The sequence below is a fragment of the Cynocephalus volans genome, chromosome 16, assembly GCF_027409185.1.
Source record: "Cynocephalus volans isolate mCynVol1 chromosome 16, mCynVol1.pri, whole genome shotgun sequence".
Classification (NCBI taxonomy): domain Eukaryota; kingdom Metazoa; phylum Chordata; class Mammalia; order Dermoptera; family Cynocephalidae; genus Cynocephalus; species Cynocephalus volans.
The window spans coordinates 7748749-7889449 of NC_084475.1; the positions used below are offsets into that span (position 1 = coordinate 7748749).

General features: G+C 48.7%; 5 protein-coding genes and 1 long non-coding RNA gene across 9 annotated transcripts in view; 5 read left to right on the plus strand and 1 right to left on the minus strand.

Moving 5' to 3' along the window:
• Positions 1–8398: 8398 nt before the first annotated feature.
• On the plus strand, positions 8399–29568 carry ACE (angiotensin I converting enzyme). Its single transcript, XM_063080318.1, has 25 exons — positions 8399–8662; positions 9283–9450; positions 10080–10173; positions 10857–11000; positions 11475–11666; positions 12253–12350; positions 12740–12912; positions 13292–13515; positions 13834–13978; positions 14273–14371; positions 14613–14735; positions 15082–15293; positions 15974–16110; positions 16744–16902; positions 17167–17254; positions 19350–19493; positions 19663–19854; positions 21627–21724; positions 21886–22058; positions 23883–24106; positions 24383–24527; positions 25675–25773; positions 27705–27827; positions 28158–28345; positions 28522–29568. Exons 1-25 carry the CDS (start codon positions 8399–8401, stop codon positions 28749–28751), a joined length of 3936 nt encoding a protein of 1311 aa, XP_062936388.1. The 3' UTR covers positions 28752–29568.
• A 5398-nt stretch (positions 29569–34966) lies between these two features.
• Positions 34967–47352, plus strand: LOC134364435 (angiotensin-converting enzyme-like protein Ace3). The gene is given in 14 exon segments (XM_063080358.1): positions 34967–35066; positions 35167–35303; positions 35657–35815; positions 36087–36171; positions 36319–36462; positions 37196–37387; positions 37477–37574; positions 37661–37833; positions 38104–38327; positions 38470–38614; positions 40384–40482; positions 40947–41069; positions 46277–46461; positions 47012–47352. Coding segments are annotated over 14 exon segments (2205 nt in total).
• A 3058-nt stretch (positions 47353–50410) lies between these two features.
• Positions 50411–71548, plus strand: KCNH6 (potassium voltage-gated channel subfamily H member 6). Of its 3 annotated transcripts, none has more exons than XM_063081067.1 (14): positions 50411–50486; positions 51013–51243; positions 56339–56500; positions 56602–56807; positions 59973–60398; positions 61765–62164; positions 63204–63403; positions 63530–63782; positions 67396–67589; positions 69192–69282; positions 69652–69753; positions 69883–70045; positions 70732–70903; positions 71264–71548. In XM_063081067.1, exons 1-14 carry the CDS (start codon positions 50411–50413, stop codon positions 71546–71548), a joined length of 2961 nt encoding a protein of 986 aa, XP_062937137.1. The 3 variants fall into 3 exon arrangements, with proteins under 3 accessions (XP_062937137.1, XP_062937139.1, XP_062937138.1); XM_063081069.1 differs by lacking the exon at positions 69652–69753 and having other exon boundaries at positions 61765–61919; positions 62079–62164; positions 69192–69276; XM_063081068.1 differs by lacking the exon at positions 69652–69753 and having other exon boundaries at positions 69192–69276.
• A 3065-nt stretch (positions 71549–74613) lies between these two features.
• On the plus strand, positions 74614–110506 carry DCAF7 (DDB1 and CUL4 associated factor 7). The gene is made up of 7 exons (XM_063081019.1): positions 74614–74957; positions 101002–101160; positions 102070–102181; positions 102577–102695; positions 105693–105902; positions 106841–106958; positions 110054–110506. The coding sequence occupies exons 1-7, from the start codon at positions 74820–74822 to the stop codon at positions 110224–110226; spliced, it is 1029 nt and encodes a 342-aa protein (XP_062937089.1). The 5' UTR covers positions 74614–74819; the 3' UTR covers positions 110227–110506.
• Positions 110507–120172: 9666 nt separating this feature from the next.
• Positions 120173–124525, minus strand: LOC134364552 (uncharacterized). The gene is made up of 3 exons (XR_010021851.1): positions 123207–124525; positions 122121–122203; positions 120173–121131 (listed from the first exon to the last, which is right to left on the minus strand). It is a non-coding gene; the product is annotated as an uncharacterized LOC134364552 (long non-coding RNA).
• A 3111-nt stretch (positions 124526–127636) lies between these two features.
• LOC134364551 (translational activator of cytochrome c oxidase 1) overlaps positions 127637–140701 on the plus strand; it is a 15167-nt gene continuing 2102 nt past the window's right edge. Inside the window, exons 1-5 of one of the 2 annotated variants that reach the window (XM_063080435.1) lie at positions 127637–128575; positions 132130–132236; positions 133753–133880; positions 134410–134587; positions 134975–135208. In XM_063080435.1, the coding sequence (XP_062936505.1) occupies positions 128296–128575; positions 132130–132236; positions 133753–133880; positions 134410–134587; positions 134975–135175 (894 nt within the window). In that variant the 5' untranslated portion in view covers positions 127637–128295 and the 3' untranslated portion in view covers positions 135176–135208. Of the gene's footprint in view, positions 128576–132129; positions 132237–133752; positions 133881–134409; positions 134588–134974; positions 136701–140701 lie in introns of those variants that run through there. The other variant, XM_063080434.1, reaches the window with a different exon arrangement.

A 140701-nucleotide genomic window follows, 5' to 3' on the forward strand; every position in this document is an offset into this window, starting at 1 on the left:
CATTTTTGCACGAACTTTTAGAAGTACCCTCGGACATACAAGGTACTGAAACTCTTCTTTAAGACAGAAGGAGAAGAGGGGCTGGCCGGTTAGCTCCCTTGGTTAAAGCACAGCCTTGCAGCACCAAGGTCAAGGGTTCTGGCCGCCAAAAAAATGAGAGACAATAACGCAGCTTTCAGGAGAGTGGATGGGGTGCACGTGGGCGTGGGGGGCGGGAAGGAGGCAGCCAGACCCCAGGGCAGTGCTGGGTACTGGGCTCACGGGCGCTCGCCCGCTGCTCACCAGCGTCACGGCCCGCGTACACATCAGACGTCCTGTGTACATGCAGACCGTGTGCGTGGAGAGAGCACGTGGGTGTTCGTGTCTTCCGTAAGAGGCCGTTGTACAAAGTGAAAACCTGTCTCCAACGCCGTCGAGTCCCACTGGTCTCTCAGCACCACAAGCTCCCTCCTGCCGCCGAGGAGCTGCAACACGCGCCGGATGCCTGCGCTGTCTCCCGGCCGGTACCCTCTACGCAGCCGCCCCGGGCCGCCTCCCGGGTCGTCCGAGGCCTGGGCGGCCCCGCCCCGGAGACAGGCTTGCTCGCCGCTTCCCTCGGGGCGCGCTGGGCGGGGCGGCCTCTTCCCTCCGCCCCCCGCCCCCGTCCCCTCCCTTTCCAGCAGCACACGAGCACACCCCGACCCCCGCGCACACCCCGAGCCCCCCCGCGCACACCCCGAGCCCCCCGCGCACACCCCGCCCCCAGCACACTCTGAGCCCTCGCGCACACCCCCACCCCCGCGCACACCCCCGACCCCACCCCCGCCCCCGAGCACACTCCGAGCCCCCGCCCCCACCCCCGCCCCCAGCACACTCCGAGCCCCCGCCCCCACCCCCGCCCCCAGCACACTCCGAGCCCCCGCGCACACCCCCGCCCCCACCCCCGCCCCCAGCACACTCTGAGCCCTCGCGCACACCCCCACCCTCGCGCACACCCCCACCCTCGCGCACACCCCCACCCTCGCGCACACCCCCACCCTCGCGCACACCCGTTTAGTCCTTTTGTCTGCAGCCACTCGCAGCCGCGGGCTCGCAGACGGCCGGCGCCCCCCGAGCTGGACAGTGCCGCGTCCCCAGCGTGCAGCAGCTCCTGGTGGTCTTGCGGGCTCAGTAAACACCGAGGAATGAATGAATGCCACGTGCGTGGTTAGACGGACGGAGCTGGTGCTGTCGACCTGAGCTTGTCAGCCGAAAGCACAGGCTCTGATGCTGCAGTTTTAGCCTGTTAGACGCACCTCGGGCAAATGCATGACTTCAGTTAGGTATTTGGAGGGATCGAAAATCAGAGGAGCCTAGGGGTCCAGGAGCCCAGTTGGAGGCAGTGGGCTAAGTGAGCCCTAAAGCACTTAGCAAAGCCGGCGTTCCACGTGTCCATGGCAAGGTGACCTCCTGGGGTCTAGGAGTCTTTTTCGTCGCCGTGGCCATCACAATCCAGACCCCAGAGGCATAGGCCACGTCAGGAAAGCAGTTGGGCAGGAGCCTAGAGCCCAGGGAGGTGTGGACTAGAAGTGACTTCAGCTGCAGCCTTTGATCTGAAGGCTGCACTGACCGACTAGCACATGTGGCTACTGAACGTCTGAAATGTGGCAGGTGTGACTGAGGAACTGAGTTTTAATTTTACTTAGTTTTAATGGGCATACATTTAAAAAGTAATGTAAAAGATTTTTCCATTAAACACAACTTTCTTGCTTTGGTAGGACTACATTTCACTCAGTTGAAAATTTAGCATCAAAATTGAGATGTGTAAAATGCACACCAGATTTGAAGACTTAACACACCAAAAAGAGTAAAATATCTCAATAACTTTGATATTGATTGCATGTTGAAATGATAGGATTTAGGATATACTGGGTTAAATATATGAAAATGAACTTACTTGTTTTTATTTTTTTTCTTTTTGTCTTTTTTCGTGACCGGCACTCAGCCAGTGAGTGCACTGGCCATTCCTATATAGGATCCGAACCCGTGGTGGGAGCGTCGCATCGCTCCCAGTAATGCACTCTCCCGAGTGCGCCACGGGCTCGGCCTGAATTTACCTGTTTTTAATCTTTTCTAATATGCCTTCTAGAAAATATAAAGAAATATACGTGGTTCTCATATTTCTGTTGGGCAGACACCTCCGTCATCACAGAAAGTTCCACTGGACGGTGCTGGTCTAGAGTCCAAACAAACCATACTCACCTGGGCCTGCAAACATCTTGTCATTCCCACTTCCACACTTGGCTCAAGCTCTAGCCTGGGGCCCTAACCTTGTCTGATTTGCTGAGGCTAAACCCCTGCCTGTGCCCTCCAGCCCATATGAGCCATATTCCTCCGTAGCCCTACCACCTGTACCAGCCTTAAGCACATGGCCTTGGAGAGCTCATTTTACTCCAATTTTTACATTAAAGACAATAATCTTACCTTTCTCTCTTAGCCCAGGGCCTTGCATGTAAAGAATGATTTTGACAATATTAATAATATCTTGATACCTTGTTTTTGCATGGCACCTTACAACTAACGAAGGATCGGTCTTCATCTTCCTATAACCCTATGAGGGAGGACGGGTGGAAATTTTCACAGCCACTGTGCACGTGAGGAAAATGAGGCTCTGGTCATAAGGCTTGTAAGTGTGGCCCCTATTTTTCTGGCTCCTAGTCCAGTGCGGTCTCCCCTAAACCTTGCTTTCAGTGCTCACCTAAGAACACAGACAGTTAATGCTAAATAAATATAGAAAGGAGAAATGAGCGTGGGTTGGGGAAACTAGGGCTGCTTGATGTTAGAGGCAGGACCCGAGCTGGCTGTGAGGGATGGGCAGGTTTGGGCTTAGCAAAAAGAAGCACATAGGCACTGGGTGAGAGAACCAAGGGTCCTCTGAAAAAGTCAGTAATCAAGAGATTTCTTGATGATCATAGAACAATGGAATTAAACATTTGGGCATATTTTTTAGTAGCAGCTTTATTGAGATATAATTCATATATCAGAAAATACCCCCTTTGAAAGTATACAGTTGAGTGGTTTTTAGTACATTCAAGGAGTTGTGCAACCACCACCACTACTAATTTCAGAGCATTTCCATGACCCCTGAATTAGCCCTTTACCCACTGGCAGTCCCTGCACCCTTCCCCCTCCCCCCAGCTGCAGGCAATCATTAATCTACTTTCAGTCTCTATGAATTTGCCTATTGCAGACATTTCTTATAAATGGATTTATATAATATGTGGCCTTTTGTCACTGGCTTTTTTTACGTAGCATAATGTTTTCAAGTTTCACTCATGTTGTTGTATGTAGAAATACATCATTTATTTTTATGGCTGAATGAATATTCCATTGTATGAATATACCACATTTTGTTTATCCATTGATCGGTTGATGGGCATTGGGGTTACTTCCAGCTTGGGACTATTATTAATAATATGCTGCTGGGAACACTCATGTACAAGTTTTTGTGTGAACATGTTTTCAGTGCTCTTGGGTACACATCTAGGAGTGGAATTATAGGATCACATGGTAATTCTATGTTTAACATTTTGAGGAACTGCCAATCTGTTTTCCCAAGTGACTGCACCACTCTACAATCCCACCAGCAACGTGTAAGGACTCCAGTTTCTCTATATCCTTGCCAACATTTGTCATTTTCTTTTTTTATTTTTGCCATCTTAGTGGACGTGAAGCTGGTATCTCATTGTGGTTTGATTTGCATTTCCCTGATGATAATGAAGTTGAGCGTCTTTTCATGTGCTCATTGGCCATTTATAGTCTCTTTGGAGAATGTCTATTCAAATTCTTTGCCCACTTTTTAATTGAGTTGTCTTATTATTATTGAATTGTAAGAGTCCTTTATTCTGGACACAAGTCCCTTATATGCAGTACTCCTCACCTATATAGTTTCGCTTTTTGTGTTTTTAGTTACCCGCAATCAACCTTGGTCCAAAAAATAGTAAATGGAAAATTCCAGAAATAAACAATTCATGAGTTTTAGACTGTGCGCTGTTCTGATTAGCATAATGAAAACTTGCACTGTACTGCTCCATCCTGCCCAAGACACGAACCATCCCTTTGTCTGGCATATCCATGCTGTCGATGCTCCCTGCCCATTAGTCACTTAGTAGCTGTCCCAGTTATCAGATTGAACGTCACAGGATGGTAGTGCTTGTGTTCACGTCACCCTTAATCTACTTCATAATGGCCCCAAAGCACAGGAGTAGTGATGCTGGCAATTAAGACATGCCAAAGAGAAGCCATAAAGTGCTTCCTTTCAGTGAAAAGGCGAAAATTCTCGACTTAATAAGGAAAGTAAAAATGTTGTATGTTGAGGTTGCCAAAATCTATAGTAAGAATGACTCTTCTATCTGTGAGATTGTGAAGAAGGAAAAAGAAATCTCTGCCAGTTTTGCTGTTGCACCTCAAGCCACAAGTTACATCCAGTGTGTGATGAGTGCTTAGTTCAGATGGAAAAGGCATCAAATTTGTGGGTGGAAGACGTGAACAGAAGAAACGTGTTCCAATTGTTGGTAACACGTTGCGCCAGAAAATGAGGAGCCTATACAAAGACTTCAGCAAGGGATGCCCCGAAAATGAGTGACACCACGCCATTTACTGCAAGCAAGGGATGGTTACACAGATTCAACCGATAGTAGCCTAACGCTACGTCACAGTGCCTGTGTCATTCATGTCACTTCATCTCATCGCGTAGGCATTGTCATCTCACATCATCACAAGAAGCAGGGTGAGTACAGTTCAATAAGATATTTTGAGAGAGAAAGAGACCCCATTCACCAACTTTTATTACAGTACATTGTTATAATTCTTCCATTTTATTATTAGTTATTAATCTCTTATGGTGCCTAAGCTATAAATTACACTTTATCATAGGTATGTGTATGCTCATGTAGGAAAAGATATAGTACATATAGGATTCGGTACTATCTGAGGTTTCAGGCATCCCCTGGGGGTCTTAGACTATATCCCCCCAGGATAAGGGGTACTGCTGTACATGCTTTGGAAATATTTTCTCCCATTCCATGGGTTGTCTTTTTATTTTCTTGATGGTGTACTTTGAAGCACAAAAGTTTTTAATTTTGATGAAGATCATCTATTTTTTTCTTTCATCATTTGTGCTTTTGGGTCATATCTAAGAAACCACTGACTAATCCAAAGTCACTAAGATTTGTAAAAATGTTTTGTAAATATGTTTTCTTCAAGCATTTTATGGTTCTAGCACTTACATTGAGTAAGATGTATTTTGAGTCAACTTTTGTATATGGTATGAGGTAGGGGTCCAATGTCATTCTTTTGCATGTGGAAATACATTTGTCCCAGCATCGTTTGTTAAAAACACTTTCTTCCCATTTAATTGTCCTGGTACCCTTGTCAAAAATCAATTGGACATAAATTTAAGCGTTTATTTCTGGACTCTCAATTTTATTCTGTTGTTAGACTTTTTTGGGGGGGTCCAAATCAGACAAAAGGGATGTTTTTCTCAAAATGCTCTTTAAGGGATGTATTTCTCAAACTGTGGTAACTGGTGACCTGTCCTTCCCTGGAAGAGAGATGAAGAGATGGAGAGATCTCTTACGCAGACTGCATTTCCTCCGATGAACCAGTTCTCTATGGCTCTTTGCGTGGGCCTCACCGTGATTACGTCTTCCTGTGGGATTCAGAACCCCTCCATTGTTGGGAGGGCAGCTGACTGATCTCTTTCCTGTGCTCAAGGTTATCGTAAATATCAAAGGAAATTAGAAAGGTCTAAAGTGCTATACAAATACGAGGTACATTTTTCTTATTATTAATCCCTTTTCCTCATGAGTAAGACCCTAAAAATAGAAAGAAGTGATTTTTAACTTTTACTTGTTGGGATCAAGGTTGCAGTGTCTGTATGACTGCAAATTCCAAATCAGTGAAGTCTGGTTCTTCATGTTATTCTTGCAGGAGGATGTGAACTTACCACGGGAGTGTGAGTGTGAATGCCGGCCATTCCTTCCTTCCACATTCCTCCTTCCTTCAATGAGAGTCTACTTTGTGCCAGTCACTGTGCTAAACTCTGGGAGAACCACGGAGGACAAGGCAGGAGCAGTCTCTGCCCTCCCAGAACGTACGGACCAGTGGAGAAGCTGTACTATTCGATGAGCCATTACAACAAAACGAGGCCGTGCAGAGGTGCAGGGGGAGGCCTCCAGCTGGCCCTGGTATCAGTCTGCTCTGTGCAAACAAGGGGGTTGGATTATCTTCCAACCCCGGTTAGCCTTTGGTTTTAGGGTTTTTCACCGAGGCGGAGGCTGTTCATTGCTGGCCTCTGTCCCTAACGCACAGACTGTAAACATCGGCACCATGAGCACAGTTAGACCTGCGAATGGCCCAGCAGAATGGAGCACCTGCTCTTCCATCCTCCTAAACACGGTTCGGGCTGCCCGGCACAATTCAGAGGTAAGGCCGGCCTGCGGCTGGAACCCACCTTCCCCGCCTCCTCCCCACCCCTCCTTGCTCTCAGGCAGTTTCTTGCAGGGCGGTAGAGAAGGGCTCCCTGGATACAGGTGCAGCCTCAGGCTCTTCTCCCTTCCAGGGCCCCTCCTTCCAGGCCTGACAGGGCCACTCTCAACCCCACTCCCCCAGCCTCCACCGGCGGAGACGCTGCTTCGCCCAGAAGACAGCAGCTCACCTGTGCACAGGCACATGCAGGGCCATGGCCCTCAAAGCCTGGAAACCCAAGCAGTCAGGACCCTGAGACCCAGGTGGCGTGCCACCGCATCACCCTCACCTGGCCCCTTGCCCCCGATGGAGCCACCCTGATCACCAGTGTCTGTGCATTTAGCCAGCCCTGAAGTGCACCCATGTCCCCTGGTGTCCGCTGGCTCCCTAAGCCAAGTGGGAGGAGGGATGGGGGGAAATTGAGGGAAAACCACAGGCTGGGACCAGGCCCCACCCCCAGCTCTCCTCTCACTCACCCCCCCCCCCCCCCCCCGCCCCAGCGTTTAATGACAATCCCTGCCTCCTCCCCCTAGGACTGGGGGCAGCCACCTCCCTCTAATCCCCACTTCCCTCCACACCTCTGCACGCCCCCCCCATCCTGCATGCACCTCTTTCCAGGCATCTGTCATCTGACAACTCAGCACGATCTCACAGGGGTACGTGGGGTCACAGCCTCCTGCACACACTCCATAGTGCATGGAAAGTCACACGTGCCCCTTAGAGCCTCAGACACCATCCCACACATGACATGCAGAAGCCCAGGTGATTGATTCCGCAGGGTCCTAAGGAGGCAAATGGGTTGGGGTCTCCTGAGCAGCTGTCACCGGCTCCTCACTGGATTCTTTCATCATCCCACCTCCCACGCCCTTGTTGGGGGACTGCTAGGATGATCAAGGCTCCTGCCACCTCTGGGGACACATGCCATAGTGCTGTGGATTACCTCCACCACTGGCCTGTGCATCCAGAAGACAATACAACCTCCCTCTCCCATGCTTGTCACTCCAAGAGACTCGTGGATGGGACAGGAAAAGGCTGACAGGGAGTGTGGAGACCTGAGGTGACTTGGAGCAAGTCACTCAACCTGAGTAGTAGTTTCTTCATCTCTAAAATGAGGGGGTGGTTCTAATCTCTAAGGCTTTTTGTACCTCTCAAAGCCTGCAAGTCTGAGGTTCTGGGACTCCCCTGTGATGACGGGTGATTGTTTCTGCTGTCTGCTGAGCGACTGACAGCTCGCGTCCCCAGTGGGAAAAGGGCAGGTGTGCCAGTGCTCCTGTGACTCTAAGGCTCCCCCTCCCACATCAGCCCCTCCATTCTTCCCCCCTTTTCTGGCAGCCCCCCACCCAAGGCCCCAGGTGAGCCAGCTGCTCTGAGCATCTGCACCACCCACCCAAGGCACCTGCCAGGACGCCTAAGCTCTCCCCCAACCCCCGCAGGCGACACCCCTCCCCCTCCCCCCCCTCCCCCCCATGGCCTGGTAAAGAAGCTGAACCGGGCAACATTAACCCCATCCCTGCTGCACTAGCAACGCCCGCAGACAGCTTCTCCAGCCCGGCCTTGTCACTCTGGAGTCCGGAAAGGCCTGGGGAGGTCAGGCCGGGAAGACTGAAGTCAGAGGCCGCTGGGCCCCGGACCCCGGGGCCGAGGCTGCGTGACGGCCCGGCGGCAGGCTGGGGTGTTTCAGCGGTCCCCGTCTCCACCTAGCTTCCTCGGCCGGACCCAGCCCCACCCCTCCACGCCCGGGCTGCACCTCGCCCCTCCTTGGCCCGCGCGCCCGGGGACTTTGGAGCCGAGGAGGAAGCGCGGCGGGGCGGGGAGGCGGGGGTGTGTCGGGCGGCGGCGGCGGCCGGGTTTTATAATCCGCAGGGCGGTCGCGGCGCGGGAGAGGGGGCAGCGCGGCGCCGCGCAGCGCGCCATGTGGGCCGCGTCGGGCCGCCCGGGGCCGGGGCCGCCGCCGCCGCTGCTGCTGCCGCCGCTGCTGCTGCTGCTTCTGTCGCCGCCGCCCGCCGCCCCGGCGCTCGACCCCGAGCTGCAGCCCGGCAACTTTTCCGCCGACGAGGCCGGGGCGCAGCTCTTCGCGCAGAGCTACAACTCGAGCGCCGAGCAGGTGCTGTTCCAGAGCACCGCCGCCAGCTGGGCGTACGACACCAACATCACCGAGGACAACGCGCGGCGCCAGGTGGGCGCCCGGGCCCGGGGCGGGGGCGCGGCGGCCAATCGCGGGCCCGCGGCCGGGCGCTGGCGGCGGGCAGGCGCGCACCCCGGGACCCCAGCCGCGGGCGTCCCCCCCGGCCGGACTCGGGCCCGCGGGCCTGCCCCTCCCCCCACCGCGCCCCAACAAACAGGCCGTGGGTGCCCTAGCACGACGCCGGGCACATGGTCCGTGCGCAGTTCAGGGCTGAATCCTCCGAGACCGAGTCTCCCCAGGTGACAGCGCCCAGGGATCCGGGCTGGGGCAGCAGTGATCTTCGCTGAGCGCGCCCCGCTCTGCGGCCCCCGCCCCCCGGCCCCCGCCTCGCCACCTCTGGACGCTGTTCTTGTCCCCATCCTCCACTTTTCATTCACTGTCTCCTCGCCCTGCCTCTCTCTGGCCCCGGTCTCTGCTCACCGCTAGTCACTGGCCCAGAAGACCCAGGAGGAGGGGCCCCTGCTCCTGCAAGCTCCGTTCTCCAGGACAGGGATCGCCACAGGGTCAGGGGCCTGGAAAACCTTGGCCTTCCTCCCCTCCCCTCACGTTGTCTCCTCTCCTCTGTGGCATCTGCCTGAGCTGGGTCCTCCTTACCCTCCTGGTGCCCACAGGAAGAAGCAGCCCTGCTCAGCCAGGAGTTTGCAGAGGCCTGGGGCCAGAAGGCCAAGGAACTGTATGAGCTGAGCTGGCAGAACTTCACTGACCTGCAGCTGCACAGGGTCATCGGAGCTGTGCGCATCCTAGGCCCTGCCAACCTGCCTCTGGCCAAGCGGCAGCAGGTGGGCCTGTGGGGTGGAGGCAGAAGCAGCGGGGGTGGCCCATTGTAGTGGTGGGGGAGTAGCCTGGGAGGGAGGGAGGGACGCCGGGATCTGTATGGACCCAGGCTGTAAGGGAACCCTGGGGAAGCCCAGAATGGCTCCCCAAAGCTTGATTTTTCTTGGAGACACTGTGGGAAGTAACTTTGTATTAAAGCAAGTATTATGGAGTGAAAAGCCAAATTCAAGCAAACAGTACATTTATCCACAGGACAGCTTTCTTTATGAGCTTCCTTAGAAAGGTTGAGAAGGGCTGAGAAGGCACCAGGTCCAGAGGAAGGGAGGGATTTGCCCTCATCACAGGGCGGTGGCCGAGCTGGGACTGACTCTCAGGACACTTGATTCTACATTCACTGGCTGCCTCCACTAGAGGAGAAATCAGTATATTAGTGATTGGAAGTCACCGGCTGCCTCCACTAGAGGAGAAATCAGTATATTAGTGATTGGAAGTGGCCTGAGTGCCACTGAGTTGACCTGTCCAAGCCATACCCTCTCTCTGGGTCTCATTTTCTCCCAGCAAAGAGAAAAGGGGGTGGCCAGGTTATCTCTGGAGGCTGTTCATCGGTAACGTTTCCTCACCTCCAACTCCACAGTACAACTCTTTGCTAAGCAACATGAGCAGGATCTACTCCACGGCCAAGGTCTGCTTCCCCAACAAGACTGCCACCTGCTGGTCCCTGGACCCAGGTACGGCTCTGTCGCTTCTCTCTGCTGGGGTTTCCCAGCACTTCCCCATCACCCTGCTGCACCCAGGGGGACAGGGCCTGTGGCAAGAGCTGGTAAACCCAAAGGCATTGATCTCCAATTGGGGCTGGACTGTGCAGATGCCCCCACACCCCTGCCTCTCCTGGCAAACTGATTTCCGGAACCTCCAGCCCCCACCCCACCTCCAGGTGTGCCTTGGCCTCTCCTCTCACCACAAGGTCTTCCTCCTGGCTGCCTGGTGTTCCCTTTCATGGGTCTCACTTTCTCCGAGAGCCCTCCACAGGCCTTGGACCACTCATAGCCTCCCCTTCCATGCTCCTCTCCGCCCACCGCAGCCCCCATTTACTGGGCAGGCTTGGGAATCAGCCACTCTATCCAGCGAGCCATGAAGGGTCTGGCTGGGCTTTGGCCTCTGGATGTCCTCTTTGTGTCAACTACCGTAGACTATCATTTCCCTGGGGGCAGGGGCCCTGCCTGAGCTTGCTTTGTGCAGCTTCCAGCCCCATCCCACCCAGCCTGCAGGTGGCCCTTGGCTTTGGAGGTACCCTAATGTTGAGGAAGCGGGTGGGAATGGTGGGGACAAGTGTGGGTGCTCTGGTGAGGCTGTCACCAACCTCGACACAGAAAAGTAGCATTCTCACTGACCCTGCTGGCCTGTGTCTCAGAGCTCACCGACATCCTGGCTTCCTCACGAAGCTACGCCAAGCTGCTGTTTGCCTGGGAGGGCTGGCACGACACTGTGGGCATCCCGCTGAAACCCCTGTACCAGGACTTCACCGCCCTCAGCAACGAGGCCTACAAGCAGGATGGTGAGCGCGCCTCTCTCTGTCCAGGAGCGACAGCCCTTCCCAACTTGCAAGGTCCCAGCTCTCATCTGCTGTCGCCACTGAGCCCCAACCCAAGGCAGCCAGAGCAGCTGGTATGATGATTCCATGCGCCGGGCCAAGGTCCCACGGCTGGTGGAGATGGGACCGTGCCTGTCCCTGTGTGCCTTTGGCAGCGCCGCTGTCCTGCCCCCCATCGCCCCTCTTTCTGCTGCTCTGGGCACTGCTCCCAGGCCCTAGCACCACTCTTGGCCTCTGGTGTCCTCCAAGATCGGTTTCTCTGAGGCATGGAGCAGCCCCCTAGGAGGAAATTGTACAGGGGCAACCCCAAGCCACCCTGTCCAGCCAGCCGGCAGGTGCTTGGGCCTCAAACCACGAGAGTCGCCAAATTGTAGCTGTGAGGTGGAGGCGCTGAGCCTTGGGCCTGAGCCACATGCCACCCCCGTCCTGCCCCTCTAGGCTTCTCGGACACAGGGGCCTACTGGCGCTCCTGGTACGAGTCATCCACCTTTGAGGAGGATCTGGACCACCTCTACCAACAGCTAGAGCCCCTCTACTTGAACCTCCACGCCTACGTCCGCCGCGCGCTGCACCGCCGATACGGGGACAGATATGTCAACCTCAGGGGACCCATCCCTGCTCACCTGCTGGGTAAGGACCTGGCCTTGCCTCACGTAAGTCCCAGGGAAGCCTGGGTCCAGGGTAGGTTGTCATTGTCATGGCTCACACGTGTGGGGCACTGTACTGTTCACTGCCAGCTCAGAGCGCGGAGCCTCCCTTCTCCCTAGCATTCTTCATGTACTGACAGGGACCCCGAAGTTCAGGCTGCGTAGATGACTCGGCAGCCAGAGAGCTGGTAAAAGGTAGAGCTGGGAATCAAACTGAAGGCTTTGGCGCCAGGCCCAGTGCAGGAGGAATCAGTCCTAGGTTTGGGCTGAGGAAGCAAGCCCATGGCCCTGCCTCAGGGATAGGAAGCAGGCAGCCCAGCACAGGTGGAAAGGAAAGCACAGCTTGGCCTGGGCTCACACATGGCATCTTCCAGCCCCAGGGAGCATGGAGTGTTCAGCGGGGTGGGGATGGGACAGATGGGTGAGGCTCCTGGCCTGAGCCAGGTGTGCTGCCCTTGAGTGCCCCAGGCTCCAGGTGCCAGGCAGCCAGCATGCTGCTCAGCAACGCACCTGGGGAGGCAGGCAAGACTGGAGAGGGGCAAGCTGTCCTGCTCCCCTTGTCCATCCAGGAGACATGTGGGCCCAGAGCTGGGACAACATCTACGACATCGTGGTGCCTTTCCCAGATAAGCCCAACCTCGATGTCACTGAGACTATGGTTCAGAAGGTAAGCTCTGAGGCCAGGCCCAGGGTGCGGGCGGCAAGAGGAAGTCAGAGAGCAGGAAGGGGTCACTTGAGGGAGACAGGGTCAGGTAGGGCCCCCTGTCTACAGAGCAGCAGCCCGGAGTGTCTGTGGGAGCGGCAAGCTGGAGCTGGGTCTGTGTCCTTGGCAAGGTGCAGCCCGTCCCTCCAGGCCCCGTGGTGGGGGTGTGGGCAGCAGTCTGCTTTCACTGATCTGCTGCGGTCAGTAAGGGCCCTGCCTCTGGGAAAGAAGGCCACGGAGCAGAGATGCCCTTCACGGGCAGGGGGCTGACTGAATAGGAGACCCCAGACCTGCCCCGTGAGCCAGGACGGGCTCCAGCAGCTGGGCTCTGACCTGGACCCCCACCCCGACAGGGCTGGAATGCTACGCACATGTTCCGGGTGGCGGAGGAGTTCTTCACTTCCCTGGGGCTCCTGCCCATGCCTCCTGAGTTTTGGGCAGAGTCGATGCTGGAGAAGCCGACCGATGGGCGGGAGGTGGTGTGCCATGCCTCAGCCTGGGACTTCTACAACAGGAAGGACTTCAGGTTTAGACAGAGGGGAGGTGGCTCCAGGGCCCAGCCCGCAGCACAGGGACGCTGGTTCCCAGGCCCACCTCTGCCCTGCCCCAGCACTGGCGGGGGGCAGGATCTATTCCAGGGCTGTCGGCATACGGGGCCCATTCCTTGACCCTTCCTGCCTTCCCTGGCAGTTTTGATGATAGTCACCTCCATACCTTGGAATGGACGAAGAAGACCTGGGTGGTGTGGGCCAGGGCAGGGTAAAGGATCGCTTGCTTCCAGCTGCTTGTTCGAGCACCGTGGCAGTGCCCTCCTTGGTCCTATCCCTCAGGTGCCGCCTCCCCAGTGCTCTGGCCCCTGCCCTGCCCTGTCCTTCACCCTCACCCTCAACTCCTCTGTGCCCCAGGATCAAGCAGTGCACGCGGGTCACGATGGACCAGCTGTCCACGGTGCACCACGAGATGGGCCACGTGCAGTACTACCTGCAGTACAAGGACCAGCCTGTCTCCCTGCGCAGCGGTGCCAACCCTGGCTTCCACGAGGCCATCGGGGATGTGCTGGCGCTCTCGGTCTCCACTCCTATACATCTGTACAAAATTGGCCTGCTGGACCATGTCACCAACGACACGGGTATGGGTATGGGGGCTAGCCCAGCCCCACCCAAGCCCTACTCCGTCCCACAGCAGGTCCCTGTTTGCCCCCACCCAGTCCTGCCCTCCTTGTTTCTGCTCACAGCCCTGGGTCAGGCAGGGTTTGGGATCCACTCAGAGGTTCACAGCCCACCTTCAGCCCCAACTCAACACTCTCCAATGGTCCTCTTCCAAGCAGGGCCCCAGAGCGGCCTTCCGTTCTCTGCGCCTGCCTAGCCTCCCCTCCCACCAGCAACCCAGGTCCACCCTCTAGCTAGACTCCCTGCTCCCTGACCTCTCTCTTCTCATCTCCCAACAGAAACTGACATCAATTACTTGCTAAAGATGGCATTGGAAAAAATTGCCTTCCTGCCCTTTGGCTACTTGGTGGACCAGTGGCGCTGGGGGGTCTTTAGTGGGCGTACCCCACCCTCCCGCTACAACTTTGACTGGTGGTATCTTCGGTGAGCAGACGGATTGGAAAGGCCTAACCCCAAATGGCCCTCCCTGCCCTGCTGGGGCCTCCAGAGCCTCAGGAGCCTCCTGCCTCAGTCAGTCTTTGTCCCTTCCTCTGTAAGGATTTCTCCGTCCTTTTACCCACCGCCTTCTGTCCTGCCCCAAACTCCCTCCTCCAGGAAGTCTTCCCCAATTCCCTAGGATGGGGAAGGGACATCTGGGTGAGAATGCCTTTCTACAACAGCTAAATCATCCTGTGTGCAACGCCTAGGCCCTGAGACAATTTAATCATCCTCTTCTAGAACCAAGTATCAGGGGATCTGTCCTCCAGTTGTCCGAAATGAAACCCACTTTGATGCTGGAGCTAAGTTTCATGTCCCGAATGTGACACCATACATCAGGTACTATTGTCCGCTGCCCCCCACCATCTGTCACACCTCCAGTCCCCTCCCCCTCCTCCTGTGATCCTAGGTGTCCCATCCCCAGGGCTTGCCCCCACATTCCTCCAGACCCTCGGGGGCCTGGAGTTTTCCCCAAGACGGCTCCTGGCCCAGCCTCTACCCTGACAGAAGCTGGATGGTGCCTGGCAAGGGACCCATTCCTGACCCCCCGATGCCCCTAATGCCCACCCTGTGCCTGCAGGTACTTTGTGAGTTTTGTCCTACAGTTCCAGTTTCATCAAGCCCTGTGCAAGGAGGCAGGCCACCAGGGCCCACTGCACCAGTGTGACATCTACAGGTCCACCCAGGCCGGGGCCAAGCTCCGGTGTGTGGCGGGAAGGGGGACGGTTGGGAGGCTGGTGAAGGGGGATCTGGAGGTGACTGGCGGCTCAGGTCGGGGCACCACAGGGCTGGACTGATGCGAGTGCCTTTCCTTCCTCCTCCCTCCTTCTCATAGCAAATGTTTATTGGCTGGGCCTTCTGGTTGGCATGGGTCAAGGCAAATGTCCCCTGCCACCCTCAGAGATCCTAAGCCCTGGAGTCTTATTGCGGCTGTTCTTGCAGTCCAGTGGGGGGCAGAAATGGCTGGAGGTGGGGCACGTGGACTGGAGGGCCAGTAGTGGACCCCACACTGAGTCCCCTGTGTCCACGGTTCCTGCTCTGCCTGCCAGGGAGGTGCTGCAGGCAGGCTCCTCCAGGCCCTGGCAGGAGGTGCTGAAGGATATGATCGGCTCAGATGCCCTGGACGCTCAGCCATTGCTCGAATACTTCCAGCCGGTCACCCAGTGGCTGCAGGAGCAGAACCAACAGAACGGCGAGGTCCTGGGCTGGCCAGAATATCAGTGGCGCCCACCATTGCCCACCAACTACCCGGAGGGCATTGGTAAAGCCCCGAGTAAGGGTGGGGTGGCGCTTAGGGGAGTCTTCAACTCAGCTCGGGGTCCCAGGTTCCCAGCCAACTCCTCCCAGCTGATCCCTGGCACCCTGCCTCGAGGGCCAGGCAGCCTCCTGAGCTCATCAGCAGGGCCCAGGAGTAGGGTTGGGCACATCCTTCCCCCAGCATCCAAGAGAGGGTGTGCCCAGATCTGTGGGCCCCTGGGGGCAGGGTGGCTGGGCACAGTGCTCTGTGAGGTCACACTGTAGGTCCCACTCTTATTGGCCAGGGGGCAGTGGCTGCAGGGCTCTGCTCTCCTGCGGCCATGGGCCAAGGTTGGGCTTCTCCAGGACTGCCCAGCCTCCTCTTCCTGCTGCTCTGCTGTGGGTACCCCCTGCTGGTCCCCAGCCAGACAGCAACTCACCAGGTGACAGTCAACCATGGGACAACCAGCCAGGCAACAACGAGCAGCCAGACAACAACCCACCAGACAACAACGCACCAGACAACAACTCACCAGACCACAACTCACCAGACCACCCAGAGCCCAAGTGGGACCAGATGGCAGATGGGCAGGGGTCATGAGGGGGGTGGGAGAGGCAGGGGCGGTGGGCAGGGGCTTCTGGTGAAACCACAGCCTGGAGAGTGGAAGGGGAGGCTTGTCCGTTTCCTTCCCCTCTGTCCCACAGACCTAGTGACCGATGAGGCTGAAGCCAACAAGTTCGTGGAGGATTATGACCGGACGTCCCAGGTGGTGTGGAACGAATACACCGAGGCCAACTGGAACTACAGCACCAACATCACCACGGAGGGCAGCAAGCTGCTGGTAGGAGCCGCCCCCACCCCGCCCACATACACGCAGAGACGCGCCTGCTGGCACTGTGCTGGCACCTGCTGCCACCTGCTGCCACCGCCGTCCTGAAAACGCAAGTGGAATGTGTAAAACAACACTCAACTTCGGATTTGTGTGGGCTTATACTCAACACCTGAACCGTGTCCCTTTCATTATCAGTCCATGTCGTGTTAGTAACAGAATCATTTGTACATAACTAAGTGACACTTAAGCCATTTTTTAGAAGATCAAAAGCCCCGTTGCCTCACCTGTTTAGCAGCCTTGCAGAATCGGTGATCTCATCGCCATTTTACAGATGGGACTCTGAGGCTCAGGGAGGCCACAGAGCTGGTCCCAAGCTGCCTCCATCCTAATGGCCTGTACGACATGGTGGTTTGCCCATTTCCACCCTGCCGGGATGTGTTTTGCTCAGCTGTAGGCGTCTGTTGAGGGACATCTGCTGTACGGGACATTATAGACAGTACAGGGTGAAGAGGGTCTTTACAGGCAAAAGTGGCAACCTGATCAGACTGCCCCCCCTCGCCACCCCCCCCAAGTCCTCTCAGCTCCCCTCCTGCCCAGAGGCCACTTCAAAGCTCCTGGACCCTGTCTCCCTGTGCCCCCCAGCTGCAGAAGAACTTGCAGATGGCAAACCATAGCCTGAAGTATGGCAACTGGGCCAAGCAGTTTGATGTGAGCAACTTCCAGAACACTACCACCAAGCGGATCATTAAGAAGGCTCAGGATCTAGAGCAGGCGGCGCTGCCTTCCCAGGAGCTAGAGGAGGTGTGTGGCATCGGGGGGAGCAGGGAGGCTCCTGGGGGAGTGAGCTCAGCGCAGAGTCTGGCCTTCCTGCTTGCTTTCCCTTGATTTATCAAGTCACGACATCTGCCGTGGTGATTTGTGCCTATAGAGTTACTGAGAAGGTGGCACCTTTGGGGAACGTGCTCCCCGGCTCACCCCGACACTCCATGGTGCCGGGCAGTACAGGCAGCAGAGAGACCAAGAGCACAGAATTAGCACTCACTGCCTCTCTGCTCCCCCCTGCAGTACAACGAGATCCTGCTGAATATGGAGACCACCTACAGCGTGGCGTCTGTGTGCCACACGAATGGCACTTGCCTGCATCTGGATCCTGGTAAGCACGCCCCTGCGGGATGAGCAAGAGGCAGGGGCTGGGGCTGACATGGTGTCCCAGGTACTGCCGCCAGGTGAAGGGGGTGAGGTTCCCCTGACTCATGGGCTCAGCATGCCCAGGAAGCTCACTTCCCTGTTCTCTACGAGTGGGGCATCTCTGTCCCCGCAGGGACTCAGCATTGACTTTACCCTGTGCCCTGGTTCCACACCCCTCCCTGGGAGCTGCCGGCAGAGTAACCGTCTCTCAAATGTGTGTGTCCAGGGCTTGGACTCCCAAACAGGGAGAGCCACATGACTCCAGCCCCTCCATCCTCCTTTCCAGTCCTTCCCAGCTCTTCCCACCTTCTCTGGCTTTCTTGGGCCCATCCCCCCAGCACATGACTGATAAGGAAACTGAGGCCGACAGGATGAGTCACACAGAGTTGCACAGCCCTGAGAAGCACCAGACTAGAACCTGGGCCTCCTGCTGGGCAGGAGCAGACCGGCTCTCAGTCGGCCCCGCTTCTCTCTGCCCACTGGCTGCTCCTTCCTACTCTCTTTGCTGGGCAGGAGCTCCCCCTCCACGTGCAAGGACTTGGGGTCAGAGGCCCTCCCAGCCCGCCCTTTTCAGGGTTGGGGATCTGGAGGAATAAACATTCTTCCCTGAGGAATCTCTACCTAGAAATGGGCTCTTCCTGGCCCCAGCCCAGCTCCCATGTTAGAACAATGACAAATAGAGGGGGAAATGGAAAATAAACAGCAGAGAGAAACAGTTTTCCCAGGACAGAACTTGGACTACAGGTTGTGGATGAGGGTATGCACACAAAGGCGGGAAGTGGGGGGGCAAGTGAGTGCCTCCGTGTGTGTGCCTGTGTGTGTGTGTCTCTTGGTGTGTGTCTCTGCGTGTGTGTGCCCCTTGCTGTTCCCTTGTGTGTGTGCCTGTGTGTGTGTGCCCATGTGTATGTGCCCCTGGCTGTCCCCCTGTGTGTATGCCTGAGTGTGTGCATGTGAGTGTGTGTGTGCCTCTATGTGTGCACACACCTACCCATGTGTGCAACTCTGTGTGTGTGTCTGTGTATGTGTGTGTGTGGAAGAGCATTAAAGGGATTGTGGTGTGCAACCCCACCCCCTCACCCCCAGCAGCCCCTTAATCCAGGGCTGGGCCCTCAGATCATTGACCCAGAGCGAAAATAAGAAGCCCACAAAGACCAAAGACTCATCACCAGAGAGCAGATGTAAAATTCTCAAAATACATTTTTTTTCCAAACAAAATTAATAGACTTGCTTTCTCTGTGAAGAGTGGATATCTCTCAGCATGTTCCAAAATAGGGAGCAAGAGCCCATGTCCAGCAGTGGGGGCTTGGCAAACCCCAAGTGCCTCCACCTCGGTCCACCTCTGGCAGGGCCATCACCTGTGCGGCGCCCCCAGCCCAATGTTCCCGATCCCAGCTCAGGAATCAGCTCCCTGTCAGAGTCAAGGAGGCCACCCACTCAGTGGCTCCGACAGGACTCACACCCAGGATTTCTGGCTCCCTGATGCTACTCAAATGGTTCTTTGTACTTTCATGGTCCTCACAGCGATTCTTTCATTCAACCCAGTTCAGCAGCATGAGGCACAGTCACTGCTCAGGGTCCTCGTGCTCCTTTGTGACATCCCCCTGGGAGGGCCAGTGTTACCCCTACTTTGTAGACAGGGAAAGAGTGGTCCCATGACAGACTGAGAGAATATGGGGTCAGCGGGACGGCTGAAACTCACGTCTTTTGGCCCCCAAGTCATTTCTCCCAGGGAGGCAGAATGAGTGGGGACGGGCTCCGGAGTTTGGCACCTTTGGTTTGTGCCTCAGCCTGGCTGCTTCCTGGCTGGGGGACCCAGGCACGTCGCCAGACTGCTCATGTGGACAAAAGGACAAGCACCTGAGGTCATGTATATCCACCGCATATGCTGCCGGGGGCCGCTGGCTCCGTTCTCTCTCTCACGTCACCGGGCCCGCTGCGTGTACAGCCACGGTCTCGCATGTCACCAGTGTTATTCCAGCTCTGGACTTCCAGGACTGAGTTCCTGTAGAGCTGGGAGGTGAGCCAGGGCTGGGGCTCAAGCCACCCACCCCTCCCCCCAGATCTGACAAGTCTGATGGCCACGTCCCGGAACTATGAAGAGCTGCTATGGGCGTGGAAGGGCTGGCGAGACCAGGTGGGGCGAGCCATTCTCCCTTTCTTCCCGAAATATGTGGAACTCACTAACATGGCTGCCCAGCTCAATGGTGAGTCGCTCCTGCTAGCACCCCTGGCTCTCTGGTCCCCGGCCCTCCTTGAGTTTCTCAAAGAGGTCCTCTGTGACCCTAAGCATTGGAAAGACATAGGTCCCTGGAGGAGGCAGAGAGGTGCGGGGGAGGGTCAGGTGCTGGGAGACGTGGCTGTGTCCCCTCTCAGGCTACCTAGATGCAGGGGATGCGTGGAGGTCCCTGTACGAGACGCCGTCCCTGGAGCAGGACCTGGAGCAGCTCTTCCAGGAGCTGCAGCCGCTCTACCTGAACCTGCACGCCTACGTGCGCCGGGCCCTGCACCACCACTACGGGCCCCAGCTCATCAACCTGGAGGGCCCCATTCCTGCTCATCTGCTGGGTGAGGGCAGGTGCCAGCCTTGAGGAGGGGAGAAACGGACAGGAGCAGGCGCGAGGGTTGGGACAGGGTGGGCCAGAGGGCAGAGAGCAGGTCCTGGAAAAGACTCGAGTCCTGGAGGGAATGTTGCCAAGGCTGGAGGGAGCAGGGAGGGTGGGGGAGCAGGGAGGGTGGGGAGCAGGGAGGGTGGGGGAGCTCCCTGCTTGCCCTTGAGGCCACATGTGCTATAGATCCACCTTGGGCAAGCTACCATGATGGGGGGCAACGTTCATAATCGTGTCACCGTCATAATTTGAGGCAGTGTGATCCAGGAGGGTAAGGGAGGAGCTGTGCCTGGGAGCTGGGGAGGTGTCGCCAAGAAGTGACATGTGAATGGAGCCTTGAAAGGGGAGAGGTTTTGACAAGTGGAAAATGAGGGGCAAAGAGGACAGACACAGCGTTCAAACCAAGGGAACTAGAACAAAGAAGAACCTTGAGAATGTAGATCCACTTCAACTTTGGATCCTCATTTTTTAAGGGATGCAAACTCAAATGCCCTGAATGCATGAAGTGGGCAGTGAAGGCAAAAAGTGTAGGCAAAGTAGAAGCTCCCAGTTTTCTGCACCTGTTGTGCCATCAGAAACACTTTCCTGGGGGCTATGTTATTATGAGCAGAGAGACCAGACAGGGCTACAGACCATCTAGAAACCATAAGGGAGACCCCAAAAAATGGTCCAGCTGTGGGTCTAGTCTCTGCTCGGCCTGGAGAGTCATTACAGCCCAAGAGACCAGCCATCCTTGATCTTTCTCTGGTGAGACCAAAGAACCTCTGGTGATGTCAGTAGACATCAGCTCAGTGACTGAGATACGCAGGCCCCAGGAGGGGAAGCAGTGTGGTCAGGGTGGTCTGGACTGGGGCAGAGCCAGGGCATGGAACTCAGCCGCCTGGTGACCTGTGAAGGAGTGACCCGGCACTGGCTCATTCACTCCCTCTCACTGGTTTGCACTTCAGACTTCAATGTCAGCTCAAGCTTGAGCTCCTGCTATGAAAGCATCTTGACTCCAAACCTATTCCTGACTTTTCCATCCATGCTTAATATCTTCCTTTTTTCCAGTCCCAGAGAATTTGGGCTCCTTTCTTACCCTAAACTCATAGGCATCTGCCTCTCCTGAAGGGGACAGTTGGTTCTTGCCTGAATTACTGACAGGTGACCTACATAAACTGACCTCAGGTTATGCAGAGGGGACACAGCAGAGTGGCTGGTCAAGAATGTGGCCTGACAGAAGTTACATCCCGGCCCTATCGCTTAGGATCCCCAGTCCCCTGGGCACGTTACTTAACTCTTCAGCCTCAGTTTCCCCTGCTGTGCGAGGGGAATCGTAACAGTGCCCAGTGCAGGGCAGGTTTACAAGCTAATCCACTCAGTGTGCCTGGCAAGTGCTCAGCAAGCAGTGGCCGTGCTACATAATGTTCCAGGGACCTGCAGCTTCCTCATTTGTATACAGTTGCTGGTCATATTGCTGCTCATGGACAGTGAAGACCACCTTGATTCCCTGATAACCAATAAGGTCCTCACCTGTAACAGTGCGGTAATGACCTTGTGGGCTGGAGGTACAGACTGAAAACAACATATGTCAGATGCCCAGCACAGTTTGCAAACAGTAGTTGTTACTCAAGAGACGCCACTGTGATTAGCAGGACTGGGATCTGGTTGTTTCTTCCTGCAGGAGGGCTGAACCTAAGAAGTAACATCCTTCTCTCCTCTCTTTGCCATCTCTCCCCCACCTGCCTCCAGGGAACATGTGGGCACAGACCTGGTCCAACATCTACAACTTGGTGGTGCCCTTCCCCTCCGCCCCCACAGTGGATGCCACGGAGGCTATGATAAAGCAGGTCCGTGCCTGGTGCTCCTCCTCCATGGGTGGGCAGCCCCAGGGCACAGGGGAGGGAGGCCCCTGCCAAGAGAAGAGAAGGCCCCTTCCCACCACCCCACTCTGCGGCACACAGTCTGTCCCCGGAGCCCCCAGTTTGGGAAGAACTCCCTCTGCTTACAGGGCTGGACACCCAGAAGGATGTTTGAGGAAGCTGACAATTTCTTCACCTCCCTGGGGCTGCTGCCTGTGACCCCCGATTTCTGGAACAAGTCGATGCTGGAGAAGCCAACCGACGGGCGGGAGGTGGTGTGCCACGCCTCGGCCTGGGACTTTCACAACGGCAAGGACTTCAGGTCTGTCCAGCTGGAGCCAGGGCCTTATCCTGAGCCAGTGAGCAAGGAGCTGAGCTGAGTCATGGCCCCACTGCCACTCCCCCAGCCAGAGCGAGCAGAGAGGCTGGGGTCGGGGCCAGAGTGTGGCACCAAGGGTGAAGAGAGTGAGCCAGGCTCCAGCTCGGCCCATGGCTCCTGGCAGGGAAAACTCATCCTCAAGCATGGACTGGCCCCATCAGCCTGGTCACTTGCTAAGTGCTCAAGGTCCCGGTTCTGGGTTTGAGCCCTGGGTGAGCTGGCCAGCCTCCTTCACTCTGGGATGGCCCCTGCATATAGCTGGTCCTCTCCCTGGGTGTCTGTGACACAGGGAGGTACGTGAGGGCAGGGGGGGCTTTGCACAGATCCACTCTCACTACTGACAGAAGCTCAGAAGCTGTCTTCATCAGACTGTGGTGTTTTAGTTACCTATCGCTGCATAACGAACCACCCCAGAACTTAGTGCTGTAAAGCAACCAGTTGATGTTACTCATGATTTTATGGGTCATGAATTCAGGCAATGCCCATGGAAGTGGCTTGTCCCTACTGTGCCATGACGGATTCCTCAGCTGGCATAGTTCTAATGGCAGGGATGGCTTGGCGGAGGCCACCATCCAGAGTCTTGGTTCTGGCTCTCGATTGCGTTCCTCAGTTTTTCTGCACATGGCACCCTAGGGCGGAATGTTTGAGTTGGGCTCTCCACTCACACACTGGGTGTCTGCATTGGGATGGCTGCTACAGCTGGGGTTGGTCACTCGTCTCCCTCACAGTGTGGCAGTCTCAGGCAGCAGATTTCTTACCTGGCAGCTGGTATCCCCCAGAAGCAACTAGGTCTCCTAAAGACTAAGTCCTAAACTGGCACAGAGTCATATCTGCCATATTTATTAGCTAAAGAAAGTCACAAGGACCACCCAGATTCAAGAGAGGGGTTAGAAGAACTGACCTCTTGGGAGAAGTGGCAAAGGTGATCTGCCACATCTGATGAAATGACTCTTACGAGAAGAGCAGACAGAGAGCCCAGAGCCAAACCAGACAGGGTTCACTGGACCATCTGGCCTTGGGCCCTTCAAAGTCTTGAGAACTGCAGCTGAAGGACTGAGAGTTGACAGGATCCAGGGGGATGAGGGCTCTTGTGGGGATCCTCCCTTGAGCCCAGCCTCACTGTACCCAGGATGCTAGGCAGCTCTTTCCCCCTCCCTTGGTGAGAATGACAGAAAAATGGGATGACCCTGAACTGAAAGGCTTCTGGTTAGATCTGAAGGAGAAGTTTCTGCAGTTGGAATTGGCATGCAAAAGAGAACAAGGAAGGACCAACAAGCGGAGGTGGAGCCTTCTGGCTTGGACAGCTGTGCAGCTGTCATTCAGTCCTGGACGTGAGACTTCTCTGAGTGAGCCTGCTGCTGGTGTTGGGCTGCACCAGCTGCAGAATAGTACAGACACTTGTTTCCTCCAGAAAGCCCCGGTCTTGGGGAGCGGAAACATGTGCACATGGGAAACCACAGGACGCACATTTTAGAAAGTACATAACTGAGTGTCCCGATGCCTCTAGAGCAAGTACTCTGCACTGTCAGAAAGCAACGGGTAGTGCAGGCTGGAGTTATTCAGGAAAGTTGGAGGCAGAGGAATGGCTAGAATGACCTTGCTTCAGGGACTTCCGGCCCCCAGATTCTCTCTCAGGCTCACTCGATATCACCTTTCTCGCATGCTGTGCTCCCTGCATACAGAGGTGGGGGGGGGCCTGCTCTGTGTGCAGCAAGGACCCCCAGTCCCTTTGCCCCAGGGCTTCTCACTGTGGTCTTCTGTTCCCAGGATCAAGCAGTGCACCACTGTGAACATGGAAGACCTGGTCGTGGTCCACCACGAAATGGGCCACATCCAGTATTTCATGCAGTACAAGGACTTGCCTGTGGCCTTGCGGGAAGGCGCCAACCCTGGCTTTCACGAGGCCATCGGGGACGTGATGGCCCTCTCAGTGTCTACCCCCAAACACCTACACAGCATTAACCTGCTGAGTAGCGGGGGTGATGGTTATGGTGAGAGAGGAACAGGAGACCCTGGTGGGCCGAGGGCCAGCAAGGGGCAGTGAGATTGGGAGGTGGGGAAGGGGCACTTAGTGGCCCAGGGGCAGAGGTTAGGGCCAGCACAGTGGGGAGGAAGGAGACAGCAGCAGGGTGAGCCTGGGAAGATGGAGGACACAAATAATGCCCTGAGGCCGGTCACAGCGCCCCCTGCCCCCTCCACCATCACGTCTGCTAGGACCCGGCAGGTGGCAAGCGTAGGTACGACAGCTAGGCTCCTTCCCTTGGCAGAGCATGACATCAACTTCCTGATGAAGATGGCACTCGACAAGATCGCCTTTATCCCCTTCAGCTACCTTGTCGACCAGTGGCGCTGGAGGGTATTTGATGGTAGCATCACCAAGGAGAACTACAACCAGGAATGGTGGAGCCTCAGGTTCTGGAAACTCCTGTGGGGGTGCTGGTTGGGGGGATCTCTGTGGGTGTCTGTGTGTGGCTGTGTGGCTGTGGATAGGCCAGTGTGTTCTGTGTTTGTGTAAGGTGTGTGTGTGTGTGCAGGTGCCTGTGCCCATGTCTGTATGTGTTAGTCCGTTTCTGTTGCTTATGTCATAAATACCTGAAACTGGGTAATTTATAAAGAATCAATATTTACCACATACAGTTTTGGAGGCTGGGAAGTCCAAAGTCCAGGGAGCACATCTGGTAAGGGTCTTCTTTGGTGGTGTCTTTACAGCAAGATTAACAGATGGTTAATCAGTCATAATAAGAACATAAAGAAATTGACTAACAATCATCATCAAAGCATGCATGGTTCAAAATAGTTTAAACAATATGCCATCAAAAGAGTCACAAATCTAAGCTATGTGACATGTAAAAGAAACAATAAGATAATCATGAAACTGTCTGACTTCTTGAGAAACTCAAAGAAACAGCTTAAAGCAAAATGTGGAACAACCCCCGTGTACAAACTAATCTAGCAGAAGGTCCTTGGAAATCTTAACTCACATATTTTCCCATCATTTAAGCTTTGTTGTCTTAAGGGTTATTGCCCTCAGAACAATCCCTGTTTTGCTTCAGTTCTCTTGTTCACATTAGAGGCTTTAGACCTGTGTAAGTTTCCTTCTCACAAAATCTTCCAATGAACCCGTTACATTAACAATCAGTATATACAATCCCCTACCTAAACAGTGATTAGAATTGATTCGGTGGGCTCTTGCCCCTGGCTATAGGCTCCTGCCTCCTATCTGAGGACTTTTGTCCCATACGTGCATTACCTAAAAACTCTATTTAATAATCAAATAGGAATCAAGATTTCTAACCCTCTGCGTGTGTGTAGGTGTAGGTCCCTGTGTCCGTGTATATGATGCATGTGTGTGCAAGTGCCTGTGTCTGTGTGTGTGATGTGTGTGTGTGTAGCGATGAGGTACACGGGGGAGATTGTGCACAGAGGTACAGCATACACAAGGATGGGACGCCTAGTATAGCCCCAGGTGCAAGGACCAACCTTCAAGTAAAAAATGCCACCCATCCCCCGGCTTTGTTCTCCCCAAACTTGCCCCCCAACATATCTTCCCCCTTCACAGGCTGAAGTACCAAGGTCTCTGCCCCCCAGTGCCGAGGTCTCAAGGCGACTTTGACCCAGGGGCCAAGTTTCACATTCCTTCAAGTGTGCCTTATATCAGGTAACAGGGGAAAGGGAGGAGGGATGCCACACAGGGCAGTCCTGTGGCTGGGTGTTTACACTGCTGTCGCTGCCCTGTCTGGGAGCTACCTGGTCAGGACAGACCTGGTGGAGTCAGCACACAGTGCGCTGTGCCTGGGCTCACTCAGTGCCACCAAGGCTGACAGTTGTTTCTTTAACTGTTCTTTTGATCAGATGAGAGTCTCTACCGTCCAAACAGTTGACAGCAGAATCTCAACCTAATAATTGGCTAATGGTTACAGGACCTTAGTTGGGTAGTTAACACTAATCACGACACATGGCTAGATGATGACCTGAGCACCGCCGTGTTGTTTCATTTTGTTTTTGAAACAAGATGCGGTTCCTTTACCTCTGTTGAACACACTGCCTGTGATACAATGTGAGTTGTACCTGAAAGCCCCTACCATGCACTAGAACTCAGGGTTAGCGACCCAGTTAAACTGAGGGGCAGGGTTATTAGAGATGTGGTTACAGTCACAGTCTTGGGGTTGGACAGAACAGGGTTCAGAGCTCATCTCCACTACTCTGTGTCCTTGAGCAAATCCCTCAGTCTCTGCGAGCATCCATTTCCTCACCTGTGAATCCAGGGTGGTCTCGGGGGCTAACTTGTTAGCATAATGTCTAATACACAGCACGCTCAGAAAGTGGCCATGATCCCATGTTACTGAATGCTCTCCTAAGTGGGATGTGTCAGCACACAAGGTCCGCAGCCACCATGTGAATGTGCCCAGTGTGGCCCCCTTCCTATACCGTGTGCGACAGGGGGGCACTTGCTGGGAGATAGGAAGGGTGGCTGTAGGATCTGGAGCCCTCCTGGGAGGTTGGGGGCTGGGGAGACCTCAGGGCATAGTTGGAGGTGCCCCTGGGCCACAGGTATCCCAGGCCACCTGGGAGTCAACATGCAGAGAGCAGTGAGGCTGCCCCACGAGGGCTGTGGCCACTTCTAGCTCTTGCCCCCTCCTGTGTGGTCCCTGGAAGCCCAGCAAGGGCACAGCTTCTGCCCACCGGGCCCACCTTCCCATCCCAGCACCTGGAACGACGCCAGCATGTAGTCAAGCCCTAATGACTAACTGTGGGATAAATGAAGTCTGTTCCCTGGAGTCCAGGAAGGGAAGGAACGCCTGCTCAGATGCTCCAGAGAGCAGCAGTGGTCAGAGGACCAGGGTCGTTCCAGAGATGACCCTCAGGGAGGAGCGTCCACCTGCCTACTGGAGTGGTTTCTGGGGCTCCAAGCTGATGTTGACTCTCACCCAGAAGCTGGGTCCTGTGATGGTTAACTTCCGAGCTCAGTGCAGACAATCCCCCGGGCAGGGGTGGGCAAAGGAGACGTGGCTGCTCTAGAACCACACTCAACAATCTGGCCAACAGCCTCAAAGTACTTTTAGGAAGTGCCAGGGAAGTCAGTGGCACATGGTTCATGCCCAGCATTGAAAGTGAGAGGCCTGCACTGCTGGCTGGGAACATTTAAAACCTCTCCAGACTTGGAGAGGTGGCTCCAGCCTTCACGTGCAGATTCTACCAGGGAATTCCTTCTGCTTCAGATAAGGAGACCATCTGGGCTGGCTTCCCTGCCAAGGCTTCCCTACCAGATCCATGCGACCCATTGGGGTCACCTAGGCCACCCTTGCATATACCCAGAGATGGAAAGCTCACTGCTTCAAAAGCATCCGCCAAAGCTTGGAGGGGCCCTGCCCACACCCTCCTCACCGAGAGGTGGAAGCAGCCTGTGGGTGGCAGGCATCTGCACAGACGCAGCGAGGAAGGGCTGGGACAGCTCTGACGGCAGGGGTGGCCTCACCCTGACATCCCAACTGCAGTTGGGCGGGGGGCTCCGCTCTGCTGTGCCCTGTGTGACTGTCGGTGGCACAAGCCCCTCAGCCAACCCCACCCCACACCTTCCCTCCACCCCAGGTACTTTGTCAGCTTCATCATCCAGTTCCAGTTCCACGAGGCACTGTGCCAGGCAGCTGGCCACCAGGGCCCCCTGCACAAGTGTGACATCTACCAGTCCAAGGAGGCTGGGCAGCGCCTGGCGTGAGTCACCGTGGGCCATCCCTTGACAGTTGCCACGCTCTGGCCTGCTCCCCTCAGCCTTGAGGTGCCCACTGGGGCTCTTCTGGGAACACCTGCCATTTGGCTCCTGAGCAGGGAACTGCCAGCAGGAGTCTGTGCCCACGTGATGTGCCTTCTCCTGGAAGAACTAGGGGCCTCCCTAGCCCACCCCTGCCCCAGACCCACCCAGGCACTCCCAATCTCAAAGGGAAGTTTAGGCTGGGAGAGGGGTGTGGAGGGTGGTTATTGGGCTGGGGCAAGAGGAGCCGAGTCCTGCTGACTCGGTTTCCCTTTCTCTGGTGTCTCCCCCAGGGAGGCCATGAAGCTGGGCTTCAGTAAGCCGTGGCCAGAAGCCATGCAGCTGATCACGGGCCAGCCCAACATGTCTGCCTTGGCCATGATGAACTACTTCAAGCCGCTGCTGGACTGGCTCCTCGCCGAGAATGGGCGGCACGGGGAGAAGCTGGGCTGGCCGCAGTACAACTGGACGCCATACTCTGGTACCCCCACCCACGCTCCCTTCAGCCCCGGCCCCCAGAGCTTGTACAGGGCTGAGCCCCCTCCCCAGTGCAGGCAGGCTTGAGTCTGACCTCAGAGCAAGGACAGGGACGCCAGCCACACGACCCCAGCCCGCCGCCGTCCTGCCCACCGCCCTGTCTCCTTGCTTCCCACCCAGCTTCCTCGGAGGGCTCCTTCTCAGACACCAGCCGCGTCAACTTCCTGGGCCTGAACCTGGAGGCACAGCAGGCCCGTGTGGGCCAGTGGGTGCTGCTTTTCCTGGGTGTCGCCCTGCTGGTGGCCACCTTGGGCCTCACCCAGCGGCTCTTCAGTATCCGCCACCGCAGCCTCCACCAGCCTCACCGTGGGCCTCAGTTTGGCTCCGAGGTGGAGCTGAGACACTCCTGAGGTGACGGCGGTGGCCCTCCTCCGTCCTCCAGACCACCAGCCACCCTGGTCCTGTCCCCCGTTCTCGAGGCACCCAGTGCCTACGCTGAGCCCCCCCAACCCCCAGTCTCCCTGTGAACACAATAAAAGGTCCTGCCCTCACCATCTGAGTCTGCATCCCTGTCGGGGAAGCTAGGGATAGAGACAGGGACAGGGACAGGCTGCTGTCCTGCCTCCTGACAGTCAAGAAAGTCCCTTTACTAGGTTTCTTCCTCCATCATCCTCCAAGAACAGCCTTGAATTCCAGAGCTCTGGCCCTGGTACCACGTAACCCAGGCAGCCCCTGTCCCTATTGGGCACTGACCCGAAAGGACCCTGGGAAGCAAAGGGGGAGCAGACATCCTGGCTGCTGGCCTCACATGACCACGTGCTGCAGGGGCCCTGCCCCACCCCAGGCCTGCCCCAATGCTGGCTTTCTGCCTGAGCTGTTCCCATAAATGGCCGAGTCCCCAGCAGGAAGGCTCCCAGGTAACCTTGGCTATCTAGGGGAGGGTACCCTGGATGGGCCTGGCTCACTGAGGGTGCAGAACTGGCCCAGTGGTCCCCTTCAACTCCTGCCTGCTCCAGCTCCACGTCCACTTGTGTGAGTGGGCAGCTGTAGTCCCCAGACAGAGCCACTCAGGCACTGCCCAGTGGAAAGGGGACCTAAATGCTGGAGCCTGGCAGCAGCTGATGCCCACACAGAGAGTGACAGAGGCCAGCGTGCCCGTCTTCCTAGCACACACCCTCACCCTGAGCCTCCCCTTAGAAGGCTGGAGTGGGTTTGGGAGTGCCATTTTGAGGGACATTTTTATAACTTTTATGTATGTGTTTATGCCAGAAATTTGGAAAATACAGAAAACTATAAAAATAAAAGCCCTTTTTATCAACAAGAGATAAGCACTGTTGACATTTTGCAGTGTCTTTCCAGCCTTTTTTTCTCAGCACATACTTTAGGTGGGATCACGTTGCATTTACAGCTGTGTATCTTTTTTTTCAGCTAACATGACTAGATCTTTTTTTCAGATATTTAAACACCAAAGCTAGGACCTGGCCAAAGAGAAGTTGGTCAGTCTTCTGAGGCCAGGGGCTGCACTGCCAGCCTGGCCCCTCTGTCAGGACCCTTGGCCCTTAACCTCTTCCAGGCTTTGCTGATACCTTGACCCCAGCTGGATCCATTCCCCTATATCTGTCCCCCCAAAATTCTTCATCTGCAGTTTTTGCCCCTCAGTCTCATGTGTGTGCATGCGTGTGTTTGTGTATGTGTGTGTCTCTGTGCGATTGTGTGTGTATGCATGTCTCACACAGGCTTGGCTGTGCAGGCCTTTCCATGGGGCAGGATGTGAGGTTGATTAGTATTTTGGGTAAGCAAGAGGTTGGAAGTTTACAATTACTTAGAACGATGGAATTTATAAACACATCCCCTAAATAGTTCCAAACCATCTTCCACCAAAAACTTCTTTAATTACCCCCCTGACCCAGCCTATGTTTCAAAAGCTCTTTGTCTGCCAGACAAAGGTCATTGTCACATAACCCCCTTTCCTGCTTTTGTGAACTGCAGAAGTTTGTACCACCCATCGGAGCTTGTGGGCAGTGTGAGGTCACCAGCACTCAACCCCCCATGGACTGAGCTACAGACTGAGGGTAGAGAAACTTAACATTGCAGTTGGACTGACCGGCCTCAGCTGCTAGAATTTTTGAGATATTGCAGTAGTTCAGACTCCTGTTTCCACCTCCTGGGTGAGTGGGGGGTTGCCAGGTCTACCCAGAAGTTTGCTGAGGAAGACAAGCAGTAAGAGGGGCCAGCCCAGCGCCTTCTACCAGTGGCCCTGACTGCTGAGCTCTGCCCATGCTGCACCTGTTGATGCTGCTCTTGGGTGACCAGTTCTTACCTTTGCAGGTCAAGGGTGGTGTGGTTGCTGGACAGTTTCTCAGATCTCCCCACACCACTCCCAACCCCCAACCCCCCTTCCACCCACCACACCAGCTCCTGGCTTTAACATGAGTGAATCAAGCAGCTTTGGATCAGGCCTAACAGCAATCCCATCTCTGCACTTACTATCTAGGTGACCTTGAGCAATTTACTTCAATGTTCTGTCTCCATTTTCACACCTATAAAATGGTTCTTATAAACCCTCTCATGACTGCTGTGAAGATTGAGTGAGATAATGAAGAAAGCCCTAGTATGTCGTTTCCTCTCTTTATAATGGATGCTTCCTCCCCTGAGAAAGGTGCCTTCATATCTGTCTCATGCTTCAAACACACCCCCCCGCTTCCAAGTTGCAGAATAGACAGCTGGAAGGTCAAGTCGAGATCCACCAGTCACTTGCGAGATGTAGAAAGAGGGCCAGAGCAGCTGAGTGACAGAACTGGACTGAAAACTGTCTCCCACCTGCCTTCCAGTAACTCCCTCAAGGACACCTCCCCGTACTGCCAACTGTTTTCCTACTGGGAGCTCACTAAAGAAGCTTGTCTACTTTGGGGACCAGAAGCTTGCTTTGGTTCTAGAAACAGCTGTCAACTCTGCAAACATGGTCTTGCTTGCTCTCTCCCGTGTCTCCTTCAGGGGTTCTTAGTAGACCCTGCTTGAAGCTTTCTGCCTTGTCCTCCACGTCTCCTCATTCTGTCCTGTGCTCCATGACTTCCCCAGCGGTGTCTCTCAGGTCCCAATTCTTCTGCTTCTTAGGCTGCTGCTTCACCCGTCCATCGAGGTTTGTGTTGCTCCAATTTAATATCTATATTCTCCATTTAGCATATGTTTGTTTCAAATCCCCTGTGTTTTCACAAAAGTCTTTGTTTGCTTCACAGATTCTGTTTCTTAATTACTTTATTATTTTTTAAAATTTACTAATATTATTATTTTTTACATTCTAAGATGTTATTGTGGAGCAGTTGGGGGAGGGGGAAAGGAAAAGGCAGAGGGAGAGAGGGTGAGAGGAGGAGGAAGGAGGAAGGGGGAAGGGCATGGTCGAGGCCCCTGGCACCCCCCTCATTTTGGCAGGAGACCAAGGGGCTTCCAGCAGCAGCTCAGTAGTTGCTGGGCTGGATGCAGATGTCAGGGGGGTGTGGCTGAAGCCCTTGGCCCCCCACCACCCCGGCTCAAGAGCCCAGGGCGCTTCCAGTGGTGGCTTGGTGGTTGTCGCTGGGCTGGTTGGGGATTCAATCACTTTAAAGACCTGTTTTTTTGGTTTGTTTTTTTTGTAATTGTGGTAAAATACACTAACTTAAAATTTACCATTTTAACCATTATTTAAATGTACAATTCGGTGGCATTAAGTGTATTCACATTGTTTGCAACCATCACCACCATTCGTCTCCAGAACTTTTTCATCTTCCCAAACTGAAACTCCATACACGTGGGATACTAATTCCCCATTCTCCTCTCCCCAGACCCTGGTAACCACCATTCCACTTTCTGTTTCTGTGAATTTGACGACTCTAGGAATCTCATGTAAGTGGGATCATACAGTATTTGTCCTTTTGTGTCTGGCTTATTTCACTTAGCATAGTGTTTTAAAGGCTCATCCATGCAATAGCTTTCCTTCCTTTTAAGAATTTCCTTCCTTTTAAGGCTGAGTGATATTTGAATGTTTGTATATACCACATTTTGTTTATCCATTCATCCTTCAGTGAACATTTGGGTTTCCACTTTTTGGCAATTGTGAATGATGCTGCTATGAACATGGATTTACAACCATCTGTTGAGTATCTGCTTTCAGTTCTTCTGTGCTGAAGAAGAACTGAAATTCTTCCAGTTCTATATCCAGACGTGAAATTGCTGGGTCGTATGGTAATGCTACGTTTAGTTCTTTGAGAAGTCACCAAACTCTTTCCCACAGTGGCTGCACCATTTTACATTCCTACCAGCAATGCACAGGGTTCCAATTTCTCCACAGGTTGACCAACATTTGTTTTCTGTTTTTTGGATAATAGCCATCCTTGGGGGTGTGAAGTGGTATCTCACTGTGGTTTTGATTTGCGTTTGCCTCATGGTTAGTGATGTTAAGCATCTTTTCACGTGCTTATGAGTCATTCATAGTTCTTCTTTAAGGAGATGTCTACTCAAGTCCTTTGCCTAAGTTTGAATGCTGAATTTGAGGAGTTCTTGATATATTCTGGATATTAATCCCTTATCAGACATGCAATTTGCAAATATTTTCTCCCATCCTGTGGGTTGTCTTTTCACTCTGTTCATAGTGTCCTTCGATGCACAAAAGTTTTTAATTTTGATGAAGTCCCAATTTGTCTATTTTTTCTTTTCTTGTCTGTGCTTTTTTGATGTCATATCTAAGAAATCATTGCCAAATGCAATGTCATGAAACTTTTCCCCTAGGTTTTCTTCTAAGAATTGCATAGATGTAGCTCTTTGGTTTAGGTCTTTGATTCATGTTGAATTAATTTTTGTATATGTTATAAAGACCTGTATTTCCAGTCCCTTTCAGATTATTCTGAGACCCGTCCTTCCTCAGGTGTGGTCCGCTCCATTCATTGTCTGTAGTTTTAGCACAGGCTCTGGAGCCAAACCAGTTGGACTGGAGTCCCACCTCTGCTGTTTGCTAGCTGTGTGACTGTGAGCCGGTTCCTCAACCTCTCTGTGCCTGTTTCCTCATCTATTAAGGGGAGGTTTTGATCACAGTTCCTACCTCATGAGTTTGCTGTGAGGATTCATATGCTGAAAGCCCCCAGACAGTCCCTTGCACCTGGAAAGTGGTTGGTGGGATGATTATTACTGTCCCTCCCAGTACTGGATTTTCTCTTGTACTTGGTGAACTTGACCTATGAGCCATCTTCAGTTGCATCAGCTTTCTGCAGGGTCCCATGCACACACTTGCTTCTGGCAGGGCTCCCTCAGACAGAAATCCATCTCCTGGCTCCCATCTTGATGGAGGCATCACTTCCAGAGTGAGCAGCTGTCCCTGTGCAGGTGCCAGTGCTGCAGCTCTCCAGAAGGATGCACTTGGACTTCCCGTGGGGGTGCAGGGCTTCAGTGCCCACTCACTGCTGCAGGTGCCCTCTACATCTCCAGCGTCTGAAGAGCCCCTTTCTTTCTCTCCAGCTCAGCTCTGCATTTTGCATTTTTTTGAAATACTGTTTCATCAAGCATGTCTACATACTTAAAGCAGAAGGGGGACTTCCCTGTGAGCTTAGTCGGACAGCTTAACCGGAAGTGACACTGATTTTTTTTTTCTTTCTTTTCTTGCATTTTAAATATATCTTGACTATGATGGATTCTATTTGGAGATATATTTGGTCAGTTTCTCTGGTCGTGATGTCAGCTCGTGTGAAGCGGGGCAGGAGGAGCTGTGTGAAGATGTAGGTGGGCTTGGGCTGAGGGTGACTGAAGGGGACACAGGGCAGAGGGAGTCTGGTGTGAAGGAAAGTGAGTCTGAGGAAGGAATACCAAGGTGGGACAGATGGGGCTGGTCTCTCCAGACTATATGTGTCCGACCACTGGGGAGTTACCTGGGGTCGGAAGAGAGCTGGAGTCCTGCCAGCTAGTGCTCACACCAGGCTCAGGGACTCATGGACGTGCACCTGAATGGACGGTGCCAGCCACCCCGTCCACACCCCACCCAGCCTCTACACGTGTGCCTTCTTCTGACTGCAAACTCATAGTGTCAGGGTCTCCCCAGAGAAACAGGTGTAAGGGTGAGGGGAAGGAAGGAACAGCCCTGAGGATGATCACACATCCCACAGGGGGCCAAAAATGTGTACATAAGAAGAGTCTGGAGAGACAATTGGGCTTCCAGAGACTGGAGACCCAGAGATGTCACATCTTTCTAGCTGTCCATCCAGCCAGCCAGCTATCCATCCATCATCCCACCCACCTGCCCAGAGGTGATCACAGCCTATGGAGAGAGAGAGAGATTTCATCAATCCCTGGCCAAGACCCAAGGGTGGCTCCAGCCCCAGGGAGAAGTGACCAAGTAGTGTAGAGCAAATTCTGGACTAAATGTCAAGAGCCCTGGGTTCTCCTCTTGGCTCTACCATTAGCTAGCTGTGCGAACCAGGCTGATGGCATGACCATTCTGGACCTCAGTCTCCTTACCTGTGAAATGGGGACAGTTGGGCCAGAAGGTGGGTGGGGGCTTCCAGTTCTAACATTCCATGGCTGACCCTTTGGCCTCTGATGTCACAATATGGAGCTGGCATGAGATTGGCCCAAGGCCTCAGCCAACTCTGCTGTTCTCTTGGTCATGGGAACAAGATGGACTCTCCCTGGACCTTTCCTACTTGTTCTCCTCTGTTATGGACAGCTCTTGCCATGGCTCAGGACCGAGAGTGATCACACCTCAGGTGCAGCTGGGGCCCGAAGGAGCATAAAACTAGACAAGGGGACCAGGCAGGGGCAGGTCCCCACCCCAGGACAACATGACGCCCATTTCCCTCCCTGCAGGTGCCTTCTACAATGAGACCAAGGCAAGGATGTTCCTGCAGTTTTATGACAAGACAGCCCAAGTTGTGTTGAACCAGTTCATGGAGGCCACTTGGAACTATGTCACCAACATCACCAAAGAAAATAGGAAGGAGATGGTGTGGTACCACCTCCACCCCAGCCCCTTGCTCCTCTCAAAGGTCTTGGGGCGGTGGGGACCATACCTTCTGCCCCTGTCCAGAGCTAGAGAAAAGAGGGAAGCCCCAAAGTACATGCCATAGGGGCTGCAAGCCCTATGCCTCCTGGTGGCCCTCAACTTTCTCTGGGCAAGAATCTCTTGCTTCTTTTCCCTTATAAACCTCACCTCCTTGCTTTTGGGGACCCAGGTTTCTCCCCCTCCCTCTTAGCAAATCTTCAATGATTCTTAGGGGGTGGACTGGGGGGGCCATGGCCCTGGGGTTGGGCCTTACCTTGCCCAACCTCCCACGACAAATATGGTCCCTCTTTCTAGCTGCAAAAGGATATGGAGAGGTCCCAGTTCATGGCATACTTTGGCAAATGGGCCCGCCTGTTTAAGAGCACCCGATTCCAGGATCCAGCTGTGAAGCGCATGCTGTGTGAGCCGCAGGACATAGATAAGGCGGCCTTGCCCAAGGACGAGCTCCGTGAGGTGACAGATGGAGCCCCCAAGCCTCCAGGCACACACTCCCCTGCCCCAGGGTTGGTGGAGGGGGTAGGGGGAAGCCAGGCCTGGTGGGGGAGCCAGAGTGTCTGGGGCAGGAGGGAGGTTGGTGGGCAGGACCAGAACTTCTTCCAGGGGAGGAGGGGAGCAGAGGCGGGGGATGTGCTTCAGCCAGGCCCACCTCTCCTGGCTGGTGGGGCAAGCACTGGGCAAGGGACCAAGGGCATGGGCCTGTCCTGGGTGACACCTGCCCCCCCAGTACAAGCTTCTGGCCCACATGGAGCTGACGTACAGCACGGCCCAGGTGTGCCTCAGTGAGGGGCCCTGCCTGACCCTGGAGCCTGGTGAGTGCCCAAGCCCCACCCCTGTGCCCTTACCTTCCATGGGCCTCTCAGCCCCTGCCATGCTGCCTTGTTGCAGAGGCACCCTAGGTGGGTGAGGGCAGAGGCAGTCGGGAGTGGAGTCCCACATGGCTCCTTTTCTGGGCACAGAACTCAGAGAAGTCATGGCCACCTCCAGGGAAGAGAAGGAGCTGCTGTGGGCCTGGCAGGGCTGGCGGGATGCTGTGGGTCCTGAGATCTACAGCACCTTCGAGCACTATGTGGAGCTCAGCAACAAGGCTGCTCAGCTCAGTGGTGGGCAGGCCGGACACCACACAGGTCTCAGAGCAGTGCCAGCAACGGGCAAAGCGGGGTCTGCAGAGGCCAAGGGCTGACAGTAGGACCCTGGAGATGGGAGCCACGAGCCCTGCAGCTAAGCTTCACAAACACTGATAAAGCACCTACTGTGTGCTGGGGCTGCGAGGGTCTGCCATTATGTGGCTGAAAAGACAGTTGAGGCCCCCGCCCTCATAGGCTTACGGCCCTGTGGGGAGATGGACCTCATTCGAGTAAACACATCTCTCTCTCTAATAACCCCTCGGGCTGATGCCGCAGACAAAGGGGCTGCAGAGAGAGAACCGGGAGAGACCTGCTTCAGATAAGTGGTCAGGGAAGGCCAGGAGGGAAAGAGCCTCCTAGGCAGAAGCTCCGCACGGGGAAAGAGCCAGTGTTTTGGAAAATCTGAAAGAAGCCAGGGTGGTGGCAGGGTGATGGATGGGAGGGGCCGAGGCAGGGTGAGAGGGGAAGTAGGGCGACACAGGCATGGTGAGCAGCTCAGATCATGGGCTTTGCTACGCACTTTCCATCACTGACCTGATCCAACATGGACAGCAGCTTTGGGAGGTATTATTCCCACTTTGCAGATGAAGACCCCGAGGATTGGGGAGGTTAAAAGCCTTCCCTAGAAGATGACTAGGTCTCCTACCTGCTAAGCCAAGGCTATAGGGTGGGATGGTGAGTGTCTAGCGTGTCCTGTCTCCTGTCCTAGGTTATAAAGACATGGGGGCCTTGTGGCACTCCAAATACGAGTCGGACACCCTGGAGCAGGACCTGGAGCAGCTTTAGCAGGAGCTGCAGCTGCTCTACCTGAACCTGCACACCTACGTGCGCCGGGCCCTGCACCGCCGCTACGGGCCCCAGCTCATCAACCCGAGGGGCCCCATCCCCGCCCACCTCCTGGGTAAAGGCCTGGCTGGGGCAGAGGTGGGTCCTCATTAAGGGGAGAGACTGTCTCTTGCCTCCTCTTAGTGCTCCCCTCTCCCCTTCCAGGAAACATGTGGGCCCAGTCCTGGGTCAACCTCTTAGACCTGGTCTTGCCCTTCCCGGAGAAGATCCCCGAGGTCACCACGAAGATCACGAAAGGCCAGGTCAGCCCTCGGCCTCTGTCTGGCCCTGCCCCTTGTCACCCCCTGGGCAAACAGGGCAGCTCCCACACACCTCCTCTTCCCCACAGCACTGGGATCTGCAGAAAATGTTTAAAGAGGCTGAGAAATTCCTCACCTCCTTGGGGCTGCTGCCCGCCCCACCTGATTTCTGGAAAAAGTCTATGTTGGAGAGGCCGACTGATGGGTGGGAGGGGGAGTGCCAAACCTGTGTCTGGAACTGCTACAAGGGCGATGACTTCAGGTGCTTGCTGGCCACACTCACGTCCCACCTTGTGTTGTCCCATGTCTGCCTGTCTTAGGAGGTGTGGACGGTGGGGGTGGTGAGCCGGGAAAGTAGGAGAGGCAGATGCGAGAGAAGAGACTGGGTGGATGCAGGACCTGGAAGGAAAAAAGACAGCAGCCAAGCCCTCCTGGCCTCCAGCCTGGACATCTCAGTCCCTTAACAGAGTCTGAATGAAGAATCCTCCCCAGCGCGTCCCCATGCTCCTTGACCCCTGTCCTTTAACCCTAGGATAAAGAAGTGCACTGAGGTGACCACAGAAGACCTGCTCTCCATCTTCCACCAGATGGGCCACATCCAGTACTTCTTCCAGTACAAGAACCTCTCTGTGATCTTCCATGCAGGTGCCGACCCAGCCTTTGAAGAGGCCGTGGGGTTGGTGATCACCCTCTCGGCCTCCTCCCACAATCACCTGCTCACCATAGGCCTGCTCAGCCTCCTGCACCAGAACGCAGGTGATGGAGACCAAGAGGACAACAGGAGGGCAGCCGAGCCTGGGGATGCAGCTGGGGCTGGGTGGCACCAAAGCTCTCTGGGCAAGGCCAAGGGAAGGCAGAGCCAGGAGCTGTCTCCTGATTGCCCTTATGCCCTCCCCAGAGAACAAAGTCAATTTCATGATGGGCATTGTCCTGGAGAAGATCACCTTCATCCCTTTTGCCTACCTAATAGATCTGTTTTGCTGGAAGGTCTTTAATGGCACCATCCAGAAGAATGTCTACAACCAGGAGTGGTGGAGCCTCAGGTGGGGAGGGAGGCTGCCTTGGGTTCTCAGTGGGGTGGGGCTTTACTACCTGCCACTGAAAGTGTGGCTGGCCTGTCCTCTGGGAGCAGAGTGGGTCATGCCATGCTGGTGACCTGTGGGCCTGGGGAAGCCCCAGGGCAGTGTTGGCTGTTTGCTGTCACTGGACATGCTGAGGTGACAACACCAGCGTGGGCAACCATGAGGCCTCATCTCGAATCTGGCCTCAGCACTGCAGGTCTCTTAACCTCTCTAGGCTCAGTCTCCTCATCTGTGAAAAAGGGACCCTGGCAGTAGCCCTGCGCCCTGGGTGGCTGGGAAGCTCCCACAATGGTCGCAACTGGGCTTCTCCAAGAGCAGAACACTGACCACCAGGCAGACCCTCCCGCGCCTCCCGCTCTTCCTCTTCCCACCAGTGGGGCTAGGAGAAGGGATATGTGAGAGCCTGAGCACTTTCTCTCCTGGAGAAAGAGTCCCCATGGGAGAGAGGCAGGCCCTGCCCCTCTGCATCCCCCACACCTGCATTCCAGCCTGCCAAAGGAGCCCACCAGCAGTCAGGCAGCACCACTCCCACATGGGGGCACCCGTGTCACACCCCAGCACAGAACCTTGGCTGTTTGACTGGATAATAAATGGCCAGGGCTGCTCCAAATCCACCAGGCATCAGACTGATTGGCTCAAGACTGCCAGTCACAGCGTGGTTTGGGGCGCCCACGTGTGGCCTGCTAGCTCTGCACCAGGCCCTCGCGTTTATTTGAACTTTTACAACCACCTTGTGTTGTGGTCATTCAAGATGCTCATCTCACAGAAGAAACCAAAGCTCACAGAGGTCACAAAACCAGCCAAGTTGACACAACACCCCAGCGGGTGGCAGAGCTGGGCGCTCCTCGTGGTCCTCTCACCCCCACCCCTTTACTTTAGGAGTGGGTCTCACCGTTGGGATTGGCAGACTTGACCTTGTGCCGCTCCAAGGGCATCCCCCATCCGAGATGCCTGCAGGGACCTTCTCCTTCCTCTGCCAGCCATGCCCAGTGGATGGAACTGAGGCTGAGTGAGAGGGGGTCACTCCCTGGCCCTCAGACAGGCCCTGTCAACCAGGAGAATGACCCCAGAGGACTCCAGATGCTCCAGTGAGCCAACAATGAAATGACGAATCTTTCACAGACTTAGTCGCATCCCCAGAATGAGTCATTCTATCCTCACTTTACAGACAACAGTAACTTTCCCACAGTCACGCAGCTCAGAGGGGCAAAACCAGAGCTTCAGGTTACTGGGGTCTGCCAGTTGCTAGTTCTGTATCTTGCAGCCAGTTCCCTGGTCTCTAAACTTTGGCTTCCTCATCTGTAAAATGGGAATAATAGTAGTGTCACCCCATACAGATATTACTTTTTTTTCTCCTTAGCACTTCTTACTAGATGAAATGACCTTGCTTATTGGTCTATAGTCTGTCCCCCACCTTAGGATATAAGCAGGGACCCTGCCTCTCCCGTTCCCTCGCTGGTCCCTCCCCAGAGACCAGGACAATGTTGAGTGAGTGTTGAGTCTATTGTGTAGAGCTCAGCATGGCTCCTAGTACAGAGGAAGCACTCAGTGTGAATTATTAGTTTATTATGATTCCCAATCCCATGTGTTTTAATTGATTTAATAAAAATGCATTAAGTGTCCTCCGCTTGCCAGGTCTGGTTTTGACAAACATGCAAATACTTCAAAAGGAAAAGGCTCTGAGAACCTGCCAGGCACCACCAGCAAGTCTCCTGCCTTTCCCCTGCCAGGTTGAAGTACCAGGGCCTGTGCCCTCCCATTCCTCGGTCAGAGGAGGACTTTGATCCCAGTGCCAAGTTCCACATTTCCGCCAGCGTGCCCTACATATGGTAAAGGTCTGGGCCCTGTCAGCAGAGCCAGTTCTGGAAGTTGGAAGCTGGGGAGCATGGGGACCGGGCTAAGGATTTCCAGGAAGGCCCTAGGTCCAAATGCCACCCTGCACCCCTTCCCATCTCCTCCCATCAGGTTGTGCAGTCTTCTAAGTGCCATGCCCTGGAATCCTTTGAGCTTTTACATCAGATCCTGTGCAGAGGGCAGAGCTGGTGGGAATATTCTAAATCATCCCTGCTGTTCCCTAGAAGAGGGCAGAAAAGAGGGTCAAGGGCTGGGATGACTGTTCATTAAGAAGGCCAGAGAAGAAGGGCCCTCCAGTACTCTAGGGCCAGACCAAGGAAGGGCCTTGCCTGGGGAGCCTCCACCAGGTGGTGACTGCTGCTGCCACCTGGTCCCAAGTAGCTCCGGGTTCCCACTCCTCACCTCCACTCTCCAGCCTGCCCTCACATTTCTCCATCAGGTACTTCCTCAGCCTAGTGCTCCAGTCCCAGTTCCATGAAGCACTGTGCAAGGCCTCAGGCCACGTGGGTCCGCTGCACCAGTGTGACATCTACAACTCCAAGATAGCTGGAAAGCTCCTGGAGTGAGTGTGCTACTCCCGCATTTGTCCTCAGCTCTCCCCATCTCCCTTGTGGGGAGCCCTGCTCACCTGGCCACCCTGGGCACCCTGAGAAAAGCTTCATTGAGCTTACATTCTAGTGGAAGTTTTTCTTCGTGTCAGCCTGCAGTCCTACAGTAATCAAAGTCCATTTCCTCTTGTGTGTTGTGTAGGCCACCATGGTCAGAGACACTGTTTAGCCTCTCCTGCTAACACATACACAGTTGCATACGCCAGTCAATCAGACTGTCCCAGGTACAAAGCCAGTGCTGTAGACCTGCATCTGCCTGCAGTCTTCCAATATCTGAATCCTCTTATTCTTACCTTACAAGGTGCTTGCCTATCCTCTCAGCAGCGTTTCATGCACCCTTGGGTGTACTCTGCTTTTCCTACCTCTTCTTGGAGGTACCCGGATCCAGTTCCCAGGCTGATCCAGGAGGATTTCACACCAGCCTCTTGACATGCTTCTGGTCAGCCTGTGGTCCACTTTGGCCCCTCGGTCTTTTTTCTGCAGTTAGTATTTAGCCCACCCTTTCCATTCCTGCCTCTGCGGCATTGGGTTTTGATCCTGAAGCAAACCTGGAGGGGGTAGAGTACCTGAACTGCAAGTGTGAAGCATTACTGCCACAGGCTGGGCTCTCTGACGAACGCTCTCACAGTGTATCATGTTAGCAGCTCTGACCTTTGCAAAGTGAGTATTATTCTCCGCCTTTTACAAATGACGAACTGAAGGTAGAGAGGTGGCCTGATTGTGTGTCATTGATGTAGCAAGAAGCAAAGTCATGCTTTGAACCCAGAACTGACTCTAGAACAGTATCTTTCATCCCGTTGCCTCCATCAAAGAATACAAGCCCTGGTGAGATTAGATCCAGGTCTGCTGGTTCCAAGATCAGTACTCTGACCACTGAGATGCAGAGCCCACCCACCCACTTCATCTTTTCCCAGTTGAATTTCAACTGATTTCAATAGGTCCATTTCCCTAAATGGTCAAAGTCATCTTTTTATTCCAGTCTCCCAGAGGATTAACACTGCCACATAATTCAGTATCCTTTGCAAATTTAATGAGCATATTTGAGATTCCACCATGCAGTTTGTCTATAACCACCAGGCCAGATGGGGTTGCAGGACTGATCCCCTGGGTTTTGCTCCTAGGGAGGGCTGCACCTTGCGTGACTACTGTCTCCCTAGTCTATTTGTGCTTCCATCTTTTCACATCACACGAGCTTATTCTCATTGACTTCCTAGGTTTGAGCTTCTCTTCCTGTGTTGAACATAAGGGCACCCCTCTGCTCTCGGTATTCATGTCTCTGGCTACCCATCATTGATTCATTCAGCAAATATTTACTTGTGCCCATTCAGACTAGCTGCTCTATTTATGGGATAAATAAATTCCATAATACAAGAAAAGAGCCAGAGCTGTGGGAAAGGGCTTTGGTGAACATGCAAAGAGGGTTAGGAGGTCATGGGGGGTGGGACCAAGGAGGGATCTCTGTTCCCAGACTCAGGCATGCAAGAAATAGCATCAACTCACTTTTAACTCCTCCTTCATCCCACCTGAGTGGTGGGGCATTCGACCTCATTCATTCCCGCCACTTCCCTCCCTCACCCCACCCAGGGTGTGCAGGGCTCCCAGGGTCTGACATGGCACCAAAGCTTGTGGCCAGTCCTCTCTCGTCATTGCTCACCAGTCCTCTTGTGTCATCGCCCAGACCCCTGGGCAGGAAAGACCTGAATTCCAGGCTTAGGACCCTGCATATTATTTTCGAGCCAGTGGGCAGAGAAGAGGTTTCTGAGAAGGGGGGATGTCCTGAGCTTGGGGAAGGATGAAACAGCAGCAGAGTGGGGTCAGACTGGGGGGGGAGAGGGGAGGCAGGTCCCTGCAGTGGATAAAGGGAAGAGGAAGATTCTTGGCGGCTCTTTTGCCTAATGTATCATAAAACTTGATTTTGCTCCTTTTGACTCATCTTTTCAGTGCCATTGCCCTGGGCTGGGCTCTGAGCTGATTCTGTTGGTAGAAGAGGGTTGAACTGGACCTGGTCTAAGCTCCCCAACCTCCCTGTCTCACCTAGCCAGCTGTGTGGCCTGTCCACGAGGGGTGTCGTCACTTTGGAGTGGAGGGCGCCAGGCAGTGCTCAGGTGCCACCTTTGCTGCTCTCTGATCTCATGTGCTGCGCTTTGGTCAAACACCCTGCACACCCAGCCTGAAGGACTGTTCCTAAATTGGTGGATTCTCAGTGGTGGAAGCTTTTCCCCCTGAGATGTCCTTCCTCTTCCCCAGGAGCCAGCATCTGGTAAAATTCTCTTACCTAGAGTTAGTTGTGGTTTTGTTGTGCTTTTGTTTTCTTGTCTTTTTATCTTGACAACTTTTCTCCTCCATTTCTCTAGTATCTTAACTACATTCTTCCCAGTGGCTTCTTCTTTTTTTTTTTTTTTTTTTTTGTCTTTTTGTGACCGGTAAGGGGATCGCAACCCGTGGCGTGGTGTCGTCCGCACCGCACTCAGCCAGTGAGCGCACCAGCCATCCCTATATAGGATCCGAACCCGCGGTGGGAGCGCCACTGCACTCCCAAGCGCTGCACTCTCCCGAGTGCGCCACGGGGCCGGCCCCCCAGTGACTTCTGCCAAGGATCCATTGACCCTTAGTTCTCATTCTTTCCCAGTTGTGTATTAAGTGATGTTTATAAACTACAGAGCCTCCTTCGTCATCATGTGATGTAATCCTCACCACAGTGACCATGCCATAGTGAATGGATTAAAAATGGTGGTCATGGGCATGGTTTGGAGGGTTTAAAAAGAGAATGAATGAGGAGGTTAGTTGCTCACTCTCTCTGCTCCACCATTTCACAATGTGATACTCTGCTGTCACTGAAGTCACCACCAAAGAAAGCCTTTGCCAAATGTGTTCCCTGGACTTTGGACTTCCAGCTTCTGATACTGTAAGCAATAAATTTCATTTTCTTATAAATTACCCAGTTCTGTGTATTTTGTTATAAGCAACAGAAATGGACTAATACAGAAAATTGGTACAAGAGAAGTGGGGTATTGCTTATAACAAATACTTGAAAATGTGGAAGTGGCTTTGGAACTGGGTATTGAGGAGAGGCTGGAAGAATTTGGAGGAGCAAGCTAGAAAAATCCTAGCTGCTGGTGGGAGTTCAGAAGGCAAGAAAACCAAGGACAGTTTGGAATGTTTTAGAGATTGGTTAAATGGTGGCAACCAGAATGTTTGTGGAAATATGGACTATAAAGACCATTCTAAGGAGGTCTCATATGTAAATGAGAAGGGACTTACTGGGACCTGGGGCAAAGATCACCCTTACTATGAACTGGCAAAGAACTCGGCTGCTTTCTGTCCATGCCCTGGGACTTTGTGAGTGTTGGAACTTAAGAGTTGTGAACCACAGTATTTGGCAGAAGAAATTCCTAAGCAGCAAAGCATTAAGGAAGCTGCATGGCTACTTGTAATAGCCTACACTGAGTTATGGTGGCAAAAGCATGACATAAGCCAGAATTTAAAAGGGAAGCAGAGTGTAAGGATTTGGAAAATTTGCAGCCTGGCCAGGTAGTAGAGGAGGAGAGAGCATTTTAAGAAGAAAAATGCAACGGTGCTAAGAAGATTAGTACAAAAGAAAGGGATTATCAGGAGAAGAGGAAAAAGGCCCTGAAGGCATTGCAGAAGTCTCTGGAGCCAACCCTTCCATTTCAGGTCCAAAGGCCTAGGGAGACAGAATGATCTTGGGAAACAGGCCTGAGGCACCCTCCATGGACTCATTGCCCAGGGCAACCTCAGGAAGCTGCTTTCTGCACCAGCTCCCCAGCTGCTTTGGCTGCTCCAGCTGTGGCTATCTTGGCCCCGGGTATGGCTGGACCTGCAGCTTTGGAAAATTCAAGCCAGAAGCCTTGGTGGCATCCACATGGTGTTAGGTCTGCAGGCTCTGAAGGCTTGGGAGCCTCCACCCCAATTTCAAAGGATGTATGGAAAATCCTGGGGACCCAGAAAGAGATCCGTCACAGGGGTGGATTCACCACATGAAGTCTTCACTAGAGCGATGCCAAGCAGAAATGTGGAGTTGGAGTTACAGCAGAGAAACCCCAGGAGCATCATGCCTAGTGGAGCCATGAGAGTGGGGCTGCTACGGAGACCCCAGACCTGTGGAGCTACTAGAGTGGAACATCAGCCTGGGAGAGGTGAAGCATAGCCTAAGACCAGGAAAAGCCACAGGACTGAAGCTGCCTGAGGACTTGGGGACCCAATCCCCACACCAACATGCAGAGGATGTTGAACATGGCCTCAAGGTACATGATTCACCAGCTTTGAGATTTAATGCCTGCCCTGCTGGGTTTCGGACTTGTCTGGGACCTGTGATCCCTTTCTTCTGGTCTATTTCCCCCTTTTCAAACAGGAATATGTACCCTTTGTTTGTCCCACCATTTTACCTTGGAAATAGATAACTTGTTTTGATTTCACAGATGGGAACTTGAGACTTTGGACTTTTGAGCTGAAAAAAGTTAAGACTTTGGGGATGGAATGAATGTATTTACCTGTGAAAAGGACATGAACTTTGGGGGCCAGGGGCAGAATGCTATGGGTTAATTGAATTGTGTCCCCCAAAGTCCACATATTAGAAGCTTAATTCCCACTGTAACTGTTGAAGGTGGGAAATCCTATTATGTTAATTGAAAAGTAGGGCCTTGAAGAGGTGATTAGATTGTAGGACCATGCCATAGTGAATGGATTAAAAATGCTGGTCATGGGCATGGTTTGGAGGGCTTTAAAAAGAGAGTGAATGAGGAGGTTAGTCACTCAGTCTCTCTGCTTTGCTGTTTCGCAAAATCACAACCAAAGAAAACCTTTGCCAAATGTGTTTCCTGTACTTTGGACTTCCAGCCTCTGAAACTGTAAGCAATAAATTTTGTTTTCTTATAAATTACGCAGTATCATGTATTTTCTTATAAGCACAGAAATGGACTAATACACTTGCCCAGGCTCCCACAGCTACTAAGTGACAGAACCAAGATTCAAACCCAGGTTAGTCTTATTTCAAAGCCTGTGATTATATCCACTATGCTGTGCTCTGTGGGAAGATTCTGGGTAGCAAAGCCCTGGGGCTAGGGTTGGGCATTTGGAGGGGTCCCAGCAGCATGAACTGATGCCCCCACCCCCAGCCTCAGAGCTATACCCACTCCTCCAGGGATGTGCTAAAGCTGGGCTCAAGCAAGCCCTGACCAGAGGTCCTGCAGAAGCTGACTAGGCAGTCCAAGGTGTCTACGAAGTCTCTTATGACCTACTTCAAACCCCTGCTGAACTGGCTGGTGACTGAAAATGTGTGGCATGGAGAGATCCTGGGTTGGCCAGACTTCAGCTGTTCCTTTGAAGGTTTGATAATCTGACCCCAGCCCCAGCTCTGGCCCAGCCCTAGGGCCCACCTTACCTTTCCCTGGGCTAGACCCTACCCCAACCCAGCATCTATGGGTTAACCCTTATAGCATCTATGACCTGGCATGAACCAGCACAGCTCTGCTGCTGTGTGACCCTGTCTGTACCAAGCCTGGTGCAGCCTCACCAAGATCGCAGCCCAGGCCCCAGCCCCCAGCTCAGTTGCTTCCCTGCATACTGTCCAGCTAACTGGAAGGCTAGCATCTGAGCAGAGGGTCAGCAGCTTGCCTCCTGACCCCTGCATGGAGCTACTGCTGGCTGCTTGGGGTATGTAACTCTATCTGTGCCCATCTCCTCCTTTTTCCCCTTCTCCTCCTCTTTCTCAACCTCTTTTCACAGCGATGCCCTTACCTTACTTGTGGCTTGGAAGGTAGTGCCTGAGGCTGCAGAAGAAAGCCAATGGTAGTCAGAGCCTCTCGGACAGCCACAGGGAACCCAAGGGGCCCCACCCCATTCCACCTGCTCTATGAGACCCCCATGTCTTCCACAGAAAAAGAAAGAAGCAAAGTGACATTTCTGAGTCTGGAGCTGAGCCCTAACCAGGCCAACTTTGGGCAGTGGCTGCTGCTGGCCCTGAGCTTCGTCATGTTCCTGGTGGTCCTGGGGCTGGCCTGCAGGCTGTATTCCCTGGAAAAACGGGCACTGGACCAGGAGAGAATGATATTCAGCACACTGCCCACTGCCAACTTCCTGGGGATGACCATGGAGACCCACGAGGCTGCCAGAAGACAGTGGATGCTGCTGGGTCTCTGCTTCATCCTGATTCTGTTCTCGGATGGCCTGACCATTTGGATTTTAACACAGCACAGCTGGAAGCTTCCACGGATGTGAGCTAAGTGGTGGAGCTGGGACTAAACACCAGTGCGACTAGTGAGGAGGGTGGGGCAGGAGGGGGGAGGCCGAGCCAGAGATGGCTGGGGGACAGGAAAGGGGACACCTGCATGCATAGTGCCCAATTGTAACTGAGCACAGCTGTGGCAGATCTGGGTACATGTGGTTTTGTAATTGTGTTTGCAAACTCATATATGTGAGGCCATGTGCACAGGTGACTGGCTCTGTGTGATTCTATTTGAGCCCTGGGTTCCAGGCCAACCCACTTCCCCTGGGGGCTCAGAAACCATGGTTTTAGAGACCCAGAGGCTGTGTCCCTCTGAACCAGCTCCCACACCAAGTCATGCCTGGAACTGGTTCTTCACACTGCCTTGTTTCCTTCAGGAGCCCTGGTATGGGGCACAGCTGGAGTTGCAGTATCCAAAGAATCTTTGCTCTGGCTAGAAAAAGTACCCTGTATAAAATGTACTTCAATCAATCCCCTTATGAAATGTACTCAAGTAGAACCAGACATTCCTTTGTGAATCATTGGTGCCCAGCTGGTGAACACTGTGCTCTGTCTGCTGGCCAGCACACCTCTCTGTTCATCCTCTGGCCTGCCCAATGTGGGGCTGCACAATCTAGCCCTGAGAAGTTCTTTGTTGGCTGCCTGAGATGCAAGTAGCCTCGTAAACTGTCCTGTGGCTCTCCCTTCCCCAGCCCAGGCCCTCCCAAATGGAGACAGTGGGTAGCTGGGCACTGAGCCAGGCTTGATTAATGATTGACTTCTTTAATATTTAAACAAAGCTCATCTCCAGCCACTCTGCTCCGGAGATGGCCTTGTTCAACACACACACCTGCTGCCTGGCCCATTGCCCTAGGGAGCAAGCATAGTGCAAACAGCACCTTTCCAGGCTCAATGGGGGAAGGGGAGGGGGAGGACAGGGAGGAGGGAGCCCGTGGAGGATATTTGGAAAATTAGAGCTCTAAGGATAAGCTTGGAAAAAGAAAAGGCCTTTGTCCCTGCCCTTCCTCTCCTTTATCTCCAGCCAGGGTCTGCCTGCCATGGATTTGCCACACCCAATATTTGGAGACTCATCGAGGAGGATCCAAGGGCTCCTGGGGGGCCTGGAAGTCAGTGCATGTCAGAGGATGGGGGAGACTTGACGGGAAGTGGCATTATAGTCAGTCACCACAGAGAAGAGGCACCAAGGCTGCAGTTGAGGTGGTGGGAAGGTGGCCAAAAGAGGGACCAGCTCTCTCCAGATTAAGGATCTTAACTCAAAAGTCAGGGTTCAGGGGACAAAACTAGACTAAGATCTCCATGAACCCTACCTCTGTCCAGGTTTCAAGAGGTCTTCTTGAGTTCTGCTCCTGCCCCAGGCTCTACAGGACCCACAATTGATGTCTCTGTCACTGCCCTTTTCTGTGCTGTAATGTCTTTATTTACCTCCATCACTAGCCTTTAGTTCTGTAAGGGCTGGATGAACATCAGAAGTGTGCCCCTGTGTAACACCTGTAGTTAGCACAGGCCATGACACACAGTGGGGACTTGGAAAATGTCTGAACAAGTGAATGAATGAGTGTCCCACTGCGCAAGTCCCTCCTCAGAGCTCAGCACCCCACACACTGAGCCCGTGAGAAAAAACCCCACCTTTCCTCTACAGCCAGCCTGCCCCACCCCCCCCAGTGGCAGCCAGGTTGCCTCCCAGGAGGCCAAACTTGCAGCCCTCCCATCCTCCAGCCACAGTGGCCAACAAGGCCCCCCCCAGGCATTGTGGCTCTGCACGGCAAAGGCACATCCAGCCCAGGACTCCAAGCCTCTCACCTGGACTCCAGCAAAAACCACGCTGAGCTTCCTTGTCTGTCCTCTTCCACCCCCCGCCATTGTAAAGTTTATTTCACCAGAATATTTCCTTCATATCTAACTGCTTAAGAACTTGGTTGTCCATCAATTAAATCTAGATGCTCAAAATAGCATCTGAGGGTCTTTATCAGTTACCCTTTTTCTCCAACCTCACCTCTCCCCAGCTCAGCCCCTCTGCATGACCTTGGCCTTTGCTGGAGGTGCATGCCTCATTTGAATACTTGCCCTCCAAGGCCTGGCTCAAAACTGGTCGCTGAACCCTCTGCAAAGTTCCAAGTCCACCAAGATGCTCAGTGATAGGTGGTCCCCTTCTCCCCCTCCTCTCCAAAAAGTTTCTTTCAATAAACCTCACCCCGCCCCCATCTGCTGCTTCTAGTGTGTTCATTTTCAATCAGTTCTCAGGCACTTTTATCAGTGGTCACTTGCTAATAGGTGGTTTTAAATCTGTTCTCCTTTTAACCTGCGCCTGTATGCTAAGAGCTCTCGGGCCTCTGAAGGAGGCACCTTATTGCATATTTTTTGGACACCTTCATGTGTGCTCCTACCCCATCCTCCCAGGTCCTGGTTGAGCTTGCCACCAGAAGCTCTGCATGGGCTCAGCGGGAGGGCACTTGTCAGAGGCGGGCAAGAGGACTGCCAGTACCATTGCCAGGGTCAGAGAAAGCCTTCAGCAAAAGACTACCTAATGCCCCTAACAACCTCTTCTGCCTGCGCCCTTCCCCGCCTGGGAGACTCCCCTGCACTGGGAGAGGAGACTGCCCCTCAGTACTGGGAGGGGTCCGAGAGGTGCCGAGACCACTGACCACTGGGACATGAGCAGAAGCTCCTCAGAAAAACCTTCAGGCCCTGGACGCCCACCCCGCCCCGCCCCTCCCGGCCCCCTGGTATTCAGGGCCCCGCCCCTGTCCCATCGAGGATTTGCCCCCAGCCCGGCGGACCCCGCCCGGCCGCCGGCGCGCGGCCTCTTTCAGCACCGCGGCGCGGACAGCTCCCGGGAGGTGCGGAGGGGAGGAGGCGCGGGAGCTGCGGGCCGGGGAGGGCCGGGGAGGGCCGGGCAGGGCAGACGCCGGCGGGCGGGCGGGGCACGGAGACCGGCCGCCCTCCCCGGGGGCGGCGCCCACCCGGAGCCCGACGCCGCTGAGCCCGAGGACAGGCGGAGACGCAGTGAGCCGGGGGCGCTGGTGGCTCCGGGCAGGGTCCCACCGCCGAAAGATGCCAGTCCGCAGGGGCCACGTCGCGCCCCAAAACACTTACCTGGACACCATCATCCGCAAGTTCGAGGGCCAGAGTGAGTGTTTGTGTTGGGGCAGGGGACAATCTGCAGTCCCGTTTGGGTGGCAGGAGGGGCTGGACCCTTTACTAACGTCTAATGGGGCATGGGCGGGGAGCGGGGAGCCGGATGCTGAAGGCAGAATCCTTTGCTTTGATGTCCCGATGATGTTCTCCTCCAACCCCTCTTGCCTCAAATGTCGTCGCTTCTGGAGCAGGAGGGGCAAAAAGCAGCCTCTCCCTCCTCCCCACACAGCTGTTTTCTAGGCGACCCAAGCCCTGACCTCCCTTCTAGTCGCTGCCCTGCTCCCCACCCATTCCCTGCCTTCCTCCGGAGGTTTCCTGGACTCCCTCCTTTCACCTCCTGGCCCTGGCCACCCCAGTCTTCCCAGGAGCTCTCCCAGGCCTGACCCCATCTGGTCACGTCCCTGTTCCTGCATCTAAACCTCCCTCCCTGCCCCAAGAGACTCTACTATCTTTCTCTCCATTGCCCAGTCCTGGCTGCCATGGTCTTCCCTCTTCCCTCCTCCCACCTCTCACCCCAGGTCGTAAGTTCCTGATCGCCAATGCTCAGATGGAGAACTGCGCCATCATTTACTGCAACGACGGCTTCTGCGAACTCTTCGGCTACTCCCGAGTGGAGGTGATGCAGAGACCGTGCACCTGCGACTTCCTCACAGGCCCCAACACCCCGAGCAGTGCGATGTCCCGCCTGGCACAGGCCTTGCTGGGGGCCGAGGAGTGCAAGGTGGACATCCTCTACTACCGCAAGGATGGTGAGGCGCGCTCAGGCCAGAGGTTCTGTTGGGCACGCATGAGTGGCTTGTCCAGCTAGAGTGGCCTTGGGGAGGGCATTAAGGGAACCAGGGAACAAAGGGCCTGGACATAACCTGTCTGCTCTCTGGGCCTCAGTTTCCTCATCTGTAGGAGGAAGCAGCAATGGGCATTGTATGTGATGCCTTCTGAGGTCCTTTTCAGAGGTGAGGGACCAGGCTGTGCCACCTACTCGTCCTGGCCTGGGGCAGAGCCTCCTGCTCCACCATCCCTCCCCCATGTCCCCTGTCTCTTGGCTATCCACTCTGTCACTGTCAGCCCCAGCTGTCAGGCAGCTGGGACGGAAATTAACCTTCCCTCATCTCCGTCTGCTCTGGGGATTAGGGGAGGAGTCACCCTCTCAAGGCCTCTGTGGCCAGGCAAGGCATCGGGACTGCTGGCTGGGAAAGAGGGGTGGGCCTGGCTCATCCAGTCCCAGCTCTTTGGGGAGATAGGGCCTGGAATGTGCCCAGACCAGGAGGCTTATCCAGATGGAGTTTGGGTTGTTAGTGCCAGCCTGAGCTTACTGCAAGCAGAACAGAAGCATAGGTCAGGGGCCGAGGACAAAGAATTCAGCAGCCCTTTGGGATCCTCCCCCCAGCACTGTGGGGTCCCCACTGGACATGGAGTACGGGGAGTGAGTGGGAACTAGGATCAGAGCCTGAAAGTCCCTTGGAAATCTCCTGGATCAATGGCCTCCCAACCTGGTTCTGCATCAGAATTCCTTGGGGCGTGTTTTCCAAAACACACCTGCCCTAGAGAGAGGCTGACTCAGAAAGTGTGAGATGAGGCCAAGCAGATGTATTTGGAAAAATCTCCCTGGCAGTCTGAGGTTCTGCCAAGTTGAGGAACCACAGGCTTAGATAAATCCCTTCGTTTCAAGGACATGGAAGAGACTTGCCCAAGATCCCACTCCTCAGGTCCAAACTGGTCTTGAGCTCAAGTTTCTGGATTCCCCCTTCAGAGATGTCTGTTCTGAGCAATCCCACAGGGGAGAAAGGACCCCAACTCCCTTTGTGCTTAGAGGCAGGACCTTTGGGGAAGAAAGCCCCCAAAAGAGGGAAGGCAGGCATGAGGGCCACCTGAGTGCAGATAAATGGCAGGTGCTTTTGGACTGGGACTGAGGGGTACTGAGAGCCCAAGTTCCAGGGGCTTGGGGTGTGTGCAGAACATGCATAAATGTGAATATGAGCATGTGTGTGTGTGTGTGTGTGTGCATACCTATGTGTGTGTTTACAGGCTTCTGGGGGGCTTCTTGGGCAGGTCCTGGCTGTTTGCTGCTGCCACCTGAGTGAGTAGCAGGTGGGAAGTAGAGCCGGCAGGGGTAGCTATTAGGGGACTGGGAAGAATCCGGATTAGTTTAGCAGTACTCACAGGGTTAATGAAGTCAGAATATTTTAAAAAGCTGTGACCTCACCTTCTCACATCATTTCAGGGAGGAGGTGACAGTCAAGGGAGTGAGAAGGGTCCTGGGGGAACAGGATGGGACAGGAGGAGATGAGAGGGGAAGCAACAGGTCCTTTCTGTCCCTCTCCTTGACCCCAGAGCTCTACCGGGGCCTCAGAGGGGTGAGGGCTGATCCCAGACTCCTAGGGATGTCAGATTAAGGCTGATGGGGCCCCTCAGCACCCTGCAAGGGGCGGAGGTCAAGGCCAGGCCTTGGCCCCCTTAGATCAGAACTCAAATCTTCAGAACCCTGCTGGGGTCCTTCAGCTATCAGAAGTGAACCTGGTCTCTAGGAAGCTGGCTCTGGGTGAAAATGGGAACTAACTCACACACCTGGTGCCCTATAAATCCCAGTGTGCTCCCATCCTGCCCTTGGCTCTTCCCTGTCCTGTTGCTCAAGTCTTTGACTACCTGGACCTTCCTGGAATTGGCCTGAAACCAGAAAAAGAAGCTTCCTGGCCTGCATTACCTTAAGGGAAGGATGTCACGCTCAGATAACTTTTCATCTTATGGTCCACTCTGACCACATGATCGCTTCTTTATCATAGCTACATACATCTTACAGTCCTGCCGGGGCATCTTAATGGTGATTTCTTCCCTCCTCAGGTCAATATGTCCTCTCCCTCCCACCTCCGACACCAGGGAGGTGGGAAGGGGTCCTGAACGGATCTCTAGCTGATTTATTTATAATCCTCTTTCCCTCTAAAGGGGGTAATCCACTGAAAATTCTCAAAGTCAAAGTGGAGGGTCTGTATTCTTTTATCTCCATATTGTGCAGCTGCATAAAGTTGGGCTCAAAGAGGCCAGAGCACTTGGCAAAAATTACTGCATGAGACAGAGCTCAGAACCCCCTGAGAAATTGGCTTTCCTCTACCTGCCTTGGCTAGGAAAAGGGAGAACCTCACAAATGAGGAGGAATGGGGACTGTCACAGGACTAGAACCAATAGTCTGGAGGGAAGGATGGAGAGCACTTGGAGCCCTCCACCCCTACCCCTGTCCCCCCTGGGTACCTGCCAACCCTGCCACCCTTTGCCAGGTCCTCTTCTCTGATGATCCCAAACCAGAGCACCCCCTAATCCCCAAGCCAGACTAGAGGAGGCCAGGGGCTTCTCCAGTCCTCAGCTCTGGATGAGGAGGACAGGGCACGGGGCCACTGTCTGTGTCTTCTGCATGCTCACTCATGAATGCCAGGGGGACCAAACTGGGAGGTGACACGGAGCAGCCACCCTCCCAGGGACGGCTTTTTGTAGCACCAGCTCCTCCCTGAAGGCTCACCACTCTGCGGGAAGGGGTGTGAGTGAAAAGATGGGGTGAAAGACAGCCAGGAGGCTGTGAGGAGAAGAGGACTAGGGCCAGAGTGGGGACTGGGTGTGAGGACGAGCACCTGAAGGAAGAGCACACACATTCGAGAGAGAAGAGCAGAGAGAAGTGGGCGTCCCAGGGACCAGACAAACCTGCTGCCCTTGGTCAGAGGTGGGTGCCAGGAGGAGCCCTGGAAGGGAGAAACAGACAGAGACTGTGACTCCTCCTCCAGGGACAGGGCAAGAGCATAGAACACTGCCATTTCTGGGCACAACCTAGGGCAATGCATGCACCCCCTCTGGTCACCCAGGCAGAGTTACTTGTGGGCTCTGAGCCGGTGTAAGCAAGGACAGCCTGGGGCAGGAGAGAGAATGCTCTGGACTTTCAAATTCTCACAGCCTCCTGTCTGCCTACCCCACCGGCAACAAGCGTGAGGGTGGGGCATGCGGGTCAGGCACCAATCCTCTCCATGCCCTTAGTGCTATGATGGGCTGGTCTTGTCCATTCCCAGCCACAGTTTTCCAACTGCATCAATTTTCCAATAGCATCAATTGGTGGGTGCAGCCACTTTCAGGACGGGTCTTGGCTGCCCCCTGCAGCCTGGAGAGTCTGGAGGCGCTGCCCCTCTGCCCAGCTCTGCCGCCTGTCAGGCCAAATCTTTGCAGTGCCAGAGAGATTAAGGATATAGTCTGGCTTTGGGGGCAGTGTCCTAGACTGCTGGCCAAGGAGTCTTCGTGGCTAGGTCCTAGTGTCCAAGCCTCACCATGTCGCAGGCTGACAAGAATGACAAGCTCTGGCCTGGGAGTCAGGGCTTATAGAACTGGAAGTCCAGGAGTGGGTCAAGCCAGGCCAGCGGACAGTCTCTCCTGGTGTAGATGTCTCCCCTGAACCTGGGCAGCAGCTGGCAGATGGCTGCCTGGTGTCTGGGAGTCAGAAATCTGATCCGAGAGACTCCTGCCCCAGGAGGAAAGTGGAAGGGAGGATGGGGACGGCTCACCTGCACCCCAGCTCTGATGGCTGTGAGGAGGGGCCAAGGGAAGTGAGCACAAATAGGAAGTCTGGGGAAGAGTGATTTTGGTGGTCTTCAAAGTAGCAATACCCCTACCAGCCCTGCTGCCTGTGTCTGCTCACGTTTACACACGTGTTTTCATTCACTCAGTCAACAAACCGGAGCCCCAAACCCTCAGTGAGTGCAGCTCTGCCTTCTGTTTTGCGTGGTCACCTGAGGCCCCTGTCCCTTAGGATCAGGCCCTTTGGGCCTGACACCCACTAGCAATTCAAGTTGAGGGACATAGGATTCCCATGGTCAGGAGGCTCTCAGGGAGCATGCCCACAGGCTGGGCTCTATGGGTATGCAGCATTTTAGCTGGTACTGTTCCATCCACCAGTGGGGCCTATGGTGAGACCCTGAAGCAGAGAGAGTGGGGCAGAGACTGTAGCCTGAGTGCCATAGTGGGGCTAACAGCTGGGTCTGGGCTGCCCAGAAAAGGGGAGAGAGTGGCAAGAGGGGACTGGCTTGCTGGCACGTGGCCCTCTCCCTCCTTCTCTGGCCCCCAGGCCATTGTCTTGCCTGTTCCTGGTCCTAGCCTCTGCCTTGGGACCCCGAACTCCTCCCAGATCCAGAGCAGCAACCTGGCCCTCACCCCAGTACCCTCCTCCCAGACAAGTCCCTTCCCTTTTCCAAGCTGTAGTGTGCTGAGAGCCCAGGGGTCCCTGCCTCCATCCCCTCCCAGCCCCAGTAAGTCAGTTTCTCAGAACCCCTGTCTCTTATCTGCAGGAGAGGGGTCTACGCCTGCCCCCCAAGGACCTCCTGAGGCCTGATGTGCCACCTGGCTCAGTGCCCAGCACTGAGTGTGTTCTCAATGAGTTCCTTCCAGCATCTGGGGCACAGGGCATCTTTGTGGGATGGAAATATAGGAGCTGAGCCTGGGGCCAGCCAGAGCTACACGGGGGTACAATGTCCGATCTCACCTCCCCATTTAATCCACCCCCATCTGCTCGGCTTTAATTACAGCAGAAGCAAACCTCGAAGCTAAGCTCTGAGCTGAGGGCCAAGCGTGGACTTGGGTCTGATGCTACATTATCTCCTAATGAGCAGCTTAGCTGCTCTCCCCACCTCTGCCCTGTGGGTGGACACCTGCTGGGCAGCCTCACCCACCCTCTGCCCAATAGCTCTGGTCACTGTGCAGACCTCTTCACCCAATGGCTGCTCTTAACTTGACCTTTACCCAGGCCCCTGCCATGCCTGGTCACTGCAGGAGGGGACCCCTTCAGGGACCACCCCCCATCCCCACTAATGGTGTTTGCAGCCTCCAGCCTCCGCTGCCTGGTGGACGTGGTGCCCGTGAAGAATGAGGACGGAGCTGTCATCATGTTTATCCTCAACTTCGAGGACCTGGCCCAGCTCCTGGCCAAGAGGAGCAGCCGCAGCCTGTCCCAGCGCCTGCTGTCCCAGAGCTTCCTGGGCTCTGGTGAGGCGGGTGCAGGTGACGGTGGGAGAGGTGAGGTGGGGGTAACAGGTGGAGCAGCTGGGCTTCTGCCCTGGCTGCTCTGACCCCGGCCCTGGTTTCAGAGGGCTCTCACAGCAGGCCGGGTGGACAGGGGCCTGGCACGGGCAGGGGCAAGTACAGGACCATCAGCCAGATCCCGCAGTTCACGCTCAACTTCGTGGAGTTCAACCTGGAGAAGCACCGCTCGAGCTCCTCCACGGAGATTGAGATCATCGCACCCCACAAGGTGGTAGAGCGAACACAGAACGTCACTGAGAAGGTCACCCAGGTGCGGGCCTGCACGACAGGGTGGGCAGGGCTGTGCCAGGCCTCCAGGGTCCCCTCCCAGGCCCTACACCTGGACTCTTCCGAGGCTTTGACCAGCAGAGAGATCCTGCTTGTCCAACTCCCTAGTGTCTAGTGGGAGCCCCAGGCCTCCTATCCTGCTGAGTCTGATTCTTCAGACCTAAAGACCTGCCCTCAGGCCATGGCCCTGATGACCAGCTCCTGGAGCCAGGAGAGTTCAGGGTCAGCAGGGCCTGTGAGTAGTGCCACCTCCTAGGCCTGGGAGGCCTGGAGGGTTGGGAGGACACAGGCCACTATGTAGGCCTGCTCCACCATGGGGCCTGCCCAAGGCTCAGGCAAGGAGATGCTAAGAGGGGATGTGTCAGGGCCACACAGAGAGGAGGAGAAGGGATGGTGGGAAGCCCCCAGTCCTGATCCTGCCCCTTGTCTTGGAGATGACAGCCGCCCCCCACCCCAACACACACACAGGATCCTCCTGCATGCCGGGCAGAGGTGGGGTGGGGTTGGCATCCCTTTCCCCTTGCAGTCCCTCCTTGGCCAGCCCAAGGCAAACTTTCCTGGGTCCTCTGTTTCAGCTAAACCCACTGTCCCTTCTCATGGGGCTTGACGGCCTGACAATTCCAGAGGGAAATGCAAAGAGCTCTGCCCAAGGCTCCAGTGACCAGGGTGCTGGTGTTGAATCTCTGTGTCACCTTGGTCAAGAGATTTCCCCCCTACTTCTGGCCCTAAGGGCTCTCATCTGGAGGAGAGAGTTGGATTAAATGGTCCCTGAGACCCACTTGACATAAAGGAGGCAGACGAAGCTATAGGCCATGGAGAGGGGCCTAGGCCAGGGCTGAGCAAGGGGGTGCAGAGCATGGGAGGAGCCCCCAGCTTCCCTGGGGCTGTCCCTTCATGGGGGGCCAGGGAGCAGCTCTTTTCCTCCCTGCCCCTTTTCATCTGAAGCCCTTTGAGGTCAGGCAGAGTGGCCCAATGGCCTGACCCTGGGAAGTCCCCCCGGCCGCTCACTCCAGGGCCTCTTAGGGTGGTGCTGCTGGTGGTGGCTGCCATGATGGGAGGCTGTTGGATTGGACAATTGACCTTGAAGACTGACAGGCCTGGCTGGGACCCATGGTACCTGCTCCCACCTAACCTGCCTTTCCTGTCCTGCTCCACCCCAGTCCCTTTTGACTTCACTACCCCACCACCACGTGGGTCCTAACTGGGGGGAAGTGCCAGACAGCTCAGAGGAGAGTGCTTGCCTGGCCAGAACAGGGAAGTCACGTTGGCCTTCTCCAGAACTCAAAGGGCCTAGAGGGCCCAGAAGGATTTCACGCTGGAGCCCCTATATCCTGATGGCACTGCAGCTCTGGGTGACACTGGGCAGGGTGGACTTTGCCATAGAAGGGCTCTCATGCTGGCCTTGGAGGCAGTGGGAGACAACGGAGTCAGTGTGGCGGGGAGATGGCTTCCCTGTCTGTGGGCCGTGAGGAGCTGAGGAACCCGGCACTCTCCTCTCAGCAGACTTGGAAACCACCCCCCGCCACCACTTCCCCACAGACAGGGCTAGGGGAGGTCCTGGCAGTGACATATGCTTGGTGTTTCATCTTGGTGGGTCCTGAGCAGCCCCGGGAAGGAGGGGGAGCAGCTCTGATGTCATGGGCACGAGGGCACAGCTCCTTTGGATCAGAGTTCAAGCATTCAGTGCCCTTTCAGTTTGCTGCAGTCAGAAGTCCATGTGCTGGGTGCACAGGGATGAGTGGCCTGGCAAGGAAATTGAGGCTCACCAAGCTTATAGTGCGGTGGACAGTGAGGTCAGGGGTATACCCAGGGGCAGGGAGAAAATTGAAAAAGAGGGTCCTGGTTGATATACAGTCAGAGGGAGCTTCCTGGAGAGGGGAAGGATGATCCGAGGCCTGAAGGCTGAGCAGGAGGTCATTGCAGCATGGGGACGCTGTGACTCCTGCCAAGAGTTTGGATGTCAGATCAAGGACACTCTGATTGAAACCAGCCCTTTGATGTGATCCCATCTGTTCAGTGATCTGGTTTGCAAAGTCACAACCTTACATTGCAGATTTTCTTATCAGAACCATCCACCAGACCCCATCAGTGGGACACCCCTCGGGCTCTATCCTTGTTGGAGCAGGGTCTGACCCAGGATAAGGGAGCAGGAGGCTGGAGGAGGAATTACCGTGTAGAGTAGCATGTGCCATCTAGATACAAATAGTTCAGTCACAACAACCGCATGAAGTCTGTTGCCCTTTGTTATCCCATTTTGCAGATGAGGTAACTGAGGCTCACAGAGGTTATAAAACTTTCCCCAAGGCATGCATATAGCAAATATCAGATCTGGGATGCAGCCTGGGAACACTGGCCTCAAAACCCATGCCCTTCCTAATGCCCCAGCTGTTTCTCCTGTTGGCAGCTGGACAGAGCCTAGCACGTTGCGCTGGGCCCTAGTGGTCCTGTGTTGGCCATAATCTTGGAGGCAGGGGTGGGAGGGACAAAGGGCAGGGGCTCAGCTGAATGTAATGATTCAAAAGCCGCATTTGACATGTGTGAAGAAGTGGGGGGCCCCTTGGTGCCCAGGACCTGTCAAGGATCCAGATTGGCTACCACAACCCCAAATTTGACTCTTTCCGTGGAAGGTTCTGAGAGTTGACCCAAGGAGGACCCTCACTAGTCCAGCCTCCCCAGGATCCTCAGGAATAAGGAGGCTATTTTGGGGATGAACTGTCCCCATCAGGAACCCCAACCACAGGGGGCCTCCCAAGCCTATCAGAGAGGATTGGCCCACCTAGCTACCCCCTCAATCTGGGCTCTTCTCTGGAACATGTCCACAGATGACCCCGGGCCTGGCCTTCTCCTGCCCTGTCTCCACCCATTCCAGGATGGCCTGTTTCTGTGGGAGATTATAAGCTTCAAACTTGTGATCAACATGGGACAGAGCTGCACCCTTCCTCCTGTACCCCACTTCCTCTCTCGGCACTTCCTCCCTCAGGAACTTAACTCCACTTACATCCCCCCATCCATCCTTCCCTCTTCCCTTCTGCCCTTCACAGCCTTGTCCTCACCCTCTCCCACCTATCCCTTCCTAGGCCTCACCCGCCCTAGACCTGTGTCACCAGTAGTGGCCACCCCCCACTGACCACCCATGCCCCACCCCCAGGTCCTGTCCCTGGGAGCAGACGTGCTGCCAGAGTACAAGCTGCAGGCGCCGCGCATCCACCGTGGGACCATCCTGCACTACAGCCCCTTCAAGGCCGTGTGGGACTGGCTCATCCTGCTGCTCGTCATCTACACGGCTGTCTTCACGCCCTACTCAGCCGCCTTCCTGCTCAGCAACCAGGACCAGTCACAGCGTGGGGCCTGCGGCTACACCTGCAGTCCACTCACCGTGGTGGATCTCATCGTAGACATTATGTTTGTCGTGGACATTGTCATCAATTTCCGCACTACCTATGTCAACACCAATGACGAGGTGGTCAGCCACCCCCGCCGCATCGCTGTCCACTACTTCAAGGGCTGGTTCCTCATTGACATGGTGGCTGCCATCCCCTTCGACCTGCTCATCTTCCGCACTGGCTCTGATGAGGTGAGCAAACCCCACTCAGGCCAGGAGCCATGGCTGTCCCCTGTACCCTAGCCCTGAGGCCTCCCTGCCTCACAGCCCTGGGTGCAGAGAGTACCTAGGATTGGGCACATTTGCCAAAGCAGGTGGAGGTGGGAAGAGGGACTCAGACATCTGTCATCTCCCAGCCCTGGAGAAGGACCAGCTGAGGCTATGCCCCCAGCCTGGATGCCATCCCTCTGCCCCATCTCTCTGAGCAGGCCCAGGTGAGAAGAGCAGGCTGCCAGCAGAATTCTGCCCCTTCTGGGACAGGATCCTGTAGTCCCAGCCCCTCAGGGAGACTTCTAAACCACACTCACCCTGGACTTAAAAAGGGAATCGACAGGCTGTTGCCCCAATGTGTCCTGACCCCCTTCCTGCTCCCCAGCCTCTTTACTATGCCCACTCTGCTTCTCATAGGTGACGTGAGAGCATTTTCAAGCTCCTCTCATAGCTTCTAGCCCCAGTTTGTCCTCCTGCCCCGTCTTCTCAGGGTCAGCTTTCCACTCAAATCAACTCTGCCTTCTGGGTCCCAGTCACACCCCCAATCAGCCCAGCCTGTCCAGAGGGGACTCCCAAGCCCCCTTGCTCCCACCCCCAGCAAACCCATCCTGAGTTGTCTGCCCTCCTCTCCATCCCCCTACCCCTGCTTGGACACTGAGTGGCTTTCTTACTCACTTCTGCCCCAGCCCCACACCTGCTAGCCTCCCTTCCTCCACACAGCAGTCAAAGCGGTTTCAGATAATTTCCCTGACCCTGTCACTGCCCCCTCAGAACCTGCAATGGTTCCCCAAGGCCTACGGAATAAGAGCCAAGGCATTTACAGACCCTGAGACCCACAGAGCAGCCCCCGTCCCCCTTCCCGGGCTCCTTTCTCACTGCTCTGCCATCTCCCACTCTATGCTCTAGGCTGCGGTGCCACGCTTAGTTTCCCACATGGGCTGTGCCACTTCACACCTCCACGCCCCTGCTCGTGCTGCTCCCTGTGCCAGGGATGCCCTTTCCCTCTCCCTCCTGTCTGCCTAGAGACTGTGCCTGGTCTCTCAAGACTCAGCTCATGTGTCACCTCCTCTATGAAGCCTCCCCTGACCTGCCTCTGCAGACTTGACCTCCCCTTCCTCCGTGCTCCCGCTGGACTTTTGTCCTAGCAACAAGAACACCATTTTGAGTTTTAGGCTGAGAGCTCCTTGAGGGCCCACACGATGCCCCACTGCCAAGTGCCTGGCCCAGAGCAGGTTCTCCGTAAGTGTTTGTTGATCACTGTGTGATCATATGCACAAGTGAACAAATGCAGGCCTGAGTGCACCCTTTCAAGGGCTGACCTCCTAGTGTCCTTTCCCTGCTCCTCTAGACCACAACCCTGATTGGGCTGCTGAAGACAGCACGGCTGCTGCGGCTGGTGCGTGTAGCACGGAAGCTGGACCGCTACTCTGAGTACGGGGCGGCTGTGCTCTTCCTGCTCATGTGCACCTTTGCGCTCATTGCGCACTGGCTGGCCTGCATCTGGTACGCCATCGGCAATGTGGAGCGGCCCTACCTGGAACCCAAGATCGGCTGGCTGGACAGCCTGGGCGTGCAGCTCGGCAAGCGCTACAATGGTAGTGACCCAGCCTCAGGCCCCTCGGTGCAGGACAAGTACGTCACGGCCCTCTACTTCACCTTCAGCAGCCTCACCAGCGTGGGCTTCGGCAACGTCTCACCCAACACCAACTCTGAGAAGGTCTTCTCTATCTGCGTCATGCTCATTGGCTGTGAGTGCAAGGTCATGCCAGGGGTCTTACCCATACAATTCTATTTTGAGTTTTGTAATGGGATACAGCATAACATACAGTCCCATTGCATGCGGTATGCTGATCTGAAGTATGCAGCACAAAGAATTTTTGCATATGTGTACATCAGTTATACACAGAATCTAACTCCCACACAGCTCTCACTATAAGCCAGGCACCAGGACCGGCTACCTCGTTTGCTGGGCCCAGTGCAAAATGAAAATGTAGAGCCCCTCGTTAAAAAATTATTAAGAATTTCAAGACAGTGATAGCAGAGCATTAAAGCAAATGTTCTTGACACAGGCCAAGTGGACTGTGCAGGCTGCATGCCCATGAGGCCGGCCCTGCCAAACACTGCTTTAAAAGCTTCACAGAAGCCCACATTTCATTCCCTTATGAGCCCAATTTACAGAGCAGGAACCAAAGGTCCTAACTTGCCAGAGGGCACACAGCTAGGAAGTCCCCAATCCCAATCCCAGTCCAGATGGCCAGCTCCTCCTGGGCAGTGTTGCTCTCAGTCCCTGCACTGAGCCTCCTGCCTCCCAAGACACCTGGTTTAGGAACACAAGAGGCAGTGTGGAATTTTACACGTAGATTAAATTCTCACGTTCAGAGTATTTAGAGATGTGAAAGCCCAGAAAAACAAAAACAACAAGAAATAAATGGGTGAAAACAAGAGACCAAGAATATTCTCCTAATTGTATTTTTACAACTTGAAAACAAACTTGAACTAAAAAAAAAAAAAAAAAAAAATCCCATTGCCCTAGTTCTTTGTTTGCAGGAGTTTGGCCTCTGGGCTCAGGAAAATGCCAAGAGGCACAGGGCAGTGGGAGGAAGGCAGGAAGCCCAGGGGACTTTGTCCCGTATGTGCCCTGCCACTGCCCTGGGCACTTCTGGCTTCTCCCTGGACAGAGAGGTCCCTCACCAAGAGGCTCCCAGGGGGAAGGAGGCCTGGAGCAGGCCTTGGGGTGGTGCGGCCTGGTAGGGATGGCGTGGGGCTCACCGCCCGGCCCCGCCCCAGCCCTCATGTACGCCAGCATCTTCGGCAACGTGTCGGCCATCATCCAGCGCCTGTACTCGGGCACCGCGCGCTACCACACGCAGATGCTGCGCGTCAAGGAGTTCATCCGCTTCCACCAGATCCCCAACCCGCTGCGGCAGCGCCTCGAAGATTACTTCCAGCACGCCTGGTCCTACACCAACGGCATCGACATGAACGCGGTGAGCCCCTGCCGCTCTGTGGGCAGCGGGTAACGCCCTGGGCACCCCCGGAGCCCTCCCCACCCGCTCCCCCACCCCACCCCACCCCCGGCCGCGCCCCGCTGGACTCGGCCGCCCGCCTCGCAGGTGCTGAAGGGCTTCCCCGAGTGCCTGCAGGCCGACATCTGCATGCACCTGCACCGCGCGCTGCTGCAGCACTGCCCGGCCTTCAGCGGCGCCAGCAAGGGCTGCCTGCGCGCGCTGGCCGTCAAGTTCAAGACCACGCACGCGCCGCCTGGGGACACGCTGGTGCACCTCGGCGACGTGCTCTCCACGCTCTACTTCATCTCCCGCGGCTCCATCGAGATTCTGCGCGACGACGTGGTCGTGGCCATTCTAGGTGGGTCAGGCAGGGTGGACCGGGCTCGTATTGAGGGATTGGGGGTGGGGAGGGCTGGAGATGCCCTGCCTGGACCATCCTCTTGCCAGTGAGGATCGCTGCACCTTTTACTGACCAGCCATATGCTGAGCATGTGCCACGGAGAACTTTCCCTCCAGCTCACTGAATCCTTAAACAAACCCTCTGCCATAATGGGCGTGCGTCTGCCCATTTTCCTGCTGTGGCCAAACAGGGATTTCAGGGCTGTGTGTCTGACTCAGAGGTCCAGGCGGGCTCTTTCCTACCTTCTAACACTCTTGTGGAGTTCAGGGTGACAGTCCAAGGATCTATCTTGAGTGGAGGGGGGTGCCCTGACTGGGTACCCCAGTTTCATTCAGTGCAGCTGCAGGGATAGCTGGACTCTTTGGAGGAAGTATGTGGGCACTGAGCAGGTGTACAGCCTTGGGTCACAAGCAGCCTCTGCCAAGTACCTGCTGTGTGACCTTGGGCAAGTCACTTTACCTCTCTAAGCATTACAGAGTCCTCTCCTCGATTCTCAGCCTTACTCTCCTCGGTCTCTGTGACCTGGTTTTCCTCCACCCCCTCTAGACAGGTCTCCCTCAGACTCCTTTGCCCACTCCTCTCCCTCTGGCCTGCCCTTGGTCGGTGGTGACCACGTGCTGGTGCTCTGCTCTCTTCTCCTCACCCTACACCCTCACTGGGGCCAGCTCCTTGCTCCCACAGCCTCAGCCTCCACCTGTGCCACAAGGACCCCCAGAGCTCAGTTCGGGCCCCAATCTCTTCTTAGACAGAAGTACTCCATTTCTTCCTGATATTCCATAGGCAGACCAAACTTGACATATCCCAACCCGAAACCGTCACCTTCCCTCAAAAGCAGCTCCTTCCAGCATCCCCATCCCTGGGCACTACACACCATCACCTGGGCTGGAGTCAGCCAAGGGAGCGTCCTTCTCCCTTTCTGCCCTGCCGCCCAGCATCCATCCAGTCAGCTGCAGAACCCTTCTCTGTTTCCCTCATTGATACGTCTCTGTCCCACACTGTCTCCCTGCCCCTGTCTGGCTCTAGCCCTCATCATGTCCTTCCCGGGCAGGTGTCAGAAGCTCCTTTCCCGCAGCCCTGCATCTGGTCTACTTCCATGATCCAATCTTCCACCTCCTGCCGGTGACCTGAAGTTCACATCTGTGCATACTCCTCTTCTGCTCAAAATCCTTTGATGGCTTCCCATGATCCATGGGACAAATGTAAACCCCTGTGTGTGGCCTGCACAGTTCTCCCTGATTAGTCCATTTTCTGTAACGGAGTACCTGAAACCAGATCATTTGTAAAGAAACAGAATTTATTTCTTACAGTTTTGGAGGCTGGGAAGTCCAAGGTCCAGTGAACATATCTATTGAGGGTCTTCTTGGTGGGAACTCTACAGAGTCCCATGGTGATGCAGGGTACCACATGGCAAAGCCTGGGTGAGAGTGCTTGTTAATGTGCTCACTTGCTGTCCTTAGAAAGCCACCAGTTCACCCCCATGATAACTCATTAAATCATTAACCCATTACTCCGTGAATGGATTAATACATTTATGAGAGCATAGTCCTTATGATCCAATCACCTCCTAAAAGTCCCACCTTTCAAATACCATATTGGCAATTAAGTTTCTACATAAGCTTTAGAGGGGACAAACATTCAGACCATAGCACTCCCCAGTCTGGCCACCCTAAATCATGCCACCCTTCCTTGGTACTTCATGCTCCAGCCATACAAACTCTTTATAGTTCTCTAAATCTGCCCATCTCTGTCATACCTCTGTGACTTTGCACGTGCAGCCACTCTGTTTGGAGTGCCCCACCCTGCACCTCTGTTTGACAGGCCCCAGTCACCCTTCAAGTCTGGCTTAAACACAGGCTCCTCTAGGAGACCTTCTCTCCCTCCCAGCCTACCTTGGAAGTGCCATCCACGTGGGAGGGATAATAATTATTAATAATTAAGAAGCTAGTCCAATTTGAGGTTCAGTTAGAGACATGAAATCCTCTCATTTTGTCCTGAGTATAAATAGACATTAGCTCATAATCCTTCATCTACTGGAAAACCATCACGTATAATGCTGCCCAGATTTCAGGCTTCAGGCTTTCAGGGGTGACCCTGGCAAGTCCCTTTGCTCTCTATCCCTCAGTCCCCACCTCTGTGAATGACCTCTGATCATGCTGTCTTGGGGAGCATGTTCTGGCCTCCATCCATCCCTCTGTCTGTGCTAAGCCATCAGTGCTCCTTGTGCAGTGTTGCCAGGCTGAGGGGGCTGCACTTTCCCTTGGGGGGCAGGAGTCAAAACAATCATGGTCCATGGCACCCCGGCTCTAGGTTCTCCAGTCCCCAACCCTGACTGAGCAGTACTGGCCACATGCTGTTTCTTCTGCCCAGATTGCCTTTCTCCTGGAGGCCCAGTTCTCCTTGAGTCTCTTGACACAGCCTCCATTTCACTTCCTCTGTAAGCCCCCCACTCCCTGCCCCAACCACCCTGGCAGAAGGAGGCCCTCCCTCCTCCATGGCCCCATATCTCCTGGTTCTCCCCTGTTCTATAGATCATGCTGTAAACTTGTTGGCTGCTCATATGCCTATCTTGCAGGGATCTGGGGGGCTCCTTGTGGGTAGAATAGCATCTTATTCATGTTTTCTATCCTGTGGTTAACACAGCACCTGGCACCAGGAGGGCCCAATATCCTGGCTACACACCCTGAGTATCCACCCACATCTACCCCGTGACATCCGTCTTCCCAGTGCCCTCCACTGAAATAGTGTGGTACCTCTGGCTTTTCAAGGCACTTTTCTTCTTCTTCTTCTTCTTCTTTTTTGGTGGCTGGCTGGTACAAGGATCCAAACCCTTGACCTTAGTGTCATAACACCACACTCTAATCAACTATGCTAACTGGCTGGCCTTTGAGGCACTTTCTCAAAGATCACCTTATCTGCTTCTCTGAACAGCCCAGTAGGGTAGGCAAGACAGATAGGGTGATACCCATTTTAGAGGTGAAAACACTGAGATCCAGAGAGAGGGAGTGACTTCCCCAGGCTTCCCCTGCCAGGGCCATGCTGGTTACCTGGCTCCACAATGAGGAATGGGAAGACAAAGAGATAGAGGCCTCAGGCCCTGCCCTAGGGGAGCCAGGTGTTCCTGGCCCTGGGTTCCCTGTACCCTGCTTCAAAAGCAGGCTGAAAAGTGCAGGAAGAGGTTGAGCAGGGAGACTTTAGTGTCCCTTCCTGCCTACTGTCTCCTGGGTGGGAATGGGGACAGTGCCAAAGAATGTGGGCAAAGGAGGGGGGATTTGATGTGGAGGATGGTTCTGAGGGGCCTGGACCCACATGCTGGGGACAGGAGTGGCTCTGAATGGATCTCTGTGGAGCTCAGAGGACAGGGGGAGGGTACACTCCCCCCACCTTGCCTCCTTTCCTGCAGCCAGCACATCCAGTCCTGTCCCCAGAGCTTGATCCTGAGCACCAGACCCCAGCCTGACAGGGTCCTAGGGGGATTGGGGGGTAGTTCGTGGTCAAGGAACCCTTAGGGAGGTTCCTCATAAGGGAACTTGGAGCCAGACCCTGGAGGAACCCCAACCCTTCTGGCTGGCAGGGAAGAATGACATCTTTGGGGAGCCTGTTAGCCTTCACGCCCGGCCGGGCAAGTCCAGTGCAGATGTGCGGGCTCTGACCTACTGCGACCTGCACAAGATCCAGCGGGCAGACCTGCTGGAGGTGCTGGACATGTACCCTACCTTCGCGGACAGCTTCTGGAGTAAGCTGGAGGTCACCTTCAACCTGCGGGACGTGAGTCTGGGCTGGGCGGGCCAGGGTGGGTGGTGGTTCTCAGCCAGCTAGTATGGTAACCACAGGCAGCCTGCGGAAGGCATGGCCTAGCCTGCTGCTAGGTCTGCCCTCTGCAGCCGTTCCAGCCCTAAGGGGTCCCATCTGGTCCCCACCCTTTTTCCCACCCCATCCTGCATCCTTGGCCGTAATTTCTTCTAGGCCTACCACAGCCAACATAATGCTAAGTATGATGATAACTACCATTTATTGGCTAGCTGTCTATGTGCTAAGTGCTGGGCTTCTTTTATGTGATCTCATTTAGTTCTCTCCTTGCAAATGGTGTTATGGTCCCCATTTTTCAGATGAGGAAACTCACAGTCAGAGAGGATAAATAAATTGGCCAAAGCCATATAGCTAGTAAATGGCAGAACCAAAATGTGAATTCAAGTTCATCTGACTCCAAAGCCAGGATTTCCCCAGTATTGTCCCAAGCTGAAAAGGAGGGTGTATGCCATCCAGAGGGCTCACGGTGCCAGGCACGGGGGTGTAAAGAAGTGATAAAGCTGTCTCTTCTCTCAAGCTTATCACTCAGTGGAGGAGATTAAAACAACTTAGGAAAAATAAAGAGTTGCACCATCAAATGACCAAAGAAGTCACAAGGGTGTGCAGGAGAGACCGAATTTTTGCAGAGCTCAAGCTTGCCAAGGAGTGGGGCAGCCAGTACAGACTCTGGGAGTGCCAGAAGCAGCTTCATGCAGGAGAGGGTCTGGAATCAGCTAGTGGGAAGGAGGGGAGGGTGTGCCTGGCAGGGAACATTGGCCAAGGCAGGGCACAGAGCCTCGGCACCTCCCTTCCCTGTCACCCCCACCCTCAGTCTCAGCTTCTGGAGGGTAGTGCTGAGGCAGGTTTTCTTGCTGCGGACAACCCTCCCCATGCTGTCCCCTCTGCTACTCTCCCCCTCCCCTAGTCTTTCCCCTTCCCACCTGATCTGCACAGGAAACATCTAGTAGGGACCCTGCCCTGGGGTGACCCAGCTTCTGGGAGGCATCAGGGGGACCAAGTGCTCATCCAAGTGTCCTAGATGGACACCAGGGCAGGAGGGATGTGGTCTCTGTAGCCTGGGACATCTGCAGCCCCCAGGTGCCCCCATCTCATGATAACAGGAGGGGGGCTGCCAAGAACACTGCTGAGGGCAACTCCTGAGTGGATCAGGGGTTCCAGACCCAGCCTCCTCAGATCTAACTCCCCACTGGCCCATGCTGAGGGAGGGGGCACCAGGGCATTCAGGAAAGGGGGGACTGGACGAGCAACTCTTCTGCCTTCCACCCCAAATCTGGCTGCTCAAGGCACCTTCTCCCAAGACCTCCACATGGCTGCCCAGTTCAAAGTCAAGGTCATTGTCTCCAAGCCTCTGTTCACCTGCCTGCCCAACGTCACAGGAGAGAACCTGCAGGAAGCTGCCCAGAGCATTGCTGGTGTGCCCGGCCACCTGTCACCATTTTCTTACCTAGTTGTGACAAAGGCTGCGGGGGGGGAGAGGGGGGAGGCAGGGAAGAACAAAGAGGCTCCAGACCAGCTTTGGTCTCTGTTACCCTGTTACTTGATGCTCTTGTTCCCTACAAGGCAGACGGGGGTCTCCAGTCATCACCCCAACAGGCTCCAGGCAGCCAAGATCATCAGGGCTTCTTCCTCAATGACAACCAGTCAGGTGAGCAAAGCCAGCCCTTGCTCACACCAGTGTCTTCCCAGCCCCACCCCACAGGCCCTGCCCAGCCTGTGTCCCTGCTTGTGTCCTTTCCATCCTGCCTCCCTTTGGAAGAGGCCTTCCTAGCCCTTCCATGAGTAGAGAGGGCTCCCTCCCCTCCCTAGGCTCAGGGCTGGAGGGCTTTGCCTGCTTCCTCCCCAATCTCCCAACTCTAATGGCCTGTGTCCTCTGAGCCAGAAAGTGAGGGCTTGGAATGCTGCCCCCAGGGGTGGATATCAGCCAGCCCCCTGGGTTTTACACCAAGGCATCAGGGGACCCACTGGGCTGCAGCTCTCTGGGCAGTGAGACCAGGGCTAGAAGTCCCCACTCTGCCAGCTTCCCTCCAAGCTGGTCCCCAGCTCCCCTCCCAGGGCTACAGCTTCCTGGGTCCTGGAAGCCAGACCTCCATGGGGGCAGGACCTCATGCTTCAGGGCACCCAGGTAAGGAGAACCACTCCCTACACCCTGTGTTCCCATGGCAGGTAGGGGGAGGGATATGGGCTGTGCTGGGAAGGGACAGGCCTGTGGAACCAGCTAGATTGAGTTCAGGCTGCTCTTTCCCTCCTTCAGGTACAGCCCCTTCCCTGAGCATCTCAGGTACATCTGGCCTCTGGCCTGAGTTGCTGCAGCAAATGCCCCCAAAGCACAGCCCCCTGAACCCTCAAAGAGACCCAGACTGCTGGCGTCAGGAGCTAGGTTCCAGGCTGGAGCAGCTCCAGACCCAGGTGAACAGGTGAGTGTCTTGCGGGCCAGGGCTGGGGGCAGCTGCAGAGGGCAGACCTAGCAGTGGGCTAGGCACGAGTGCCCCCTCCTGGTGGCTCCAAGACATCACTGATGTGGTGGTGCCTGGTGGGTTTTAGAATGGCGGGCCCATTTTCTGCAGGTCTCCGTAGTCCTATGTCATTAAGCACAATTCCTTGGATGGCTTCCCCCAGTAAACATGCCAACACAGCTTCTTGGGGGAGGGGTACAACCACGTGCAGAAATAAATTCCATGGGCCCTTGGAAAGGGATTGTGGCCCGTGGATGGCAGGACTGTGGTGGCAGAGTAGGGGCTTAGGGACAGAACAGTCCTGGGTTCAAATTCTAGCTCAGTAACCAGCAGTTACTTAACCGCTCCAAGCCTCAAGTTGCCCTGCTGTGAAATGGGGATGATTAGAATACCCATGTAAAAGCATTGTTAGGAGGACTGAATGATGTGTGCTTGGCACCTGGTCACTGGTGTTATCAGGGTCAGGGATGTGCTAAGGGCAATTTGGGTAGGGGTTGTGGATGCCAATAGGGAGATACCTTCAGTAGGCCCCAGGCTGCCATTCCATTTGGCAGGATCAGCATGCAGGCTGCAAAATTGAGAGCTGCCCTGAGGACCTGAACTGCTCTCGCCAACCCTGACCCTGACCATGGTGTTCTGTCTTGCAGGCTGGAGTCTCGCATGTCCTCAGACCTCAGCCGCATCCTGCAGCTGCTTCAGCAGCCGGTGCCCCAGTGCCACCCCAGCTACACTCTGGAAGCCCCTGCCTCCAACGACCTGGGCTTGTTTCCTACTGCCTCAGAGACTCAGAGTCCAGGGCCCAGGCTGCCCCCTGCACAGGTGAGAGGTGAGGGAAGCCTTAGAGCCTTACTTGGAGGCAGCCTGTATGTCTTCCCCATCCCCAACTTGGTCTCAGTGTGGCATTAGGCCCAGAGTCTCTATGGCTCCAGAGCAGGCGTCGCTTCTGCTGTCCTCCTTTATGATTTGAGTCATAACAGGGCAGCCTGGACAGGGTGGTGGCAAAGCCCAGATTGTGACCACAGACCCCAAAGCGGGTGCAATGGCAACAGGACATGAGGTGTGGGAAGAGCAGGTACAGCTATTGCCCATTCCCATCCCTGAAGTCAGGGTAGATCAACCTCCAGCCTGGCTTGGGGGACTCCCCACACTGCGTGCGTCCCTCTTTTTTGCCCTTCCCAGACCCCAAGCTATGGTGACTTGGACAAATATACACCGAAGAACAGGAATTCCTCCTCCAGGATGCCTCACCCTATCATGGCAATGGACAAAACTCTGACACCTTCCTCAGAACAGGAGAAGCCTGAGGGGCTCCTGTCACCCCTGGTCTCACCTCTGCATCCCCTCGAGGTACAGGGACTGGTCTGTGGTCCCCGCTTCTTTTCCCTCCCTGAACACCTTGGCACTATTCCCAAGCAACTGGAGTTCCAGAGACATGGTTCAGATCCTGGATATGCAAGGAGTTAGGGCCACTGAAACCCAAGATAAAAAACACCATGCAGGGATTGAAGGTGGGTGAGGTGAGAGTTAAGGATCTCGGGGAAGGCAGACAGCCCCCAAGACGGACCTCTGAAAACCATTCTGCTAGAGTAGTTACAAACTGCTGACCCACGTGACCTAGGATGGCAAAGGTGAAGAGGCTTGTGACCTTTCCCAGCCTCCTCTGGGACTCCATTTAGACAACAAGCCTGGTGGAGGGTGGGGGACCCTCAGGCATGGAAGTAACTTATAGGATGGAGGAATCATTGAAGAAAGGAGAATTTCTGATCTACGTGAGAGGCTTGCTCTGGGCTGCATGTGATCACCTCCCAGCTCAGGACCATCTGCCACCTCATGGCCCAGCATGTGGTCAGACCACCTGCAGAGAGCCTCCGACCCAGCTGGAGATGGAGGTGTCCTCTGTGGTGGACATGTTCGGGCACAGCTCTAGCCCTCAGCCCCTCCAGACCTGACAGGTCTGTGATGACTTTGGGTGCAGTTTCACACAGCCAATAAAGTCTGTACATTTCATGTTAGGCTGGGTGTGTAACTTATCTGAATGTCATCAGGTCCTTGACTGTGCAGTGGTGTTCTCCAAGACCTTCTCACAAGGAGTGGGAAGCTCAGCCTCCACCATATCCCATGTATTGGGGACCTGAAGGTGGCTCCACTGGGGCCCAGGAGCCCCTAGAGCCTGGGGCTGTTAGCCAGGCTGGGGTGAAGGGAAACAGAGGTGCTGGCTTGGTGTCCAAAGGGAACTGTGACAACAGCCAATGCTTCCATAGCATTCACCCTCTGCCAGATACCCTGTTGACTGCTCTGCAGATATTAGTTCATCTAATCCTCAAAATAACCTCAAAGCGTCAGCATTGTTATCTCCATTTTAAAGATTAGGATCAGTAGCAGAGAGAGAAACTAAGAAACTTATTGGAGCGTGAAGGATGAAGGGGACTTCTGGGGTGCGGTATTGTTCTGTCTCCTGATCCAGGTGCTGGTTACATGAGTGTTTTCAGGTTGTGAAAACATGTGCATTTGTATGTGTAAATTAGACTTCAATTAAAAAAAAAATCATGCCCAACACAATAAGAAAAGGAGAACATAATTTCAACCTAGACGGTCTGGCTTGAGAGCATGTGTAACTAACCACTCTGCTGAAAAGGACTGTTTCCAAAAGTACCCGGTCATTGGTCTCCAGTCCTTTTTGCTCCAGTATTCCTTAAAAGAATTCCGAAAATGTAGATCCACCCTCCCACGTTTTTAAGTTGACATCTGAAATATTTCACTAATGCGTTTAAATAGTTGCAAAGGATATAAAGTCAGTGTGTTATAAATATTGGCACTTTATAAACCTGTTTTATACCTCATTTATATTGATCCATTTCTGTCCAAATAGCATAGTGAGGGCCAAGCCCGTGGTGCACTCGGGAGAGTGCGGCGCTGGGAGCGCAGCGACGCTCCCGCCGCCGCGGGTTCGATCCTATATAGGAATGGCAGGTGCGCTCACTGGCTTGAGTGCCGGTCACAAAAAAGACAAAAAAAAAAAAAAAAAAAAATAGCATAGTGATTTGAGAGCCACCATCATCCATTTTAAAAACCCAAGAACAAGCCTGTCTTTAACATTGTTCCTTTTTCTCTTTTCTTAATTCCCATCTATCCCCCCCGCTTGCAGTTTTATCCTGCTTGTAACTTATTTTTATGCAAGTCTATTATTGATCACCCTATCATATGTCTACAACACAAATATGTATACACATTGAAATATTTAAATTAATATTTGTAACCTTAATAAAGCTTTAAGTGTTACACTTATTAGTACAGTTTAAAACAACATAAACATATTTTCAAATTTTTACAAAAACTAAAACTTTACTGGAAATGCATGCCTTAAAAGAGGGGATTTTCCACCCAGTTAGTTCCTATGTCTGTGGATAAATATCATTGTTTATTTATTAGAATAAGAAAAGGTACAGCAACAGTTTTGTACCTATTTTTCTTGACTTTTTCAAAAAACTTAAGTGCAAAGAAAACTTGTTCACAGAAGTATAGGATTAAAGGGGGATGGATATATATAGCATTATCCCTCAATCCTTTGAATTCTTGGAGTTGTCTGTTAAAATCACATTTATCACTAAAAATTGTACTTAATGATATCATTTAACAATTCAGTACAAACTTCCTTCAATTTTCTTGAAAGCAGAGAATGGGAAACCATTTAAATTATATAAAAATGTTATCTAGATTCCGACCCTTCTCTGTTTCACACTCACGGCACAGATAAATTTAGGGCTGGATTTGCCTTGGGATCCGCGGCGGGAAAGGGACAGGATGGGATTCACAGCCAGGCTTTTCGGGTTGATGCCTACTGAAGACCAATCCTGTAATTCAGGAAAATTTCTAGAATCTGTAGGAAAGCGCGGGAAGGCCTGTCTCCAGCTGGCTTGGTCCTGAGCACATCCGTATGTCCGAGGTCTGTCCTGGAGACACTGGAGAACAGCTCTCCGGGCTAAAAAGGGCCTTGGGACGAGTGGGGCGGGAAGGTGGCTCAGGGCAGGCTGCTCGGCCACGGGACTCAGTGCCCCGAAATGCAGTGGGTCCACCATTAAAGCAGAATTTTAATTTTGCTCGACAGCGTGGAGAGGCCGCTCAGAATAGGAGCAGCACAGGTAAGTCAGGGCAGGTGAGACAGCGCTCATTCTCAAAGACTTGGCCTAGAACTTGGCGGCCGGCTGACCCGCTGGCTCGCCTCTAGGCCACCTACGCCCCCACTCTCCCGCACTGCGCCGTTATCTGCCTGACAGACATCTTAGTCAGCCAATGACCTTTGAGGCTGCAAAAGCACCTCCCCTCCAGGAGTTGGGCGGGGCGAGTAGTTGGCATGTCAGACATTTACACCAATAGCGAGGAGATTTCAGATACTACGGCCTCAACAACCAATGAAGAGAAGGAACCGATTCAAAAGGACGTGTCGGGCAGCCAACGGCCGGCACCGCTGGCGGGGTCGCGTGACTTCCGTTCCGGGAGGGCGGAGCCGCATCCCAAACGGAAGGTGGTGGTTGTAGGAGCAGAAGCTGGTTCGAAACTGAGGGTCGGGCCTGGCTGTCGTTTTTTGTCGCCGCAGCCCAGCTTCCGGGCTAGGCCGTTCCTGCCCGCCCCCGCCCCGCCTTCCTTCGGGCTCCTAGGTCCCAGGTCCGGCTCCCCGCCCGACTCGCGCCCCGTCTGCGGCAGCCCACCAGGCCCGCACTGCGGCCCCGCGGCCACCATGTCCCTGCACGGCAAACGGAAGGAGATCTACAAGTATGAAGCGCCGTGGACGGTCTACGCCATGAACTGGAGCGTGCGGCCAGACAAGCGCTTTCGCCTGGCGCTGGGCAGCTTCGTGGAGGAGTACAACAACAAGGTGGGCCGGACAGGGGCTCGGAACCCAGCTGACGGGGAGCGGGCCCCGGGAGCGCCCTTTCCGGGCCGGAGCCCAGATCCCAGAACCCTCCTGCGGACTTGCCTTAGCGCCTCGGATCGGTTCCTCTGTGTCTGGTTCTGTGCGGAGGGTTTCGGCACTCGGTGTGTCATTTAATCCTGTCAGCCTTCCTGTCGGGAGTGTGGTGGGGAAAGTGAGGCACAGTGTTATGACTTGCCCGAGCCAGACAGCTGTTTCGTGGTGGAAACAGGTTTAAACCTCGAGTTTACACGCCACCCAAAGCTACCCCATTTATCCCTCCCATTCTCTCCACTTTTGCTGCGCTGCTTCAGTTGGGGGGACGAGGGAGGGACGAGGGAGTGATGGCTGTGAAGCAAAAAGCAGGCGCTTTAATTGGTGGTCGTGCGCTCCTGGCCACAGTAGATTTCTGCTAGGGCTTTTTATTCCAAGAGCTTCCCCGCCTCCTACTCCCACCCCGAGGTACTACTCATGGATCCCCAGCCCTTCAGCCAGAATTGCTATTGCTATTGCTTGCTGATACTCATTCTCTCCAAGGCAATTTCTTTTTGGAAATCAAGACCCGTGGCATGATCCCGCCATTGTTTTCTAAATAGAGAAGGTTGACACTGGCCTTTTTTTTTTTTTTCTTGGCTCTTTTCATACTAATACAGATGTATAACGTTTAGTAGTAAGTCTTGCCGGACATCCATTAATTGAGAATCCTTCAAAGAAGCACTGGTAGTAAAGGGAAACTTTTAATCTGGCAGTGCAGCATAAGTATTTTTGAAAGCTGTTGAATAAAACAGTGGAAAGAATTTCCTTTAACTCTTAATCTCTTCCTTTTGTTGTGTTAGCGTAAAAATTGTGAAATTGATCAGAGCAACTGAAAGCTCTGGCTAGTGGTGTTTAAAGCCGGTACTCCTGCTTAACGCCTTGAACGTCAGATTTAAGAATAAAACTGTCGACAGTGACAGGCCTGGTGCAGAGGGAAGGAAGCCAAGTGGTCTAGGATTGGGTCCTGTCTGATCCACTGACTAGCTGTGAGATGTTGCACAGGCCAGTTTTATGATTTCTGATCCACAGTTTGCTGTAGGAGACACGTTCTGTTTTACACATGAAGTTCCTATAAAAACATTGGCACATTTTTTAAAAGTTTACCATTTTTCAGGAGCATACCTGTTTCTCTAGAGTAGGTCTTAACTTCTTTGGAGTCCCCTTTGAAAAACTGCTGAAAGCGGTGGACTCTCACTGCCCAGACATTACACATACACAGTTTACAAACAAATCCCAGGGCGTATGCCCCGATCTTTATTTTAAGTCCACCCATTGCCCAAGCAAGACATAGCTTTGTTTTCTCTGATGCCTGTTTCTTTCTGATGGCCCGTAGTGGATGTCAGAACTGGGAATGAAATTCAGGGTCCAAATGTGGACACCATATTAGTAAAATTAAGACCACAAGAACTATTGTTTAAAGATACATGTAAAAAAATTAAAAAGTAAACTGTCTTTCAAAGGGTTTGAGTCTTTGACACAAATTGATGGTTTTTTTCTTGCAAGTTCTTCAAGGGTCGTTGAGTAAGCAGTAGTCACCCCATTTCCAAGAGAGGAAAAACTGAGTCCCAGTTAGACTGCTGGTGTAATCAGTGGAAAAATTGTTGTCAAACCTCAGAGGCAGGAACTCTCAAAGTTTGTCCTCATTTAGCAACTGTGTAGAACTCCTTTTTGCCAGGTACACAGGAAATATGGCCTTAGTAGTGAAATGCAAACTAATAATTCCAGTAGAAATAAAATAAGCAGTTAACTATGTCTTAACACATTTACATGATGTTGACAGTGCAGTGTCTTAAAACTATTTTTGTGCCTCTACCTACCTGTAAGTCTGGGGGATTCTGTGTGTGTGTGCTATGGATAGACCCCTTTGGTAATCTGATGCCAGTAGACCCCTTCTCATAATTATGTTTTCAAATGCATAAAATACACAGGATTATGGAGAAAACCAATTATATTGAAGTACAGATATCAAAAACATTTTTAAAAAAGTGGTGATATAGTAATACATGCCTTTACATTAATTTATTAAATTATACCATTTAGTATGGTTATTGCTGTAATTTTGAAGTAGCAATGAGGGTAAACATCATTTCAAGATGTGATATGAAAAAAAATCAGTGATTTCTATTAGTGAGAAAGTCATAGATACTCATGCCACCAGGAGGGAAATGCTAAATTTCACCTAGAGGTTAGTGGAAATGTGAATGTAATTTTCCGTTCAAGTTTATCAACCCCAAGTTAAATTCTGCTGTAGAGAATCTGTGTCTAGGGGCTGATGGGCGGTAAATCCCACCTTAAAGCAGTGTTTCTCAGGCTGTTTTGAAAATACCCTGCCACGGAGGTGGCAGACTTCATAATTTAGAGGAACTTAAAATTATTGGTTGGAATTTTCAGAGCTTTGGTTCCTGCTTACCGTGGATAGTGACTGCCGGCAGAGAACAAAATAAATGGATGCAGCAAATGAACATTGATGAAAAAGCCCAGAAATGGTCATCTTTTTTAGTGTGGAGATATTGACTAAGAAAACATGATTATAATTTTTTAAATTTTGTATTAATATAATCAGGTTTTCCCATCATAAAATTGTTCCTAGTTGGTCCATAGAATGAATTTGCTAACATTTCAAGAACTTGGCTTTCAGGTGATCCATCATGTGAATAAACTTGGGAATTGTTGCAGAGTAAAGAAACAGATTCTATCAACTACATCTGAAATAAAAAGCCCCATTATTGGTTGTTGTGTTTTACTTTCTATTTTTGTGGTTTCTGCTGGGGGATACAGCAGCATTGGTATTGGATCAATGGTTCTCTAAATTTTAGTGTGAGAGAATCCTCTGAGGGACTTGCACATTCCTGGACTCCACCCCTGCAGTTAACAGACAGACAGGCGATTGAGACACAAGTAATTTAGATGTCACTCTGAGAACATCGCCCTGGAGTTAGGTTGGCATCCACTGACCAGAGGCAGGAATCCCATCTTTTTGCATCTGCATGCTCCTAAACGTTGGTTCTGCCCTTCCATCCACATTCACCTCTGAAAAAATCTGTTACCAGATAGCCTCTTTGAGATTGAGATAGCCTGGGTTGAGATCTTAGTCTTGCCACTTCCCAGTTTTATGTGGCCTTGGTCAAGTTATCCTCTGTGCTTTCAGTTTCCTCATTGTAAAATGAGGATAATAATTAATAAGTACATCTATCTTATCAGATTATCATAAATATTAAATGTTAATATATGTAATGGATTTAGGAACTCTGCCTGGCATGGAGTAAGCCATAGAGAAATGTTAGCTATTATTTAATCATCATCATTACCGTACCTGTAATTGAAGTATAATCAAGGGGAATTATACAGATGTTAGGTAAATTTGAATTTTGTTTTTTCTAGAGAGGAATCAGGACTTTAGGTCAGAAAGGTACTTCAGAAGGCCATTATGTTCATTCCCTGCCTTTTGTAGACCTAGGGGAAAAAAATTTCCTGATCCCCTTTGGGCCAGCCTATTTTGTGGTCTAGCATCTTCTTGTAGTCAGACACCATGTATTTTGTGGTAGTTTAAGTTCATTGTCTCTTGTTTTACCTGGTTTACCCACAGTAACTCTGATATAAGAATTTGGCATTTCTCCTGAGTTTTGACAATGTCTGTGGTCTCTAGGCAGGTGGTATTTCCTTTCTTTTCTGGGGAAAAATGGGTAGCAGTTCCACCTAGGTGCATGTTTCAGGGTTGGTTTTGAATAAAGTTGTCAGGGTAATTGGGGTTTATTTTGCCCTAATATTTAACTGACTACTTGTGCTCTAAAATTTTTTGAGGTTCTGAGGAGAGAGACTGTAGGTATACCTGATGCATTTTAAAGAATACTGGTAGTGAGTCTGGGTACAGTCACCTTGTACTTGAAATACACTTGGGATGAACGCTTGTCTTTTAGCCTGTGTTGATTGCTCTGAGATTTTTTGTGCTGTTACTTTATGTGTTTGGTACATAATTATTTTGACTCTGGTATATAATTTTTCATTCCTCAATATTTGTGGCAACCTTTCAGGATTCTCATTCATTTGCTCATTAATTCAACAAATACGTATTGAACACATATACATGTGTTTTAGGCACAGTGACAATACTTTGGAAACCTTCTGTAGCCTTTGTCAATAGACATGAGATTGGTAGCAATAAAGAGAACATGCTTTAGTACGTATACATCAATATTTTTGGTAGATAGTTAGGATTTTGCAGTGTTCCACCAGTCCCTGGCAAGATGTATGAGCAGGGGAATTTAAAACATAAAACTCTTAGTTTTAACTTCTTCCTTTCTCTTTCTAGACAGTGAGAGGACTAATTCCCCTATGGGACTACTGGCTAAAAGTACTGCTACTTTATTGCTTTTTGCTGTAAACTTGTTCACACACACTTATTGGAAATGTTCTGTAGGTAGTCTGGCCTTCCTGAGGCCTTGCTGCCAGAGCTGACTAGTCAGCCTCTGTGCCAGGAGCCAAAGGGATGCTGTGCCAGAATTCGTCTTAAAGTTTGATAGGGCAGAACCTCAGGTAACTGTGAGTACTGTCCACAATAATCAATCAGGTAGGCTTAAAGTGAAGACAAATGGAAACGACAATAAAAAGCTAGCTAGTTTATGTTCTTAGAATGTTGCTTTAGCTGATTTTGGTTATATTAACAATTATGGGGAAATGCTCCAATGTCTGGAGTGTTTTGATTTGGATAACTTGGGGGCTTATTAAAAAATTACACACACATGTATTCACCTTCATGTTCCGTACTCACATGTGTATGCTAAAGTGGAATACACAGTTTCTTCCCTCAAGGAGCTTGTAATAACAAGAAAGATAGACATGTCACTTTAAAAAAATATATAGGGTATAAATGATGTGTAATTTATGTTGTTATTCATAAAAGTAGTGAAAGGGAAGATGTGGTCATGCCTTCAAGGAGTATTTTATATTCCACATTTGCTCCTTAGGAGACAGACATAGTAATATTCAGTTTAAAAATGAGTAAAAGTGATCTTGCTTAACAGCCTTTTCTCTTCACGGGCATTTGTTTCACATGTTAAGGTAGTGTTGTGAAAAAGTGGTTGCATAAGGGCAGTGGAGGTAGGAGATAAAAGAGGTTTAGCAGGAGGATAGGGAAGACTATGGAGAAAAAGGCAGAAAGAAAATTACCTAAATGTTGACAGAAGGTGACGAAAGTCGGATTTAATTTTTCCTTATGTTCCTACAATATGGAAAGAAGAACGGTAGTGTAATGGAGATCAAATGAATGTAGGAAGATGGTGAGAAAGGAGATCTGTGGTTGCGGATTCCAAAATCAGAAGAGCCCAGTTCTCCAAAATAGGATGTTGATGGATGAATTCTGTCCTTTGGGACAGTGAGAAGAGGGTTCAAAGGCTGGCAACAGGAGCTTCCCCAGACCCCATTTGACACTAAGAGGGGTGCTAAGCTGTACATGGAGAACACAGATGTGCCACTTCCTCTAGAAGTGTTAGATGAAGCAGATTGGAAGAGAGATTGAATTGTGATCAGCTTGGTGACACCTTACCTCTGTTGGCTGAGGAGATGCAAAGGCTCCACATGTTTCTGACAACTTGGAACATGGCCCTGGCCTCTGTCCCTCGGGAACCTCCCTCATATCATCTGGAAAAAACTTGCCTCATTCAAAAGAAACCAGCACAGTAGCTGTAGAAAGATATTATAAGAAAGAAGGGGAAAATATACCCACACAAGAAAAATGTTTTTTTACCTCAGTTGAAAAATAATGTCCAGTTCTGCCATTGTAAATTCAGAGAACTTAAGAAAATACAGGAGGAGTTGGTGGGGGGTGGGGAGGAAGAGAAGAAAAGAAAATGCAAAACTCCAAGCAGAGATACAGGAGTTCAGGTAAAATAAAATATGATAACAGGAAAAAATGGAACATCAGCTGGTAGAGCCCAGGAAAGTAGTGGAAGAGAAAACTAAAATTATCACAGAATTAAAAGCTACATTGGAAATAGAATAAAGATGAATATGTACTGCTGAAAACACAGTAAAGGATATGGGGGACATTAGAAAAATGAAATGGAAATAAACAATTAGAAAGAATATAAGAGATACAGAAAATGAAGGAGACCTAACTTAGGTATAATTGGTGTCCCTGAAGAAAAGGACCAAAGAAATGAAACAAAAAACTCAAATATGTGGTTAAAGAAGAATCTAGAAATAAAGATTCAAAGTGATGAGTTACAACTGTATGTCAAAAAAAAAAAAGTAAAAGAAAAAAAAACTGGCACAGAACATTCAGAACAGTTGGCACTGGAACATTTCCTAGGAAAATTTCTACACTTTATGGATGAAGAAGGAGTCCTTTTGGACATCAAGGCAAAATGATCAAGTCCTCTTGAAGAGGGAAAAAGAAATTTGGCTAGCCACATTTGATGACATAGGCAACGGAGCAATGTCTACAAATCTACAACTATAGTAGATCGTGCTACTATAAATACCTGGGAATATAGTTAAACATATGTAAAGTTTTATATGGAAAAAATAACGCTGAGAAACACAAAACAAGACTTGAAAAATGGAAATGTTCTTGGATAGTAAAGCTTGGCATCTTAAAGATGTCAGTGTCCCTAAACTTAATGTGATTTCTGTTTAAAATACTTGTTTTTTTTAAAAAGTGTTTTTTTAGAACCAGGCAAACTGATTATTCCTATAAATGCATTTTACAAACATGCATACATTGTCAGAAAACTTCTGAAAAGGAAGTGTAATGAGGGAGGTGGGGAACTACTGACCAGGAGTTAAAATGTATTATAAAGCTGTAGTAATTAAGACAGTTTGATACTGAAAGGACTGATGAATGAACAGAAGGGTTCAGAAAGGATATTTAGTCTGTGCTAAAGATCATGTACTAGTCATTCTCTGTTGCTTATTTAAAAAATACCTGGAACTGAATAATTTGTAAAGAAGCAATATTTATTGCGTACAGTTCTGGAGGCTGGGAAGTTCAAAGTCCAGGGAACATATCTGGTGAAGGCCTTGTGGTGGTGACAGTGATGCAGGGGTCTCACATCATAGAATGGTGGAGCAGAGAGAGAGCTAATTCCTCACTCCTCCTTTTAAAGCCCTTGGAACTACACCAATGACCACCATTAAACCATCAACTTATTAATCTGTTTACTATGGCATGGTCCTCACAATCTAATCACATCTTCAGTGCTCCACCTTTCGATCACCATAATAGGATTTCCCACCCTCTTAGCACTGTCACAGTGGGGGTTAAGTTTCTAATACATTAAACTTTGGGGAGGACGTAATTCAATCCACAGCAGATGGTATGGTATGAGTGAAGAAAAAAAATTTTTTAATAAGTGGTATTGAGACTAGAAAAAAATTAAATTGGATCCCTACCTAAACTTTATACCAGAATTCCAGATGAATAAAAAAGTAAACATACAACTATAGAACATGGGAGAATTTTGTAATCTTGGTGCAGTAAAGCCATAAAAGTAGAAATAAACCAGACTATATAAAGATAAAATCTCTGTGACAAAACCAACCAACCAACCCCACAAAGTGAAAAGATAAGTAGCAAACTAAAAAAATACATGCAACATCCTAGACAAAGAACAAATCTCTTAGTATATAAAAATCTGCAAGTTAACAGGAGACCAATCACCTAATAGAAAAAGGGAAACAGATATGAATAGTTTCCAGCAAAGAGTATATAAATGATTTTTAAACAAATGAGGAATTGAACCTCATAAGAAAGGTAATAAAGTTTCAGCCAGCTAGGAAAAATAAAAAACCTTGGTAACATACATTGTGTGTATGTGTGTATGTATATTCTCTGTGGAGGTCAAGATGCAGTTGCTATCAAAATTTAAAATGAACTTATCTTTGACCTGGTAGTTTTACTAGTGGGAATTCCAACAGTGGGAATTCATGATACAGTTATACTCACATGGTTGAAATGACTTAAGTGCAAGGATATTAATTTTAGCGTTATTTGTAAGAGCAAAGTATCAAAATATTATTAGGGAAGTGGTTGAATAAATTACATTCACACAGCTGTTAAAAGAATGAGCCAGCTTTATATGTACGGATTTGGAACATTGTAAAATAAATATTGGGTTGAAAAAGCAATGTGCAGAAAAGTGTACTGTAAACTGTCACCTGTGTAAAAAAATGTTTATGCATACACACACACACACACACACACCCATATTTGCTTGTGTGTTATACCCCCACCCCCATATGCTTGTGTGTGGAAGGGATGCACAAGAAACTGGTAACATTGGTTTCTCCAGGGAGGGGAACTGGGACATAGGGACCTTAATTTTCACTGTTAATTGCTTTTTGTGCCTTTCAAATTCGGGACCTTGTTATCTATATTACCTAGTAAAAAAGTTAGCATTAATAAAAATTTAAGTCTTACTCAGTATGACTTCAAAAAGAGGAAGAAAGGGAAGGGAATCAATGAAGACACTCTAGGCATATAGTAACAACAACAAAAATCAGGAGTTCTTTTTATAGGGAAGAAATCAGGGATGGTAATATTAACATCAGATAAAATAAAAGTCAAGTTAAAAAATACCGGAACAAAAGGAAATATTTTACTTTGTTAAAAATACAACCACTGAGAAGAAATAAAAAGCCCTAAGTCTTTATGTACCTAATAATATAAGATTTAAATAGACAGCAAAAACTTTTTAAAACTTAAAAAAAATTTTTTTCAAAATGGGAATTTGATTACTAATGGGAACTTTGTACCTTGGAAATTGTTAAATGAAGTAGAAAAAACTGAGGCTATAGAGGATTAGAAAATTAACAATTTATTTTATGTAGAAGTTACCATCCAACAGAAAAAGCACTTGTTAAAAAGATAACCCAGTTTACAAAAATTGACCATAGATTAAAAAAATTTTTTTTAAGTTAAGGGAAATCAACTGATTGGAAAAAATAGTACATATCAAAACTTATGGGAAGATGAGGAAGCTGAAGCTCCCTTATGCTGAGTGACTTGCCCAAAGTCACATAATGGATAAAACCAAAGCCAGAACTGGAGTACTGTCTGTCTCCAGAGTCTTAAGAATAAATGTATACTGATATCGAAAACACAAACACAGAAACTTAGAGGGGGCGAAAAAAAAAAAAACGTTGAAAAACGGGAACACTTGTCCTTCCAAGATTAGAATAAACATACTGGAATTGGTATGATTATGGCCAGAGAGATTGGCATAACTGAATAGAATGTTCCAAAGTAGATCTGAGTATATGTAGACATGCAGTATGTGATACGATAGGACTTTAATTCACTGGGAAAAAAATTAAATTGTATGGCATAATTGGCTGTCTACCTGGCAGAAAAATTTTGAACCCTCTAATTCATATCATATATGAAAATAAATTCTAGATCAGATATCTGAATGTAAAGAAAAGCTCACAAACAATATTAGAAGAAAATTGACTAGGAAATTTGTCCTTGGGCAATGGGGATGATCAAGGGAGAAGGTAGTCTTTAAGCTAATCATTAAATCCCAAGTCCACTAAGGAAAAGATCAACAGATTATAGTACATACAAATAAAAAATTTTCTGTGTAAAAATATGCCATGGACAAAGTCAGAAGACAATGATAGCCAGGGGAAAATAGTTTCAAAACATGGCAGAGAATAAGAGCTAAGTCACTTAGTGTGATAGAAAACTGGACAAAGGGTATGAATAGCCAATTTGTAGGAGAGGAAATGCAAGTGATCAATAAACAAAAGATGCTCAACCTCACAGGTAGTTGAGGGAAACGAGAATTGAACTTGTGGTATTTTTCCCTTTTAAATTTATAAAAATTACGTTACTGCTTCCAGTTCTGTTGACACTTTGGGGAAATGAGCACCTCTATACACTGCTGGTAGGAGTGTGAATTGCTACAGCCTATTTGGAAAATAAATCGGTGTCTATTAAAATTTAGAATGCACATATCTTCCAATACAAAGATCCCATTCTTGGGACTTTGGCTTCCAGAAATAAAGACAGCAGTACATAAACACCTATGTACAAGGGCATATAAGTTGTGGTGGCAAGAAAGGGAAATAATGTGCACCACTGGAGGCGTCATTGAGCCACATAATAAGGTTCATTGATTAAAAGAATGAGTTGGATCTATGTATTGACCTGGGGGATGGCCATTATTTTGTTAAATTAATAAGATTCATAGCCTTGACTGTAGTATCTTATTTTTCAAAAAGTTGAGGGAAAACTTTACACTTGTGCGTTTATGTGTTTGGCCATATAAAAAAGTATAGAAGCAACACACAGCAAGTTAATAATGTGATGTCTTGAAGATGGGGGAGTTATTAACTTTTAAAATATAAATACCTGTATTTTATTTGATTTTATACAATGATGATACTTTATAATTCTCCTACAATCTGAAAGTACATTTAAAGAATAAAATAGACCCAATTGAAAAATCAAAAATAGGTAAAACTTGGAAGTCTGAGTAAGAAAATGATAGAGGATATAATGGTAAGGGGTTCAGGGTAGAACTCTGGTGTCTGAATTCTACCACTCACCCCCTTTTCCATTGGCTTCTTATAAACAAAATTATATAAAAATAATAATAGCCAAAGGGTAAACCTAGCATCACTGTTAATGACTGAACAAGCACCTCTAACCTGGTGTTTGCTGCTGCCTGGTAAATTAAGTTGAAAAATGCAGCCTGGCTTTGAAGCCTCAGTGAGACTTTCTGCTTTTCCACCTCTAATGCAAGGACAGATCCAACGTCCCCCACCCAGCTGCAGGTTGAGAGAGGCTGGAATGGAGGATGGCCAGACTCATTCTGAGAGACCCATTTGCCTGTCCCTGTAGCAGCAGAACGACCAAGAGCAAGAGAGCTGTGGGCATGTCTGAGGTGGAGTGGTCAGGCCCATGTTCCTGTCTCAGGCTTTAGCCAATCTCTTTAGCCATTCTCCCCTCACCGGGTGGAGCTAGTTAAGGGTGGGGGTGGAATAACAGAACCCCTCAAGGTCAGTGTTCTCCCCTGGGGGAAGCAGAAGAAGAATCTCATCCTTCCCATGGTCACAGGTTGAAATATGGAGTAGGGGGAGAGGAGTTTAAAGAATGAGAGTGCTGCTAAAAATTTGTAACAGTACAGTCAAACATTTAGATGAAACCAATAGAGTTAAGGGAAAGCAAAGTACCAAACCTTTAAGTGGAAAACATGAATAATTTTAAAATCGTGGAAGAAATTGAAAGTGTAGTCAAAGATTGACCAAGTAGGCACCTCCTCCTTATAGTTTTATGGACTAATTTACTCAAAGGAAAGATCTTACAGATAAAGGGACAGTAGCCATCTATAAGAGTTCCTACAAATCAGTAAGAAAAAAAAAAAAAAAATAGAATCCAGTAGAATACTGGGCAAATGTTCTAAGCTGGTATTTCAGCATAATGGTGAAGAGCTTGGATTATGAGATGGGACTGCCTGTATTTAAAATGCAGCTCTGTGGGGCGGCGGGGGGAATAGGGCTGGCTGGTTATAGCCCAGTTGTTTAAGTGTGGTGTTGTAACACTAGAGTCAAGGGTACAGATCCCCTTCACAGCCAGCCAGCCACCAAAAAAGAATAAAGACTGAGAGAAGTTGAGGGTTCAGATCCCATACCGGCCAGCCACCAAAAAAATAAAATAAAAAATGGAGCTTTGTGATCTTGGGTAAGACATTTAACCTCACTCTTACTCAGCATTCTCTTCTGAAAGCGGGAAGAATAGTACCTACCTCATGGTGATGCTGAGAGGGTTAAATGAGGTAATGCATGTAAAGCACTAATAGTGCTCATACTTTGTCCATCATAAGCACTCATATTAGCAGTTATTGTTATTCAGAACTAAAAATAGTCAAATATGCTTAGCTTCAATAGTAAAATGATGATGAAATGTCATTTTTTATCCACTAGAGTAGCAAAAATATAAAGATTCAATAATTTTCAGTGTTTTAAAAGGTTTGGGGAAATTGATGCTCTCATATACTGTTAATGAAAGTAAATGGAAGCAACCTTTTTGAAGACTGACAGAATTTAAAATGTGATACAACAATTACACTTCTAGGAATCTATCCAGGAAAGCCATTTGCACATGTGTACAAAGATAAATGAATAAGGATATTCATTGTAGTATTGTTTATAGTAGCAAAACAATGGGATATAACCAAAATAACTATGAATAGTTAGATAGATTATGGTGTGCTGAATATATCTGCTGTAGAAGAATGAGGTAGAGCTATTTGTACTGGCATGGGAAGATCTTCCAAGATACATTTTTAAAAGCAAGTTGCGGAATAAATTTTATGGTCCTAAGTCTATTTATGCTTTTTTTAAAAAAAACACCACTGTACATAGGAGAGTACTTCAAAAAGTTGGTAAAAAGATTTGTATTATCTTTCGATTCTGTTTTTGCACGAACTTTTTGAAGTACCTTTGTATGTGCACACACAGAGAAATGCATGGAAAAACATTTGTAAAGATATACATCAAACTTTTGCAAGGTAGAATTTTGTCAGTAAGTAGAATTTTTCGAGGTCAATAAGTAGAATTGGGGTGGAGTTAATGGGAAGCTTTACTATTTTACTCTATATTATAGGAATATTCACAGAGAACTTACATTCTCTTTCATAATGTTATTTATTTATTTACTTATTGGGGGCAGCTGGCCAGTACGGGGATCCAAACCCTCAACCTTGGTGTTATTACGCTGTACTCTAACCAACTGAGGTAACTGGCCAGCCCCCTCATCATTAAATTTAAATGTCTGAGTATCTGAACAAAAAATTGAGTAACAATGAGAACCAATTGTTATTCCTCTCAATATTTGGTTGACAACTTGGAGTAGAAGAGCTAGAATCAGTTTGGCTGAGGCTAAAACACAATTTTGTGCAAACATGTAAAGTCTTTGGGAAGTGAGACTATGTTGCATAATTGAAATATTCAGGTGGAACAGGACTGTCTTACATAAATGTTACAATCTTGAAATGTTGAAGAAAACCAATTTTGGAAAGCAATGATTTCAAGTCAGAAATATTATGAAGTACACAATATGTTGGACTCTAGTAGGCAAAGTTTACATTCTTTTGTAATATCTGAGTTTATCTGGCATCCTTCTTAAATACAGTACGAACTCTGAAACATCCCTTCCTGAAATCCTTTACCCTGATTTTGGGTATAGAAAGATGATACACAGTAGAATTAGGCACACCCTAAGGTATTCCAAAGAAGCTTTGCATTTTCTTCAGGGTACTGTGAATCTGTAGAAAGTTCTTACAGTCATTGCCTTGGTTATCAGTTCTCTTAAACTCTGAAGGGCTTTTACACTGAAACACATGAAAACTAGCTTAATTTGACTTTGTTCTAACAGAGACTGTCTCTGTTTTTATTATTTTACTTGCCTGATGTAAGGTTCTCTGGTCACAAGAAACAGAAACCCACTCAAGGTAGTTGAAGGAAAGGGAGCAATTCATTCAAAGGAGTTGGAGAATGACAAGGATGTCCTTCAGGCCTCTTGGGAGACTGGAACCAGGCAGTGGAAAGCTCTTCTCTTGCACCATCCCTCTCTTGCACTGCATGTCTTGTTTTTGCCTCTTTTCTTTGACACTTTTTATTCTGTTCACTCTCTATGGATGCCAGCTTTCCTTGCATCTCTATGCATGTTGTTTCTATTTCCCTTTCCCCTTTCAGGCTAAGACTTACGTAGCATTTGGATTCCAAGTCCAAATTCCCAAGAGCGCATCTGTTTAACCCAGATGTTCAACCAGTTCAATCAGCTATGTCTGTCTGGCACATTAGTTCTCAACCTTGGCTACACTCTAATGCCACTGGGAACTTTACAGATACTGATGCCTGTGTTCCACTACCAGAAATTATGATTTACTGGTCTGGGATGTTGCCTAGGCATTGGGATTTTTATTTATTTATTTATTTATTTAATTTTTAAGTTCTCAGTGGATTCTAATATAGAGCCACAGTTGAGAACCAGTGATCTAGGGAGAGAATGGGTCATCTTGTGGGCATGCAGTGCTCAGAGAATGGGGTCTTGGGCTAAGTAAATTATCCTCCCAAAGGGGTTTGTTGGGGTAGCCCTATTTTTGGCCTTCATCTTCCCAATTCTCTTTATATATGGGGTATGATGTTAGAATAACGTGTGGGACTTTTCTTTGAAAAAAAAGAAAAAAGCTTATACCCAGGTCTGCAGAGAGTGGGTCCCAAGCATGCATAGTTTTTAAAGCTGCCCTGCTAATTCTGACAGTACCACTGGGATTAATAATCATTAGGCCGTTCACTCTCAGATAGCGACATCATCCATGCTTCATATATGCCACATTTTTTTTTTCTTTTTCTTTTTTACTCCTGATATGTCTTAAATCTTACACAGGTACTTAGGAGTCAATACTGTCTGGCTTCTTGAGTTAACAAACCTACATTTCTAATTTTGAATAGTCTGGATGTCTTTTTTCCAGGTACTTTGGTTTCACATACTTCAGTTGGGAAGCACCAGCTAGTCATTTGTACTTACTGTGGTGGGTTAAGCGTTGCTTTTGGGTGGGATGATTCATTATAGGGATGTTGGTCATATTAGCCCAATAGCTGAAGGAAATGATAGGAGGAATGTTCGTTATATTCTTCACCTACTGGATACTGGATCAACACTGCTCTTCCATGTGTTTCCTTGATAGGCAAACCTCTTCCCTTTCATGCTTTTAGAGAAGGAGGGATTGACTATCACACATGAGACGGCGGAGGGAGCTCGTTACTGAAAGACAGTGGAGGAGCCTCTTAGTTCAGTTCGGGAACTCTGCACAGTCATTCCATTTCATGGTGGCTTCATTTACTGTTAACACAGTTTTTTAATCTGGCAGACATTTGTGTCAAGCCTTGTTGAATGGGTGCACTCCCTGTTCTCCTGAGCAACAGCCACATAGTCTTCTTTCTGTCTTTGTTTCCATCCCTCCATTTCGACTGAGGAGCCAGAGTGATCCCCAAATAGCCCATAACCATGATGAGTTCAGTAAATGAGGAGGACGACAGTAAAGATTAACTGGGCACTCTGGCTGACTGTATATTTTAAAATTTAATGTTCATAAATGGGCATTGTGAAAACAAATGTGAGTACAACTCATGATATACCTAATATGCAGTAATGAAATAATGTTATCATATCCCTTGACCTAACAGTTCCACTTAGGACTTATCCTGAGGAAATAACCTGTATACAAAGATCTAGATACACAAGAGGCTGATTAGAGTACTGTTTATGATAACAAAAAATTAGAAACAACCTAAACATCCAGATATTGGGGATTGACTAAATAATAGTAGGCTGGTTTTGGAGGTGATAAATATGTTCATTATATTTATTATAGTGTTGGCTGCATGGCTGTATTCATAATGTCAAAACTTACTAAGTTGTACACTTTAAATATATGCAGTATGCAATTATACTTCATTAAAGCTGTTAAACAAAAATAACAGCAGACCCATGTCCAGTCATACTAGGCACTCTATAAAAGATTTCTATAGAAGGATGTTCAAATATTTTATTCTTTCTTTTTTTGCAGCTGGCCAGTACAGGGATCAAACCCTGGACCGTGGTGTTATCAGTACCGTGCTCTAACCAACTGAGTAACTGGCCAGCCTGGATGTTGAAATATTTTAAGTGAAAATAATCATATAGCCTTATTTTTAAAATAAAACTACATGTATATTTTATACATGTTGTAGAGACTGGATGTACATTTGGATAATGTTAAAATTTGTGTCATGCACCATATATAAAGTTTAAGATCAGAAACTAAAGACCTAAACTTAAAAAACAAAATGATGAAAGTACTGGATACTGTTTTTGTAATCTTAGGTAGGGAGAAGCTTCCTAAGCATGACTAGAAACTCCAAAGTTACAGGAAGTTATAGGGAAAAAGTAGCATTTTTCACACTATACAAGTTTAAACCTTCTCTTATGAGGAAGAGACAACACAAAGTTAAAAAGATGTGCAGTGTAGGAGTGAATAGGTGCGATGTCTGTAATGAACTAAGTACTAATGACCCTCATTTATGAAGAGTTTGCATGAATCAGTAATGAAAAGAAAACCCAATGAAAAGATAGGCAAAGAATATGAAATGTAATGACTAGTGAACTTAAAAGAATATGCTCAGCTTTGTTAGAAATTAATGTCACCTCTTCCCCAGGGTGGAGATGGAGACGCAAAGGATTACTCAAAGCCCATTTTTCCTGAGCAGTGAAAGGCCCGAAGGGGTTAAATCCCAGCAGGCGACTTCTTCAAGAGAGAAGGAATTCCTGGGAAATAACCCTGAACTAGGTTTCTCTCGGTTTTTATTTCCCAGGCAAGGAAGTTACAGAAAAGAACACAGGTGGCTAATCGGTCATAGTGATAACATAAACAAACTGGCTACATAACAATTTTCATTAAAACAGGTGCAAATTAAAAACAGTTTAAGCAATTTACCATCAAAGGAGTCATAAAACTAAGCTATGTGACATACAAAAGAACCAATGAGATAATCGTTATGGGAACACTTAGTTCCCTTGGTAACTTAGAGAAGCAGTTGAAGGTGAAATGTGCAACACTTAGTTCCCTAGGAAACTTAGAGAAGCAGTTGAAGGTGAAATGTGGAACCAACCACTAATTGGCAGAGTAGCCTTGAAGCTTTTAACACACATATTCTTTCATAATTAGGTTTAACTGTACCAAGGGCATCTGCCCTTAGAGCAAGCACTTTTGCTGTATTACAGTTTTCATATCCACTCCAGAGACTTTTTAGGCCTGTGAAAGTTTTCTGTTTTTTCCCAAGCTTAGCATTTCTATGTGCAATACTAAAAGGTTATGTTATTCCTCAAACTACAAGGCTTTGGCCTTGCTACAACTAAGGACTGTGGTCCTAATATGCTACAGCCTAAACTAAAGGGCTTTGGCCCTTCTAACAGCTAAGGACTGTTGTCCTACTAAGATAAAGATCCTACTAAGCTACAGCCTGATCTCAGGACTGTGGTCCTTCTTTTATTTATTTCTTTGTTTGTTTATTTTTTAATTTTATTTTGTTGATATACAATGTGGTTTATTATTGTGGCCCATTACCGAAACCTCCCTCCCTCCTCCCGCTTCCCCCTCCCACCCAACAATGTCCTTTCTGTATGCTTGTTGTGTCAACTTCAAGGAATTGTAATTGTTGTGTCTTCTCCCCCCCCCGTTTCTATTTTTGTGTGTGTGTGTGTGTGTGTGTGTGTGTGTGAATTTATTTATTTATTTTTATCTCCCACAAATAAGTGAGAACATGTGGTATTTCTCTTTCTGAGCCTGACTTGTTTCACTTAATATTTAATTCTCTCAAGGTCCATCCATGTTGTTGCAAATGGCAGTATTTCATTCTTTTTTATAGCTGAGTAGTATTCCATTGTGTAGATATACCACATTTTCTGTATCCACTCCTCCGATGATGGACATTTGGGCTGGTTCCAACTCTTGGCTATTGTAAAGAGTGCTGCGATGAACATTGGGGAACAGGTATACCTTCGACTTGATGATTTCCATTCCTCTGGGTATATTCCCAGCAGAGGGATAGCTGGGTCATACAGTAGATCTATCTGCAATTGTTTGAGGAACCTCCATACCATTTTCCATAGAGGCTGCACCATTTTGCAGTCCCACCAATGATGTATGAGAGTTCCTTTTTCTCCGCAACCTTGCCAGCATTTATCGATCAGAGTCTTTTGAATTTTAGCCATCCTAACTGGGGTGAGATGGTATCTCAGTGTAGTTTTGATTTGCATTTCCTGGATGCTGAGTGATGTTGAGCATTTTTTCTTCTGTCTGTTGGCCATTTGTATGTCTTCCTTAGAGAAATGCCTACTTAGCTCTTTTGCCCATTTTCTAATTGGGTTGCTTGTTTTTTTCTTGTAAAGTTGTTTGAGTTCCTTGTATATTCTGGATATTAATCCTTTGTCAGATGTATATTTTGCAAATATTTTCTCCCACTCTGTTGGTTGTCTTTTAACTCTGTTAATTGTTTCTTTTGCTGTGCAGAAGCTCTTTAGGTTGATATAATCCCATTTGTTTATTTTTCCTTTGGTTGCCTGTGCTTTTGGGGTCATATTCGTGAAGTCTGTGTCCAGTCGTACTTCCTGAAGTGTTTCTCCTATGTTTTCTTTAAGAAGTTTTAATGTTTCAGGGTGTATATTTAATTCTTTAATCCATTTTGAGTTGACTTTAGTGTATGGTGAAAGTATGGGTCTAGTTTCATTCTCCTGCATATTGATATCCAGTTCTCCCAGCACCGTTTGCTAAAGAGGCAGTCTCTTCCCCAGTGTATAGGCTTGGTGCCTTTGTCAAAGATCAGATGGCTGTAGGTGTGTGGGTTGATTTTTGGATTCTCTATTCTATTCCATTGATCAGTGTGTCTGTTTTTATGCCAGTACCATACTGTTTTGGTTATTATAGCTTTGTAGTATAGTTTAAAGTCAGTTAGTGTTATGCCTCCAGCTTTACTTTTTTTGCTCAGCATTGCTTTGGCTATGCATGGTCTTTTGTTATTCCATATAAATGTCTGGATAGTTCTTTCTATTTCTGAGAAAAATGTCATTGGAATTTTGATGGGGATTGCATTGAATTTGTATATCACTTTGGGTAGTATGGACATTTTCACAATGTTGATTCTTCCAATCCAAGAGCATGGGATATCTTTCCATCTTCTTGTATCCTCTCTAATTTCTCTCAGCTGTGGTTTGTAGAATTATAGAGATTTTTCACCGCCTTGGTTAACTCTATTCCTAAGTATTTTATTTTTTTGGTGGCTATTGTAAATGGGCAGGCTTTCTTGATTTCTCTTTCTGCATGTTCACTATTGGAGAATAGAAATGCTACTGATTTTTTTTGTGTGTTGATTTTGTATCCTGCTACTGTGCTGAAATCATTTATCAACTCCAAGAGTTTTTTTGTAGAGGCTTTAGGCTGTTCGATATATAGGATCATGTCATCTGCAAACAGGGACAGTTTGACTTCATCTTTTCCATTCTGGATACCCTTTATTTCCTTCTCTTCTCTGATTGCTCTGGCTAGTAATTCCCATACTATGTTGAATAGGAGTGGTGAGAGTGGGCATCCTTGTCTAGTTCCTGTTCTTAAAGGAAAAGCTTTCAGGTTTTCCCCATTCAGGATGATATTGACAGTGGGTTTATCATATATGGCTTTAATTATGTTGAGATACCTTCCATCTATACCTAACTTACAGAGGGTCTTTGTCATGAATGAATGTTGAATTTTATCAAATGCTTTTTCATCATCTATAGAGATGATCCTATGGTCCTTGTGTTTGATTTTATTAATATGGTGTATCACATTTATTGATTTGCATGTTGAACCAACCTTGCATCCCTGTGATGAATCCCACTTGATCGTGGTGAATAATTTTACGTATGTGTTGCTGTATTCTGTTTGCTAGTATTTTAGTGAGGATTTTTGCATCTATATTCATCAAGGATATCGGCCTGTAGTTTTCTTTTTTGGTTATATCTTTACCTGGTTTTGGTATCAGGATGATGTTTGCTTCATAGAATGAGTTTGGGAGATTTGCGACTGTTTCAGTCTTTTGGAATAGTTTGTAAAGAATCGGTGTCAATTCCTCTTTGAATGTTTGGTAAAATTCTGCTATGAATCCATCTGGTCCTGCGCTTTTCTTTGTTGGGAGCCTTCTGATAACAGCTTCAATCTCCTTTATTGTTATTGGTCTGTTCAGATTTTCTGTGTCTTCATGGCTCAGTTTTAGGAGCTTGTGTGTGTCCAGAAATTTATCCATTTCCTCCTGGTTTTCAAATTTGTTGGCGTGTAGTTGTTTATAGTAGTCTCGAATGATTCCTTGTATTTCAGATGAATCAGTTGTAATATCACCTTTTACATTTCTAATTTTTGTTATTTGAACCTTCTCTCTTCTTTTTTTAGTTAGCCATCCTAATGGTTTGTCAATTTTATTTATCTTTTAAAAAAACCAACTTTTTGATTCATTGATCTTTTGTATTGTGTTTTGGGTTTCAATTTCATTAAGTTCTGCTGTGATCTTAATGATTTGTTTCCGTCTGCTAACTTTAGGTTTGGATTGTTCTTGTTTTTCTAGTTCTTTAAGGTGAAGTGTTAGGTTGTTCACTTGCCATCTTTCTATTCTTCTGAAGTGAGCGTTTAATGCGATAAATTTCCCCCTCAATACTGCTTTTGCAGTATCCCACAGGTTTTGGTATGATGTATCATTATTTTCATTAGTTTCAAGAAATTTTTGATTTCCTGCTTGATTTCTTCTTGGACCCATATGTCATTAAGTAGAATGCTGTTTAATTTCCATGTGTTTGTATAGTTTCCAGAATTTCATTTGTTATTGATTTCTAATTTTAATCCATTGTGGTCTGAGAAGATACATGGGATAATTCCAATTTTTTTGAATTTGTTGAGACTTGATTTGTGATGTAATATGTGATCTATCCTGGAGAATGATCCATGTGCTGATGGGAAGAATGAATATTCTGAGGTTGTTGGATGGAATGTTCTGTAGATATCTGCCAAGTCCAATTGGTCTAGAGTATTGTTTAGATGTTGTGTTTCTCTGCCTGTTCTTTGCCTAGATGATCTGTCTAATATTGACAGTGGGGTGTTCAGGTCCCCTGCTATTATGGTATTAGTGTCTGTTTCCTTCTTTAGGTCTAATAGAGTTTGTTTTATAAATCTGGCTGCTCCAACATTGGGTGCATATATATTTATGATTGTTATGTCTTCTTGATGGATCAATCCTTTTATCATTACGTAATGTCCCTCATAGTCTCTTTTTATGGTTTTTAGTTTAAAGTCTATTTTATCAGATATAAGAATAGCTACTCCAGCCCGTTTTTCTTTTCTGTTTGCATGGTAAATCTTTTTCCATCCTTTCACTCTTAGTCTATATGAGTCTTTATGGGTGAGGTGGGTCTCTTGAAGGCAGCATACAGTTGGGTCCTCCTTTTTAATCCAGTCAGCCAGTCTGTGTCTTTTGATTGGGGAATTTAAGCCTTTTACATTAAGAGTTGTTATTGAAAGGTGTTGATTTATTCCTAGCATTTTATTGATTATTGTTTGGTTGTCTTAGGTGTCTTTTGTTCCTTTCTTTCTGATTTACTGTTTGTTTTCTGTGTTTGTTGGTTCCTTGGGTTGTAGATAGCCTTTTTGTTTGTTTGTTTTCTCTTCATGAATGCCATTTTTATTATACTAGTGGGTTATGATTTTTCTTGGGTTTTTATGGCAGTGGTAGTTATTTTTCAGGAACCAAACCCAGTACTCCCTTGAGAATTTCTTGTAAGGGTGGTCATGTGGTGGTGAACTCCTGCAGTTTTTGTTTGTCTGAGAAATATACTATTTGCCCTTCATTTTGGAAGGATAGCCTTGCAGGGTAGAGTATTCTTGGCTGGCATTCTCTGTCTTTTAGTATTTTGAATATATCATCCCATTCCTTTCTGGCTTTTAGGGTTTGTGATGAAAAGTCTGATGTTAGCCTGATTGGGGCTCCCTTATAGGTGATTTGATGCTTCTCTCTTGCAGCTTTTAATATTCTCTCTTTGTCTTTGAGTTTTGCCAATTTGATTATAACATGTCTTGGAGAAGACCTTTTTGGGTTCAATACGTTTGGAGATCATTGAGCTTCCTGGATCTGAAGATCTGTGATTTTTCCTATACCTGGGAAGTTTTCTGCCACTATTTTGTTGAATATGTTTTCAATGCAATCTCCTTTTTCCTCCCCTTCTGGAATACCCATGACTCAGATATTTGAGCGCTTAAGGTTGTCTGATATCTCTCTCAGATTTTCTTCAATGCCTTTGATTCTTTTTTCTTTTTTTTTGTCTCCTTGTGTTATTTCAAACAGCCCATCTTCAAGTTCAGAGGTTCTCTCTTCAACTTCCGAAAGCCTGCTGGTTAAACTCTCCGTTGTGTTTTTTATTTCGCTGAATAACTTCTTCAGTTCAGCAAGTTCTGCTACATTTTTTCAGGGCATTGATTTCCTTGTACATTTCTTCTTTCAGGTCCTGTATACTTTTCCTCGGTTCATCCTGATGTCTAGCTGAATTTTCTTGTATCTCATTCAGTTTCCTTAGAATTATCACTCGAAATTCCTTGTCAGTCATTTCAAGGGCTTCTTGTTCTCTAGGATCTAGTACTTGAGAGTTATTATCCTTTGGTGGTGTACTTTCTTGATTTTTCGTATTTCTGGTATCTCTTCTTTGATGTTTATTCATTGTGGCAGGGGGTTTCACAGTCCACAGGTTTGACACTATTGACTGACCAAGATGTTGCTGTGGTTGCCAATTTGGTATGGCTACCTCAGTGACTGCTCAGTTGGCCACTAGTGCCTTATGTGTGTTGTTGCCTCGGGTCTTGGGCCTCTCCTGGGAGCCACCTCTCTGGTCAGCTTGGACTCCGCCGGGCTGCTGGATCACGGGGTGGTATTGCAGGGTGTATGGTCTCTGCTGAGCTTCCACCTCCCGTGCTGGACTTCCCCCTGCTCCCTGTGCGCTAGGCCGGGCTTGGGATGGAGCCGGGTGGCAGCAGTGAAGCCTACCTGCTTCTGGATCATGCGGCGGTGGCCCCTCCACAGGGTGTGTGGACTCTACGGAGCTTCTATCTCCCCGGACGTCTCTGTGCTCCGTACGCATTGGGCTGGGCTGCTGGATGCACAGCAGCGGTGTGGTCCCTGTGGAGTTCCCGCCTCCCCTGCTGGATGTCTCCCTGCTCCAAGCGCACTAGGCCAGGCTGGGAATGGAGCCGGGTGCCTGCAGTGAAGCCGACCTGCTCATCACGCAGTTGCAGCCCCACAGGGTGTGTGGTTTCTGTTGAGCCTCTGCCTCCCCTGCCAGACGTCTCCCCACTCTGTGCACACTGGGCTGGGCTGGGAATGGAGCTGGGTGGCGGCGGTGAAGCCTATCTGCCGGATCGTGCGACGGTGGCCCTGCAGGGGATGTGGTCTCCGTGGAGCTTCTGCCTCCTCCGCTGGACGTCTCCCCATTCTGTATGCACTTGACGTTATGTCTTTATAGTTTAAATCGGTTGATTTGTGAGAGAGAGTGACGCTAGGGACTGTCTATTCCGCCATCTTGACTGGAAGTGTCAAGGCACAGTTTTTATGGTTTCCAATTCATAATCTACTGAGTACATTCAGTCCTCAGCACCACCTTCTGAACTATTATCATCCTCCTCCTACAGATGAGATAAATGAAATGTAGAGAAGTTAACCAATGTAAGAGACCCCAAAATGCTGAGAATTTTCCTTGTGGAAGACGTCCCCCTGCACAGGATCTTAGTCCCTGTGGTCCTTCTAATCTGAGGACTGTGGTCCTTCTAATCTAAGGGCTGTGGCCTTACTAGGCTAAAGGTTAAGGCCCTGTGAAATATATGTGCTTTATTAATGTTAGTACCCTCCACAATTAGGGACGTGAAAGTTAAATAATGAGGAATAATTTTGCACTTGTCAATTTGGCAAATGTTAGACAGATAATACCCATATTAGGGAGGGTATAGAGAAACAGGCATTTGTGTAGTTTTGTGGTAGGAGTGTAAATCAGAGGGTGGTTTGGAAAGTGGTGCTTTGCCCTACAGAAATATTTTACTGATGCAGAAAAACATGATTAGGATATTCACAAGGCATTGTTTGTCATAGGGAAAATGGGATATATAACTGTCCATCCGGATTAATTAAATAAGTGGTAGTTTGGCTATCCTGTGGAATGTTGTACGGTTGTGACAGTGAGACAGATTTATTTGTATTGGTGCCAGCACAAAAAAGAAAATGGATATATTGTATAAAGAAAGCAAGTTGCAGAATAGTATAATACTGTTATATTATGTAAAGGAAATCTTTATTTGTAAATCTGTAGGAAAGACCTGGAAGTAGCTACATCAAACAACCCAATAAAAAATGCATTAAAACTATTCTGTATGAAACTGTAATGCTGTATACATGTCATTACACATTTGTCAAAACCCATAAAATGTACAACACCAAGAGTGAACTCTAATGTAAGTTATGGACTTTGGGTGATAATGTGTTGATGTAGGTTCATTGACTGTAACTAATGTACCACCCTGGTGCAGGATATTAATAGTCGGCGAGGCTGTGCTTGTATAGGGTAAGGGAATATATGGGAATTCTCTCTACTTTCTGCTTAATTTTGCTGTGAACCTAAAACTACTCTAAAAAATAAAGTCTATTTTGAAATAATGGGCAAAATATTTGAACAGACACTTCAACAGAGAAGAAACATGGATGTCAGATAAGCACATGGAAAGATGCTCAAATTATCAGTCACTAGGGAAATACAAATTAAAATACCACTACACACCTATTAGAATTACTTTTAAAAAAAAAAAAAAAAGCCAAACAAACTGGCAATACCAAGTGCTGTCAAGGATATGGAGCATCTGGAACTCTCATATATTGCTACTGGGAATGCATAATGATACAGCTGTTTTAGAAAAGTCTGGCAGGCTTTTTCTGAACAAAGTAAACATAGACTTACCGTATGACCCAGCAATTCTACTCTTAAAGTTGTCTACCCAAGAAAAATGAAAGCATGTCCACAAAAAGACTTGTACATAGATGTCCATAGCAGCAATATTTATAATGGCCCCAAACTAGAACCAATCCAAAAGTTCATCAGCTATTAAATGGATAAATTATAGGGTGTTCACATAATGCAATATTATTCAGCAGTAAGAAAAGAAGAAACTTCTTATACACACAAGAACATGGATGAATCTCAAGAGCATCATGCTAAATGAAAATAGCCAGACTGAAAAGATTCAATACCATATGATTCCATTTATATGATATAGGAAAAGGCAAAACCATAAATCAGTGGTTTCTTGGGCTAGGGGTAGGGGGTTGAGACTGCAGAGGAGCCTGAGATAACTTTCTGGGTTAATGGAAATGTTCTCTGTCTTAGTTATTGTGGGGGTTACACAATTGTGTTCATCTGCCAAAAGTCATTGAACTGTACACTTGAGTGAATTTCATTGTATGCAAGTATACCTAAATTGGTTTGGGGAAAAAAAGCCAGGAAGATACTGGTATCTAAGACTAAGTTAGGTCAGAAAGACAAGAGTCGAAGAAATTTTGTTTTTCTGTTCTTTGGTTAGTGCTTTTCCTCTCATTACGGATTTTTACCAAAGATTCCCACAATTCCATCTTCCAGTTGGAAGTTCATAAGCAAATGTGTAGTTAGTGTCATTCCCCTTTGAGTCAGATTGAGTTTGAAAGCTAAGGGCAGAAGTTAATGGTCTAAAATTGACTCTAAGAAAAAGTGGCCAGAAGCAGAAGCAGATGAGACTTTCTTGTCAGTGGTACCTACTTTTCTGCCAGTCACAGTGGTTTGGATGAATGCTCATTTAGCACACCCCTACGTGTAAACATGTAACTAGCCAGTGTGGACGTTGGGGGGGTGATGAAGGTTGTGCACTGTGGGCTTTTTAGGCGGGACATTAGTTTGTTGTGTGGGACTGCACAGGGTGTTTGATAGTCCTGGCCCCTGAGCACCAGATGCCCACAGCACTTCCAGCCATTGTGGCACCTGAAACCACCCCTGCACATCTTCAGATTCTTCAGGATTTGTTGGGGGTGGTGTAACTGGCTGGGGAGATAATGCAGTTACATGGGTTTGGGTCAAGAATGCAGGACTTGGAGTCAGAAAATTTGTATTCAAATTTTGTTTCTGTCTGTTCCTGGCTTTGCCGTGTTGAATATAACTGAAACCCTCTGAGTCTGGGTTTCCCTCTCTGGATGCTTGGACTAGTTGCTCTCTTGCTGTAATAGTTTTTGACTCTGCAGTTAAGTGTAGGACAGTGTCAAAACTTCTGTATTCACTGACCAGGAATCTGATGTATTTGGTACTCTTCCAGAAAAACAAATGCTTATGTGGCTCAACTTCGGTGTGTTGCAGGTTCAGCTTGTTGGTTTAGATGAGGAGAGCTCGGAGTTTATTTGCCGAAACACTTTTGACCATCCGTATCCCACCACAAAGCTCATGTGGATCCCTGACACAAAAGGCGTCTATCCAGACCTACTGGCGACAAGTGGTGACTATCTCCGTGTGTGGAGGGTAAGCAGATGCTTGATTAGCAGCCAGACAAATGGGCTTTCTCAGTGTCAGCTGTTAGCAGTGTGGAGTCACAGAGAACAGATGGGTTGGAGGCAGTGAGTGTCACTGTAGCAGGGGAGAAGCAAGTGGAACTTATCTGGACTGACCTTGTTTAGCTCAGCAGATTTTCTAGTAAATCTAGCCAAGATTCTATGAAGTCTTGCTGCTGGCTACAATCAGCCCTGGAAACCTGAGGCTCAGTTAACCTGATGTGAAGATGACAGCCTTCAGTGGAGGTGGGGATACTTGGGACCTCTTATTCTGTTTACAGCCAAGATATTTTTGAGTAAATTAAACAAAATACCAGTCCATTGGTTCTAGCAAAGTATGCAAGCGGTTCTTGGAGCCTCCCCTCCCTCCCCACTGAGCTCAGCAGCAGTATCCCCCATAGCCTGGGAGTACAATGCCCAGCTAGACAAGGTGCAGACATTCTGGGTTGGGTGAGGTGGGAAGACCTCTCCTCTAGAAAGATGCAGTGATGAAAGTTAAGAAAGCAAAGCTCAGGGCCGGCCCGTGGCTCACTTGGGAGAGTGTGGTGCTGAGAACACCAAGGCCACAGGTTCGGATCCTATATCGGGATGGCCGGTCAGCTCACTTGGGAGAGCGTGGTGCTGACAACACCAAGCCAAGGGTTAAGATCCCCTCACCGGTCATCTTTAAAAAAAAAAAAAAAAAAAAAGCAAAGCTCAGCAGAGGAAAAAGTTTAGACAGAAGTAGAATTCACGGAGTTCCTCTGGGTTTTATTTCTCTTAATGATAAAAATGTTTTTCCTTCATGTCTTATATTTACTAAGATATTGTCTAAACAGGGCTTTTAAGACTTTCTGTGAGAATAACAATGGCTGATTTTTAAAAATTATTGTTCCTTCAGGTTGGTGAAACAGAGACCAGGCTGGAGTGTTTGCTAAACAATAACAAGAACTCTGATTTCTGTGCTCCCCTGACTTCCTTTGATTGGAATGAGGTGGATCCTTATCTTTTAGGTAAGGGAGTTAGGGAGTGTGTATTCCACTTGGAAGGAGCAAAGCTACATTTTCTCACATGTAATATGGGGCCAGTTTTTCACCAGGAGCCTGGGGTATGTGCATCATCCTAGAACAGGGCCAAGTGGGAGATAGACTAAATATGGAATGTGGTTATTAATTCCTCATATGGAGCTGGGCTTTCCGTGTCTGTATATCTTGTCTCTCCAGTTAAAATATAAGGTCCTCTGGTGAGGATTGAATACATCCTATTCCTCTTTCTTGGTACCCTTCCTATGCTCAAGAAGTTTTTGTGGTGGATTGTCCCCTGGGCTGAGCAGTCAGGCAGGCACAGGAGGGAAGCTCACAAGCAGCATCACTCCCATCAGCCCCTGACTTGAGCTGGTTGTTTGCAGGTACCTCAAGCATTGACACAACTTGTACCATTTGGGGGCTGGAGACAGGGCAGGTATTGGGACGAGTGAATCTTGTGTCTGGCCACGTGAAGACCCAGCTGATTGCCCATGACAAAGAGGTAAAGATGCTTTTCCTATTCTTCTTTCCTCAGATGCTTTCTGTGCCTTCAGTGTGAACAGTTCTCTTACTGTTTTGCAAATTACATATAAAATCAGTGTAATGCCAACATTTTCTTGTCTAAATTGAAAATAATAATGTGTCAAAATAGCAGAAAACACTGTAAAGGATGCATTTTTTGACTGATATAAACGACTTATCCTACAGTTTATCATTTTTCTTTTCATGCCACAGGTTGCTGCTTTTTAATAATGAAGGTTTTTATAGACTAACTGGGAACTGATGTGATAAAAAAAATAACCTTAGAGTAACACTCATCTCCAAACATTAGCTTTTTGGGGGTAAAGGAAACAGGAAGAGGGAAAAATTCCTGACAGACAAACTTAATTATTAATTTTTCTCTACAGATGTTTTATGAAATTCTAGTATGTTCACTCAATCTTTATACTTTTAATACTATTTAGAAGTGAATATATTTATTTTACTTTGATGATGTTTCTTCTATATTTATTGGAAAAGCTGAGGAGAGTTGTTTGTGATTATGTTTTAATCAAAGCATTCTTCTGGGTGATTTTAGAAAATGGTCATAAATTTTCTCCTAGAGCTGTTTCATGCTCCTGGTCTTCTCATTTCCTGTGGGTAGTGATTCCTTTTCTTTTCTACATTACCCTGAATAATTAGGGGTAATAATATCTGTACGGATAAAAAGAATGTCTTGACCTTAGGTCAGAAACTTGAGGTTGTCAGCAGAGTAGGAAAGTGGTGATCAGGTTATCATTATTAGTAAGGGGTTGTTCTTTGGCTTTCTGTGCTCCTAAGGGTAAGATCTGTTACAAGATTGCTGGACTAGACTGCTGCTAAACCAAGGGTCAAATGAAGAGTTTGTCTTGCAGAGAAGACCAGTAAGGAACTTCTGGAAACCTTCTTGGCATCAAGTGGAACAGGTTGCTACATTTTAGTTATGTAACAACTTAGCCGCTGTTCTCTATTAGGTGCAACCCAGAAAACAGGAACTACTCTAAGTATTTAAACTGAGGGTTTTTACTCCAGGGGATTACTTATACAAATGATGGTAAAGCTGGGAAGCCACACAGGCAGCAGTGAGGTAATCTAGAGAATGGGAGCAGCAGGAAGCCTGTAAGCAGAAAGAGCCAAGGGAGGAGGCAGGGTTATAGAGCCCAGGGGCTGGGTTTACCAGGCAGAGATGCTTCTGGGAACAGAGAGAGGGGAGGAGAAATACCTTAGCTTCTCCTTGCCTCCTGCCATCCAGTTTCCCACCAGGGCCTCCCATGGCTGAACCAGCCAGAAGCAACCAGTAGCCCTGGAACCCTGCCAAGCACTGCCTGTAGGAATCAGTTCTCTTGTGATACAGAAAAGAGAAGGAGGCAAGGCCAGGAATGGATCTTAACAGCAAACAGGCCCTGGACTAGCATCCTGGCCTTGATGTAATGAACCCGAGGATGGTTGCTCTGAGAGAAATAGTAATACCTCCTAGTTGCTTTTCTCATCCACTTCTCTCTGTCTAAATAAAGCCTTGTTTGGAGGCTCTCATTGCTGCTTGGCAGATCAGTATAGAGGAGGGGTTAGTACTTTTGGGAGTTGTCACCTTCTCTTTATTCCTGTTGAACCACACTGGTGGAGCATGGATGAAGGAGCAGTCACTTAAAGCCGAGAGAGCTTTACACACTCGCACACTGCCCAGGGGCTCCTGTGGCTTCTTCGTCTCTGTGGGTTACCGAGAGCCAGCATCTCAGGGTACACATATTGATAAACATGCCTCTGCCCTAAAGTATCAGGACAGTGCTAGCAAAAGCCTTGATCTGTTAGGCATGTCAGACCTGGGCAACACCTTGTTGATGACTGGCCCAGTTCCCTTTTGAACCACTCCTAATTCCTGCCATAGAAAGAGAAGCATAATTTCTTCATAGTCAGCCAGAGAAAAAGGAAATTATGAGGTTGAATAGAAATAGATGCCCACTTGGCAGTGTCCCTCAGTAGGCAGTACCTCAGGAAGGCTGGAGCTGCAATATTTAGTGAGAAATTCCACTGATGTCTCCCCAGAAGTCAGGTGTCATGATTATCTTTGGCCCCAGAAGATGGGCTTTGTTTGGCTTTTTTTTTCCTCCCTGTCTGTCTCTCTTTCCACTTGTCTGGACTGGATTGTTCTGTCTCTCTTGGTCCCTCTCTTTCTCTGAAGCTCTCCTTTGTTCTCTCTGTTTCCTTATAGATATTAGTGATATGCAATATTTGCAGCAGACATTAAATGCAATAGATGCAGAAAATGATTCAAAATCTAAATTGATTCACTTATGAGTACAAACCAATTAGGAGAAGAAACAAAACACGTTCTAAGACAAGAGAGTGATACTGAACATACTTGTGAATATAGGAACACCTGAGCCTCCCGTGATTCAAAATTGCTGTTACCTCTTTTTTGCAAGTGAGTCTCAGGTTGAAGTTTCACAGCAGAACCAGCTTGTCTGGTATTAAGAGGCCACAGGAGGGCTGTTTCCACCTCTCAAATTGATGATCTGAGCCCTAATGTGGTCATGGACCTGTCCCTGATTGCACACAAGTGAAAACCACCAATGCTTGGGAAATAAATGTCTTAGACTTGTAGTGTGGCAGAAGACAGCCACTGGCTCTGGCTTCCACTGAGCCTAAGCATACAGAATACTTGCTCAGAGTCATTTATGCTGTGTTGCTCAGCAAGGTATGTGCCTTTTATTTTATCACAGGAGTAGGAGGATGAAGACTTGGAAAGCAGGAATATGGGAAGAAGCCAGCCAATTTCTATAGCAGAATGATCTTCACTCTTTGGGGAGCCATTAATGTTAGAGCTCTTGGGTTCCAGTGCTTACTGACACTGTTTGGGCTTCATCATCTGCTTCTTTGTCATCAGCTGGGGTTTAGATGAACTGGCAATGGCAGATTTCCCTGCTATAGGATAAGGAAGTAATGGATCTGAATATGACTGAAGCTTCTTATTCACCAACAGGTCTATGATATTGCGTTTAGCCGGGCTGGTGGTGGCAGGGACATGTTTGCCTCTGTGGGCGCCGATGGCTCAGTGAGGATGTTTGACCTTCGCCACCTGGAACACAGCACCATCATTTATGAAGACCCACAGCATCACCCGCTGCTTCGCCTCTGCTGGAACAAGCAGGACCCTAACTACCTGGCCACCATGGCCATGGATGGAATGGAGGTGAGCCATCCGCTCAGGCTGACATAGGCCCAGCCATCTACTTCTAGCACTGCTTAGTATACCTAGAAGAGTGGTTCTCAGCTGCTGGCTCAGTTATGCCCCCAGAAGATCTTTGGAAATGTCTTTGGAGACATTTTTGGTTGTCACACTCTGGGGGAGGCAGGTAGTACTACTGGCATCTAGTGGGTAGAGACCAGGGATGCTGCTAAACATCCTACAATGCACAGGACAGTCCCCCACCAAATAATTATCCTACCCAAAATGTTATAGTTCCGAGATTGATTAAGCCTGATCTAGAATAAGGACTATGTGTTAAGAATTTTTAATACTTGGAGAGTTGGAGCCAAGAAAAGTAGTGTCTAGAGAGTAAACCATTTCTTATGTGTGTATGGTGCTGAGTGAAAAGACTGGCAGTTTACTTCTTCTGTAGTCTGGACAGAGTCATCATCCAGCTTTAGTAAACAGATGTAGAAAGGAGAGTTCTCTCCATAGCCTGTTATCTGATAAAAGTGGTAAATTGGGGTGGAGATGATGCAGGGGTTAACCTTGGTTTGGTGAAGCTAGTGCCTCAGACTTCTTACATTCCAAATTCTGCCTTGGTGGGCCTTGCATGCTGTCCAGCTGAGATGCACACAATTCTTATCACATACACCTGCCAGGACTTGGTGGAGTATCCCAACTCATGTTGCCTGCTCCTGCTTCTCCCCTTCCCTATCAGTCTCATGGCCCGGTGGTGCTCAGGATGCAGACTGTAAACTACCCGTGTCCTTTGTTTTCTTTTTCCTCAATCCTGAAAAGATTTGGTCTCTAATATTCTTTAAATCCCCCAATGAAAAAGTTATGCTTAAAAAATTTTTTTTCATGTGTAGTGCTTTTTGTTTGTTTGTTTTTTCTGTCACAGCCTGAAGTTCCTGGGCCTTTTGCTTGTATTTTTGCAGGTGGTGATTCTGGATGTCCGAGTTCCCTGCACACCTGTCGCCAGGTTAAACAACCACCGAGCATGTGTCAATGGCATTGCTTGGGCCCCACATTCATCTTGCCACATCTGTACTGCAGGTAACCATGATGGGGAGAAAGTAATGGGGTGGGGGTGGGGTTACTGAAATCTACCACTTTTGGCTCCTTAGAATTATAGTCCTTACTGTTTTCTAAGGACAGTTTTGAGAGATTTACACAAAGCAACTCAATTGGGAACCTCCCCATACTTGAGAAGTTGAAGCAGTCCACAATGCCAGGTGATCATGTACCTTCAGTGGATATTAGCGCATATCCCATGTACTGCTTACATCGTGTATCAGTTATAGGCCTGTGCCTCCTGCTGTCCCCTCCCTCGTCCTCAAAATGTAGGTTGGCACAGGGGACTCAGATCCAGGAATATGCGGAAGGAGAGGCATCCCTCTTGGATATAGCAGCAACTTTGGGACTTCCAAGATTGACATCTCCCAGGGGCCTTTCAGGCTTCACTATAACAAATCTGCAGTGAGCTCTGGATGCATTAAAGGACCCCGCATAGCCTTGCCTGGTCAGTGGCATATGACTTGAAGTTCTCATTTCACCGTTTACCAGGCCAGAAAAAGTACCCCTTAAAAATATGCAGGTCGTTAGTGTGCTTTTATTCTAGAAATAATGTAAGTGTGTTATTAAAAGTGAAAACAATACAGAGGTATATCAAATAGGAAGGAGAAAGTCATCTTTTCTCCTTCCTATATCATTTTCACCTCTGTCCCACTCTCCATAGGCGACCTCTAACAACAGTTTGTGTATCTCCTTTCAGACCCTTTTGGTATACATGCATACATGTATCCCCCAAATATGAATACATCCCCCATTATTTTGCACAGACAAGATTCTACTCTAGCCCCATGGTGTTCTTTTTCAGTGCATCAGATTTCCCTCTAACATACTTTTTCGTCTCCTTACTAATCAGAAGCTTTATAAAGAACCCTGTTCATTATGGAGCCAAAGCAGCAATGTCATTTGGTGTTTTCTGCTTTTTTAGCATTAATTTGAGAAGCACAAGGCTTCTGCTGTTTTTGGCTCTCTGCTGCTGCCTGTATGTCTTCACTGAGGAATAGTCAGGGGCCTGCTGCCACTTTCTGTACCTCAGGTTATGGTCTGCCTTTTTATTATTGTTTTCTTTTTTTCCAGGGGTGTGGGTAGGGAAGGGTGGGTGAAAGAAAAAAGAAAGGTGTCATCCATTGTTCATGGAGACCAGGACTGGCCAAGTGTAAGCCCCATCTTCTCCTCCTAGCCGGCTGCTCTTGCCCAGCTCGCATTGTTTTGTGTGTTGCTCCTGTCCTGAGTCCCTTTAGCTGAAGGAGCTGTGCTTGGTTGAACATTGAGGAAAAGACCTTGGAGCTGTAGAGGGGCTAAGTTTTTTTTTTTTTTTTTTTTTTTAAGATGACCGGTAAGGGGATCTCAACCCTTGGCTTGGTGTTGTCAGCACCACGCTCAGCCAGTGAGCAAACCGGCCATCACTATATAGGATCCGAACCCGTGGCCTTGGTGTTATCAGCACCGCACTCTACCGAGTGAGCCACGGGCCGGCCTGAGGGGCTAAGTTTTTAAAACAATTCCTCATATCTCTTGACATAGATTGTCCCCAGTGAGGGGATCTTACATCTTGCCCAGTTATGTGGCCTTGGTAGGAGGCTGGTGTTGCCCATGGTTTAGCCTGGCCCATTAGGCTTTAGTTTATTCAGATTTCCCATGTGTCTGAGACTGGCTTTCGCATCAGGATGCGTGGTGGAATCGAGGGACACTTTGGCTGTGAAGGTCATTGCCTTTTTTTTGGTTTGTTTACATTAAGAGCTTACTGTTTTGATTATAAAAGTAATATGACCACATTACAGATCACTTAGGAACTAGAGAAAAGTAAACTTAACTCATAACCTTGTCATTCTAATATTACCACTGTCTCATTTTGATATATTTCCTTCTAGTCACTTTTCCTGTGCTTATATATATATTTTTAAATGATTGCCTTCTTTCTGGTGTTTCTCATAGCCCTTTACTTGGAAAATTTTTTTTAGTACTACATATACACAGAGCACTTTATCTCAGTCATCTGTATAACACCTCACTGAAGTATAAATGTTCATAAAACAGAAAAAAACCCTCACATTAAATTGAATCACCAGGCTGGCCGGTTAGCCCAGTTGGTTAGAGTGCAGCCTTGTAACACTAAGGTCACAGGTTTATATTCCCATACTGGGCAGCCACAAAAAACAAAAACAAAAACAAATCATCTTAGAGGATCTTTACCCTCTCAAGTATTTTCAGTGGCTGAAAATGACATCGTAGTTTGGGATCTTTTTTATCTCATTGTTCTTTTTTGATGCCTGACCCAAGTGAGGTGCGCATCTAAGTTCTAATGTTCCAAGTTCTAATGTGCTAACTCTGGTGCAGAGGATGGAGCCCAAGGACGTCTGGGACAAGGAATCAAGGCCCAAATCTGAATCCTGGCTCTGCCATTCGCTGGCTGCATAGATGTGTGGTTTGGGGCAAATGCCTTAACATTTCTGATTCTCGGTTAACTCATCTGTAAAATGGGGGCTTAAAATAAAACCTCCCTGTTCGGAAAATAGAATAATTTAATCAGGCTCCCCTCGCCTCAAAGCTGGTTTGGGGTGGTTCAGTAAACATTCTGTATGGGTGGAGTTAGTGCGCATGCGCAGCGTTGTGGTTTGGCTGGGGACTGCCTCAGGCGGTCACTGGCCGCGGGTCATGGTTTCCAACCTACGGCATCCAAAGACCTGTTTGCCAGCTACCTACCTCATAGACCTGCGTGTAAGGGGTCTGGTGACCCAGCCTGGCATGTGAGGGTTCTGGCGACCCAGTCTGGTGTGTGAGGGGTTGGTGACCCAATCTGGACAATGAGCTTGAGGGGTCTGTGAGCTCCAGACCCAGCCGGAGCTCAACAGTTGGCCCAGTCGGCAGGATTAGGGGCAGGAAAAGAGCTCCACAATTGGCAACATCGGCAGGATTCCGACAGAGCCAGAGCACAACAACTGGCTAGTTGTGTCGCATGACACTCCCTGACAGGGTTTTGGTGAGCAAATGCTTTGTAAATTGTGACTTGCTCCCCAAATGCAAAAATAGCTGTCCTCATTACCTTAGTTGTGACCGTGCTTGCTGGCCTTTCTTCCTAGCGGATGACCATCAGGCTCTCATCTGGGACATCCAGCAAATGCCCCGGGCCATCGAGGACCCTATCCTGGCCTACACAGCCGAAGGAGAGATCAACAACGTGCAGTGGGCATCAACTCAGCCCGACTGGATTGCCATCTGCTACAACAACTGCCTGGAGATACTCAGAGTGTAGTGGTGGTGCCATGCCCAGGAGGCAGAGGCTTGTATATTTCCTGCTTCTGCCCCACCCCCAAAGTAAGAAGAAACATGTTTCCAGTGGCCAGTATGTCTTTGTTGCTTTGCATCCACTGTTAAGCATCCAGAAGCTGCTCTAGGAGTTCCCGGCCAGTCACCCCATCCCTCTCTGTGCCGGACTCAGTGCTGTGTGACGTCTCCTCAGCCCAGGGCTGAGTTTTAAAATTTTCTCTCCTTTCCTCTTCTGCTTTGGTTCCTTAATTAAAAATTTCTATATATTTGTTTGTCAGCTGTTGTGTTACTTAGTAGTACAAGCACTGGCTGTGTCTGTACTCATCTGCCCCACATGTCTCTATCTGTTGCTGCCCAGTGCAGCAGTCCATGTCTTATCCATGGCCGTGTCCACATTAGCACTTAAGTGGGAACAAATACCAATTTGAAGTTGTCTTTCCTCTTAGTATCAGTGTCTTTAACAAATTTCAACTTTGTATATTTTTTATCAAGCTAATTTTTTTATGAGAAGAATTTACCTTTCTGGTTTCTTCCTTTGTTTCATAGTCCTCCCTCTTTGCACCTTCCTCTCTTCCCTCAGTGCCCGGAGCTGGTACTGGGCCCTTGACCCCATGAACAGTTTGCCTTCTCAGATCACTGCCTGAGTGGTTCATTCCTGACCAGGAGTCCCAAACCACCTTGGTGCTCTGATGTCTACTGACTCATCACACCTTTTCTCAGCCTGGTTCTTCTTGAGGCCATTTTGGGCTCCAAAACAGACATAGGAAGCCTTCTGTTACACCCTAAAGTACCTCTGTCCAACCCCACTAGCACCTGTTGGGAACGTGGTAGAGCTGGGATGGACGGCTGATTGGGGTGCCAGACTTGAAGGGAATAGTTTCAGGGAAGCTGAACTTAGAGCATATTTCCAATACATAGTTTCAGTCTGTTTTTCCCTCCAAATATAAGCCCCAGGCTGTTCTGTTTCATGTTTTGAATGATAGGCAAGAATGATCTCTCAGCTGAACTTTGGCATTTCTATTTGTGGAGTTTACTGTAACTGGTGGTACATTGGCCACTCTGGATTGAGTGCTCTGAGGTGAAAGAGTCTTCTTAGAGGTGCATAGACTATGCTTCGGACCCTGAACCAAGATCCTTAGAGTGTTTGGGAGATAGAGGTACACAGACTGTCCTTCGGAGCCTGAACAAGATCATTAGAGTGTGGGAGACTGGCCTCTCTCGTAAGAGATGGACTAATTGGCTGTGGTAATCCCAGGCGTTTAAGTAAATAGATGGCTGTGAAAGAATTATAGACCCCAGGAGTAGCCAGTTAAGTCCTCTGCTCAGACTGTCATTCCCTCCCCTCCCCAGTTTAGGTTCTGAGCAGTATTGGACTTGTAGGCTGCAGTTGTCTGTGTTGACTTATAGGCTGCAGGTGTCTGTTTCCGTTACATGAGTTCCATGGCAAGGGCTTGTGTGTGATTCCAGTGTTAGATGAGTCCTTGTACAGGCAGAGTTGGGGCATGCTCTGGGGAAGAGTTTCCTGGTTCATCACGCTCTGTTTTATTTCTCACTGCTTGAGAAATAAAACAGTTAATTGTATTGTATTCTTCTAGGCCCTTAAACTCTTTTGGTTGAGTCTTATTTTTCAGAAGCAGATGTATTTGCATGCCAAAAGTCATAGGTCTTTGCTTTACTACACAGAGGCTTGTGCCAAAGGAAAAGCCTCTTTCTTTAGTCAGGGTATTTCCCCTTCTCCCTTTTTACTTTGTCGTTGTGATTTTGGGACTCTTTAGCTGGCGACCTGTTTGAGGTTGACTCTCCTGCATTTGCCACCAGATTCGTACTGTATTATTTGGAGATGGAAAGTGAGCAGTTCTTGGTCAGAACCCTCCTCTGCTTTTAGTTGTGTCTGATAATGGTTACAAGGCCCTTCTTATAAGGATAGCAGGTCTAAGTCGATGGCTGCCTGCTCTAGGAGGCCATCAGTTCCTTCCTGTGGAAGAGGGTCTGAAATGGAAGTCAGAGTGGGAGAAGGGGCTGATCCTGCTGGAGCCGGGCTTACCTCCCCTGAGTTCTGAGGGAAGATTCTTTCCTGGTCTGCACTTCAGCCTGCTCTGAATGATGGGAGCATTTGTCAACTAGAACCAGAAAACAGTTTAGAAACAGTTAATAATAGTAATTAGAATCGATTTGGATAAGGTAGCTATTTACTTTACAAACTAACAACTTTTGATGTTTTTTTTTCCTTTGCCCTTTGGACTCCCAGCCCTATCATCCTTCTTTAGGTCCTGTAGTGCAGTTCTCCTCCTTCTGACATCCCATCTGGGACCCAGATGAGACCCCTTGCCTCCCTAAGCACACATACACATGCTCACGTTGCTGGGCTGCTTTTTGAAGTCCCAGCTCTCTTACCCTCTCTTTACACCATAGGCCAGATAGCCTCGTGGCTGAGAAGGGGATTTCTGTAATCTCGGGATTTAGAAAGCCTCTTAGCCAGTTGTGCTTCAGGAGGCACGGATCTGATGTGGTTACAAAATCAAGTCTCTGTTTGATTTGTTTAGGCTCTCATTTGACAGCCAGCAAGACTGGTGGGAAGCTCTGGATCTTCTCATCTCCAGTGTGAGAAGAGCAGCTGCTAGGACTTCACTAGCAAGGCCCTGTGGAGGCACCTATGGGCTCAGGCTCAGCTGGCGATAGCCCTTTCACTTGCTCTTGGTAGGCAGAGCTAAAGCTGTCTGTGTGTTTCTGGACTACTTTGAGGAAGGGTGGAAGTGATGAATAAATTAGGCCTCTGGTCTCTACCACCAGAGAGCTGGTGAGTGCATCCAAATCATTTGGAACTTTTGTATTTACACTCAGGAGAGTTGTAACCCTGTCCTTCCAGGGAGGAGCTAGCCTGCAAGGTTAGGACTTGAAGAGGGAAAATATTTGATAATTGGGTGAGACTTATCAGAACCAGGATCGGCTTTCAAAGAATTGACTAAGATTCAGGAAAAAACAAAAAATTCAGGATCCCATAAGATTTTGATGATAGTAATGGCTGAAATTTTAGGAGATTTAGGATATGGGAGAATATCAATGGTTAGTGTTCATTTAGATTAAAGGAGGAAATTTTAGAGGGCAGTGAAGGTCTGAGGTGAGAAGGCATTCAGACTGTCTGTTGTGTGGCTGTGTAGTGAGACCAGGCCCTCAGCCTGGGTCAGCCTTCCTGGACCATTAATTGGGCATCTATGATGCTGGGTGACTGTGGGAACAGGGTGACAGCTCAAGGCATAGAGACCCCCTACAGCAGGGCAGCCATAGGTGATGTTTGGTGGTAAAAATATGCAGGCTTGGGCCGAGCCCGTGGCGCACTTGGTAGAGTGCTGCGCTGGGAGCGCGGCGACGCTCCCGCCTCAGGTTCGGATCCTATATAGGACTGACGGGTGCACTCACTGGCTGAGTGCTGGTCACGAAAAAACGACAAAAAAAAAAAAAAAAAAAAAAATATGCAGGCTTTGGGAGTCCTGTGACCGTTTTAGACCATGGCTCTTTTTGGTTGTAGGTTTGTACAGAGCAGAAGCAGCAGATAGAAAACAGTCATGCAGACTTTCCCTCCCTCTTGTTTTTTTATTTTCTCTTCACCTTATTTTTCCACAGTAGAACCTTCTCCCTGTTGCAACCTGGGCCTTGAATTCTTGCTCTAAGGATATAGAAAAGCTGCATTGTTTACCAGACATGGGAGGGCAGCCCAGTACTGTCTTTCCATTTTCCCCAGTTTGACAGTATAGCAGCTCCTTCGACTGTCTGGCTTGGGGAAGGGGATACCATTGAAGTAGAAGCCTCGAACCAGACTTTCCCTTTATTGTGTGCACTCCAGGGTGAGGAAGGAGGGTCATGCTTGGCACTTAGATTAGGTCTTCTTGGGAAGAGAGCTGAGCTGAGCAAAGTCACTGTGGACCCTGGGCTAGGCTCTGCGAGCACTGTCTTCTCTGCCCTGGCTGGTGTTGCAGAGCCTTGCCCACCTAACCCGCCTGCACCCTCTGCTCCTCCCACAGTCGTCAGTGCTGTTAATGGTCAAAGTCAAATATGTAGTCACGCAGGGTGGGCCGGGTCCTCCTTAGGCTACTTTCTGGATGTCATTTTTTAAATATGGAAACAAGCAGATGCCTTCCCAAAGCAGATGCCTTCCCAAAGAGGCTTGGACTGGTATATCGAACCAGAAACAAATAAGCTAAAGAAAGTTTGAATTCCAAGAAGAAAGATGTTGACAGTCTGTGTAGCAGCTGGAAAGCTTAAAAGCACCCACCATTGGGACAACCCAGTGAATATGAACTTGCAATATCTATTATTTAAAAGAAATGTTCTCACCTCGGGTTGATTGTGGCGTACAGTTTGTCATGAAAATTGTTCAGCTGAAGCTTTGAATTGCTTTCGTCAAGTATGAATCACTTGCTTTGGTTCCTGTATATTTTATGACCCCTCTGTCAGTGACACCCCCCACCCCACCCCATGTACACAGTGTGAATTTGTAGCATGATTGTATAAACCTCTGCGTAGAAAATGGAGATTTCTTGCTCTCTGAAATGTTAAGCACTAACCAATTCATTTCTGTGCCCTTTAGCCTAGTATGTCTGAACTTACTTTCTTGTTATATATTTAAACTTTCCCTCTATACTATAGGTTTTGTGGCATCCCATGGTCAGGTGGAGAGGAAGCCGCCCCTTGCAGAACTGTACTGTAACCATTTTTCTTTTATAAATATTTTCACAGGACTGATTGTCCATAGGGCTTGTAATAAAATTTTAACACTGTGCTGTGAAACCACGATGGGGAATCTCCATTGAAGGCCACTTCAAAGGCACCTGAAAGTGGAGTGTTATATCTATGACTTATTTCATGTTTCCTAAGTACATTAAACCTAATTTCCACCTTTTCATTCTGTTTCAGCCTCCTGTATAAGAAATACCATATTTTCTGCCCATCATACTTTGTAATAAAATTTGAACATGTATAGATTGAATTTCTTCTTGTGATGAATTCAGTTCTTCCCATTTTGTCACTGTGGTCATGTTCCAGAGACACTGGCTGGGGGATTAGACTGCATTCCAGCCCATTACACTCTGACAGGCTGACTCCTCACCTTTTATCTCCTGTTTGGTCATTCACTTGTTATTCAGTTAACAAAACGTGGACTACCTACTCTATGCTGGGGCTGTGACCCTCACATTGCTCAGAATCTACCAGAGGAAACATCTACATAAATAACTGCAATGTTGTGCAATAACAGGGGTGTATTAGTCTGTTTCTGTTGCTTATAACAAAATACACGGAACTGGATAATTTATAAAGGAAACAAAATTTATTGCTTACGGTTTTGGAGGCTAGGAAGTTCAAAGTCCAGGGAGCATATCTGGAAAGGGTCTTTGTGGTGGCGACAGTGACCCAAGGGTCACAAATGGCAGAGCAGAGAGAGACTCACCTCTCACGTGCTCTTTTAAAGCCCTCAGAACCATGCCCCTGACCACCATTATTAATCCATTCACTATGGCATGGTCCTACAATATAATGACCTCTTCAAGGCCCCACCTTTCAATTACCATAATAGGACTTCTCACCCTCTTTATACTGTCACAGTGGAGACTAAGTTTTGGGGGGATGTTCAACCCAATGCAAGGGGTATATATGTTCATACATACATATGCTGTGGTCCTGAGGAGGGGGTGATCACCTCTGCCTGGGTGGAAGCAAAAGGGGATCAGGGAAAACTTCACAAGATGAAGGATGCTTGAACTGGGTTTTGAAGACTGATTAGGAGTTCTCAGGGAATAGGGAATGTTTTTTAAGGAAGAGAGAACATCCATGTGCAAATCTATAGAGGCAAGAAAGAGTATGGTCATATTCAGAATTACAAGTAGATGTGGGGTTTTGTACAGGAAATGGGGGGAACTGGCTAGAGAGGTAAGCAGGAGCCAGATCTGGGACAGTCTTTTGTGCTTTGCAAAAATTTTAGAACTTAACAATCCTGTATAAGACTGGAAAATTTACAGAGAGGGAAGTCATGATCAGAATTGCATTTTAGGAGGACAGGGAATGAAGAAAGTACCTCTGGCAGGGTGTGATACAAGGAGTCAGTTCACCTATTATAATAGCCAAGATGAGAAAACAAAAGACTGAACTAAGGCAGGAGCAGCAGGGGTGAAGAAGACAGGGCACAAGTGAGGAGATTTAAGAGATGGAGTTATCAGGATTCAGTAATCTATTGGCTGTGAAAGAGGACAAAGAAATGAGAACTCCCAGATCTCTTGGGCTTGGACACCAGGCTCTGAAGGCTGACCAGGAATTTCCAAGGCCAACCTAGTTTCCCAAACCTATGCCCCAGCATGGTAGGATGGGGAAGGGGTTCCTATCCCACTGTTATTGAAGTGCTGTGCATCTTGGATGAAATACTCCCCCCCATTTATTTTTATGTTTATTCTTCGTTCATGTTGGGCCATTTTAAGGGAAGAGAAGAAAGGCAAACTGATTGGGTAGCCAGTGTTCAGTAAGTGCCTGCTACCATGTCAAAGGAACGGCGTGGGTCTGTGAAAAGAAGTATGTATTCTTGAGAATTTAAACTTTATGAGCGCCTGCTGGCACTGTTGGAACTGTGCTATATGGTTGGATAATGTATACTTTATGGGAAATACATGATTCCTGCTCTCCTGGTTTTTAAAGAGAAAGCTGGGAAAGTAATACTGTATTTATCTTGACAGGCTAGGCTATACTGCAGTAACAAACCCCCAAGTGTCAGACTGAACATGACAAAAGTTTATTTTTTTGCTTGCAAAGTCCTCTGGAGGTTGGTCAGCCTTCCTCCAACCTGTGGCTACATCATCTAGAACATGTGGCCTGCCTGCAGGTTGCTTGGGGTGTGGGGAGGGGGAGGGAGATACGTTTTTCAGGATAGGCCTGGAAGCTTATTCACTCTTTCCCATATCTGCCACATTTAGTCATGTGGTTCCAACCTAACTGCAAGGAAGGTCAAGAAATGTAGTCTTCCTATGTACTCTGGAAGAGGAAATAAAGTAGTGAATAAATAGTAGTGTCTCTGCCACACCAGCAAATTGGCAAAGTATCTGGAATAATAACAAATGTCATCTCATTTGTGGAGAGCTATTAGTACTGGACAACACATGTTCAAACTAATAGAATGATACCTTCAGCCTTTAGCTTCCAAGGTTCATTGTTAAGTGATTTTGATGAATGACAACCAGACCTCTAGAGATAGTTCAGTCACCTGTGAATTTATCTTGAGAAAGTAAATATTAGCTCAGACAGAAAGTAAAAATCTGCCATTCATCACAGATAGACACAGATGAAACCAACTGCAAAGTTAACAGGAAATATTTCGCCCAAGCACACACTACAACTTAAAATATCATAACAACTCCCTTCTGTGAGTAAGTATATTTTTAAACCATTACTGAGAAACTTTGTTCTCTCAAATCATAGGCTGACAAAGTTTTCCTGTTTAAAACTATATCTGAGAGTGAAGCCTCACAGTCTTGCTTGGAGGAGCTAAGCCACTTTGACATGGAGAAGCAACCTGGATTTCTACCCCAGGTATAGAGCTTCAGAGCACAGGTTTCTGAACACAATATTCCACATTTATCTTAACTTTGTACTTTCTGGGAAAACTGATCTCCTGGGTCCACTTTGCAGCCCAGAGCTGATGCTGACCCTGTTTTTACACATCTCTGTTTCTTTGAGCCTATCAAACTGTATTTCATTTAAATGTCACCTACCCTCCCCCACCCCCATAATCCTATAATAACCATCTTTTCCTTCGTTTGGTGTGACACCCTGCTGTTCCTCTGGTGTACAGTCTCCCTTGTTGCAGTGAGTCAGTAAACCTGGACTATAGGTTTGCCCCGGTGGGCTTAGATTGATTGAATTAGGGTAGTGTCAAAACTTGCTTTGGACTCTACACTTACTTGTGAGTATAAATTCTATTAATTTGCTTTTTGCTACTCAAAGTAACATTTATAACAAACTGTATTTTTAAATTCAAAGAGGAATACTATATGAATGGCTAGGAAGCACATGAAAAGATGCTCAATGTTATTAGTCATTAAGGAAACACAATCAAAACCACAATGAGATACCACTTCACACCCAGTAGGATGGCGATAGCTGTAGCCAAAAAGAAATAACACATTTAGTGATGATGTGGAGAAATTGAACCCTCATGCATTGCTGGTGGGAATGTAAAATGATGCAACCGTCTTGCAAGATCGTCTGGCAGTTCTTCAAAAGGCTAGACAGACAGTTATAATATGACCCAGAAATTCTACTCCTAGGTATGTACCCAAGAGAAATGAAAACATTTCCACACAACAATTTGTACATGAATGTTCATAGCACCATTATAAATAATAGTTGAAGGTGGAATGGATAAATGAAATATGGTATGTTCACAGAGTGAAATATTATTGTAATAAAAAGGAATGAAATACTTATATATGCTACAACATGGACGAACCTGAACCCTGAAAACATGATGCTAAGTGAAAGAAACCAATCACAAAGGACCACATAGTGTATGATTCTGTTCATATGCAATGTCCAGAAGAGACAAACCTATAGAGACAGAAATAAATTGGTGGTTGCCTAAGCTGCAGGAATTGGGGGGGGGGAAGGGAGTGGCTACCGATGTGTGCAGGGCTTCTTTGGGGGATGGTGAAAATGTAAAATCGATTGTGGTGACTCTAAATATACTAAAAACCATTGTATACTTTAAATTGGTGACCTGTATGATATGTGAACTATGTCAATAAAGCAGTTATTTTAAAAAACAAGAACAGTGTTGGGCACAGGAATTACAGTCCTGCTCTCAAAGAATTTAGTATCATGGCAGACAAATGTTTTGATATGAAAAAGGTAAATGCTAAGGTACAGGCATGCATGAAGGCCACAGAGTAAGGCATTTGAACCCAAATAGAGAAATTGGAGGTATCTTCCTCAAGTGGAAAATAATGCCTGGGCTGAATCTTGAAGGAAGAAAAAAATTAGCAAGGTGAAATGAGGTTGAACATAGGTCATAGGAGCAATCTGGTGTTTTTAATCTGCAAAGTACAAGGAGAAGAGTGCTGGGCCCATCATAAGTAGCTTGGGTAATAAACAATAAAAAAATTCATAAGTGAACTACTACTAAAAATTCAAAGGAGTGTAAGAGGGTCTCGGTGAGGAGGTGATAGCTGAACTGGGTCTTGAAGCATGATAAAGATTTCACCAGTGAGACAGTGAAGGATACTCCAGAGAGAAGCAAAGAGGTGATAAAGAGCTTGTACTCAGGGTACAGTAAGTAATTCCCTCCCATGGGAGTGTAGCATCAGGACATGAGACTAGAAAAATGAGTAGATCTGAGATGATGGAGGTTCTACTATGATAGTTAACATAAAAGCAATGCCCGTATGACTCTGTGTCCATTACCCCATTTAATCCTCACTAGGCCCTGGGGTCTTCTCAGTCACCTCCAAGCTGATCCGTACACACCCCACAGCTGCCCCAGCTGAGACCAATGTCCCCCAGAGACCCATGCCCGATGGACTTCCTGCCCTGGCCCCCACCCGTCCCTGCCACCCCCACCACCTCAGGCCACTATGAGACACTGGACAAGGACGCAACAGAGGTCAGCAGCACTGCCGACAGATGGGATGATGAAGACTGGGACAGCCCAGAGCAGGAGGCCAAGTCTGTGTTGACCCAGCAGGACGACTGGAGCGCCGGGGGTCAAGCAAGCCGTGCTGGGCAGGTCAGCAACCCAGACCACAAATCCCTGGAGTCTGACTGGAGTAGCTCAGAAGCCGAGGGCTCTTGGGAGCAGGGCTGTCAGGAGCTGTAAGACCCGTGCACTTTGCACAAATCCCACGCCAGGGGTGGCTCACTTCACAAAGACCACAAGACAAGAGACGCTGCAATCTGGCAAGAGGATTTTTATTTTTCAGCTAGCTGAGGCCCTTTGCCTTTCGGAAAAGCGCCGCCCCCCCTTACATTGGAGTTTTTATACACTTTCTTTGGACAAAGACTTTATTCATGGTCAGGCTCAACAGGCTAGCATTCCGATAAGGGACTGTTCAATTTTTTTTTTTTTTGTTTACTCACTTGGGCTCTGCCAGGTGTCCTGAAGATAAGAGGGCTGGTTAGTCCTTGAGACCGGCTGGCCCCTGGAATGTGTGTCTAGTTCTGCTTTGACCTCTAAAAAGCTGCTTCACTTAAAATACTTTTAGATATGTTTTCCCGTTTTAGCAAGAGTTTGCAGAATTGTGCAGGTTAGAGCTATATTTTTTTATTACAATTTCCTACAATATTCCCCCCCCCTTTTTTTTAGTGCGTATTTCAATCATGAAATACTTGTATGTCAGGGTACAGGTTAGGCCACCATGTCCCTGTTCCTACGGTGATTTTGGATGAGTTCCAGGTTGTATTTTTTACCTTATTTATAACATACCAAGTTAACTTTCTAGGAGCATGTGGGCTGGAAGCTTTGGCGCCCTGGAAGAGAATGGTTAGACATAAGGAAAACAAGAGAGTAGTCATCTTACAACAGTTAGGGTGTCCGTACTATTTTCAGTCTTAAGGGGTGCTCTGCAGCACTCTGGACTCTCCAGGTGACGCCCCCCCCCCCCCCTTGGTTCTCTGGCGGCGCAGGTTTCACGTGCGAGGTGTGGATCCAAGCGGAGATCCCGTCTACCTTTACAGCCGTTGGGGTTGTTAGAAGCACTAAGTAAGGTCTTTCCAGCGAGGCTCCAGGGTCCGGGAACGATGTCGTCTGACGTAGACTGTGTCCCCAACCTGGTACTGATGAGAAACTTCGGGGGTCCCAGGCTCGTAAGTGGCTGCCAACTGCGTCCAGATTTCCTTCTGCACTGCTTGAAGTCCTTTTAACCTGGCATATAAGTCACTGTTACTGTGGCAAGTGGGTTCAAAAGCATCCCCCAGTAAAGTCAAGGGGGCGGGGGCACCATAGAGTATCTCAAAGGGGGTCAGGTTGAACTGGGAGGGGGTGTTCCTAACTCTGAACAAGGCTAAGGGAAGGAGCAACACCCAGTCCACGCCAATCTCCATGGTTAATTTAGTCAGAGTCTCTTTTAGAGTTCTGTTCATCCTTTCTACTTGTCCTGAACTCTGGGGTCTGTAAATGCAATGTAATTTTCAATCGACCCCTAGTTGTCTGGCCACTCCCTGACTTATCTTGGTGACGAAGGCGGGTCCATTGTCGGACCTGATTACCTTGGGCACTCCGAAAAAGATTTCTTCTAGGATTTTCTTGACCACGACAGTGGCTGTTTCTTGTTTCGTTGGGAAGGCCTTTACCCATCCAGAGAGGGTGTCTATAAAGACTAGGAGATACTTGTAACCATATCTGCCTGGCTTGACTTCAGTAAAATCTACTTTTCAATTTACCCCTAGTCTGTCTCCCCTGAGTCTCTTACCAGGTCCCGCTGTATTTTTGCAGACATTTACTTTTTGACAAGGTACACAGCTTTTAACTATTTGCTCTGCTAATTGCTTTAGCCCTATGATATAAAATTCTGTCTTCAGGGCAGTCCTGGCCAGTTTGTTCACTCCCAGATATGTCCATTGATGTATTTGTTTGATTGTGGTGCGGGCTTGTTCTTGTGGCAAGATAGGCTTGCCTGACACTTTATGCCAAAGCCCTGTTTCCTGATCAAAGTGATTATTAGAGTCCTTTGAGATCATTGCTACGTCCTCAGCCCAGTATTTAAATTTGGGCTTTTCTGGCTCAGGGACGTCAACTAACAAAATAGTTGGGGACCCGTGGGCTGCCGCCCTTGCCTCTGAATTGGCCAAGTTGTTTCCCCTAGCGATGGGGGAATCCCCTTTTTGGTGGCCCGGGCAGTGTAAAATACTCACTTTTAGCGGTCTGTGAAGGGCCTCCAGCAGGGTACGATCTCTGCCTTGTTTTTGATTTCTTTTCCTCCAGAGGTCAGCAGACCCTGTTGTTGATATACAGCACCGTGCACATGAGCAGTGGCAAAGGCATACCTGCTGTCCGTATAGATGTTGATTCTTTTGCCCTCTCCTAGTTCAAGGGCTTTCGTGAGGGCGATGAGCTCTGCTTTCTGGGCGGACGTCCCAGCAGGTAGAGTCTGTGCCCATATCAGATTCTGGCCATCTACTACAGCGGCCCCTGCCTTTCGTACTCCTTCTTCCAGAAAACTGCTGCCGTCAGTAAGCCAGGTGGCTTCAGCATCCGTCAGAGGCTGCTGATCTGACAAGTCTTTCCGCCATCCATGTGCCTCAGCAGGCACTTGTTGGCAGTTATGGATGGGGAGGTCAAAGTCCGGGTCTGGTAACAATGTGGCTGGATTTAAGCTCGCCGGTGGAGCAAAAGTAACCCGATCTGAATTCAGTAACAGAGTCTGATAATGAGTCATGCGAGCATTTGTGAGCCAGCGGTCGGGAGGCTGGCGGACAACACTCTCTAAGGCATGAGGTGCTGAGATTACTAAATTCTGTCCCATAGTCAATTTATCAGCATCTTTCACCAGGACTGCAACTGCCGCTATGATCCTTAGACAAGCTGGCCACCCTGAGGCTACTGGGTCTAATTTTTTTGATAGATATGCTATAGGCCTTTTCCAGGGCTCCAGTTTTTTTTTTTCCCTGACTTTTTATTATGATAAACCTTTTCAGCCACCTGCATTAATTCTCTTAATGACTTATCTTGTAACCCTTTAAGCCTCTGCAGTTTTTTCCTGATGTCCCTCCTAGACTGGTCAATAAAAGCAACCGTCACTGTAGCCTTATGCTCTTCACTACCAGGATCATACGGGGTAAACCAATGGAATGCCTCCGTGAGTCTCTCTAGAAATGCTGATGGAGACTCATTGGGCCCCTGAGTTATCTCCCTTACCTTAGTCAAATTGGTGGGGCGTTTTGTTGCCCCTCTGAGACCTGCCATTAGAGCCTGGCGATAGACTTTCAGGTGCTCCTTACCTTCTGCCGAGTTGAAATCCCAGTTTGGTCTGGTCAACGGGAATCCTGCATCTATAACATCAGGGAGGAGGGTAGGTCGCTCATCGTCTCCTGGAACGTTCTTTTGAGCCTCCAGGAGGATCCGTTGTTTCTCCTCGGTGGTGAACAGGACCTGGAGGAGCTGCTGACAGTCATCCCAGGTGGGCTGATGAGTATAAAAGACAGACTCCAAGAGAGAAATTAGGCCCTGTGGCTTATTAAAGCACTTATGGTAAAGGGAACATAGACCATAAAGGGTTCTTGGGCACTGGGGCCTGGCGTAAGGGTAAAAAAAAGGGGGGGGGGCAGGAGACGTGAGCTACGAGGGGTCCATGTTTGTGAGTCAGGTACAAGGTCTTGGCTAGGCCTCATCTGGTTTTCTCGCCATCATCTCAGGACCCTGCAAGATTTTGATTTGTGCCAGTGTACTTGGCTAGTGCCCAAGGTCAGCCTCCAGTTGCTTGGCTTTGATCATTTTCCAAAATTCTACAAGACTTAAAGAAAGAACTGTTAGCTCTGCAAAGTACCAACCAGCTTCTCAGCCTCGCCTTTCTACTTAGTAAGTGAGATAAGAAAGCCAGGGGATGGGAAGCAAGAGTAGAGAGAGAAAAAACTGTCCTTTTTTTAAAAAAATCTTTTCCCCCTGTAGCCCAGGCTGCTTTAGGTCCCAAAATGGCTTTAGTCCTGTTTATTTTAACAATTCCCCATTGTCAATAGTTCTTTCCACTTTTATGGAGTGGGCCGCCGACTCATCTGACTGCTTCAAGCTGTTTTCAGGGCGCAGTAGGGGTTAATGTGGAATGGAACTATTTGACATGATGGAAGACATAGCTCTTGTTACCCAGCTGGAGTGGCGCAGAGGATTAAGGGCATTTGTTTATCTATTGTCTTAACAGTTGATTTACAACAGGTGGCTTACAAGAGTTAGCAAGCTATATATTAATTGGTACATCAAGAATTTTAAGAACTTACATGAATCCTTTGTTTAGGAACAGGATGTCTTATCCAAGTCATGAGTCTCTTCCTTCAAGTTTATGAAACTTTAGAGAACTGCTTGTGTAGACAAGACATCATTTCCCCTTTTTCGATCAAAACATTCCTCATGGAAGCATTGAAGATCAATTTTCTAATTGAAAAGGTTTTACTTTTCTTTGTATGGATGCCTCAGTGCTGGGAAGACTTATTCTCAGGTAGACATGTTATTTTATACTATAAAAATCAGAAGGATACTCACAAATAGTTTTCAAATTTTGGGGGAATCAAAGAGGAAAAAGGCAAATATTTTCATCTTTGTTTATAAAGTACATTTTATCAAATTGCTGTAAGTTATAGATAGCTTAGAGAAGAAATTCCTTAAAACAAAACATTTAAGTAAAGAACAACAATGCAAGTTACAAAACATTTTTATCAATTATTTAACTTTGTATACTTAATTTTTGCTTTACTTGATCTTAATTAGTAGTTCTATAAACTCATCAGGTTTTTTATTAGTTTTGAAAACCTTTTATTTTGTCCATTGTTCTCAAAGTTATTTGACCTTAATATCAAGTTTTAGTCTTTAGAAAAACTTAGCTAATTGCCCTTTAAGTATAATCATTTTAATCATACATAAAATTCTTTTATAAATTCGCTGTTTACAAACCATTATTACCACTTACTCGGACCTTTGATGACATGCTTTAGATTTTTCATTTGTCCTATACTTCCCACTTCCTAAATAACCAGTCATTTTGCTCTAGGACAAAAGTTCACTACACAAGATGCTTTTTCACAATGAAGTATCCTCTTTTTCTGCATACTGATTTCCTTTTTTACCAACAATATTAAATTAACCTCATTTATTTAAAAATCCTGTGATCAAAGATCATTCTGTTTTAGCTGGGCTTATAACTTTAACCTTAAAACCTCTACTAAAGACAAATGTAACCCTGTTTGACCAGTAAACCCAAGCAGATAATTTCAAAAACATTTTTCATAGCAGTGTGATTTTTAAAAAGTCTTTTTACTTTTTTTTTTTTTGTTTTAGTTTAATGTTTGCATTTAGCTAGAACTGGCTCCGTTGTATAAGAAAAACAGAATCTCCAAGTGACCTTGATTCTTTTAACAGGTTTTTCTTTATCTTGGTTGAAATGCCATAGACAGTGAGTTTTTCTTTTTTTTCTTTCTTTTTCTTTTGTCCTTTTTTGTGACCGTGCTCAGCCAATGAGTGAACCGGCCATCCCTATATAGGATCCGAACCCACTGGCAGGAGCGCTGCTGTGCTCCCAGTGCAGCACTCTCCTGAGTGAGCCACGGGGTTGGCCCAACGGTGAGTTTTTCTTATAACATTTGCAGAACTCTGTGCACAGATAGACAAATTTTATCCAGAGACTTAGCTAATTACAATGCTCGGTTTTTTCAAGCTTGCCAGGAGAAACTGAGAAAAAATAATTTCCTTCAGTCATCAGGTCTTTAATGACCAAAAGTCACAAACTTAGTTACTTAAACACAAACAGACAGACAAATTATTAGCCCTGGCCTTCACGTCAGTCCAGTATTACAGAGTCAGATTTAAAGGGGTAGAGACAGTCTGCCCCACGTCGCCCCAGAAAGTCATCAGTCCCCATGCACACGCAACCAGACAAACAAAAACCAAAACACTGACGTGCCCCTGCCACGGGCGCAACAACCAGATTATCAGAGAACTCGGGAGGGGTCTCCTTCCTAGAGATCTCCCGTGCAGCCAAACCTGTTCGTCTCCTGCAGAGGAATCTGGAGCATCCTCCAGGACTCCTGTGGCTGCGGTGTGCCGGCACGTCTGCCCCGCCGCTTGACCACTACAGATGGCTCCGCTTTGGAGCCTCAGAAAATCTAAAATCAGACCGGTGATTCCGTCCTGGAGCCACCGAAAAGCTAAACAGACCAGTGACTCCCTCCCGGAGCCACCGAAAAACTGAAACCAGATTACAGCAGACAACAAAGACACAAAGACAGACACAGCAGACAGACAGATGACCGCGGTAACTGCTGCTCGAGCAATCCACCGTTCTCTAGTCTCTGGTCCCAGGGAGAGCGAGCCAATCCCGGACGAGCCCCCAAAGATGTAAGACCCGTGCACTTTGCACAAATCCCACGCCAAGGGTGGCTCACTTCACAAAGACCACAAGACAAGAGACGCTGCAATCTGGCAAGAGGATTTTTATTTTTCAGCTAGCTGAGGCCCTTTGCCTTTCGGAAAAGCGCCCCCCCCCCCTTACATTGGAGTTTTTATACACTTTCTTTGGACAAAGACTTTATTCATGGTCAGGCTCAACAGGCTAGCATTCCGATAAGGGACTGTTCAATTTTTTTTTTTTTTTAAACTCACTTGGGCTCTGCCAGGTGTCCTGAAGATAAGAGGGCTGGTTAGTCCTTGAGACCGGCTGGCCCCTGGAATGTGTGTCTAGTTCTGCTTTGACCTCTAAAAGCTGCTTCACTTAAAATACTTTTAGATATGTTTTCCCGTTTTAGCAAGCGTTTGCAGAATTGTGCAGGTAAGGGCTATATTTTTTTATTAGAATTTCCTACAATAGAGCCAAGCTCCCCAGAGCCGCCACCTGAGAGCATGAGGCTGGCCAGCGAGTGTAACCAGGGTGGCCCGGAACCCAACAAGGCAACACTTTTGCTGCCCTTATCCGCACTTCCCAGCGCACAGCTGAGGCCGGAGTTGTGGGATGAGGACAGGTAGGAGTCTGGAGACTGAGAGCTGGCAGGCGCTGCAGGGGAAAAGCATGAGGAGCGGAGGCGGGAGAAGGCAGCCAAGGGCTTCATGAAGCTGGGAGCCCAGAGGCTGGATTGAACCAGCGTGTCCGGGCTTCTCCTTGGCGGAGAGCAGGCCCCACGGATGTATTTATGGTACAAACCATGGGAGCCCGGCCAGACAGACAGACAGACACACACACACCACACACACACACACACTCCTCACAAGGCCATTCTACAGGTAAGGAAACAAATATATAAAGGTAAAGAAATTTGCCCAAGGTTACACTAGGAAATGGAACAACCAGGGTTTGAATCCACCCACTCTAACTCCAGAGGCCACAAGCTTAAACTGTCCTGCTTCAGGACACTGTCCTGCTTCTCTGCCTAACACACCAAGCCCTTTGGACTTAATCTCACCAGCATGAGAAGCCACTACAGTTTTTCAGCAGCTGCTACTTCTCTGTTTCTTCTCCGTCTTCCCCTAATGGCCTTCGGTTTTCCCTTTTGGGAGAGCAGAGGGAAAAATCAAGAGGGGAGTTTGGCTCCACAAGTTTCGTCTGATCATTCTCCCTCTCTCGAAAGGCCTGTGACTCATATGAATCTGTCCTGAGCCATCTCTTGCATTTAGGGGCTTAGTCACTATAACTACTGCTGCTATCTACATAAGACTTTATTACTTTAGAGATCCAAGAGCTCATTTTGTGTTTTCAGCCTTCTCATGTTGGTAATGAAGTAGTAGCATCCTTAATGATAGATAGGAAAGAAGACTTTCAGAGGGACTAAATGATTGGACAAGTCACTTCGCTGGCGGCGGTTTGTTTACCTGTAAAATGAGGCGGTTGAACTACCTATTCCTTTGCAACAACAACAAAATATTTATCACTCTGGATCTTCTCAGAGTTGGGGAACAATTTGGAAGCAAAATCAGTTCCATAACTCAGACGTATCTCTACTATATCATTGCAGGAAATAAAAGCCGGGGCTTTCCAGGCAGCCGGATGGGACCGAACCCCGCGATCACTCCGCCTTGTCCGCGCTCTACGCAAGGGCAAGAAAGGAGGAAGTCCCCAGCGGCAGCGGAACGGACTTTGCGGGCGGTGGGGACGTGTTTTTGGAATGGACCCGGGAAAGGAAGTGTGCTACGCCATCAAGAGTCCCTCCTCCCGGCTGCTGCGGGGACGCGGCAGGGTCATTCGCGGTTGGGCTGCTCCGGACGGGTCTGAGCCTTTGGGTCTGTGGTGACGGGCAGAGGTGGCCACAGGGTCCGGACCTGCTTGTTCCGGCGGCGGATGCGACAGACTGACCTTGGTCGCTGTTATTTGTAGCTTACAGCCCAGGGTCGGAGCCGATGGCGGCTTGGGCCGCCGCCAGTCTGAGCAGGGCCGCTGCCCGAGGCTTGCGGGCCCGAGGCCCCGGGGTCCGGACAGTTACTCCGCGCGCTCCCCTGCCCTCCCAGCCTGAGCCACCGGGCCGCGGCCCCGCTCCGGGCAGAGCGCTGCACCTCTCCGCAGCGGCCCCTGCCGGGCACAACAAGTGGTCTAAAGTCCGCCATATCAAGGGTCCCAAGGACATCGAGAAGAGTCGTATCTTCGCCAAACTCTGTCTGAACATCCGCCTGGCGGTTAAAGGTGAGAACATGACTATCACCCACCGCTGGCCGCCGCTGTTCTCTCCGTGCCCCAGGCCTCGCTTGCCTCACGTGGAGCTGTGCCGGGGGTCGTGGTGGGCCCACCCTGACCCTTCGGCTCTTCGTTTTCTTTTCATTCCCCAGTCCCCACCGTTGCTCATCTCATAAAAACCCTCAAAACATCTACCTACGTGAGTTGTCCCCACTAGCGTCTGCCAGCTTGTCAGAGAGGGAGCTGTTCTTGAGAAGATAAGATGGTAAAAGTGACTTCATTCAACTTCTTATCTGGGTACTTAATAGAAACAGATCTTAAGAGGTCAGATGTGTGTCTCTCCTGAAAAGACAAACCAAGATCTCTGCAGTTGCCCCTGGTAGCATATAGGTGACCTAGGCCCCAGTTTGCTTCATTTGGGTTTCCTGAGACACATTTCCTTCGAAAGTAGGTTTGAACCATGTCTTTTCTCAGTTTTGCAGCCACCCTAAAAATGTTTGTGTTTTTTTGTTTTGGGGGGTTTTTTTTTGGTTTTGTTTTTTGCATTTAGTGTGAGCCACCTGTAGGAGTGGAGAAAAAATTCTGTAAAAACCATGGACTTTGGAGTCAGGAAGACTTGGTTTCTGTCACTGACTAACTAATGACCTTGAGCAAGTGGCTTAACTGCTAAGTTTCCGTTTCCTTTTCTGTGAAACAGTGGTAATGCCCACCTTGAGGTAATTTACAGAACATATATCACTTGGTTAATGTTAATTTACCCCTACAACTCATGCCTGATATTTCTCTTTGCTTCCTTTTCTTCTGAATTCTTGATATTAAGTTCAATCACCACTACTGAGTGTTTATTTTGTGTCAGGCACTGATAATTCAAAGATGAGAATACAGTCCCTATCCTTAGAGATAGTGAGCATGATTGCAGTGTCACGTGAGCATTTCAATAATTATGCTCAAAGTAGTAGAGCAAGAGCAAAGGATATATATATATATATATATATATATATATATATATATATATTTTTTTTTTTTTTTTTTCTTCTAAAAGATGACCGGTAAGGGGATCTTAACCCTTGACTTGGCGTTGTCAGCACCATGCTCACCCAGTTAGCTAACCAGCCATCCCTATATGGGATTCGAACCCGTGGGAGATTGTGGTGCTGATAGCACCAAGGCTGCAGGTTCGGATCCCTATATAGGGATGGCCAGTTGGCTCACTTGGGAGAGCGTGGTGCTGACAACACCAAGCCAAGGGTTAAGATCCCCTTACCGGTCATCTTTAAAAAAAAAACAACAAGAAAACGAGAGCATGTGAGAGTCTCTCTTTCTCTCTCTGCTCTACCATTCTGCCATGTGAGACCCCTGCATTACCGTTACCACCAAGGCCTTCACCAAATGTGTTCCCTGGACTTTGGACTTCTCAGCTTCCAAAATCGTAAGCAATAAATTTCATTTTCTTACAAATTACTCAGTTTCAGGTATTTGTGTTATGAGCAACAGAAATAGACTAATATAGAAAATTGGTACCAGAATAGTGGGGTGTTGCTTATAACAAATACTTGAAAATGTGGAAGTGGTTTTGAAACTGGGTGTTGAAGAGAAACTGGAAGAATTTGGAGGTACAGGCTAGGAAAAGCCTAGATGCTGGTGAGGAAAGTTTTGAACATCATAGAGACTGGTTAAATGGTGGCGACCAGAATGCTCATAGAAATATGGACTGTAAAGACCATTCTAAGGAGGTCTCAAATGTAATTGAGAAGGGACTTACTGGAAACTGGGGCGAAGATCACACTTGGCCAATATGAAGGGGACTTGACTGCATTCTATTATGCCCAAAAGTTTTACAGAATGTGAAACTTAAAGTTGCTGACCCACAGTATTCAGCAGAAGAAATTTCTAAGTAGCAAAGCATTCAGGAAGTTGCATGGATACTTGTAACAGCCTATGCCGAGTTACAGCAATGAAAGCATGATGTAAAGCCAGAATTTATAATTAAATGGAGCATAAAGATTTGGAAAATTTGCAGCCTGGCCACATGGGAGAGAAGCAGAGAGCATTTTCAAGTGAAAAATGTGGTAAGGGTGCAGCCCAGTGACTGTTCGCTAAGGAGATTAGTACAGAAGAAAGGAATTATCAAGTGATGGCGGGAAAAAGGTCCTGAAGTCATTGCAGAAGTCCCTGGGGCCACCCTTCCATAACAGGCCCAGAAGCCTAGGGACACAGAATGGTCTCAGGGAACAAGCATGAGACACCCTCCGCAGGCTTGCTGCCCAGGGCCACCTCAGGAAGCTGCTTCCCGCACCAGCATCCCAGCTGCCTTGGCTGCTCCAGCTGGGGCTATATTGGCTCCAGGTGTGGCTTGACCCACAGCTTTGGAAAATACAAGCCAGCAGCCTTGGTGGCATCCATGTGGTGTTAGGTCTGCAGGCTCACAGAATGCCAGAGCTGTGAAGGCTTGGGAGCCTCCACCCCAACTTCAAAGGAAGTATGGAAAAAGCCTGGGAGACAGGGTCAGATTGACCACAGAGAGCCTTCACTAGAGTGATGCCAAACAGAAACATGGGGTCAGAGTTGCAGCAGAGAAACCTCATCAGCATCATGTCTAGAGGAGCCATGAGAGCAGGACCACCGTGGAGACCCTAGATCTGTAGAGCTACCAACGTGCAATGTCAGTCCGCAAGAGCTGAAGCATAGCTGAGGACCAGGAAAGCCTGTCCAGGAGCAGAGCTGCCTGAGGACTTGGGAGACCCAACCCCTGCACCAGTATGCAGAGAATGCTGAACATGGCGTCAAGGTACATGATTCACCAGCTTTGAGATTTAATGCCTGCCCTGCTGAGTTTCGGACTTGTTTGGGACTTGTTACCCCTTTCTTTTGGCCTATCTCTCCCTTTTCAAATATGTATCCTTTGTTTGTTCCACCATTGTACCTTGGAAGTGATAACTTGTTTTGATTTCACAGATGGGACTTTGAACTTTGGGCTTCTGAATTAAAACAAGTTAAGAGTTTTGGGATGAAATGAATGTATTTGTATGTGAAAAGGACATGAATTTTGGGGGGGTCAGGGACAGAATGTTGTAGATTGTCCCCCTCCAACCTCATTAAAGCTTATCCCCACTGTAACTATTGGGAGTGGGAAATCCTATTATGATAATTGAAAGGTGGGGCCTTGAAGGGGTGATTAGATTGTAAGGACCATGCCCCTGGTCATGGACATGGTTCTGAGGGCTTCAAAAGGAGGGCACACGAGTGAGAGTCTCTCTCTCTCTGCTCCACCATTCTGCCATGTGAGACACCTGCATTACTGTCATGACCAAGGCCTTCACCAGATATGTTCCCTTGACTTTGTACTTTCCAGCCTCCAAAACTTTAAGCAATAAATTTCATTTTCTTACAAATTATACAGTTTCAGGTATTTATGTTATAAGCAACAGAAATGGACCAATTTAACTATTTTGGCTAAGGGGGATGGGCGGGGAAGTCCCTTTTTTCTCCCATGCTGTAATGAGATGGGTAAGGAAACAGTTCAAGACTGTTTTCACTTAGCTCACTCTTTTCTCTTTATCCAGAGGGAGGCCCCAACCCTGAGTTCAACAGCAACCTGGCCAACATCTTAGAGGTGTGTCGCAGCAAGCACATGCCCAAATCAACAATTGACACAGCACTGAAAATGGAGGTGTGTCCTCAGTTTGACATTTTTGTTATTGATTATAGCCTCACAGGTTCATGTCTGGAAGGCTGCTGAACACTTCTTAAATTATCAGAGAGAATGGTAGTATTGTGGTTAACATCCTCAACCGAGAGGCATCTGGGGCTGTCTGTCTTTGGCCATTGGTTGTAGGAACACAATCGGGAATAGGATGGATAGACAGTGTACAGAATCATACAGCCAAGGACTGCTCAGTTGAGTTGTGAAGAGATGGAGTAGAAGAAGGGGCACAATGTGGGGAAAGCCCTGATATTAGGTTGAGGAAGAGTTTGTTTTTCCTTTTCAGATGTTTATGTCCTAAAGAAGAGAAGCCAGTACAAAGAGGTGGGGGTGATAATGACTATGGGAAGCGTAGTGATGTTGAGCTCAGGTGAGGGAACATCTTTTCTTCCGGGGCAAGTGGGAAGGATCTGAGGAATAATAATAGTAACAACTAATAGTTGTTGAGTGCTTACATAAGGCTAAGTACTTTGATAAGAATTCTGTATGCGTTATCTCAATGAGTCTTCAAAACAACATTAAGTGGAAACTGAAGCACTGAAAGGTTAGGTGACTTGACTCAAGTCACACAGGAAATGACAAACTTGAAACCAGATAGACTCTAGAGCCTGTGCTCTAGCCATTATATGTACTACCTTCCTGTAGGCCATGGTGCAGATAAAGTGGTGGACACAGGATTTTTCCCCCACCCAGTAACCCTTTATTTTATTTGTGAAAGAGGAAGGGAAAGGTTATCTCTTGAGAATTCCTGGAAAGGTGCAGAGCAAGGTACTCAGGGACAGTAGTGAAGATCAAATGCATGGACAAGGGATGAGTAGAAGTGTGTGTGGGGGGGAGCGGGGGACAGATGAAATTGGTCACTAGAGTTTTGGATTGTTTGTTTGAATTTTGAGACCATGCTATTTTCAGCGGCTCCTATGGCAATACTCAGATGTATGTTTTTTCTGCAGTAGTACTCAGCAGCCCAGAGGTAGGAGCATTGAGACGTCACAAGTGGGTTTCATGTGGAATGGGGTATAAGAGGATGAGTCTTGGTGGGAGTGACTAGGCGATAGATGTGGGACTTGGCAAGGGAGGGGAAGGGAATAAGCAAAACTGGGAGGGGGCTGATTGCGGACAAACAGATTCCAGTCTAAGTAAGGGTAGTATTTTTATTTTCTTATAGTTTAAAAAAAAATTTTATTTAAAAAAATTTTTTGGCAATTGGCCGGCACAAGGATCGAACCCTGGACCTTGGTGCTATCAGCACCACACTCTAACCAACTGAGCTATCTGGCCAGCCTGATAGTACTTTTAATTACCTCAAAAGTTGGTCCCAAGGGCTTATTCTCAGAGGGTGGGGAGAAAAATAAAGACTTGAGAGGCCAGGCTCCATCCTAGAGATCCCATCCCATGGAGTCAACTTCGTGGTGCCTGTGGTTCTGGGCTGACATGTGGGAGGGAATTGTGAAACAGGAAAATGCACTTGTGTTGTTTATTGCAGAAAACTAAGGACATTTATTTGCTGTATGGGGTTCGAGGCCCTGGTGGTTCTTCTCTGCTCATTGAAGCGTTATCTAACAGTGGCTCCAAGTGCCAATCAGACATAAGACATATTCTGAACAAGAATGGGTAGGTGTGTGTCTGTGGGGAGCGGGAAGGGATGGAACCTTTAGATTCCAATTCTGTGCAAGGCAAATACTGTTGATCCCTGATGGTGTTTCAAGTATTAAACACACTTCCTTCTTAGCAGAATCCAATGGGATAATTGAATTTCCCTTAATGTGTTCTGTACTAGGCAGGATCAAAAAGACATGTTCATCATGTGAAGAAGGGAATCTTTGTTCCATCTGTAGCCACGTAATGCCCAGGTCTTAAAATGTTCCCCCAGGACTGGAGTCTTAATGACACAGGAAATAATGAGTGAAGTCTTTGCATCCTCCCAGCTCTAATCAGAGCAGATTATAGAGGGTGGGGATATTTTTGGACTGTTCCCTTACCCAGCAGCAGCTGCATTTTCTCTTTCAGGAAGAGAGCTGCTCCATGTCTGTGTTTATTCCATAGGATGGGTAGGAAAGGGAGAGTGTTAGAAAGCTGTATTTTATGGAGGCTGAGTGTCTAAAGTCATTCACTCACTCTGGCCCATTTCCTTCCCTGTTAGGGGAGTGATGGCTGAAGGAGCTCGTCACTCCTTTGACAAAAAGGGGGTGGTCGTGGTTGGAGTGGAGGACAGAGAGAAGAAAGCTGTGAACCTAGAGCGTGCCCTGGAGTTGGCAATTGAAGCAGGAGCTGAGGATGTCAAGGAAACTGAAGACGAAGAAGAAAAGAACATTTTTAAAGTGAGTATGTTTGGATTGCTGTACTGGCCAGCTGCCAATAAAATAAATAAGAAAACTTAAAGTGAGTATGGAGCCTTTCTGTTTGGTGGCTTCCAGAAGGGCCCTAACAGATGCCTTACAGCATGCCTCTCTCGGTTCCTTCCTTCCTGTGCCCAGGGTACAGGTGAGACAAAGAGTTCACATCTTGCACCAACACTTATTAAGTGCATACTGGATAGGGCCTACTATACTGAGGACTTGAGTAGGATTCAGAACATTGAGAACTGTCTCTGCCAGTGAAGAGCTTAAACCCAGTGATACAGCGATTCCATTTAGGACTTTGCAAAGTTCTGTCTGGCCTTGTCTTATCTCCCAGCTTCTCACCTCTTGACTTTCCTTTATTCCTAGTTTATTTGTGATGCCTCTTCACTGCATCAAGTGAGGAAGAAGCTGGACTCCCTGGGCTTGTGTTCTGTGTCCTGTACACTAGAGTTCATCCCCAACTCAAAGGTGCTGCTGGCTGACCCTGACCTGGAGCAGGCTGCTCATCTCATCCAGGTTCTCAGCAACCACCAGGATGTGATTCACGTCTATGACAACATTGAGTAACCAGTCTGTATGTGCCCCTGGCCTTCTTCCTAGGCAAGTGGCTGCCATTCTGGAGCACAGGCTTCTGCAGCAATCTCTGAGACTGCAGCAGTGGGAGGCCTAGCAGGTTAGGAGGCCTAAGGCTGGGACTTGTGACCTTGAGGCCAAGGGGATCCCACACTTCTGTGGGACCTCTTTGTTGGCTCTGCTGGTGTCTCAGAGCCCACCTGGATGAGTCTCCCAACACCCTCCTGGGTCTGGTCAGACTATGACCTTAGGTAGTTGGCCTTTGTGGGGATTGTAAGTGCTGTGAGGCCCTATGTACTAGAAACTGCTCTTAAATAATAACAGTGATTGAACTTGGTTGCTGCATTGCTGTTGTATGGCTCTTGAGTTTTCCCGAGTTTGTATCCAACTGTTAGGACCCTCTGGACTAACTTTCAGGTGAATAGGCTTATTCCTACTACTCCAATCCCAGGACTGTTGTTTATTTTTTTGACTGGGCATAGAAATGTAGCTGCATCCAGGCACTCTATGGTCTAATGCTGGTCTAATAGCCATAACCTGTCATTCATTCATGCAGCTAATATTTCTCTAACACCTGTGTACCGGGAAGTATGTTTTTCTAGAGCACAACCTGTTCAATTGGTGCCTTGTATTAGATCCTGCTCTAAAACATAAGACCTCAGAGGGAAGACACAGGACTGCTCTCTACTGGAGCTGCCCTAGAGCAGTGTGAGCTACTGTGCACACATCTTTGTTCTCTTTGTGTGGCCTCTGTGCTCTTCTTTAATCACAGAGCTTAAGGCTGTAGCCCAGTAGGAAGTCAAGTGCCAATGATAAGGGACTCCTCAGGCCCTGCTTTGCCTGGGCCCCTGTGTGTTCTGAGATTGGTCAGAGTGGACCTATTAGCAGATTGGGCTGCTCTCAGGAAAGGCTACACCAAACTGCTTGGTCCCCAGAATGCCCAACCCTAGCTCCTTTTCGTCTCTGATGCCAAATGAAGGGGCACTGGGAACTGGAGAGGAAACAGGAACAGGAGGAGGTGTGAGGGACTCAGTCAGGAGCCTGGCTAGTGGGAAATAGGGCCATTGGTATGTTTTGCTCCTAATAGTCAGTTCTGGGTTTAGAAAGGTCAGGAGGGCCAACCTGTGCCAGAGCCTGTCAAGAATGTCCGGCCTGAAGTGGCTTTTTGATCCCTGTTATCCACCTACTTATAAGTTGTTTATGCCAGTCCTGAGCTCAGTGTAATTTTCCTGAAGGAGCCTCAGGTAATTAAGGATGGAAAAGAACTAAAAACCAAATAGACTATAAATGATAACTTCATCTTCTCAGAAAAGGAGATTACTAATTCTACAATGATTTCAACAGCTGGAGAGCAAGGGCTAGGGGGAAGAAAACCAATGAAATAATCCATGATCATGCCAAAGAATTTTCTCTTATACTTCATTTCATAATTGTAAAACGAACTGGGATTCTTCAGTTTTATAGGAAACAGCTTTTCCAAATATCTGAATAGCACATCATTAAAATAGCTCAACTTAAAGTTTATATGCTGCTTCATAATTTATAAGATACTTTCATTTGTTATTTATTTGATTTTCCCACCAAACCTATTATATAGTTCAAGTATTTATGCACAGATGATCTCATACCAAGCAGGTGAGACCAGGTCTTGTGCTGCATCTTATATATATATATATTCCCCCCTCCAAAAAAAAGATGACCGATGAGGGGATCTTAACCCTTGACTTGGTGTTGTCAGCACCACACTCACCCATTGAGCTAACCGGCCATCCCTATATGGGATCCAAACCCGTGGCCTTGGTGTTATCAGCACCACACTCCCGAGTGAGCCATGGGCTGGCTTGCTGCATCTTATATTGATAGGCCTTGGTTTATAAAATAGCTCTGTTTTGGAAATGTTGAATATAAATTAATTTGGAGGAATCTGATCATTTCTAATCTGAGAAATCTGTACTAAGGGAGCCCGCCGTTAAAGGGAACTTGGCTACTCATGTGAATAGGTGTCCTCTAATAGACAGAACTTATTATTATGGATTGTTGCATAACCAATTTTCTTACATCAAGCCATTCTTGCAGTACCACACACTAACTGCTCCTATGAAGACAGCTCTGCACTGACCCCTGGTGGTGCTCTGCAGTTAATAGGGAAAGGGTGAAATGAACCTTTACTCAAACCTGTTGTGCTGCCTCCAGATATGGTAAAGAGACCTTGAGCTAGTTAAATAAGATGGTCACATCCATATGATGAGATATTATGCTGCCACTAAAAATTATTTTTCAAAGAATATTTTATGTCAGAGAAATGTTTACTGTACAATGTTAAATGGGAAAAAAAGATACAAAGCTATATATAGAATATGTTCCAAATTTCAAAAACATATATATATATATATATATATATGTTTATATAACATACTGTACATATGTATTATATTATTCTACCGTTTGGAGCCAGTCTGCTAGGGAACAAATTGGCTCTGCCAATTGCTAGCATTTTTGGACAAGAACTTAACCCCTTTACACCTGTTTTTTCACCCATAAAATGGGGATAATAATAGTACCTATTTCATAGGCCTTTTTTGAAGATAAAATAAGTAAATATATGGTAAGCACTTAAAACAGTGCCTGGCAGTAGTAAGTGTTCAATAAATGTTGGCTTTTTTCCCAATAGGTATGAATGAACATTTTTTGAAACTGAAATGTGATCACCCTATATACTTTGCTTTGTGACCTGTTTTGTTTGTTTCACCTCACAATATATTCTGGATACCTTTTGGTATTAGTACAGAGAAGTCTCTTTATTCTTTTTAGTAGCTACATAACATTTTATTGTGTTAATGTGCTGTAATTTATTTAGCTAGTCTCTATCAATGGACATTTGGATTATTTTACAAAAGGTGCTGCAATGAACATTCTTTACCTTTGCAAAGCATTCTTTATTTTTTTGTGGCTGGGTGGTATGGGGAACTTGCAAGGTATTCTTTAGGATAAATTTATAGAAGTGGAATTTCAAATTGAAAAAGCAATTTTTATTTAGAAGTAAATGTCAATTTATAAAACATCATAGTTGTAAAAATCTTCTATGAGATATACACTATTCCTTGACAACAAAGATAAACTAACTGGTTGAATAGGTAATCTGAGTATATTACACTTTACCTCAGAATTAAAAGAATTTTCATCAATCAGGTGGTAGGTTTGTTGGATTTTTTTCTTTTTTACACCAAGCCCATTGATCTATCCCCTAAGAGAATTCTTTCATTCATATTTATTTTTCCCTCTTATATGTTCATGTATTCCCATGTTCTTCAAAGAAGAAAAGAAAGTGTGCAGCTGGTGTGTGATTGGGCTCCCCTATAGGACCAGCACTTCCTTTTTTTTTGGCCGCTTGTCGATCTGAGCCCTTGACATTTGTGTTATAACACCACAGTCTAACCAATTGAGCTAACCAGCCAGCCCACAGGACCAGCACTTTCTGAGGCCGTGAGCACTGGTGGCAGGTTGTGATTCTTGGGGGCAGGTTATGGCTCAGGTGCTTACCCAGGGGTATCCACTCAGTGTAAAACCAGGGGGATAGCCTTGAGAAGGCATGGCCCAGCTGGGAAACTTCGCATGGGGAAAATGAAGAGTGAGGAGAAAAAGCAATCTAGAAAGAGAAGATAAAATACATAACTAAAAGGGCACAGTCAGGGAAATTGCATTCAACTACTAACATTCTCATTTGAAATTGGCTTATTCATTCAATAACATTTATGTTTTTTGAATGTGCTATGAAAGATGGTGGGCATACCAATTTGAATGACAGCTTTTGTCTTTATGCTTACTCTGTTAAAGGGAATTACAATAGAATGCAACAAGTACTTTGATGAAGAAAGTACTGGGTGCTCTGGGAGCATGTCAGAGGACCTTTACCCAGGTTTGGAGGTATCTGTCTGGTAAGGCTTCCTGAAGGGAGTGATGTTTAGGCTTAGTTCTTCCTGGAAAATGGGGGCAGGAGCAGAAATGGAGGAGAGGAGCACTGGATACAGAGAACATAGCACATGAAGAGATATAGAGAGAGTTATGTTTGAGAAATGGCCAGTGGGTCCATGTGGCCAGAGCATAGAATTTGAACAATGGGGTTGGCAGAGGTGGGAAATGGAAAGACTCGTGGCTGGAGAAGAAGGAATGGGCTGGGTACTAAAGGACCTTGCCTTAGTCAGTTTTCTGTTGCTTATAACAGAATACCTGAAACTAGGTAACTTACAAAGAAAAGAAATTTACAACGGTGTACTGGTTAGCTTACTTGGGAGAGTGTGGTGCTGGTAACACCAAGGTCATGGGTTTTGGTCCCTGTATGGACCAGCTAACAAAAAGCAAAACAAAACAAACAAATTTATGAGGATACTTCAAAAAGTTCATGGAAAAATAGAATTAAAAGATAATACAAGTCTTTCCATGAACTATTTGAAGTACCCTCATATTTGTTAAAGTTTTGGATACTGGGAAGTCTAAGGTTGAGGGGGAGCATCTAGTGAGGGCCTTCTGAGGCAGAGCAGGGCATCACATGGCAAAGGGGGCAAGAGCATGCTAATGTGCTTCTTCCTCTCATTATAAAGCCACCAGTCTACTCTGTGATAACCGTTTAATCCATTAACCCATTAATTCATGGATGGATTATCCATTCATTAAGGAATAGCCCTCATGATCCAATCACCTCTTAAAGGCTGTATCTTTCAAATACCATAGTCAGTTACCTTCTTACTACTATTACAATGTGGATTAAGTTTCAGCATGAGTTTCAGAGGGGACAAATATTCAAACTGTAGCAGCCTTCATTTACATATTCAGCTTATCCTAAGGGTGATGGGAAACTATAAAATTTTTAAGCAGAGTATGACGAGATCAGACATCTGTTATAGAAAGATCACTCTGATATGAATACCCATTGAGAAGCTGTTAGGCTGAGTAATCCAAGTAAGATTTGTGTGGTTTGAACTTGGATGGTGGAACTGGGGATGGGAGAGGAGTGGATAGATGGACAAATGGTCAAGATTGGCTGTGGGAGAAAGGAAATGGAGAGGAAGAGCTCTCCAATAACTCAAAGATATCTAACTTGGGGAACTGAAGATGGGACTGAAGATGGACAGAGGAAATATAGAGGAAAATGATGATGCGGTCAGTTTTAGACCTGTAGGATTTTTTTTCCCCCCGGCTAGCCTGTTTAGGGATCTGAACCCTTGGACTTGTAGGATTTGAGGTACTTGTGGGATTCCCAAGCAGGGATGCTTCTGGAGCTCAGAAGAAAGACCTGCCCAAGCCAGAAAGAGTTCAGATTCTGGAATCCTCAGTGCATGTGGTAACTAACTGCTGTGTGGGAATGCTTGACATGGCTGGTTGAGGGACAGACAATGGAAATGAAGCCCACAAAGAAGGCAGATGTAAGAAAAGTAGAAGGAAAATCAAAAGGCTCTTTTCAGCTAAAGACTTCTGTAGTTGTATTGCAGTTCTCTATGTGCGAGGCTCTATTCTAAGCGCTGG

Coding starts and splice junctions, on each gene's coding strand:
- DCAF7 (XM_063081019.1), top strand. CDS start 74,820: ATGTCCCTGCACGGCAAACGGAAGGAGATCTACAAGTATGAAGCGCCG. Junction 102,182..102,576: donor GGTGGATCCTTATCTTTTAG/GTAAGGGAGTTA, acceptor GGTTGTTTGCAG/GTACCTCAAGCATTGACACA. Junction 105,903..106,840: donor TGGCCATGGATGGAATGGAG/GTGAGCCATCCG, acceptor GTATTTTTGCAG/GTGGTGATTCTGGATGTCCG.
- KCNH6 (XM_063081067.1), top strand. CDS start 50,411: ATGCCAGTCCGCAGGGGCCACGTCGCGCCCCAAAACACTTACCTGGAC. Junction 51,244..56,338: donor CCTCTACTACCGCAAGGATG/GTGAGGCGCGCT, acceptor TGGTGTTTGCAG/CCTCCAGCCTCCGCTGCCTG. Junction 60,399..61,764: donor TCCGCACTGGCTCTGATGAG/GTGAGCAAACCC, acceptor CTGCTCCTCTAG/ACCACAACCCTGATTGGGCT.
- ACE (XM_063080318.1), top strand. CDS start 8,399: ATGTGGGCCGCGTCGGGCCGCCCGGGGCCGGGGCCGCCGCCGCCGCTG. Junction 14,372..14,612: donor AATGTGACACCATACATCAG/GTACTATTGTCC, acceptor CTGTGCCTGCAG/GTACTTTGTGAGTTTTGTCC. Junction 17,255..19,349: donor TTGCCTGCATCTGGATCCTG/GTAAGCACGCCC, acceptor CCCTCCCCCCAG/ATCTGACAAGTCTGATGGCC.